We start from the raw sequence: 105,436 nt of genomic DNA on the forward strand, positions 1-105,436 counted from the left end.
TATTTGTCATCTTTGTCAATATTACTCTTCCTACCATTCTAGCCATCTCTTTGAATTTTTTACTGGTAAGTTCACTTTTCATTTTTGACATCTTTAAAGTCACTTTATAATCAAATGTTGTCCAATCTAATCTACTTGAAGCTCTTTCTTCTTGTTTAGTACCAATAATGACCAACTTTTGTAGCCACAGACAAGCAAACTGTGGACTAAAAAGTGGCAGTTGATCAACTACATGTAGCTGCCCAGCTATATAAGTTATTGTGGTTGCTAACTAGTTCATCTGCTACTCAAAACTAACTTATGAAAAAGAACTAGATTGTCCTTGCCAGATTTGATGTACACAAGAGGCATTTATTTAAATATAAATTACTTTTGTTTGAATAGCCACTTCAAGAGCATAGTTTTTTACAATTTTTACTATAATTATAGTTGTGTTTGTCAGCCCATCTGTCTGTCTCTCCAAATCAGGGTTGAAGGTAAGACACAAAATCTTAACTATAGAAAGAGCCATGTTTATCTGTCTGTTTGTCCATTTGTCCCAAGTGTCCAGACAAAGCTGTTGTGGTCCTACCTGAGTTGCTGGTTTTCTACCACTTACTCATAGTCGCAGCGGTTTCTCAACTTTCTCAATTATTAACGAGAAAAACGGCGCGTTTATGCGAGTTATTAATGTATCGATAATAAATGTAATCTTTATCTTGTTTATTGTTAAGTTTTATTCATATTGGGTTGCACAGGTATTAAGCTTTTAAGAAATTTCAAAATAGTTGATGAAACAGCACAAGGCAAAAGCTCCGTAGCAGTATCTAAAACATGCACAGATTATTAACAAAGTTAAAACTAGAACAACACCAACTGCAATAAGAATAATGGCATAAGCATCTCTAATACTACCATATTTATGCATTTCTGTGGTTACATTAAATGACCTATGGCCGCATGCTCAAAAAACCGACAGGTGGATATGTATTTTGAAACATTGTTCAACTCTTCTTGCACCACAAAGATATCAGTAGTATTTATTGCCAGACCATCCCTTAAACTAGTAACATTGTTTGAATAAATAACAACTGTAATATCAGAGTATAGGTGATGGGTTATGTTTGTTGTTATAGTTAGCTCAGGAATAGTGCATTCCAGTTGTTTGAAGATAAAACTGGACTTGTGGTAGTCGAATAATGACCACGGGGTTGCCCAATATTTGTTCTTGTCGGTTTCTACCACATCCACACCAAATAAATTGGGTTCTCTCCCACTTAGCTTAGGGAACAGCTCCAAATACAGAAACCATTGCAAGGTTCGCTCAAAATTTCTGCCGGTCTAGCAGGTGAAGATCACATCAGCTCCTTTGTCAGGGTCAATCGGTTCAATGGCTACAACTTCAATAGAAACTGGTTTTATGTGGATTAGTATTGGCGAAGTTGTCTTTCCTTTTCGCAACTAACCAGAGAGTACTTTAGCATGTTTATGACTAAAATGTTTACTTTACCAATGTCTTTGCCTTCCAGAAGCCTATTTGAGTTATTCATCTCAGCTTTGGCCTCTAAAATTAAAACATTGCCTGACTGATTAAATTGAAATCTGTTGATTAAATTTCAATCACTAGAACTTCATTGACAACATAATAAGTTGGTTTGTTCCATGAGTAACTAACATAGTTTTCTTTTTTTACAGTCTAGTTTACAGTTTAAAGCCCCTTTAGTTTATATGTTCTAATGAAACCTCTCACCGTGCTTCTAAATTGTGTCCAACTTGACAAAAGGTAAAAGATTTATTTTTCCAGTTTTTTGTTAAACTTAGTTTAAATATTAACTTTTAGCTTTAAGAAATGACCTGGTGAACTGTGGTCCAACTTATCTGCGACTTGTTACTCAAAATCTACTATTTCCCTAACCATTTAGATCTGATAGAGATTTTTATTTTTGTCAGAATATATTAAAAGCATGTCAATTATTTTTCCAAATGTAATAAAAGGGTTTACTCTAATTTATTTATAGCATGGTGTTCAGTTTCTGAAACAATAACCAATGTACACATTTATGTAAAAGTATTGAATCGTATTCAACTAAATTTATATGCACAGGTAACCTGACAGTCTAGTGTGCATGAGAGATCATCAGGTGTGCCAATATAGCACAGATAAAGCAGAGACATCAAAGCCTCTGTCTCCGGATCATATACCTATGGATGCAATCCAATACTGAGCTGTTGTATATGGCAAACATTACAGAGCTAAACACCTATCTAGAGTCGATGTGGGCAAATTATGTGCTCAAGGTAAAACGCACTTCACAACATCGTTTAAGCTGTCCTTACTAGCCAGTGCTCCAGGCATCACTGTACAAGATTCAGTGACACATTTTATACCGCTGCGACACTATTCTGATGAGCAAATCATTATTTTATTCTTTCCTTCATTGATAGCAATCACCTTTATCATTTTATCAATATTTTTATGAACTCACTGGCTTCGTGCACTGCTCGTAAATAAACCTCATATTCATTCATCATAACAATATGACCAATCATTCTGTAATGCCAGAAGTGGTTGATCAGTGCAGTTGTTAGAGTAATGGGCTAATAAGCTGAATGTCAAGAGCTCATGTTGTAAATGATGCAACCTATTAATCGGACTTCTAACTGAGGCCCCAGACAGAGGATCAAACACAGATCTTATAGTAATGATATACTGTACTTAAGGTTGAGAGACAAACAGACAGACTTCAGACAGAGGGACCAACACAGATCTTATAGTAATGATATACTGTACTTAAGGTTGAGAGACAAACAGACAGACTTCAGACAGAGGGACCAACACAGATCTTATAGTAATGATATACTGTACTTAAGGTTGAGAGACAAACAGACAGACTTCAGACAGAGGGACCAACACAGATCTTATAGCAATAATATACTGTACTAAAGGTTGAGGGACAAACAGACAGACTTCAGACATAAGGACAAACACAGATCTTATAGCAATGATATACAGTACTAAAGGTTGAGAGAAAAACAGACAGACTTCAGATAGAGGGACCAACACAGATCTCATGGCAATGGTATACCGTACTAAAGATTGAGGCAATTGTGAAGATTCCTGCTAGCGTTTATTCTGTAGTAGAAACAAACCAAGTATTTGGATGTAAACATGAGAACATGGATGAATCACTTTGGAGTTTGTTCTAAAACCACATCAAGCACAACTCAAAAGGGCAGCACTAGAACAGACAACAGCTTTGTCATGCTTTGCAGAAAATAATTTTGATGTTTCTCAGGCTAGGGTGTCTGTCACACAACATACTATGCATGAAAAAGTCTAGCTATCAGCAGTAGTTTAGCTATTGCTATCAGACATTATTTGAAGTTTTTTAGTTACTCAAGCAGTTTGGAAGTTTATTTTGGAAACTTTCTTTTTAAATAAAATGTTTCAGTTCTAACTTATTTTTACATAACAAAAAAATCTATACGAGCAATGTAGAGCTTACCAATTTGTTTCTTCAGTGTGTCTAAATATGTTCCTGACACACAAGAGCATAGCCAGAAAACAGAGTGGCCAACAGGATATGATCTTCATTCTGCATGAGAAAACAACTTCTGAGTAACTTACTTTCTTTCTTAAGTTGATTATGAGAAACCATATTGCATAGGAAGCATAATTGTTTTTCATTTTAAAAAGTTTCTTTTTATATTTGGCAAGCACTGCTGGTGTGACAAATATATTTCAGATGGAAGCTCAGATTTCAAGCCAGCGGGTCTACAGCGACACTACGAAGTAATTGTAAAACTTGGAGATGATGGTATGGGTTAAAGATGTAGTTGCGTCAAATTTAAGTTGATCTTAAAAGAAAGCATTTTTTTTCTCTATCAGTTGATATGTTGTTTGTTGTGTTACGTGATCGCATTGCCAAGATATTTGAAGATTAAAACCGAAAAAATCTGATTGCCGTAAAAACGCTCAGGCCACCAAAACGTGCCCAGACTTGCCCAAAATGATGTCACGCGTTTGGCAACCTGTCTCTATCTCTCGTATTCACATCGGGTATTTGCAATAAAAGTCTAGTCTTACGCGGCTCTATTGACATATATCTTATTTTGTATTTGCTCATGTTGGCTAGAATAAAATTTTAAATCCTGCTACAGATGCATTATTATGAATGTTTCAAAGGCCTCAAATAACGAAAATTTAAAATTTGTTCTACTCACTTTCTCCAAATGTTGTGTAAACATTTGGGTACCGACTACCAATTCTACCGGTCTACGGTAATTCTGTCAAGTCACTTTTGTAGAACGCGGTCTTTGTATCAGCACAGTTCTGCAGCTACCCATACAAACGATATACAGCCTCCCATAAGCCCCGCCCACATTATGTCGCCTATTGCCTACGTACTAGTTTCTTACTAGTAGTATTCTTACCGAATACTAGATAAGTGAACTAAGCAAGCCACCTCTTTGAAAAGAATATAGACAGGGATAGAGTTTTAAGGATGAGAAGTCTGCTGCAAACTGGATTTGAACTCACATTCTCCAGTTCTGCGGACACCCATATACCATATCCGATTCACTACAATATTCTGCAAATCATGTTTTGCATTATCTTCAACAATATTATTTTATTATATAATTTTTACAAGCAAAAATATTTTCATCTCGGCATAAAGCTTTTATTAAAAATATTCATCAAGTCGTGGCCACTCGCATAGTATTAGCTGATACAATAAGACAAATTCATCTACTGCAACAAACTCAAACAAAACATCATGGCTTATCCAGCACGCATTCAAGTCTCGCTTTCTCCTTTATGGCAGTTTCCACACTGACAAAGCTTCTTCGGCTGGTGGGACGACATAAACATTCTGTAATCAGTAAAACAAGTAAATGTATACAAAGTAGATGCAATAAATATGTCATTCATAGATATGTCATTCTAAAGCGTATCTATTGACAGCTTCCAAATTGGGAGTTAAATAGATTGCGAGTGTAATTTTAAAAACGAATAAACATTTAATAAAGGCACAAGTACGCCAAGCCAACGATTCGAAGCTTTGGTTCTGGAAATTAAAGATTTGCAATGATCAATCGATTTTACCCACTTCCTACGAGTGAAAATAATTTGTTATCACGACTCTAATTTACCAAAGAAAATTCGAAAAAAATATTACAGCAAGGTAAAACGGCAGATAAGCTATGAAACGATGATTGGAGATAGCAAAGAATTATCATTTTATTAATTAGTATATGTATTTATGAGTATAAAAAATATTACATTTACTCAAGTATAGAAGACTCTAAGTTAATTTACCTCCATTCTGTCTTCTTCTGCAGCAAAACGCTGCTGACGCCTGTCAGCTTTGGCCATAGGCTGTCTACTCTAATCTTTTACTAAAAGTTGCTCAGATAACTCTGAGTAGCGGTCGCTCGAACTTGAAGCCATTTTAAAACTATATATAACTTAGTAATTGTTGAAATGCGTTGAATCTGTAACGCGTAATGAGAGTGAATTCTCTAATTAGGAGAATCTTCGAGATCACAGACAACGCGTTTTACGAGTGATAACATTTATTACGGCCTATATAAAAATTTCGCACGCATGATTGGCTAACGAATCGACCTCATATTTATTGCTCGTGGTTTCGTTTCAGATACCTTGCTTGTGACGTCACGAAATAGGCACCCGCTAGAACGTGAGCTTTTTAAAAGAGGGCCTCATTCAAACGCATATATCTCTGGACAGGGTTGGTCTACAAAGACAAAAATGGCATCAAATTGTAGCTGATGTTTTAGCCTTTTATGGGTCCTAATTTCATTAAATTGACTTTTTTGACGCAACTACATATTTAATGCTATGCATGCAAAACATCGTTGCTGTAACAGATTTTTGCTAAAACCCATATGTTGTGATTATCTAAGTACATGTCAATAACATGCTGGAATGCTTACATTTTTAAAACAACCTTACAACTAAAATAACATGGGTATTCACCAGTTCTGTTTATTATATTTGTGGTTCGGCTAATATAGTGAAGGTTAGATAAGCTGTTGAGTCATTGGCATGAGCTACTATCAAATTAGCAGCTATCTAGCCCAGCCCCTAGCATTACACATAGCATTGAAAATTACCTTAGTACCACAAGCTATAAACATTAACTACATCATAATATAAATGACCTTTTTGGTTTTTATGATCCAATGATGAAGAATATAATTGCTGTCATCCTGTTATGTACTAGTTATATTATTCTATTAAATTTAAAAGGTGGAATGATTTAAGTAAATTTAGGAAGGTTGCATTATTTTAGTAAATTTAGAAAGGCAACAGTGGCTACTAAAAAATTTGAACTTGCCCTGACCTGACTATATTCCAGTCTTGGATAAACACAGATAGCCATCAATATCTGCAGCAAAGTTTTTGACTCCTCTCTTCTCAATGTTCTATAAGCCTTGTGTACAGTTTAACGCTCAACAATGACCATGTTATTTATAGTACTTGCTATTCAAGGAAACTTATAAACACTCTATCAAACTACCTAAATGTCCCAACATATGTTTGCAGGGTTTGGCTGCTGTTTCGTTATACTATACGCAGTTTAGGGACTCTGTTTATATTGATGAACAGAACAGCAGAACATATAAAGGATAGCAAAGGGGTACACCCTGTTCAAAGACCTGGCAATCATTCTTTTCTGTGGTAATAACCTTTTCAGAGCAAGCCTCCTTGTTTCCATTTTCTTAAAGCATATATACGCATCCCCCCAGTGTCTTAAGTTATTTAGTTGTTAGCCACTGAAAATATTTACTATAATAAGAGCCATGTCCGTCTGCCTGTCCATCTGTCTGTTCAAAACCAAAACCGAAACCACACTAGAAGCTTTAGGAAAGACGGTAGCATCACAGAGGAATCAAAAACGGATATTCAGATTCCAGCCAAAGATGCTACCATCCACACCACTCAACTGTCTTACCACATCTGAGAATAAGTGTGCGCATAGTTATTACATGTGATGATATCTCATGGTGCTTGGGACTGCCTGGGTATTAGTCTTTACGATAATAATAGCCGCGTCCTTCTGTTAGTCCAAAGCCGGAGTTGGAGTTTCAAAAAACAGATGCACGGGATTTAAACTTGTGTGTAGAAATATTTCAGTCCTAATGACTGTTTAACTTTGACATAAGTTTGACCTCCAGAGCTGATATAGTTGAATATAAGAGGAAAACAGAGTGATGCTTATATGAAAGTAGGAATTTGTGAGAACCTGAATGTTAAATAAATGTGTTGTTCACGGAGTCCAAGGCTGACAAAGTGTAGATAGATACAAATAGATGTCCTAAAAAATGTCTCTATCTTTGTCTGGCCATATAAGTATAGTTTTCGCCTTGGCAATATCACCCCGTGTGATATTTTATATCTGTATTCATCAGTATTCTTTATCGGGAAATACCAACCTCAGGAGACGCCGACACGCACAGAATAAAGATTACTAAAGGTTACAGATCAGAGGCATTAAGGAACTTGCTATAGTCAAAAATTCATCATTTCACTATGTTCCAGGTATCTTCTCTAACATTCCATCTTATATATTCTTTCACCTAAATTTAATCTGGTCAAGGGTGACTGAAATTGACCCATGGCAGCTCAATCATTAGGTATGCTTCCTAGTGACTGATTTCAGAAGCTCTCGCTCTACATTTTTCCACGGTACCTCACACCTGGTCACATGTTTACTCACTTGACCTTTAATATAAGCGCAGATACCTTTTTATCTTCTAGCACACTCCATCGAGGAGTTGTTGTACTACATTAATTTATTTCTGTTAGCACTTTATTAAAGTTTTTAAATAAAGGTAGCAAATATACCTACCAGCAAACCTAAATGTTGCATCTCAGTTGCAACTCGTAAAAAGGGTACTGTCAAACCTCGACATATGTACCAAGCTAATTACAATCTGAGGTTTTCCTTGCATGTTTATGTCACAACCATCCACCATGTCACAACTGTCACATGTATGTCACAACTGTCACATGTGAGCCACAACTGTCGCATGTATGTCACAACTATTCCATGTATGCCAAAATTGTCACATGTGAGCAACAACTGTCACATGTATTTCACAACTGTCATATGTATGTCACAACTGTCGTGTTTGAGTCACAACTGTCACATGTACATGTATGTCACAACTGTCACAGGTATGTCACGACTGTCGTGTGTGAGTCACAATTGTCACATGTATGTCACAACCATCACACGTATGTCACAACTGTCACATGTATGTCACAACTGTCACATGTATGGCACAACTGTCATGCATTGGTGCAAACATTGCAGGCTCCAAAATGCATCAGAGTATAACTCAATTTTAATAGTTGATTATATGGTGCTGGCAAAAAATCACATTTGATGTCAGCAGCCTTAATGCCAAAACGAAACGGCGGTGTTCAGAATGTGGCTCATGACCAAACATAAATTATTATGATCTTATAGCAGAACATGTGCTGTGGTGTAGCAATTCAATAGCTGTCTGAACAATTATACTGTGGTTTTGGTATTCTGCTGTTTTTGCCTTATAGGAATGTTTATAAATATTAGTCAGATAGTAAATTTGATTAGTCAAGTAAAGAAGTGAATGGCGAGAAATCTATGTCATCGCACAATGCGTGACTGTAGCTAAAGAAGGATTTAGTAGCGCATCACCATTTTTATCCGAGAAGTTCGAGTAGTTTCATCATGTTTGACAGATATGATGTCACCCAGTCAGGATAATTTCTTGATGTTAAAAACATAAGCAACTGCATACTTTGGCCAGTATGAATCGTTTGGCCCAATGAATCTTTTACCATCTAGAATTTTTAGAATCTTACCATCTAGTAAATCTTTTTAAGATGAAGGAGTACCTGTTGCTTTATTTGCAGCATGGTGGAAAACAAAACGAAATTTCCTCAGAGGATAAAAAGCAAGTTATGCCTTGCATGACCCAACTAAACAAACGATCATGGCTGTTCTAACATAATGGCCTCATCTAGCTCATACAATGTGACATCTACTGGTCATTAAAAATGTTTACAATAACTTTTTTAAATTTAGAATTGGTGATGAATGTAGTTCATTACAACTTTTGAATTTTAAAAAATTGGTACTTGTGGTACTAACTTACTAGAAATTTTGGTAAATTAATACCAGAATTTGTGTACTTCCGGTAATAAATGCATGGCTGTACATATAGTATCAGTAGTACAGCTTCGGTGATGTCATCAGTCTATAGTGCACATAGTTGACGAATAATCACCGAGGGGACAACTCTGGCATATGGCGATACAGTGTGAACCAGTCTTAGGTGAGCACTAGTATTCGCATGCAGGCTAGTAATCACAATTCTTTATAGCAGTATACATGCACATGAAGTTAACCTAAACAACCAAATAAAATAAAAAATTAACTTTATGTGGAATCATAAGGACTTTAGACTTTTATGGGTTCTTGAAACTCTAGCCAAGCCAGATTATTATTAGCACTACTGTGTACTAGTCCATAGAGTTATCCTTCACTACTCACATTCTAGTTAACAGGTAACAAAACTGATTCAAGTGATCTCTATGTCTCTTATATGACACTCGTGTTAAGTTTTACGTGATCTCTGTGTCTCTTGTATAATACTCGTGCTAAGTGTTACGTGATTTCTGTCTCTTGTATGACACGCGTTCAAGTGTTACTTGGTCTCGGACCTGGTACTTGTCTCTTGTATGACACTGGTGTTAAGTTTTACGTGATCTTCGTGTCGGACACTAGTTTTAAACCGTCAATATAGTTGAAAAAGATTGATTAACAGCAGCAGGAACAAATTTTTTGGCAGCATTTACAACAAATACAGATTATTATTGTAATTACAAGCAAAGAAACTACAACTGAAACAATAACAATAGCAATCAGATTTTCATACCAAGTTTGATTTTGTGTTTCCGCGGTTATACCAAATGACCTTTCATGATCCCGCTGCTTCGAAAACTGGCACTCTGATAAGTTTTTTGAAACATTATTCAACTCTTCTTGCACCACAGAGATATTAGTGGTATTTATTGCCAGACCATCACTAATACTAGTAACATCGTTTGGATAAATAACAACTGTAATATCCAAGTATCGGTGCTGCGTTATGTTTGTCCTTATAGTTAGCTCATGAGTAGTGCATTCCAGCTGTTTGAACATAGAACTGGACTTGTGGTAGTCGAACAATGACCACGGGGTTTCCCAGTATTCATTCCTTTTGGTTTCTACCACATCCACACCAAGTAAAATGGGCGCCCTGAAATTCGGCACGGATGCAAACTCAAAATGCACAAACCATTGCAAAATTCGCTCAAAATTTCTGCCTGTCTGGCAGGTGAAAATCATATCAACTCTTTTTTCACTCTCGATCGGTGCAACAATTACAATTTCTGTTGAAGCTGGGCCTATGTAGATCGGTAGTGGTGAAGTTGTCTTCCCTGCTGCTGTATGTATTTTGCAACCGACCAGAGAGTACTTGAGCGTATTTATGACTACAATTCTTCCATTACCATTGTTTTCCAGTGCTTTATGTAGATGTCCAATCTCACTTTTGGCTCGTTTTATCCCCTCTTCTAGAATTAAAAAGTTATAGAATTAAATGAAAACTGATTAATCTGATCATATTATTTAATCAGATTTAAATTTAAATCTGGTTAAATTAAAGTTTGGTGATGAAATTCCAGTCTCTGACATCATTGACAACATCACAGATCGTATCCAGTATTTAAGGAATTACTACAAGAGCACAGACATGCAGATAAGGTTGTTTTCCCCGAGTGATTTAACTAAAAAAATTGTCTATTTCACGTTGTGGTTTACAGGTTGACAACCCCTTTAGTTTATGACACCACCTACTTTGCCACTAGATTTTGTATACCTTTGAAAAAGCAGATGATTTATGTTTTCAGTTTTTTTATTAAACTTAGTTTTAAATAATAAACTCTAGTTTTAGAAAATGAACTGGTGATCTGCAGCATAATTTAGCTGTGACTTGTGATGCAAAACATATAATTTTTATAAGCACTTTTATCTGATAAACAATTTTATTTTTTATCAGAATATAATACAAGCATGGCAACTTTTTTTTCAAATATCACAAAACAGTTTATTTTCATGCTTTTATAGCAAGATGTTTGGTTTCATTGACAATGTGAAAAAGTGTGTCCAACATTTAGGCTTTACACAGACACTCACAAAGTTCGGTTCCTTTCGAGTGCACAACTGGTCTGCTAGTCAAACAAGATTGCCAATTTATATACCAAGGTTCACAGGTCAAAATACTTGCTTGCATACAAGCTTTGGTAGAATATTTTATTTTGTTGCCGGAGTTGGTAAAAAGATTTAAAGTTTACGCTGTCAATTTTTCGATTGAACTCTGTTTAAAGGAGCTGACGAGTGGCAGCTGCCTTAATTGCTATAACTATACTAAAGCGTATTAATTTTTCTACTAAAATCTACCATCTCTGTCAGCATTTGGATCTGATATAATATCTCTGGTTATATGTGCAGAATAAGTTAAACTGTTGTTTGCCTTTGATCACAAAAGAATGGACTTGTCCAAGTGTAACATAATGATTCCATTTAACCCATTTATAGATTGGAGTTCAGTTTCTTTAGTTTTCCCTATGTAAAAATACTCTAACTACATTGATGAAACTAACCGTCAAGGTCATTGTAAGGTTTCAATTTCTGATGGAAGCAAATCAGTTTCTTAAAAAAGGCTTTAGTCAAAACTGCTGCTATAAATATTGTGAAAGTATAAATGCCTTAATTTGAGGGTGTTTAACCCAAAGTCTTAAAAGTAACAAGACGGGGCAATATGAGAACAGGCAATACCTTTGTCATACAGTGTGGAAAATTGTTTTAGTGTTCCCCAGGCTAAGGTGTCTGTCACACAAAAAACTATGCATGATCAAGTCTAGCTACCAGCAAGTAATTCAGCTACTACTATCAGACATTATTTGAAGGTTTCTCATTACTCAATAATTCTGAGAATTCATTTTATTTTAAAAACTCTTTCTTTTAACTAACGTGTTTCAACCTTGGCTAAGTTTTCTAAAACAATAGATTTATACCAATAGAGCATACCAATCTTTTCTCTCAGGGATTCTATGTAGGTTCCTGACACGCAAGAGCAGAGCCAGAGTATAGAAAGTGACCAACAGGCTATGATCTTCATTCTCCTGCATGAGAAAACAACTTCTAAGTAACTTACTTTCTTTTTTACATTTGATATGCAGAAATCGTATTGTACGAGAAACAAACAGTTTTTTCTTTCATTTTAGCAAGTTAAGGTTTGTCTGAATACTTGAAAAATGTGAAAGAATGTTCAGTTGAAAATATGATTTCGAGCTAGGTCTGTAGAAACCCTGCGCAGTAATTGTCAAGCTTGAACCATTTGCTGTAGCTTGAGATTCACCATGCAAGGCAGTCTTGTTGTACTAGCTTGAAATTTTACAACACTACTATATACCTACGCTGTTAGATTGCCATCATAAAGCTTAAATCAAGCTAACTTTGCGCTATCTATTCTAATATAGCTAAATATTTTAATACAAGTAATGCTTTTGTTTAGCTATTTATTCCATAGCTAATGGTTATATAAACTAGGTCTGGAAGGCAACAGTGCAATACATATTATGAGAGTGAATAAACCACATCTCGTGTTATTACTCATACAGGTAACATTTATTACTGTTATACTTTCCTTGTTGTCTCTACATGTTAACGCAATACATACTATGAGAGTAAATAAACCACATCTTGTGTTATTACTCATACAGGTAACATTTATTACTGTTATACTTTCCTTCTTGTCTCTACATGTTAACGCAATACATACTATGAGAGTAAATAAACCACATCTTGTGTTATTACTCATACAGGTAACATTTATTACTGTTATACTTTCCTTTTTGTCTCTACATGTTAACGCAATACATACTATGAGAGTGAATAAACCACATCTTGTGTTATTACTCATACAGGTAACATTTATTACTGTTATACTTTCCTTTTTGTCTCTACATGTTAACGCAATACATACTATGAGAGTAAATAAACCACATCTTGTGTTATTACTCATACAGGTAACATTTATTACTGTTATACTTTCCTTGTCTCTACATGTTAATGCAATACATACTATGAGAGTGAATAAACCACATCTTGTGTTATTATTCATACAGGAACATAACATATGCATAATGCATACATGTATAATTTTTTATTGGTATTTGCAATCATCAGGAGAATAATGGTTTTCGTTACATGCCAAAACAAAAGTGAGATGATAGAACTTGGGAGTTGTTAATTAAGGTAGACAAGAATGCTTTAAAAGTTGTTAACTATTATTATAATATTACTAAAAAGAGTTTTTAGTTTAGAACTTTTACTTAGCAAAAGTAATTTAATGACTTTGAAATTGGCTTTTACAATTTTATTAAAAAGTTTGTCTTGAAGTATGAAATAATCAAAACTTTACAACTGGTTTAGTGTCCTTGAAAGAGGTCTTGGTGTTTATGCAGTGGGTCAGCTTATATTTACTATGACAGCTGCTACATCAACAAGGCATGGCAGTGGCTAGACTCATTAGTGGTCAAAGGTAATAATAAATAATAGGCATTTGTTGTGCTTCTATGGTGTGTTTCTTTCTGGTTGGTTTGACCTATTCTAATTGGTGTCACATTTGAACATTTTTGTTCATTGGCATGACGTATAGTTGTACAGAAAAAGCAGTTGGTTTTACAGAATAGCAGAAAATGAAAGCAGCCTTTTTATTTGTAGTTCTTGGTTATACCTCAATACACCCTACAACATACTTTTTAATTATTATTGCAAATTAATCCATTATAAATTTATTAATTCTAACATAATGGCATATGTTAAACTGTGGTGCCTTGTGGAAAACATGTTGTGAAATATGACTATTGATTACCACAATAAAGATTGCTCATATATATAAACTAGTAATAATATTATTCTTAATCAAATCTCTCTTATATTGTCTCAACTTTAAAGAAATGTTCAAATTATTCACAAATAAAATAAAAAATACTTTTGTAATTTTTTTAAAGATATGATGACCCAATCACAAATCAGTTTAGTTTTTTTTTACTGTTTTTACAAAAAAGGAGAAAGCTAGCTAGCATATTTCTCTTTTACTACGAAGTAGAAAAAATCTATATAGAGTAAGCAACTCCCAAAAGATGAGGCATTATTCTTACCTAACATTCTGGTGCTGCTAGGTAATATATCTAAACTTGTCTTCTTTGTATAGCCATGATTTTAAATGAACAGAGTAAGCCCACCATTGCCAAAACTATTTTAGAACTTCAATAGCCTGAGATTTGCACGGCTTTATTGCATGGGGCTAGTTGTTCAAGACTCGCCATTATTATAAAACTGGGATAGCTAATGAGCCAGCAATGTTTTATATTTACATGAGATAATTTTAGATTAGTATCTGGCTAAGCTAGCTTACACTCTAGCATTGTGTATAGCCTGTAGTACATAACTTAGCACCACAAGTTATGATTTATCTTTAAAAATATCCTTATTTCAATGTTCTTGTCTACTTTCTAACCCTATGATAAGGAACTAGTTTTAATTATATTATTTATAATGTTTATAAAAGTACTACTAGTTGCTAAATGTCTGAACTTGCCTTGACTCAGATGTCTCAGATAATCACAGATAGCCATCAATATTTGCAGCAGAGTCTCCAACTTTTCTCTTCTCACTGTTCTATAAGCATTGTGTACAGTTTGATGTTCAACAATGACCATGTTATTTACATAATATAGTACTTGCTATTCAAGGAAACCTATAAACATTCTATCAAACTACCTAAATGTACCAATATATGTTTGGAGGGTTTGGCTGCTGTTTCGTTATACCATACGCAGTTTAGGGACGCTGTTTATATTGATTAATAAAACAGCAGCACATATAAATGATAGCCAAGGGATAGACTATGTTCAAAGACCTGGCAATCATTATTCTCTGTGATTAAAGAAACCATTTTCAATAATACATGGCTCTTGTTTGCATTTTTCTGTTTAATCTATTTAAATTATAGCCCACAGTGTACTGAATTACTTAATTTTCGACCACTAGGAATGTGTATAAATATTTTAACGTCCTAATGACTTTTCTACATTGACACAAACTTGACCCCGAGCGCTGATCTAGTTGTGTATAGGTTGAGAACTCTTCACATAGAGATTGAGATTAGTTTGTCCATCTGCTGTTTACTGATGGTTATTTACATGTATAATAAAGATATACAGACTCATCAAGTTGAATTCTTTTTAGTATGTTTACCTACTTTTAGTGTAGCAGAAGTAGAGTTGATGTTCCTGTATCAACTGGTTCATCTATAGTTTGTTAAGAGCCCTGGTTACATATAATAGAGTTGGTGTCCCTGTATCAACTGGTTCATCTATAGGTTGCTAAAAGCACTGTTATACATGTAATAGCTAATTTGTGGTGTATAGGGCAACAATTGGTTATTGGTTTACCATGTGTGTTTTAAAGTGTAGCAATTGCCTTACCCTGTGTGTTGCATAGTGCAGTAATGGATTTCTCCTGTTTTAGCAGGAGCTCTGTTATATCATACCAAATTTGCAACGTAGCAATTTTCTTACATTATGTTAAATCTTACAGATTTGTTGTAGTTGTCCTATCATGTGTGGTGTATAATAGGGTTCTGCTGAATCTGTTCATAATAAAATTTTTATCTATTATGGTTTATTCCTTAAATATAGTCAAACTGTCACAATTGAAAAAAAAAACACGCTCTGGGATATACTTATACATGAAAACCATAATATGTTAATGCAAACATTCATATATTATAAGAGTGCACGGAAAATCATATTATTCTTTTTACATTTTTAAAACCAATGATAGCCTCTAATATATACTGTAGATGAATACATAGCGCACAAACAAAAAAGATGTACTAGATTTAGTAGATTATGTAAAAAACAAAATTCAAAAATTTAAATGCTATGTAAAAAGCCAAAACAATAATAAACACAATAATAAACAATAATAAAAACAATAATAAACACAATAATAAACACAATAATAAACACAATAATAAACAATAATAAAAACAATAATAAACACAATAATAAACACAATAATAAACACAATAATAAACAATAATAAAAACAATAATAAACACAATAATAAACACAATAATAAACACAATAATAAACAATAATAAAAACAATAATAAACACAATAATAAACACAATAATAAAAACAATAATAAACACAATAATAAACACAATAATAAACACAATAATAAACAATAATAAAAACAATAATAAACACAATAATAAACACAATAATAAACACAATAATAAACACAATAATAAACACAATAATAAACACAATAATAAACAATAATAAAAACAATAATAAACACAATATTAAACACAATAATAAACACAATAATAAACACAATAATAAACAATAATAAAAACAATAATAAACACAATAATAAACAATAATAAATGAAGAGTTAAATTATTATTCTACCTTTGAGACACATGAACAACAATATAGTCTGAGTGATTAATATGTTTTGAAAGGTGTGATGACACATACATGCAGTGTGACTTACTTTAACTTAGTTACAGTCTAAGTCAACTTAGTTCATATATTTCTATTACTTTTACATTTTTACATTGCGGTTTTAATTGTTACCAAACTCTTTAGCATGCTTTGAGAATTTGTGAACACTCTATGCTTGAAATCACATTGGAAATACAATAATATAGGATTTCAGAACATTTTTCTTGCTTCTTTTCATTTGTAGCCGCATAGTGGCAACTTTTGGCTTAACTTTGTTGCTCCATTTTATGTTACTTTCCAAGTTGGTATCCCTTTGTATCAAAACTGATAAAGATCAATTAAAACAATTTCAAAAATTATGCTTTAAGGTCATGCCAAACGAGTCTAAGTCCCCTAAATGCTGATGAGCTGGTTTTTAAGACATCTCCTATTTAAAATACTCAAATCATATCTACCATCTGCCTGGGCCATCTATTACATTCTTACATCCCTAAAACCACTACACCTCATACCAGACACCAACATCTTGCCAATCCACATTATAAAACAGCGTTGTGTAAAATAGTTTTCCTTTCAATACATATAGTTTACTTTATTTTTTTTTTTCTTTTTGTTTCATAGTCAATTTCCTTTAAACGGCATTGATAAGTGTAAATAAGATTACCGGTAATATACATGTATATCTATCCTAAAAGCTCCGTTTGAATATTCACTCATTGTTTATACCCCATGGTTCTAAATTGTTTAATAATGTGATATAGGCTAAGAAAAGGGATTATTATTTTGCACCTGTATAGCCTAGCAATAGCTGAGCAAATAATCTTGCTTCAAGTCAGAAGCTTTTAAGTTACAGTACGTTTCGTTTCAGTACCAAGTTTTGATATTCATCATTGCAATGCTATAATGAACATAAAAACTAATTTATTATAGCATTGCAATGATGACCTTTAAAATCTTAAGTAGTTCTTTAATTGACACTTCACAGAGAGTTGTGTATGCGTTCAAATTTTAAAACCTTCGGTTAAAGATTTTCATGTTGATGTATGTATTGAAGATTTCTCTTCCGGAAGAGTCTGTCCGAGAGTTGATCCAAGATGATATGATGGCTGATTATCAGCAAATAAACACTGTTAGGGATGATGGTATAGAACTTTGAGATTGCTAACAATCGCCAGACAATTCGATATTGCAAACTTGCTGCATCGAATCGTGATATTATTATGTAAAAAATACTTGAATTTTTGATAAGATTTATATGTATACTTTAACTTAAAAGAAAGTGTTTTGTGTTCGTGTTAAATAGAAACATTTATTATAAGAATGCCCAACAAAGAAGGCCTTGAAAAAAGCCTAGACTAGAAGGCCCATGTGTTTTTGTTCCAGTATCGCTATTTGAAAATCATACGGTGTGAGATAAATTGCCATTACACGATTATATAGTTCATACGATTGACGATAATTTTTCAAACGGTGACGAATTTCAAATTGTTGTCTACCTTCAAAGTTGTCACCAAACAATTAAATCATCATATTTCAAAGCTCTATGATGATTTAGGCTCTCCCCTCTGTAAATATTAATCACACTGCTATGTAAAGAAAGAGCTGTAGCTCAATAACCGAATCCCGAAAACTGTTGTCTGACATAATATTCTAATTATAACCACAGCGAGAGTTAGAGATGGTATGATCAAGAGGAGAAAGATGCAATCAAGAAATGGAGAGCAACTCGTCAGTCACAACTCCTGTATCGATCAGCAGAGATCACGGGAGAGATTGGAGTTGTCCACACATTCACTACCTTTATCACCCAGAAGGTGCAAAAAGGAGATAACGTTTATGCGTAGTTTTCTTACCCAGCTGGGTGGCATGCTCCTGCGTGAAAAAGGTAGTGAATGTGTGGACAACTCCAATCTCTTTCGTGATCTCTGCTGATTGATGCAGGAATTGCGACTGATGGGTCACTCTCCATGTTTTGAATTTTTGGTTGCTGGCGTATTCACAGCAACCAAAAAGCCCTATAAAATGAGCCCATTCTGCGACATACAATGTGCCAGTCTAAATACTTGAACATGCCATAGGCTATATCAAACATCTCTAAAAAGCAAAGATTTCCAGCGGCTCATCCTGTTTTGGTCATCTGTCTTTAGCAGATCCTTGAAACAATGCTGGGAGCATGGACAGCTGTTCAGGCAAGGGTGCAACATTTATTGGCTATTTTTAACTTATGGTCATAATATTAATAGTTTAGACTGAAATCATTTAGATTAAAATGACTTTTTCACTTTTGAGGAACTTCTGAAAATTCTATCTTCCCTATTTGCCATCGATATTTTACAAGTTTTTGCTCATACTATTAAAATATTCTAAAGGTGTGACCATTTCTTAACAATCGCGACGATCATCTTTTTCCATAACAAGGTACGAAAAAAATACTATTTAAGGGATGCTGAATGAAACAAAGCAGCTACCATTCTAGAATATTTTTGGGTTGGTAAATTACACAATAGCTCAAGATCCTCAGCTGGACTAGCTTGTTGCCCAAACATAGTAACTATCTCAACAACTTCGAAGTGTACTTAAGTACATGTAATAAATCTATTAATCGCAGCGATTTTATTGTTTATTGTAAGGGTCCCTATAACAAATACTATGTGTTCCTACAGTTCTACTTCCTACCCTAGATGTTCAAATTTAGATCTATTCAAGTACCAAGTATTGTGACATATGCACTCTACCACTAGTGAGCCTTTTCCGCAATTCCTGGCATAAGCTGCAGGATGTCACAGTAGGGAGAACGGTGCATCGGCTTATCCCTGATTCAGAAAGCATTGTGCGTACAATTTCCACGAGTTTATCCCAAAGATTTAAGAACATTATGCAAAAAATGACCTTGACCTGGAAACATACATTATACTGTAATGCCACGCATTAAAGATACCGTTGTCTTAGGAGCAGACAATTCCTTCATTACGTGATCACCAGCAATACCGTAAGAGCTGAGAACATACAGCCCCCCTACAGGCTGTTCACGTTTGGGTGAGAACCCACCAGGCTTAAAGGACTAGCTTTTAGAAATATGGTTTAGAAATTCACCAAAACATAAACTATACGCTTCATGTTGACATACATGTAAACAATTTATTATTGATACAAGCACGACATCAACAGCAGAAGCTCACTGGGCGAACAAAGCATTGCAAGCAGCTTATCGTTAATGATCTGACAAACATGACATGAAAAGGCTCAAAGTAATATTACCTACATTCTTTATTACCGTGTACTGGTTACTGGGAATTTAGAGCGTCCCTTTATTAAACAGAGCATCACATACGAAACGACTTGATTAGAGCAAGGGTGTTGCAACTCTGAACCTTATACCGTGTCTACATAGTACACGAAAAAAATGGAAAATGCATAAGAACAAAGGCTGTCCTCCATTCGTTCTTTGAATTCTTATAAAACATGTATGAATGTGAACTATATCGTATGCATAATAGTAAATATCAATTGCTTAGCTGCGCTCGAGAGCGCTGTACATATTTGATGTCTGCAAACGGGTTTGCTCCACGGAAGGCTGTTGTTGATTACTTGTCGCGCCTCCTCTCACTCTTTCAAATTTGGACACATCACTGTAACACAAACATGGTTGTGACAGCAGGACTATAATAGCAACAATTTATGGCGGGTAACAAAATGAGACAATACAATATGTTTTCCATTTGAGTTGGGAGGCCAAAGATATGGCATGTTTCGCAAGATAGCCAAATCCTGGTCATTTTATTTTCCTGTGCGCAACCCAAGGTGTCAACTTTTACAATACAAACACAAATAAACATGTATTTATTGGCTCAGCTTGGGCTTATATGTTAATTTTTCAGCAGCAGACAACTCTTTAATAAAAAGCAGCAGACAACTCCTTGCCCCACGTCGCGCTATTCATGTGAACGCTCATTCACACTAACACACACCAAATAGTTTGGTAGTTAAGTCAGGAATGTACAAAAATCATGAGTGAGCATTATTTTTCTTCTTTACATGATAACATGGACCAATTATAAACTTTAAATGATAACATAGCTACCAATCATAAATTTTACATAACATAGACCAATCATAAACTTTACATAACATAGACCAATCATAAACTTTACATGATAACATAGACCAATCATAAACTTTACACGATAACATAGACTAATCATAAACTTTACATGATTACATAGACCAATCATAAACTTTACACGATAACATAGACCAATCATAAACTTTTCAGCTGTTACGAAGCGTAATCTTACTAGTCGACAGGCGGAGGTGCTGCACCGAGAGTGGGAAAATCCTCCTGGCTATTCATATTTGGAGCAACCCTTTTCCTCTGGGTTTTCTTCACACTAACTGGGGCTAGTTGAGCAGCGGCAGCGCCTCTCCTTGATGGGGGAACATATTTACCATCACTGCTCACATTTGGCATCTTTTCTAGATCTGGGATTGGCGCTACAAACACAGACACTTAATACATAGAATGTAAGCATTAGCTGCAATATGACATACAAACACAGAGACACTTGGCTTTTATTACAGATATGAACAATAAGAAATAAAAAGCAGACAGCTGCTATGACGGTTGAAAGTACAATGTAATTTGATGCGAGAGAGGAAAGCAACCGGTGATAAGGAATGATATAGCAATACAATGTTTTCTGTTAAATGTTGACTGAAGAATGCTAAAATGCCTTAGTTTTGGTCTAACGACTGTAGTCTGAAAACTTCTGAATTAATACAAAATTATTTGAACAGCTATGGCTAGGCCGTACAGGACCTAAATATTAACCCCTGTTGTAAGACTGCATTATATCTTAACTCATTCACACCCACGCGCGAGTTAACTCACGTATTTATAATGTTGTTAGGCACCCAACGCGAGTTAACTCGCGCCTGAAATTTACCAACTCCTTGCATCGTTATTTTTAAATCATAAAAGAATATTTTTGATTATTAGAAAGAAATTTTTTTGGACAATTAGACAAACTTTAAAATATGTCTCTATGACGTCTTTGGCAAAAGTTATAACCAATTTAGTACACCTATCTCAATATCTACCAAAACCGAAAAGCATAATGCTGACAGGAAATTTTATCGTTCGCAATAATTTTTTTCAATTTCAGAAAAAGTAAATAAGCAGATTCAGAAGTGGTAAAACATTGAAAGACTGCATAAATAAAATTAAAACATTACTTTTAATGTTTCAAAGTTTTTATTAACTTTAAATTTTGACAATTTGAATCGTTATGCTCGAATAAAAATACACTCTTCAGGCTGCCAGCCATAGTCAGACTAGCGTTAGTTTCAGTTTCGATAGGATCATATTGATTCTTAGAGCTGTCTATGAAGTCTGAAAAGTCAAGAACAGAGTTGTTGAACATATTTCTATTATTTGAAACATTTTCATGACGTTTTATATAAGTTATATTGGCATATAGATTTGCTATGCTTTTGTTTGAAGGATGATACTCGTGAGGAAAATTTCAAAGTTAGAGTTTCATGATTTTCATGCTCATGACTAACTGCATATATGTATAAATGATATTCATAACTATGTATTGTAAGAAATAAGTAATTTCAGTCAAACTTTGTATATTTTGCAATTTTTATGGTGCAAATTTAACTTTGTTTCAGCAAATGACAATCTTTTCAAAATTGGAAATTTCCTGAAACTACCTTCTTTGAGACATGGATCTACATAAAAGGGATATGAGTTGTCTATATGAATGTAATATAATTTGAAAGAGGAGACTTGGCTGGTTCTTGTGAAATTTGAATGAGTAAAAAATTATCTCAAGTTTGTCTCCTGTAGTAGTAGTTTGAATTACAGCGACTTGCTGAAAAATTAGCGGTATCTGGGGCTAATCGCTTAGAAATTAGTCGGGTGCGAATAAGTTTAAACATTCTAGAACCACGAGCTATACATAATGAGTGAATACTCAAAAATGTCATTTTTTGGGACAGAAAATAATTCCAAAAGTTGTCACCATACAAATCAAATCCGTGTGACTATAAAAGAAAAGAGACGCAATAAAATGTTCATAAATAGTTGTAACTGTTTTTTACAGCTTTTAGCATTAAACTCTGCGTAAACTGAAAATGTGTAGCCATGCGTAAGTCTGATAAAAAGCTTTAATGAATGATAATTTCAATCTATTTATTGGAAAATGCATTTTCACTGCTCACATTTGGCCTCTTTCCCAGATCTGGGACTGGTGCTACAAACACAGATGCTACACAAATTTTTCTAACATTTTTACTACAATTTTGCACTTTCAGGACAGGAAATGACACTTTTCAAAACAAAAAACAAATTTAAATGGGCATGATTAATAAAGAAAACTATGCACATTGCCAAGAATCGGCAGGACTCCGCACTGACAGCTAACAGCAAGGGAATTGCTCGCAACAGGTGATCACTGCGTATCCTAAACAATAGCAAAAGCAGATGTTTTTCTTCATTATCTTGTTTATGGACACTATGAACATTATTAGTTCAAAGGAAATCACAGCTACGCACTCAAATCACCCAAACAGTTGCTAGTGATCACATTAGCTTTGCTAAACATAAAAAATTTAGGAATTCCAAAAACGCTCAGCTAGTCGGTTCAGGAATGAAGACTATTTCAGCTGTGTGTTTTCATGTGTTGATCAAAATAGGCAAACATTGAAGTCTATCACCGATATAAAACATCTTAATAGTAAGTTTGCCAAGGAAGCTTAGTTTAATGCATACATGCTAGCATTATTCATAGCGGATCCAGTTTATACACACTTTATACCCATGAGAGTGCAATTCCAATTAAGGAGCTATTCTAATATTCATCATGCACAAGGTGACACGGCACACTCTCCAATTACCCAACGTGGCTCACCCGGGGGAGGCGGTGGCTCTACTGGAGCCGGCTCTACCGGGTTGATTTTCCATACCCTGACGTCGGAGCCTTTTTCTATTACTTGTCCATCCTCGTCATATGTTGGCTCTTGCTTCGCTGATTCGGCAGCTTCCTCTGCTGCCTCCCTATTATAAACAGTAAGTGGTGACGCATCACACAAACACTAAGTAAGGTCAAACTTGTCTATTTGAAAATCAGCTCATGCTTAGCCTTGAGCGCCAAAATTTAACAAAATGGTCTTGTCTATTTTGGTGAAATTTGTTAGTGGATCGGTGCTGTTGCTTAGCCTGATGACTCTCTTCTTTTATCCAGAGAATGACACAAAAGGACCACACTTGCCACATGTGCAACTTCTTTTAAAATTGAACATGTCTCGTTAATATTTCAGTTATGAAAATAACCTACATCTAAACAAAAACAAGACATACAATAATTCAAAATTTTCATTCTTTGAAGCAGCAATGACAACTACAGGTAAATATCAACAAATTGTTTTAGACATTTGAAAAGTGAATACATTTTATCGATTTTTTTCTGCTGCAATTTATGGCCATAAAATCAAATAAGATATTGCTTATACATATTAACTGAAATGCGTGGTGTAAAAAATTCAAACACATGATGAGAACATTTGTTGAAATATTACTTCAGAAGAGGTGAAAATTACCACATAACTCACAACGAATGTTGTATATTTAAATTCATGCCTGACAAATGAAGTAAATCAAGCGCCATTTATATATTTTTCAACAATTCAACATGATTAAATATACTATACAGGCTATTAATATAGTCATTCAGGCAGTATTGTAGAGGAGGTGGTGAGTAGCAGCAGCAATGTCCACGATAACACATTCATTTGGTCCACTAGAAAATAGCTGTTAACCTTTAATAATCTAGCGAAAGTCTACTATATTTTTATCTATCATATTGAGGAGTTGTTATCCCTTTGAAGAAAGATTCACAGGCAGACATACTGATACAATCAAAAGACTGATTGTAATCAGATTCCATAAAATCTAGTTGATTTTAGCCAGCAAACCGCAGTGAGCCAGCAAACCGCAGTGAGCCAGCAAACCGCAGTGAGCCAGCAAACTGCCAAGCGCACTTACCTATTCCATTACTAAGTTTAGTCAGCATTTTAAAACTAAGTTAAACGTGAAATATATATGTAATATGACAAAATTATATGAATGGCAACAAGAGAAATTAGAACACAATAAAGTATTTTACTATGATAAAATGGTATTAAACTATATAAAAAGAAAAGACAAGTACTATGAATTAGGAATCATACAATTGACCAATTGAAAATAACCTGTAAAAAAGACGAGAAAGAGAGAATCAGCAGACAACCAAAATGGCGTATCGATGAAACTGGGCGATAAACAGCGGACCCCGCCATACGACATCAATTCATTCCAGTGTTGGCATGGTGAGGTGGAAATGTCGCATAGAGGGGTATAGAAACCCATAGTAATTATCTAAAGCAAACACTCCTGGTGGAAAACATCAAAATTTTATACATATACTGTAATATGTACTTGATGCACAAACTACAGTACTTTTTAATATATACTTTTATGTACATATCAAATATTAGTAACAAAATAGTATAGTAGCCTTGATAACTATTAGTTGTGGGAGATTTCGGGGAATAGCAAATCGGCATCTTTGTTATTCCGACCTATTCAGCACACTGACCACCAAATCAGAATTTCGAGAGACATTTCTGTTGATTTCGCATGGCGAAAATATGTGAAAACAAGGGAATGAAAAAACACCATGTTCCATATCGTAAGGCGGAAAAACTGTAGAACAGGAACCAGGGTGCACCCAGGGGTGCACTATACTGATGCCATCTTCCTCCTTCACAAGCACGACAAAGCAAATTCATCCCATCCTCTTTACATTGGAAACATGCTCACAATTGCTTACATTACCTATAAGACTAACTGACTAAGACAACACCACGTTGAATATTATTTAAGACATTTTCACGATGGGGTTCGTAATCTTGAAACAGCCCAACTCGAGAACCTCATAAACCGAGGACTCTCCATACATAGTTTAGTGAGATTATGCATTGAAACATTCTAGTAGGGACCAAACTCTGTAGCATGGAAACCCCTAAAACCTGCATATATATGAGAAAACTAATTGGAAGGTTTCTTACTTGGCAATGTTTTTAGAAGCAATCCTCAGACCAGAGTAGTCCACTTCATCATTCACCAAATTCCACTCATCTTCCTACAGACATATCAGAAATGACTGGGTAGGATTGCTGGTGAACTATAAGTGGATGATAAATTACTGCTAAGCCTTAAATAACAATCTAATAGCTTCTATGTGATAGAAAAGTATATGGTTGAGGATTTGAAGAGTTCAATCAAGTCAGGTTTGATGTTTGGCTGTTGATTTTTAAAAATGTCCTGTTTTTAGGGGTTTGCTTTTAGTCATAGTTCTCTACCTTCTGGCATATTTTAACCACTCTGGGTTATATTTTTTTTATACTTTAGTATAGATTTTACTAACTGTTCTTGTTTTAATCATGTGCAACAGCAGTAATGTTTATTAGGAATTGACATTTGCTAAAAGTACACAGATTATTGCACCTTGTCAACAAATTCTAAAAGTAAAAATTGGTAGTTTGTCTTGCTGAAAATCCTGAATTAAAAATATATTGAGACGACTGAGTACATATGTTCTCTGACCAACTCTGGTTACAAATATATTGAGACGATTCAGTACATATGTTCTCTGACCAACTCTGGTTACAAATAGATTGAGACGACTCAGTATATATGTTCTCTGACCAACTCTGGTATGTTGTGATTCTTGAATAAATCAAATAAGTCTAGTTTTTTGCTACTAATGTTTTCTCTACAACCTAAGACGTTGAGAATTAATTATGGATTATATATGTATATAACATATATACACTGCATATATGTATGCAGTGTATATATATATAACATATATACACTGCATATATGTATGCAGTGTATATATGTATATAACATATATACACTGCATATATGTATGCAGTGTATATATGTATATAACATATATACACTGCATATATGTATGCAGTGTATATATATATAACATATATACACTGCATATATGTATGCAGTGTATATATGTATATAACATATATACACTGCATATATTTATGCAGTGTATATATGTATATAACATATATATACACTGCATATATGTATGCAGTGTATATATGTATATAACATATATATATACACTGCATATATGTATGCAGTGTATATATGTATATAACATATATATACACTGCATATATGTATGCAGTGTATATATGTATATAACATATATACACTGCATGATACAGGCTTGGTCTAATCGTCTAGTCGTAATCTGATTATGTGACCCATTCTTTGCGAATAATTTCTGCAGAAATTTTTGATTATCACAGGTGACCAACAGGCTCGTCATGATTATCAGACAAAAATATGTACTCATTCGAGGTACGGTTATAAAATTAAACGAATTTTCATGGTAAGTTATAAAATATCAGTGCTGAAAGTGACAGCATTACAATGACAATAAAATAGACGCGTAAGAACAATAGACATGGTTTTATTGAATGCGTGAAGTATGTTTGTGAAAATATTTCGACGAATGAGGTTGCGTGAAAGTGTAAACAGAAGCCATCTTGTACAACTACGTCCCATTTGAGCCGTTCTGGAAAGAAATTCTGATCTACGGCGGTTTTGTGATAGCTGCGATTAACTGTTCGTTTTTGAGCTTTTAAGAGATTGTAATCACATTTCCACATATTTTGCACCTGCAACACAGCAGAGTAAGACATGGTGAATCTTTTGATATCAAATAACTGTAATGTGAATTTTGTTGCAAGTCAAACTTTAAGTTACTTTAAATTAGATCTGTTGTAAATTAGATCACTTTAATAAACTGTGTATTCTTATTACATTCTACATACTCTACCACTAGCCTTAACTCTTTCGCTACCGTAAGCCACTGTATCGGCTTTCGCAGTAATAAAATTACAGGAAGTAAGCCGATGTATCAGCTTATCAATGGGGTTTCACTTTTCTTTTCATTTTGAAGCGTACACATTAGCTACACCAATCAAATTTTGTTTCCAACGAAACAACCTTGTTGCCAATCACATGCAACCAAATAAAAACCTTTTGGCTCAGCAATTAAATTTTTCAAAATGGAAAAACTAGATCGTTATCGTAATGGCAATAAGAATTTCATCGTGTTTGTTCAACGCAAAGAAAGCGTCAGAAGTTTTGCGAGAATGGCATTTACTAAGCAATTTTATACTCATCTTCTAGAGAATTTTGTTCTGAATAAGATGCATTCTACAGTAAAACTATACCTGTTACATTGTAACAGGTATAGTTTAATACCATATTGGTATTCCTAGTGTCATTGTAATTATTGCTGCTAGTTGTTAGAATACATTTTACAATTATATATATAGTACTTTATTGGCAATAATTTCATTTCACAAATAGAAATTTTTTTCAAATTAGGCCATACAACAATAGTAAAACAAAAAAAAAGGGAAAAAAGCAACAGTTAGCCATTAAAATTGAATTAAAATTATCATGAATGCTATTCATAAGTTTAGTTGTTTGTATAGTACCACTATTGTTTTTTTGTCATGTTTTATTATTATTACTAAAGTTTTCTTATCTGTTGTATCGCTTTGCATTTGTGTTATTATTGAAGTTGATAAAAATAGCATATATATAGTATTTTGCATTCATTAAGAGATAACTGGTTAAAAGTATTGGAAAAACTTGTGTAGGCGTCTAAGAATAGGTTGAATAGTAATAGTGGTAGATATTGCTTAAACACTAGCAATATATCGATTTTTCAAAAATTTGTTCAAATTAATTTGGTCAGAATAACGATTTTAGCGCGGTAGTGAAAGACTTAAGCATTGCTGAACTCACATCTTCTTTCATGTAGAATAACAATGAAAGCGATTATTTGATTAATTAGTTTTTACATGTAAGCCTAGCCTAATTAAAATTTTTGCGTAGTGCTATTGTTTAAATGTAATTAATGAAAGTATTTATCTGTAGTTTCTAAGCAGTGGAACGAATTACATAGATTACAATGTATTCTTGTAAGAAGATAGCAATAAATGAAATAAATTTTATATAAAAATGAATCAGCTTTTTCTGACTGCATTAAAAGAAGGCGAGTATTGCTGGGTTCATACGAAAGTGAACGCAACTAAATTGGTTCCATGCCACTTAGAATTTATCATTGAAAAATAGATGCGCATAGATTGTTGCGAATAAAAAGCCATCTTCAGTGAAATCCACTGAAAAAACCCTCGTGATAAAAATTGCTCTACAATGTTTCCATTGACTTAAAGTTTATTAAATGTAGATGACATGCCTTAGTGCTAGAGCATAATCTTTAAGATTTAATAACCCCAGCCAAAGAATTATTACTTTAGGCCTATCTAGATAATCTGGCCTAAAGTCCTCCTGAGTGTTCAAGGTAGAAAAATAACTTTTATGTTTTTAGATAAATAGGAATTTACAACCGTCCTTTGTAGACTATTAAAAAGATGACAATTGATATTTTCAGGGCTAAGACAAAGGCGCGGTTTAACAGGATTATTAAAAAGTACACGCTCTGTAACGGGCCTACAGAAACTAATTTTGACAATTTTTTATCGTTTTTTAAAAACGTCCATTACCGTTTCTAACGTAAAAGAAGTGCTACGTTTTGGCTATTGCCAATGAAAGCAATGTAGATGTATGTATATTGGTCTAAAAAACGTTCAAGAAATACAACAACCATTGTTTTAGACATCTTAACAATCAACGATGATATAGTATTACACGTGCCTATTTATAAAATATGCATTTGGTTTATCACTTTGTGCACCATAATTATTGTCATGCTTCTATTTTAATATCCTAATACTAGTTAGCACAAATTTACGCTATTCACCTCTTTCCTTTGGCTAGGATCTGACCCATCTTTATCCTTCTTTTTTCTTTGCTTTTTTCTTTCTTTAGACGCATCGTCTATGCTGGATGCGTCAATTTTAGTGTCTGCAAGTTGATCACCAATCTGGTCTACATTTTCATTGGGCTCATTTGGTGGTGTCCCTGGTAGCAAGTCTGTGGGAATTATCCGGCTTCCTTTAGATTTTTTCTTCTTTTTGTCTTTTTTTGCAAAAAAATCATCTAGCGAGTCGGTATCGCCCATGATTGAACAATCAATTTAACACACGTGTACAATACGTAAATGTTTAGTTGGCCCGCATGAAGTACAACTTCGTATTGTAACAGTTCATCTTCTTTGCGTGTGCAATGTTAACCAAAGATTTGCACGTTATGAAAGAATCTTACGATTAGTCACCAGTTTGAAGCCAATTTCCTGTCAAATAACATGCTGATTAGTACACGAGCTCGGCAAATTCCGAAACCTCAATAAGTAGCATTTAACACTCACCATTTGAGTAGCACGCATGCGTACTTACCAAATCAACTACGTATATTCCTTACTCAATACATAGATACAAAGCCACATAAGCGGGTCCAACGAACAAAAGAACGCAATTCCGAACCAACAGAAGCCGAGTTTATAATGCGCCATACCTTCCTTACAGATATATCAATACGATATATCCTATAGATGATAATTTAAATATAATGCAATATTTTTTAAATATTTCAGTACTATGCAAAAATAAACTTGTCAGAAAGTTTTTTGTTATTTTGGTATTAACCAAATAAAAGATTACTAGCTTGCTAAAAAAGTTATAAATTTACTATTTTGAGTATTCATTGTTGAGATTGTGTGATGAAACAAGTTACTATACTAAACAAGAAAACTGAAATGACAGCATGACCTCTGTCTAATGTAGCCAAGGCCAGGGTTTTCTCTAAACTCTATGTTCATTCAGAAACGTGGTAGATAACACCTGGACCTAAGAGCAGACAACCAATTTTATTACTACATGTCAGTTCTGCTCCAAGTGAATTATTTTTGAGGGCTTGAGAACTCTTGAGAAGCCAAATCATGCCATTTTTCAATAGATTACATGTTGGTGTTGCCAAAAGCAGTGACCCCACTTGTAAGTAGTGCTAAGCATACTACGGACAGTGGAATGTCCCCTGAAGGAAGGACAAGCGTTCAAAATCAAATCAGTTTATTTCCTCAAGCAAATTGGAATTGGTAAAAGTACTAACCCAGACCTTGATCCAGGAGGATTGTGAGTACGAATATCCATCTGAACAGTCTCAGCAAACACTTGCCTGAGTTGTCCTATCCTGGTTTGTGCCATGCAGCCATAATGGCCAAGAACGGGGAGTGGTCTTGAGTTACTAAATGACATCAAGCATTTTTGATGTTTGTCATAATCGTTAAGCCAATATAATGTTTAGGCCTGAGTTGATTAGCAAAGAGTGTGACCTCAAGAAAACCTACGTATGCTGACAAATGTGACACCTTTGTAAAAATAGTTTGGCAACCCTTGATTGGGTAATAAGCTAACATGTAAGTACATGCCCTGCGTTGCACAGGTATTAAAAAACCAATGACAGGTAATGTAGTTGCCATTGGCTAGTTTGAGTAAGCTAGTATAAGAACTGCTAAACTTACTAATAAGAGCCTTGAGAGCAAGCTTTAGTGGTGTTGCACGTAGCACATAGTCGCTATGCGAATTTTAACCCAGATAATGACTATCTGTCAAATGAATGCGTTATATTCCTTGTAGCTTGATGGGTCAGCTTGTCGCCTTGTAAACGAGAGGTTTTGTGAACAAGTCTTCTGCGATAAGGATTTTTCATTGCTCATCCATTCAGGACATACCGTGTACAAAAAGTCAAAAAGACAAAAAGTCAAAAAGACAAACACTGAGAATTATGTATATAGATTGTAGTAGCCTTATAGAGCAGATGGCTTAAAAGACTATGGTTACATAGTTACTATGGTTACATAGTTACTATGGTTACATAGTTACTATGGTTGCTTGGTTACTATGGTTGCATGGTTACTATGGTTGCATGGTTACTATGGTTGCACAAACGTTTTATTTGAATGCTAAGAAGCACTACTGCCATCTGCCAGAAGATTTCAACCACTAGTTGGCTATTCTATATGAGGCAAAAGAGGTATGAGTAGCAGCTCTTTAGTTTTGAAGGCAGTTTTGTTGATGACCACATGTTACTTTTTGTTTGTAATGACAATTTAAAGAACATATTTTTGGTACCTTAAAAATTAATAATAGAAACGATATTGCTATGTTATCACAACAGATCACAAGCTATGGTAAGTCGACCTATGATATGTGAGTTTTAAATAACAATTAACTTTATATCATACATGGCTTGTTTAGAACTTTATAAATAATATGTATTAGTACGTCTTCCTCATTTTTGATGCGGCCGGAGGTTTCTCAGTCAGCACTCTTGCAAGCATTCCTCAAAAGAACTGTGAAACTTTGCCAAAACAGGCTGTACACTCTAGTAAATCTATGGTAATTTATATCTACATGATCAAGGCTCATAGGGTGGATAGGAGAGAACAAAAAACTGCAAGTTTTGTAAATTAGCCTTAGTTCTAAAGTAAAGGCTTTTATATGAAAGCTTATATCAAAAGACAGTCTGTATAACATCAAGGCTTTGTTTCTGAGGTTTACGGTTTTACCTAAGAAATGGAGGAGGTGGCATCAAATCAGTTTCAGCTTAAAGCAAACTATTTCATGTGATTGCGTAATCTTCTTTAGACTAACTAAAGGCAGATCTTTCTGGTTTGGTCTGCACAGTAGAGATAACCAAATGTACCTTTGCATAAAGATTCTCCATTGAGCTACTAGACAACGATGAACGCAAAACAAGTGCTCGCAATTCTGAAACAGCAGAGAGCTCAAACACATTTTTTAGGTTAAGAGTATGGGATGCTTTGAAGAAGCTAGGTGCTCGAAACCTTAAGTCGTCCGAGATGGAACGTAATAAAAGCTGACATTTTTCAAGGCAATATTGGCTGACTCACTAAACCTTGCATGATCAATTCTGTACTCAAAGCAGTACTAAGGTGATCATGATGATCATCATACATATTGTCGATCAACTACTGCAAAATCGCCCTAAGAAAGAACATAATTCAGAGTTATGTAATATTCAACTATTTCTGTAGATATCCCTGTTATTTTTTATTTGTTTCAGCTCTAGTTGTAACACGGGGAGCATCACAAGCCATCTCGAGGTATTTCTACCATTACTTCATTTTTTTATATATTCATTTTGAGATTTAAGTTAATGCAAATGTTTTAGTAAATCACAAAATCTCCACCATTGTACGGGTGCACATGATTAGCTTAACCCGTTATGATTGTTGTGCAACGAGTGGAGCTACCATGTTAGGGCAGGTTTGTGCAAAAGACTTGCTAATTAAAACACAGGAAATTGGCTTTACAAACAATTTAAAAGCCATATGTACTGTTTGTTTTGAGTTGTCAGAACAAAATGAACAACTAGGCACTCCTACGAACTGCGATATATACATGTATGACAGTAAAAATATTAAATGGCATTACCAGACTAGTTTCCTGCTGAACTCAGAGCAATCTGGTATAATTTTGCATCGACACAACCTAGCAATCATCCTTATCTATGTAGAAAATCACAACATCCATGTCAAGAAGCCTAGCGTCACATTTACATGTATTTTTTGAATCACATTAGTACAGCAATGGCCAAGAGAAATTGACAATAGAAATGACTTTCGTAGATACAACACAACAACTCAAAATCATACAAAGAGAAAAGCAGATACCGCATGCTATGTTTTCTCATATCTTGTAACTTAAGTTAGCAAAATTGCTAAAATAATACATATAACATATGAATAAAACACGCATGCGCGCATACACATGCAGTGATACCAAAAGAAGGGGAGATAATGTAAAAAAATGTAAAAGAGCATTCACTTGTGAATGGATAGACAACAAACAAACATTGATGATAAGAAATGCATAACACATGCTATCATTCATAAAAAATGAGTTTGAAAAGAGAAGAACAGCATAAATAAAAATTTATTTAAAAACAATTTATTAACAGGGAGGGAGTAATACAGGTACAGTAAATGCCCTACAATGCAAATAATCTGTCGATGTTTAGGCTATAGGGATTTTACGCTATTTGAAGTATAAAACATATGTACATCTAAGTAGCCTAATCTGTTCCAAGATCTTCCCAAATCACCCTTCGGTCCTTGAAAATAAAAAACTAAACAATTTAATGGCTGTACAGTAACTGTGGTGTTATTGGTTTGTATCAATAATTTTTCTCTTCTTCCTTTCATTTACATAATATGACACAAAAATTCTCCATCGATTTTTTAACCGAAAGTGGAATTTATGTAACAAGAGGTTGTCATTAGGCTATAAGGTTATAGGGTCATCTGATGCAGTATAATTTCAATTCCACTGTAAAATTCTAATCGCAATATCTGTTCCATATTTTTGATAGAATTTTACATAACAACAATCGTGATGCCATATCGCTTCCTTGATGCCAGAGAATAAGCAAATAACTTGAAGGTAAACATTTCAATAATCACTTGAGCTGCATTGCTAACGTAGAGCATGGCAATTTTGTACACGAGTTTAGGTTTAAATAGCAAAATAAAGTGTGGGTCTTGTTTGAATACTTTTAGCAAAAATCTTACAGTTTCGTGAAGTTCAATTTTAATACCTGTAAAGATAACTTATTAAAGGTTGACTACCAAAAAAATTCACATTACAGCTATTTGGTATCAAAAGATTCACCATGTCTTACTATGTTGTGTTGTAGGTGCCAAATATGTGGAAATGTGATTACAAGCACTTAAAAGCTCAAAAGTGAAAAGCCGCTGTAGATTGGAATCTGCTTATTTCTCTGACGTAGTCATTACAGTTGATTATTGTCTTGTCACGTGATGTTTTCACGTGAATTGAAAGGCCAAGAAAAAGCTCAATATAAAACTTATCGTCGCACTAGTTTACGACAAACACCTCAGGTTTTACCGAAGACCCCGTATCAAATATAGATGCTCGCTACTTTACAGTTTTGTTTCGGCTTGATCTAATCATCAAGTCGTAATTTGATCCTGTGACCCAATACTTCGCAAATAATTTCTGCCGAACTTTTCGATTATCACAGGTGATCAACAGGCTCGTCATGATAATCAAACAATGATATGTACTCCTTCCAGCTAAGGTTTAAAAATTAAACGAATTTTTACGGTAAGTTATAAGATATCAGTGCTAAAAGTGACAGCATTACAATGACAATGAAATAGACGATGAAATAGACGCGTAAGAACAATAGACATGGTTTTATTGAATGCGTGAAGAATATTTCTAAAAATATTTCGGCGAATGAAGTTGCATGAAAGTGTAAACAGAAATCATCTTGTAACAATTACGTCTTATTTGAGCCGTTTTGGAAAGAGAATCCAAACTACGGCGGTCTCATGATGGCTGCGATTAACTGTTCGTTTTTGAGCTTTTAAGAGCTTGTAATCACATTTCCACATATTCTGCACCTACAACACAACAGAGTAAGACATGGTGAATCTTTTGATACCAAATAACTGTAATGTGAATTTTGTTGCAAGTCAACCTTTAAAGAACCTGTTTCTAGTAATTGGTCTAATTACTAGTATATATATATAAATATAGTATAAATATAGCATAAGTATGGTATAAATAAATATATTCTAAAATTATATTTTAAACTATAATTTTAAAATATAAGCAATTATATTTTAAAATTTAGTTGAAAATCAAATTTTAAAAAATTGGTTTTCAACTAGAAACTTTAGCTTTCACACTCAAAATTCTGAATGCACGTCAGTAAAAGTTTTTTGGCAAGCTTAATTCCACCAGGACAAGCTAAAACTCTGTAGTGAAGGAGTTACATACTCTTTCTGATACAAAAAGTGGGCAACCCTTCGCAAACAGTGGATTGTGAGAATATTGTTAAATCTTATCACTAAATGCGTATAAAATGGTAATCAAATCTTTACAACTCAGCAGAAAACTGCTTTAGCACATGCACACATGTAGATCATGAGATACAAGTTCTGTTTCTAAAAAGGTGACCAAAAGCTTAATTTCCCATTTATATCCATGCTAGTTTGAATGGCCAGATAACCATAACATATTAAATGACTAGCTGTGATACCCGGCATTGGCCGAGTATCAAAAATCAGCTTATAAACAATGAAAGGTAATGAGAGTTGCCTGTCACTTGCTATTAGTCTGGCACACGGCCATTGGAAAATTTCAGTAAGCTTACTAATAAGAGCTCGGCTTCAAAAGATGGTACGCCAATAATTTGCGTCATGGTATTTGCTCCCATATAGCGACATATATGGCCTAGCGAGTCTATCAATTTCTGTTGTCGAATCGGTACGGCGTTGGACTGGCGAGCAGGAGGGTTGATCAAATCTTCTTCGGCGAGGATTCTTTATTCCAAGATTCTAATAGCTACAGCCGGACGCACCTACAGACGACATACGACCAAATTTGAGAAATATTTATATATAGATAAATAGATAAATAAATATATAGATAAATATATATATAGATAAATAGATATATGGATACATGTACATAGATATATAGATACATAGATATATATGGATACAGCCTTGAAGGGCTAGCGACTATTCACTTAGCTGTGAAGATGGATGATTACCGACAAATATTAACACAGTCATCATGGAATGTAGTAATATCATAATAACAACTAACAATTGAAAAACACTATTACGCTGACATCACTGCCGTATTAAGTTAACAAGCATCATTTTTAACTGTAGTATTCTATGGTATGAGATCTGTGCTAATCGACTCTATTTTTTATTTGCTGACAATATGTTCCAGGTTGTACGCACCACTGCTTGCGCTGAAACTATCAAAGTCTATTAAATATTAATATTAATTTGATTAGCAGTGCAATATCAAGCATTTCACAGTCATGCAGTATATTGTACTGTGAACTTTTACTACTGCGCAGTATGCAGTATAAATCCAATACAACTATTCTCTAATGCCCAGTGAGCAGCATCAATGCTGTGGCGGTGTTGGCTATTGCACAGTGTGCAGTGATAGATGCAGTGAGAGTGTTGCTAGTGCCCATTCACAGTGTCATATTCGCTAGGAACCCTTACATTACACTGTATTTACATGCACAGCACATTTTCGTAAAAACTCATCAACGAATCAAGTATCGAGTTAGCCTGTCTTGACAAACTGTTGTTTTTGCGGAGTTGTCAACCGGCGAGCGGGGCGAGCAAAACAACAGTTTGTCGCAAGAGGCACTGCGCCTAATGCATCAGCAGCACTGAAAGGGAGTTGTTCTCTTCCGTTTATGCGGCTTGGCTGCGATGTTATGTCGCTCACTCCATTGGTAATCATAACATATTTTGCGCAGAAACTTATGTAGAAAAAAATAAGATTACAGCGTTTAACCAGAGACCAGTCTCTGCGATAAACTTTAGTGGAACTTAAAAAATGTTCTTGTTAACAAATTTTATAAAGGTTTGCAAAAGGTAAAGTTTTAACAAACATTCGCCTGGCAATGGCCCAACGAAAGCGTAGAAACCTTCGGATGAACTTAGAATAAAATCGGCAAAATCGATCTTTGATAAAACGCTAAAAAAAATATGTCTTTTTTCTGAGTATTTTAACTGCAGTCAAGTTTAGCCTATTTTAATTTGAAAACGTCCTGGCAGTCACATCACCTAAAACAAACAAATCTCAAATAATAGAAAAAATGTTTATACTTTCCGATAAAAATTTTTAAAACTTTACATGAGATGCCCGGTTGAGGCCCTGTATGAAAGAAACCTGTTGGGGGATTACACAGCCCCCCTCCAAACTCCCAGATGCTCATAACTAGTCGCCTAACATTAGCCGCCCCAACTTGCAACCAGGGAATACAGGCCTGATGAGTGATGACGTGTTTACATCCTAGTTGGTTTTATGTAGTAATTATCTTTTGTATATTTGTACCAGCTGAATGCCCGGCATTACCCATGTAATAAAAAAGTCTTTAGGCAGAAAATTTATTCTTTTTCAACATATACAACTTTTACCATTCTAACTTTTAAACTTCATATCATGGAAAAACAGACAGACAGACAGCTGGACAGAAAGATATCCAAACAGACAACGAGGGACGGACAAACATTGAGATATATATATATATATATATATAAATTGTTTTCTCACCTCGGTTAACCCGTATGAGTGGTAATTTCTACTCTAACTCGGGTCTCCTACCAGAGACCTGGGAGTTTGAGCACTTGCCTCAAGGTCTTAGCTGTTCCCAATAGCGCACTTTTCTGCAATTCACCTGAGTTGATTACTGTTGGTATTTGGGCAAGCCACATTTTATGCGCCGGTGTTATTGCGCCCAGTGCCCCAATGACTACTGGAATTACAGTTGTTCTTACATCCCAGTATTTTTCAATTTCTTCTCCAAGAGGGAGATATTTCTCTACCTTTTCTTTTTCTTTGCTGGCTATATTGTAGTTATTGGGTACTGCTATATCTATTATAATAGCCCTCTTGTTCTCCTTGCCCACTACTACTATATCTGGTTGGTTTGCTAGGACATGCTTGTCAGTCCGGATGTAAAAGTCCCAGAGGATCTTAGCGCGGTCATTTTCATTGATCTTACCAAGAGCTTCCCACCAGTGTTGTGGTTTATTAAGGCCATACTCATCACATAGACTTCTATACACAACACTTGCGACATGATTATGCCGCTCAGTGTATGCGTTTCCTGCTAGCTGCTTGCATCCACTGATTATGTGTTGGATGGTCTCAGGTAGATCTTTGCACAGTCTGCATCTAGGATCGTCTCTAGTGTGACAGATTTTTGTTTGGAGTTGCCTTGTTAGGAGCACTTGCTCCTGGGCTGCCATGATTAGCGACTCTGTATTGGCCGTTAGGTTTCAGTTGTTCAGCCACATATATGTCTGGTGAAGATTGCCAACCTTAGATATTTGTCGGTGGTAAGCACCGTAAAAAGGTTTCATGTGCCAGTCAATTTCCTCATCATCAGGGCGAAGCTCCATTGTCAGAGCAGCCGATTGAAATTTAGCTAGCAACTTATGTGAAGTGGCCATGGAGGCTGCATAGGCTTTGATGCTTTGTTCTTCTTCTTTCACTGTCTGCTGTAAACTTTTGAGTCCCCTACCGCCATCTTTCCTATCGAGATACAATCTAGTAGTATCAGATTTTGGGTGGAGTGCTCCATGCATGGTCAACAGTTTACGAGTTGCTATATCTGTTTCCTTGATGACTTTCTCAGTCCACTTTATTATGCCTGCTGGATATCTTATTACTGGCAGTGCGTAGTTATTTATTGCCATGACTTGGTTCTTGGCATTGAGCTGGCTCCGTAGGACCTGCCGAAGACGTTTTTTTGTATTCGGTAATGGCTTTGCGACGTACCTCGGCTTTGTGGTTGATGTTGCTTTGCATAATCCCCAAGTACTTGTACCCTTCTTCTATATCTTTGATGGTACCATTTAGCATTATTAGGCCATCTGTGAGCATAGAATGGTCTTTCTTAAGAATTAGCCTTCCACATTTCTCAATACCGGTCATTCTGATGTCCTTGCTGTAGGACATCGGTATGACCTAAGTGAGGTGTATTAGCGAATCAATGTCCCTTTCTTTGTTAGCATACAGCTTGATGTCATTCATGTAGAAGAGGTGGTTTATCTTGGTGCCACTTTTAAACTGGTACCCATAGAGTCTTCTCCAGCATATTGCTTAGAGGGTTTAGGCATATGCAGAAGAGCAGTGGTGATAAGAAGTCACCTTGATAGATGCCTCGCTTAGTTTTTACACTCGCCAGCTTTTTGCCATTAGCCTCCAGTTCCGTCTTCCGTTTGGTCATTGACATATTGATGAATGCCACAAGAGCAGGGTGAGCATTGTACATACTGAGGCACTCAAGTATCCAATTTTGGGGAATTGAGTCATAGGCCTTTTTGTAGTCAATCCAAGCCATGGCAAGACTGTTATGCCTTTTTCTGCTGTCTTGACAGACCGTCCAATCCACCAGTAACTGATGTTTGGCTCCTCGGGTGTTGCGCCCAATTCCTTTCTGAACATTGGTCATATAGTGACTCATGTGCTCTTCCAGTTTGTCTGCAACTATTCCTGAGAGCAGTTTCCAGGTGGTGGGCAAGCACGTTATTGGTCGATAGTTTTTGGGAATCGGCTCCTGCTTTCGATCTTTTATCAGAAGTACACTTCGTTCTTTGGTTAGCCATTCTGGATGGTCAAATTGTTCTATTAGGCATTCCATCTGCTTAGCTATTCTAGTGTGAAGTAATGTCAATTTCTTCAACCAAAAGGCTTGAATCATGTCATGGCTAGGTGCTGCCCAGTTCTTCATACGCTGCACTCTGCACTTGATGTCCACTTCGCTGATGGTGAGTCCTTGCTGAGCCACAGTGTGTTGATGGCTCTCTTTAAGCCTCTTCAGCCAATTTGCAGTGGTGTTATGAGTAGTCTCTCTCTCCCAGATGTCTTTCCAGAACTTTGAGGTACTGGATCGGGGAGGATCTGACGTTGGCCTCTGCAGTTCACCTTTGAACTGGGAATACACTCTAGATGGATTATTTATGAACAGTTTGTTCATTCTCTTGTTGTCCCGCTCTTTGGTGTACCACTTCAGTCGTGCCGAGAGTGCTACTAGCTGCTGTTTGGCAGATTCTAGAGCTTCTATTGTGTTTTCCCTTTTTGGACGCTCCAAACTGTGGTTAGATCTTTCACTGAGCCGACTAACTTTCTTGCGCAAGTCCTTGATCTTATTTTGTAGCTTCAGCTGCTAGGATGGAATGGCTTGAAGCCTTATTGGCAGTGGCTTAATCCCCATCTCCTCCAAGATGACAGTTGCTGTACTGTAAATTAGGGCATTAGTCTCACTGATCGATGCAGTTGAGATTGACTCCAGTGCCAAGTTAATGTCTTCTAACAGCTTCTTAGGTATAGCCTTGCTAATTCTTCTGAGTGGTACCCTGCTTCCATAATCATTAGCAGCCGGCATCTTGTTGATGATATTTCCGCAAGCTCTTTCACCCTTGGGTCAAGGTCAAAGTGCATGTCTTCATCAACCCGTGAGTCAACACAAGATTGTGTATGTGTGACAGTGTGTGTTGATATGCACTCCTCGTTGGTCGAGGTTACTTAGGTGAACTGTTCACTAATTTCATCTACCTCAAGTTCCGATATGAGGTGCCGCTTGATTATGTTACTTCTTTGAGCTACAAGTAGCTTAGCGGTTAGTGGCAATTCAGGGCACATGTTTATCCGCAGTTGACGCATCCTTCCCATGTAGCCCCACTTTTGAGGTTCACTCATAAAGTAGCACTGCATGAGGTCCGTGTTACCAGTTCAAGTCCATTTCATCTGTTTTGAACCAGTAGCTCATTTTTTACTGCCTTGTCCTGGTTCAGCTACAGGCACCGCGGACCTTGTTTGACCGGGCGACGTCCGAGCCGGCATGGCTTTGATTATTGCACTCATCATAGAGGTTGTAGACATTATACAAGCAAGGGTCTTGTTTAAGGACTGCCAGAAAGGTGCAGTTGTTGGGGTTTGAACCTAGGACCTAATGATCACTGTCCCGACACCTTACCAACTGCACTATCCGTCCTGCTAATAATATATATACGTATATATATAGGCCTATACGTATATGTATATATATACATATATATATATGTATATATACATATGTATATACATATATATATGTATATATATATATACACATGTATATGTATATAGATAACTGTAGTGTATCTGTATTATGATTCAACATTCCTAAATACATCTTCACAAGTTTCAACAATCAATATACCAATTAGATGCTTAGAGTCTAATATTTATTATTCTCCTGGGAGTATAAATACCTTAAGACTCCATTTATGCTTCCCATTTGCAATCATGAAACCAAGACGCCAACTTGGCAATAGAATGTGATGTTTGTGAGAAATGAATGCATAGACTATGTTCTAAAATAAGAGATCTACAGAAGGGCCGTTTGCAATAACGATAATTTACTTTTCAAGTGTAGTTCTTATGAGATACCTACCGTGAAACCGCTAATTGAACGCCGTGTGTATCTGAAGGCCGTGTCTATTTTACCGCCACTACAGGGAAAGGGTTGAAAAGTAAAGTTCCATAGCATTCAAATAGAAGATTTACAGTATATTTGAGAGTAAAAGACAGTCATATAAGCCTGTTGCTATGTAGCTATTGTTAGTTTCTATTAATATCTTATCTCATACACTTCTAAGGATATAATCTGTGCGGCCAAAAACTATATGCTAGCTCATAAATGTAACCTGACACATTATTATTATACTGACTTTGCTGTCAACAAGACAGCAAAGTCAATATAATTATTTTTGCATTTTGCATTTTATGTCAGGACAACAAATTTAACTTTCATTTGAGATTACCATACTATATTTTTTTCTATGCATTGAATAGTCGACAAGGTACAATGAACCGGCTAGTAGACTTGGCACTGATAATAAAATATCGAGTTTTTTAAAAGTACAGATGTATCACTTAAAGCATAGATGTATCACTTAAAGTATAGATGTATCACCTAAAACATAGATGTATCACTGTATCACTAAGATGGTAAAAAGTCACTTGTTTCAATAAACTGCATTCCGATATTTTAGCCCCCCTTAATATGTGAATCGTAAGGCTACAAAAAGTATCTGGCATGACCATAGAGTAAATGGAATTGCACAATGTTTTCATGTGACAAGTTTATATGCATAACTAACTTTTAGCTTGGAACAATCTTAACCAAATTTTTATAGTTGACATAGTATAACTACACACATTTTTAACTCATCTGTATTATAAGTAGATGGAAGAATGTCCTGTGTATCAGGCAACTTATTTCAATGGGAATATTGTTTTTAGAAAACTGTAGTGCCCACACCATCTGCGACAAGGTAGGAGATCATTGATACAGCCATGCGAATAATCACATCAATCTTTTGCTTACACCAACAAACCCCTTGGTGCAGATGACAAAATTCACAAAAAATACCTGGTGGTGTTTCAATTATCCCTCAAAACTTGCCCCTCCACTTTTCTGCTCGTTAAGGCTGTTTCAATTGGACTTTACCCTCTTTGAAAATTTGTATACACAATGCATTGGTTTGTGGAAAAGTTAACAGCTGGTCTTGAGATGCTGCTATCAGTATTATTGGTGCGGACAATGAGCCAATAGCGATACTTTTTCGCTTATTGAAACATCCCCCTGGCAGGTGGCATTTCATCATTCATAGCAAATGGTCCAACCACTGAGAAAATATTTTGGTGCCGATGAAAGTATTCATAATTGGATTTCCATACTTTCTGTTTACAAGCCAGTCTATGTTCATTTTAGCTATTCTGCATGTCAAAGGCCTCATAACGACATCAATTTGGGCACGCCTGGTTGAGCAATGGGATTGTGTATCAGTTGCCATGAATGGTTTTGTCATTGGTGCATCATTATGGAACTGACAGATTTTGACCTTTCCACTACTGCTGTGGCTCAAGAATGCCAATGTAGGTGTGATCCTTATAAGTTAAATTTCTTTCTTTACATGCATGATACAAGATTTACGTTATGGCATATGTATAAGCTTGTTCTACATATCGTCATGATAAGGTTTTATATCTGCTTGTATCAACACGTATTGTTTCTGTTTATATTTTATAATGTACCATTTGTACGACGAAGGAGGTGCTTTTTGTCGTTTCGATAATGGCCAATTAGCACCAAGCTATCAGCTGGTATGTTTAATGGTTTTTGTGTGTTTTTAGTGTATACAAGTAGCCTACATGTTGAGAGATATTCGAATACTGGTTTATAGATTTGTTGATAATTTAATTTATTTTGAGCTTTCTATGAGTGAGGTATTATCTATAATATAGCAGGATATAACATAGATTTTCTTTCAGTTACGCTGGCCTGGCATGCATATTCTATTTCCAAGCAATTAATTTTGCGAATTATGCCTACATGTATGTGCAAACACAAAAGGAAACAAGGTTAAGTCGTAGATACAGGGCAGTAAGAAGATTTGGTTGTTGATAATGATATTGTAGGTCCCTGGTGCTCACTCAACCTGTTGTTCGACTTATTTACCACAATGTCTCATCGGTAACTTTTGAGGAGCACAATTCTGACTATTCTTTTTATTGTCAATCTGGCAGGTTAATCCATCTTGATCGTGTCCTGAACCAGATTTCGTTGATTTCTCACTGATGAGATGATCAGAAACCATCTCTTTCTACAACACAGTTGAATAGATATTCCAAATGACACAACAAAGCATAAATTTATGGTGTGAAGCGGATACAAAGATAAAGCTGAAACAACAAAAGTAGCAATTCATTACCTATATTAACCAAATCCAAACTATAAATTTGGTGTGGAAAAATAGATTAGTCTGATACATGTAGAAAAGTAGCAATGCTATTGACATCTATCATTAGTGAAGTACGACATCCCCTTATACATGATAATAACGCTATGTCACTCACTTTGCCTTAGTATTGCTGTTTTATCTGTTGATATCTCCACCACGTTTACATAACATTATTTTCAAACCAACAATCATACTTGGGGTGTTTTTGATGAAAGGCTTTTTGCAAAGGCTTCTTAGCAAGGCTCTGCAATAAAAAGATTAATTAAACAAAAAATTTAGAGGACCCCCAAACAGAAGCAAAGTTTATATACAGTACATACCCTATATATATATATATATATATATATATATATATATATATATATATATATATATATATATATATATATATATATATATATATATATATATATATATATATAGCATAATCTTTCAAGGGTTCAACGATTCATACACTATTAGTAACTAGACTAAAAAAGCTTTGTTCTGCAGGAATTAGCTGAGGTTTAGAGGAGAATTGCTGGTAGCAGACCTGCACTGGGGGAAGGTAAGATCGAGCTACATGTAGATAGGTCTGTGCCTATGTCAACTCCAAGCTCTGTGGTGCCATCCCCTGTGCAGCCGATTGTCGCCTAGGTGGAGACCTCCTACAGGATGCCTGCCGAGCCCGCCTCTTATTGGGGGAGAGCGAGGTAAAGACGGAAGAGACGGAGATGAGGTTGAGGAGTCATTACTGACCCAACCAAAAGACTCCGAGCTAGTCGGGGTTGGTGGAAGTAGTGATGGAAATGTTGTTGGAAGTAGTGTTGGTAGTGACAGTGGTCACGGTGAAAGTATTGGTAGCGGCGGAGTTCAGGGTGATGAAAAAGCGAGTACAGACTGGCGAAGGAGCTGGCAGTAACGAAGAGAGTATTTTTGGCAGTGACACATGGTCAGACAAACCAGAGGCTTATCCTATGAACATTACCCTCACAGACTCAGGTAATGAGCGATACAAGTAAGGCGAGTTACTACCTCTGGTTGTTGGTAGTAATAGTGTGGCCCAAAAAAAAAGAAAGGGCATGTTGTATTATGGATTTGTTAGGCTCAGGCTATATTGGTGTCTGAGCTCAAAGCAGTACAGGTGGTCTTAGCAATTACGGTGAGTGAATAAAGCGAGATAGAGCTAGCGAATAAAGCTAGTAGGTAAAGCTAGTAGATTAGGTAGTATAAGGCAGTATGGGGAGGATATAAAGAATTGTAACGATAGACCAAAGTTTTACTGCTTCTTCTTCACATCAATACATGTGAGTGTACTCATTTATACAACAGTTTCCGGAGTTTTCTGATGGGAGAGGATTTATCTTATACCGCATAAGAGCGTATCCTGCGACCGCAGGGCTTTTCTGATAGGAACTATATTTTACCGAGCGACTGGACTAGGCCGAGTTATCTCTGGGGCGACTAATCACAGATTCCTAATGTGGGCTCTGATTTGATCGATACATTCAAACATACATATATGTCAATTAAAACTAGACCTATATAATTGACTGTAAAGTAGCAAAACAAGGCAAAAAACTTTATTTGCTGAAATTAGCTCCTTACGAGTGGCTACCTTTCCCAATATGCTTTGCAACCGTGAAACAACTAGTATAGGCTTTTCTACAATATCCAACAGCCAGTCTGCCTTTGCTTTCTAACCACTGAATTATACTACCCCTAGAATGGCCAAGGTCATTTATCAGTGTAACAATTTGAATGCCATTTTGAACCATGCTACATGGTCACGCCCCCTTATACTAACCTAGCAACATTGTACAACATTTAATCTCAATGAGCTTGTGGGTGCTTTTATCCATCCCCAATCTTAATCAACCTATATATCAAAGTCAAGATAAAGATCTACATGTACATATTCATTCAACTTATATATCAAAGTCAAGCTAGCTAAAAATCTACAGATTTTAGGCTATTAAGTTTTTGTTGTACACTGTAGATGGCTATTGGCATGGTTTCAACAATAGGCAGACAACTCTATATGGGCTCTATATAATTTGCATTTCTTATCAACAGATGTTTCCACTGGATTTAAGGTTATCAATGACATTGCTCGCTTTACCAGCCCAGTGAACTTTAGCTTTAAAACGTATTGACTATTTAATAAGAGATCACAATAGTTGTATGCATCACCAAGAGCAGAAAACTGGCCACAACTGTTGTATACATCTGACTAATATCTCGCACCCTACATTGCTTTGTTCTAAGAGTGGTTGGAATGGCCTCGAGCTTAGATTAGCTTTAGCTATTGTGCCAGTAAGTCCCAACACTCAATATATCTTGATTTGTGTTATTCATTGAAATAGACCAAAAGCAAACTATAAATCTTAGCTACAGTATTCTTGACCACAAAATTTACTTGTGATTTAGAAAATAAATGATCTATGCATAGAAAATGAGCCAGATGCTCGGATGCTAATACAATGTCTAATAGCATTATATATAGAATAGTATATAATAAATTAAACAACTAAACGCCTTCGAACTGTACAAATTGTATGCATATATAAAGCAAACTATAAAACCTAATTACATTATACTTGACCATCAAATTTGCTTGTGATTCAGAAAATAAATGATCTATGCATAAAAAATTAATGAGCCAGATGCTCTGATGATCCTAATATAATGTCTAATAGCATTATAGTACATATAAATTATATAATAAATTGAACTACTACATGCCTGCAAACTGTACAATTTGTATGCATATATAAAGATAAGTCCTAAAAATAAATATTAACTTAAACTGGCTATAGACACTTTATGCTACAGCAACATAACAGTTCACTGTCCTCCAAATAATATGTTTTTGTGGCATTATGTCTGATGTTCACTTTATGTAAATCTAGGTTCCTTAAGTTGGCAAAGTGGTGCTGTCTTAAATCAAAGTATGTTTCAACCACTAAAGCTAGTAGTGAGAAGCTATGATTATCAATTCCTACAAAAGTGTCAGTACAATGTTGCTTTAATTCAAATATAGCATAGTGTGCAATCACTTCTTTTAAACAATTCTAAATCTTGAGATATTTCAAACATTGATTTGCCACCTTCAGATACTTTTCGGTGCAAAGAACAGTTGTTACAACACCATCAGAAGGAGAAATCAAGCCACCGTTGTTCTTAACTCTTAACAGAACATGAATATCATTATATTTGCTAATTTCCTTAGACTGAATTAGGGAGAGTCTACATGGCTCACAATGCATTTTTTAAGCAGTTTTCTGACAAGCCAACCAGATAGATATACAGCAAGAACAGGATGTGATGTAATGTTTAGCATTCCTTTGGGAAGCATAGTTTGTTTGTCAATAACATCTTCAACATAAATAATCATCACTACCAACAGTTGGTGGCACATAGGTAGTAGAAGCTTGTAACAATGCGGTGTCATCCATAGATCTGACATTACCAGTAGCTCCAGGTGTAACACCACATCTTGTAACCAAGCGCCTAAAGATATGCTGGAACTGCTCTACTGATGGGTTGTTGTTCCAGCCTGAAATAATAACAGTTATCCTTTGTTGCAATTGGAAATAAAATGGAAATAGTGCTAAAATATGAACTGAATAATAATGATTTTTAAAAGAAAATTGTTAGGCAGTTAAGGTATCAGCCAAAATGTCTTCATTACAATCAAACATATTAAGAAAATAGATTCACAGTCGAGCAATATCATGGTGTCTAGCAATATATGAATTGATTATATTTAGGCTTTGGCGCCCATTATCTTGAAGCTTGGTGGTATTATTTTTTGTATCATCCTTGATTGGGCCCACTTGATCTATTTTGCTTGAAAGCAGCGTGTGATCTGAAAAGCTATATCCAGATGTGAGATTACATACTGCAAAGCATAATATGTGCGTTTTCAGCTATACTTGGATGAGATGAATTAACAAGCACTGTTCTACATACCACACCTCTGCACAGCATTAAAGAGCAACTCTAGATGGTCTTGTGAGAACTTGTACATCAGCAGGTAATCTAAATGACCAGGCTTCAGTAGCTTCTCAACTAACCAAGCACTACATCAACAGCACACACCAATCCAGTAATGCAAACATGCCTACAAACAAACCACCAAAATATGTCAGTACATAAACATTGTTCATTTTTTACTGTACATGAGGGATGCCCAAATAGCGGCCTGCGGTGGCCCTCTATCAAATTTAACGTGGCCCACCTTACAAGGCCTCCAAAAAATTACTTTTTGCACATACTAGGAAAGCAACCCATTTTAGGCTGGTTTGTAAAGCTTTATGTAGAGTATTTCTCTATACAAATGGAGCACATAATGGCCCATAATCTAGATTCCATATTCACTAAAGACAACAAAACATAATTTGTTATTGACCCGTGGATTTAATTGTAAAGTAATATAATATATATATAGTTATAGAAATACAATAATGTTCTTAAACTCATATATATGGAACTTCACTTCATATCATCATACATCTTGTTGCCTACCAAAATTCTCAAATATTAAATATTGGCCCTCAATTAAAGACATTTGGGCACCCCTGCTGTACAGCAATATACATGTAAGTTAATGCAGGCTTATAACAATTATGCACTAATATCCCACCAAACTACATGATGCAGCTACTAGTCTAGAAAACTAAAAAGCAGAACAATATAAGCACAAAGATCATAAACTAAAAAAGGGAACAAACAATAAATGAAGAATATTTAAGCATAGAAACAAACTGAAATATTGTGAGAAAATAACATACCATATCAGGTAACCAAACAATAGATCATTACCAGAATATTACGTGCGCAATTCTGATCCAAACCAAAATTTGAATTAGTATTTCAGTATATTTCGACCATAACGAAGAGATAAGAAGCGAACAGTAAAACAAGGCAACAAGTTCAACAAAAAATGTAGTACCACTTAGTGTTGTATAAAGGTGTATCATCCATTGTTCTCAAACTCATATGATATGTCTTTGTGTCTAGTAAAAACAGAGTTAGACACTCCATACTAGACAACCGTATAGGCCGTTTATAGCCACGGCCAGCAACTGACTGACTATTGAGAATATCAAATAGTATATCAACTTTCTGCAGAAACACAACAAGAAACCACCTTTACTAACATTGGCTGAATTTTAATATCTACAACTTATGGTATATGTTAAGCTACATTCTTCCAACTGTGATCACACTGCCATGCATGACATCAAAATTTCCAATAACAAGTCTTTGCAGTATCAAATTGCAGTTACACATGGGAAAATAGACTCACACGCACTAAACTGAATGAACTCAACTGTGGCATCACAGTCACGAAACTGGCAAATCTAGCTCTTTCAGGGTAATTAAAAAATCAGCCACTGATGCAGATAACACCTGAGTAGCAAGAGAAATCTATAATGGTGCGTTTACACTGGCCGACACCGACTCCGATTAGGTGCTAATACCCCGACTCAGACAGGTACCTCAGACATTTCACGTATGGGTGCTGACACCGACTCCCCCTTTACATTGCAACGATCAAACGATTTTTGTCGGTACCAACAGCCAATCACAGCGCTTCGCCGTTCTGACCTTCACCCGACCAATTATATACTAGTACTACACTACTACTACTGCTCCTACTACTACCGCTAGAAGCAACTACTGAATGCCGAGCAATGAATGAATGATGAGGCAATGAAAGTCCGAGCAAAGAACTGTACGTACAGTTCTTTCGTCCGAGTAATTATAATAAATAAAATGAATAATGAAGAAGATTGAATGGTGAATGTATATTTTGTAAGGTAATACCGCACAGGAATTACGATCTGTATTTACGACATCACGGGCGGAGGAGATCAAGGACAAAGGAAGGAAGGGGATGTTTCCGGTGGAGGGAGATCGGCTGGAGAAAAGGGAGGACCGGAGGCTACGACGAGAGCGGGACTATTCTGGGCGCGGTTCACGGAGGAGGAGCAACTGACGTACGCATAATCAAGTAAGATCATATAGCTTCATATGGTGTCAGAATATATCGAACCTACAAGCGTAATCGTGTAAAACGTTGCTGTTTGTGTGACGGTATTTTACAACGGCGAGCTCGACAAGGCACAGATTCTCTGGAAGCTGTTGCATTGAGGCAAAGGATCGGATATTTGCTGAGATATCGCAGGAGAAGGCTTACTTTGTGTGGAGCAAAATTTTGCTACCCTGACTCTTAAAGACAATATAGTGAATTATACTGTCACTCTCATATATTTTGGTGTTATCTAACTTGTTTCCTGTTAATCACGATCCATAGTATCTTCTTGATTGTGGTGAGCTGCCAATAAAACAGTATAGATTATGTCTGCTAGTGGAGAAACCAAGCCTGAAAAGTTTGTAAAGCCCTTGGATTTTTCCTCAGGCAACCTGGCTACCGCCTGGAAAGTTTTTAAAGAGCAGTTTAATATATATGTGATTGTGAAGAAACTACGAGAACTCACTGTAGACGAACAGATCGGCCACATGCTTATGGCCATGGGTAGTGACTCGGTACCAGTTTACAATCAGTTCACCTTCGTGCCATCTGACGAAAACAAAAAGAAAACACTGGCCAACTGCATCAAATTTTTTGATGCGTATTTTGAGCCTGTTAAAAATGTTATTTTTGAGCGCTCAGTGTTTAATAAGATGACTCAGCAACCTGGCCAATCTCTTCACCAGTTTATAGTTAAACTCCAAGTTCAGAGTGAGAATTGTGACTACGGCGATATGCGAGATGACTTGGTAAGGGATAGAATAGTGGTGGGGGTGCGTGACATCGAGCTTCGCAAGTACCTGATTGATGTGCCTGATCTCACACTCAGGTTATGCATTCAAAAGGCGAAGCAATATGTATCAAATCAGGAGCATGTAGCTGCAATGGCGTCTACGTCTGGGGCTCTGGGTCCCGGTAAAGAAGAGTATGCTGGGAATGTAGACTCGGTACAGCGATATAAACCTAAATCGTCTAAACAAATGACTGACACTGAGAAAAACAGGAGCAGTAACGCAAAGGACCAGCCATGCTCAAAATGTGGAAAGTGGAAGCATTTTGGTGGTCGTTGCCCGGCAGAAAGGTCAAGCTGCAACAAATGCAAGAGAAAAGGTCACTGGGCAAAAATGTGCAAAGGAGCCCAGCAACTATCTGCACTGGAGGAAAATGACGATGGAGTAGATAGCTTGTTTTTAGGAAATTACCAATGACTAAGCCGCATAAACTACATTGATACCATTGACACCATCTCGGAAACAGAAAATGCCTGGTACGTAGAGTTACAGATGAACTCAAAAAATGTGAAATTTAAAGTAGACTCGGGTGCTGCAGTTTCGGCTATTCCAGTTAGTGTCTGCGATGCTCTTGGGTTGAAACTGACACCTACTACTCGAGAATTGTTCGGCGCGGGAAACACTAAGCTTACAGTACCTGGAGCGGCTATCGTTGAACTATCTCATGAAGGAAGACGCCACAAAGAGAGTGTTTACATTGTTGAAGGGCTTGCTAGTCCTCTGTTAGGCAAACCGGCGATCAAACAGCTGGGCATTCTCAAAGTGTCTGAAATCGCAGAAGGTTCGTCAGCAGGTTGGAAAGAGATGTTTCCGTCATTGTTCTCAGGCTTAGGTACCATGAAATCCAGAGTTCATATTCAGCTGAAAGATGAAAGAACTCCTTTTGCTCAGTCTACTCCTAGAAGAATAACTGCAGCTCGGCGCCGGCCATTACAAGAAGAGCTCCACCGAATGGAGAGGATCGGAGTTATCCAGAGGATAGAGGAGCCCACAGACTGGTGCGCTCCTTGTATAGTTGTGCCCAAGAAAGATGGGAAGATCAGAGTATGCATAGATTTTACCCGCCTGAATAAAGCAGTAAAAAGGGCTTACCACCCGCTTCCAGCCACTGATAAGACAATAGCCAGTCTGGGTAAGTCACGAGTGTTCTCGAAATTAGATGCAAACAGCGGGTATTGGCAGCTTCGGTTGGATGAAAGTTCGCAGAAACTGACTACTTTTATCACACCGTTTGGTAGGTTTTTCTGCAAGCGTTTGCCTTTTGGCATTTCATCGGCTCCCGAAATATTCCAGAGGGAGATGCAGAAGGCTCTGGAGGGCATTGAAGGTGTGTTATGTCAAATGGATGACATCTTAATCCATACGGAAACTGAAGATGAACACGTCAGTAAAGTGAAAGAAGTGTTATCACGTCTGGCTTCTGCAGGCATTACTCTAAATGAAGAAAAGTGTGAGTTCTCTCGAACTCGTATCACCTTTTTGGGTCATGTAATAGACGAGTCAGGTATTCATGCAGATCCAGGAAAAGTATCAGCCATACAAGATTTCCCTATTCCTAAAAACAGGAAAGGCTTAAAGAGATTCCTTGGTATGGTCAATTATCTTGGTAAGTTTATGTCTACCCTAGCAGATGACACCATAAAGATGAGATCTCTCCTCAAGCTGAAGGATAACGATTGGTATTGGACAGCTGAAATGACCGAAGAGTTTGAGGTGCTGAAGCAAAAGATCTCCTCTTACCCGGTGCTAGTCCCATTTGATATGGAAGCCGAGACTTGGCTTTCCACCGACGCTTCCTCCTATGGTTTAGGAGCGGCGATTTTCCAGAAAACTGTTGATGGCTTCAAGCCTATAGCATTGGCGTCGCGGGCCCTTACGGATACAGAAAAGCGGTATGCCCAAATAGAAAAGGAGGCTCTGGCCATGTGTTGGGCAGCAGAAAAGTTCTACTACTATCTAGCTGGCCACGACTTCAAAATCGAAACAGACCACAAACCTCTGGTATCGATTATGGCGGAGAAAGAACTGTTCAAACTCCCCAATCGTGTTCAGAGATTTCGTTTGCGCATGATGCGGTTTTCGTATGATGTCACATACATCCCTGGAGAGAAGTTGATAGTTGCTGATGCTTTGAGCAGAGCTCCAGCAGGAACAGAAAAAGTGTCAGAACCGGAGCCGTTACTCATTCAGGAAATGATGGAAGAGCTTCCGATATCTCGAACCAGAAGAGAGCTACTCGAAGTTGCCCTTTCAACAGACCCCACAGCCAATCAATTAATGAGGTATATTCAAGAGGGTTGGCCAAACTACCGTGATCTGCCTCAATATCTGAAAAAGTACAATTCGTTCAAAGAGGAGTTGACTGTTGTGGGAGGATTGCTTTTTTATTACAACAGATTGTATATTCCCTTGAGTGAACGAGAGGGGGTCCTGCAGGACATTCACAGGGGGCATCTGGGGGAGAACCACTGCTTCAGAAAAGCCCAGAGTACGATTTGGTGGCCAGGGATGTCTCAGGACATCAGAGAAATGGTTAAGCGCTGCAACACATGCATTCGCTTTAGGAAAGTACCCACTGAGCCATTGATCCCTACTCCTCTCCCAGAGAGACCCTGGTGGCAGCTTGCAATGGACTTCTGCGCCGTTGATGAAAAAGGTGATGAGTATTTGGTTATTAGTGACTACTATTATTATAGCCGGTTCATGATTGCTGAAAAGTTTCCCCGAGCCACTGCTGCAGAGATGTGCAGAACTGTCAACAAGGTCATATGTACATTAGGGGTACCTCACATTATTGTAACAGACAACGGTCCACAGTTCATTTCTGAAAACTTCGCTCAGCTAATGAAGAAATGGGACATTATTCATCGAACCAGTTCCCCTAGAAACCCCCAAGCAAATGGTCATGCAGAGAGAGCGGTGCAAACATTCAAGAAGCTTGTGGCAAAAAACGTTGAGATTGAATCTGCAGTTATGTGCTATAATGACAGTCCTTTGCAGAATGGCTATACCCCTGCCCAGCTGCTCATGGGAAGAGGGTTGAATTCAATGGGATATCTCGTCAACAGTCCAGTAGATGTAAAGAAGTTTCGCGCTTATGAAGCTGACTACAGAGGTAGGCAGGCTCATACTTTCAATCAATGGCACAGGGCGGTTGAACGGGACCAAGTGCCTGTCGGAACTCGGGTGGTTCTCAACGACCCCTCAGCCAAACCATTGAGAGCTGTTGTGATGGCGTCCTCTGGCAGAGAAGTTGCGCTGAAGACTGACAATGGAGCCATGCTGCGCAGGAACAGAAAACTAGTGCAAGTTGATAAACCTATTGAGTCGTTCCCATCTGATGAGAAATGTATATCAAGAGAAGATAGCGCTCATCCTACACTGAACACTAGAAGTGAAGCGAGCACCAGTCAGGTAACCATGTTACCTAGGAGAGAGAACTCGACAGATACCGGACCTCGGCAGGCGCCTGTGCCAAATGCACCTGCTTCCGAACCTCTGCAGTTACAGACTCCTCAAGTGAATAGGACCATTGAGCGGTCACCTCCCTCGAAAAGCGGTTGTTCTCCGCAGGCACCGACTGCGGCTCCCACTAGGAAGCGCAAAGAGAATAAGAGATCAACCAATCTCAGTCTTCAGCCTCAGCCAGCACTCATCCCCTCTAATACTCATCGTCAGGGTGTACAGACCCATCAGACACGGGCTGGGAGAGTTGTAAAACCTCCAGATAAACTCAACCTGTAATGGGTTATTCTTTGTTTTGTAAATATTGTCTGTCTTTATACTCACTGACTTTCATGTGGCTAACATTGTTATTCTACTAATTTCGAGTTTTGTTCCCCCCATGATGCGGCGACGTCTTTAAAGATTTGCATAAATCTTGAGGGGAAAGTGTAAGGTAATACCGCACAGGAATTACGATCTGTATTTACGACATCACGGGCGGAGGAGATCAAGGACAAAGGAAGGAAGGGGATGTTTCCGGTGGAGGGAGATCGGCTGGAGAAAAGGGAGGACCGGAGGCTACGACGAGAGCGGGACTATTCTGGGCGCGGTTCACGGAGGAGGAGCAACTGACGTACGCATAATCAAGTAAGATCATATAGCTTCATATATTTGTGGTAGTAGTAGTGTGGTGGACGCCGGGCCAACACTTTACACTTCTTGTAATTATATGTTTGTATATATTTTATATGTCTGTAAATATTTTATTATATGGGTTGTCCTTTTTATTCCCTTTTTATTGTTGGCCTTGTTACTCGTTATGCTATCAATTGTCGTCGTTTATGTTGTCATATCAACGCACTAGCGGGCCTAATTATTGGCCATTTAAACATTGTTAGCCGGTGTTCTCACTCGGTCCCGTTAGCCGGAACGGGCAATTTTATTGCATACATGTATAAGGGAGCAACGCTCACTTAGTAGACAGAGCAAATGGCCGTACGCTCATCGGCTAGTGAATTTCCTTCGCTAATAAAACATTGGATGAAATCACACGCAATTTATTTCTGTATGACATAATCTAGATCGTGCCAAGTAAGGGCAGGCAAATTCCTTTACAGTAGTACTAGTAGTAGAAATAGTAGTAGTACTAGTCGTACAACTGGCTATTCACTTTTAATTAATTTAAATTACAGAACTAACTTGATTTTTTGGTACACTCGCGTTCACATCGTTGCTAGCCATGCTGGTTCACTATCAAAAAGAGAACGAGGGAAAGGTTAATGACAGTCTCCTAGCCTCTCATTAAACCTAGCCCTTTCGTTTCATAAGCTTAGCACTGTCGTTAAAGCCTAGGCTCATTTAATCAGAGGCTCCTAGCTTCTGATTGGCTGATGAGCGTCTGATTTGTCAGTGCAACCGGGCACTGCTGGGTTTCTCCGACACCGACTTTCAGATCGGTGCCGACACCGATCTTTCTGTTCACACCTACCGACACCGACTCATCAAATTTGTCTGTGCACGACAAAATCGGCCAGTGTAAACGCACCATAAAAGTTATAAGCATACAGATAAGCACACTAACTAAGCTAAATTGGCTAAACCAATATTGGTGAATTAGCCTGCCTTGGCATGCCTACAATGATGTATGAGAACAGTGACTGTTGTTATCTGAATTTAGCAGCACCAGTACTGACCTACTTTGCCTCCAACACCAGCCAAGATGACTCAACCAGCAGCACAAATTAATTCTAGTAAAAACAGTCAACGATAGTAATGCGTAAAATACTAAAATCAGGCCAAGGTTTACTAAATGCTGGCTGTGAGTAGTAACAGAAGCAAGCTACTAACCAGCTATTAGCAAGCTACTATGTACTAACCAGCTACTAGCAAGCTTATAACCAGCTACTACTAACCAGTTGCTAGCAAGCTACTACTAACCAGTTGCTAGCAAGCTACTACTAACCAGCTACTAGCGCTTATAACCAGCTACTAGCAAAATACTAATCAGCTACTACTAGCAAGCTACTACTAACCAGCTATTAGCAAGCTACTACTAACCAGTTGCTAGCAAGCTACTACTAACCAGCTACGAGCGAGCTTCTAACCAGCTACGAGCAAGCTTCTAACAAGTTTCTAACCAGCAGCTAGCAAGCTACTAACCAGCTACTACTAACAACTGCTAGCAAGCTACTACTAACCAGCTGCGAGCAAGCTTCTAACCAGCTACTAGGAATCTTTTAACCAGCTACTAGCAAACTTCTAGGCAGCTACTAGCAAAATTCTAAGCAGCTACTGCCTACTAGCAAGCTTTTTCTAAACAGCTACTGCTGTACTAGTGCTACTAATGCAGGAATAAAACGCTAAACCCACTTGTGGAAGGATATATTTTTAACCCTCCGCGTTTCAGGGTTGTCGTAGTGATAGCAATGAATAGCAAAGCACTGATTTACAGCAGATAAATGAATTTCTTTCTTGGGATAACTATGATTTGGCGTTTCTCTAATTACAGTGGAAAGCCCATGTAGCACTTTTCAAGATGGCGCTCAAATTGTCACACGAACGTTTATTGGTTTAGATAGGCTAATGCCAATCCAGGGGTAGTATAAGTCTAGTATAAGATAGTATAAATCTGGATCTGGATGATGTTTAGTCCCTAGAGCCTCATGAGAAGCAAGAGAGGGACCCTCCGATCGCTAGGTCTTTTTTTGTTAGTCCGCTACAATCTCCCCAGTGCGGATCTCCCGAGGTGTCCTGAGGATGAATCCCTGCATAAACTGACCCGAGTCACAGGAGAGGGCGTTAAGATTGTTAGAACGTGTGGTCATGTTGTGAGTAGATGCGTTCATTTCGGTTAGTGTGTTATGGATGGAAACGTATCTTTGTTTGATACGATATTAATGTACAAAGACAATCTCTGTTGCTGTCTTCTGTGTTTTAAAGACTTTAAACCACACATGAGTTTTTCTTCTGAGACGGACACCTCTCTACCTTTAATATTTTTAATGAACCTCACAGCTTTATTTTGTATGCGTTCCAGCATGTCGGAATGCGTGGCTGTATGAGGGTCCCAGACCTCGGCTGCGTATTCAAGAACAGGTCGACACAGCTGCTTATAAGCAATCAATTTCACTGCGACTGGGGCATCACTAATAGTATTTTTTAACAATCCAAGGATGCGTGATGCTTTCATACAAATATATTCAATATGTGTATTCCACTTGTTGTCTTTTGAAAGGTACACACCAAGGTATTTTACAGTGTCACATGTGATTAAAGGGATGTTCCCGAGATGGTAATTTATGGGGTATTTGTTTGTAAGAGAGGTTTGTTTGTAAGAGAGGAAATGTTTCTACCTATTTTCTAACCAATCGTTTGCATTCTTACATTTGCGTTTGATACGGTAGATGAAATTCATAGCACGGGTGCGCTCTATCTAACATCGCAGAGGTGAGGCTAGTGAAGATTTGTTCTTCAATTGGGTTATCACCGTCCAATCAGTAAAGGAATTCCTACTCGTTGTCCAATGAACGTATACAGACGATAAGGATGAGGAACTAGCGAAGTGTTTTTGTAGCGCGCATCGGACAATTCTCGACTCATGTATCGCATGGACTTATTTAGTGCTCGTACGTTTCACTAGTTAGACAATTTTACTCGAGCTGAAAGTGAGTAGATCAGTATATCGTTTGGGTGAAAAGAATTTCAGAAATTTCGAATTTCTGAACATTTTATGGTAAGTAGTGCTTATGGTATGTTTACTAAGGTGTTGGAAATTACTAGGGTTGCAGCCAACGGCTTCCATAAAAAACGATACAATACAAGCTCTAACGGGTTAAGTAATGAACAGAAGTTGTATGCAGTATTTTGCGAATCAGTTTGTTTTCAATTATAATTAGAAAAAAACAGTTAACAGTACTGTATAGGAAATGTTTGAACAACATTAGCGTGCGAAGTTGCTCTCAAGATACGTAATAGGCTATTTTAGTCATCATAACTGACTTAACTATCGTTAATAAGTTGTAAAGTTTCAGGACAAATGGGACAATTTTTAGTATTTTAGAGGCCTATCACCTTACTGTTTGGTGTGTTTGTTAATATTGTGCTTCACATTAGCTTTGCTACAACTTTTTCGACAGTGTATTGTACATATGATCGCCATTTGCATCTTCTTAACCTGTGGCTGCTCAACTTCTACCAACAATTATTAAAGAATAGCTAAGAATATTTGATTTACTACTTCAAGATTCCGAAAAAGTTTGCTACTCACCTGCTTTTCATGTGCTACAATTATTAACGAAATTATCCAATCATTTGTTTGTTGACTTTACGAACTGTAACGAACTGGAAGTTAGTAATTGTTTGTGTGTACTTTATTATCATTGTAGTAATTTGCTGTGACTCATTGCATCATATTGTACTGTTTTTTAATAGTTGATTGATTATGGCAACGACTGCAAATGTCAAAAGGTATTCAAAAGATGCTACTTACGTCAACATACAAACAAAAGACATTGATTCACTTGCTGAAAATTTGGGAAAGGTTTCATTAGAGCCTAAAATTTCATCAGCCGAAGCTGGACAGGTAACATTACATCGACAAGATCGGGTTAAAGACAAAGATGAGGTTAAAGAGGAAGAAAGTGCTGAGCCTATATACGCCAATTGCAGAGGACCTGAAAATGGGATACCTAGTTCTTCTTATGTGACAGACTGGCCGGTGAGTTATGTATTTAGCACAGGATGGTTTGGTCTTTAATTCTTTGAACCCTTGACAGCTTCGTCAATGTGTATCAGTATCCTTGGGAAAGTTACCAAAAAGTAGGACATTTGAGTATTGACATTTTTACATGTACTATATCTAGATCTGATCATAATATGTAATCATATATTGGAATCTGCTCATAATCAAATGATATTTGGTGAAACATTGGAAAACAAGTTAACAACACACCGGAAATGTCACTAAATAAAGGAATTATTTTTTGGACATTTTTTCAAAACAGTCACAATTAAATGATTTTCACAAATTCTGGAAATGTTTGCGGTATCAACATATCCATTGAGCACACATTCAACACTTTCCTGACAGTTTCCTGACTCATAATCATCAGCAAAATTATAGTTAGTATTGCATAATTCTTCATCTCCATCTATCGCAGAAAATACATGATTGGTATTTAATTTTTTGTGATATCAAAAATTAGATTTTGATATACTACTAAAATTGTTATAATAATGAAGAATGTCAATAAAGATATTAAAAACAGTAAAAATATAAGGAAAATGTCTACCCTAACGCTATGTGTAAGAATTAATTTAATTAGTTTACCGTTAAGCGCTGTTACTCGGAAAGATCATTCATACACAGAGCCATGTGACTACTGGTATACCGGCTGTGAGAGTTTCTGACACACGCTACACAATGCCGGAATACCAGTCGTCAGGTTTCAGATTGTTAATAAAGGATACTAAATTCTTTGCGTTAAAAGTGCCTTTCATAAAATCCTAGTTCCTTTTCGTTTTCTAACAGCTTATGTCTGTTCATTTTTGTGATAGGCCGCACAGCACACAGCATATCATTCGGGGTCCAAAAGAGGCCCTGGCTATCAAAGCATGCCCGATTCTGAAAAGTACTTAAGACCACAGTACCAGTCATTTATGACGACACACTTGTTTCGACGAGCCGAAGAGAACGAGGATCCTTATTACGTGAACCAACAGGCTCAAAGCAATCCTTGTGATAACATACCAAGACCTAACCAACAAATCTGCAACTTAACATCTGCGACAAACAGGAAGCCTGTTCCTGACCCAAGATCTTATGGATTTCACCCGCTCCAAACGCCTAACCAAAGCACTTTCAGCGACCTAATGCTCAATGATTACATTCTCAATGGGCCAAATGGCCCTATGCAAACCCATCAGCCAGCCACCACTGTGTCACACATGTCAGGGGACAGACAGTTTCCTACCACACATGCAGACTCCACCCGGCTGGAGTACTATGTTTCGAACTCTTCTTCCTACCCCCCTTCAAATGAGAGCCTCGGTTCTCCTGGTCAGCACAGCTGTAGCACCCAGCATTCTCCTTCACCGCGATCAACATCTCAGTCGAGTTCGCCTCCACACGTTTATGGTAATATACATTCATCTCAACTTCCCGTAACCTCATCCTTTGTACAACACCCTTCACCGAGCTGCAGCCAGACAGCATGGTCACCTTTAACAGATGTGAGTACGTCTGATGACGTTTCTTTCTACCCGCTACAATCAGAAGCCGGCAACAAATACGAGAATGTCAACTTGCCTCAACCACAAGGTCGTAAGTGTTAAACCTCAGTTGAGCTGTGTAGCTGCCCGATTCCATAGCTTAGGGGTTTTATATCTAGAACATTTATGTGGTGATTTAAAATGATCAGATTCATTGCTCTTTTCATGGTGAGCCGCTGTTCAGTCAGAGAAGATTGTAGATAACCGTGTTTCATTATTATACTATTATTCAAGTAGGTTGCTACGTTTAAACCCGAAGAACATCCCCGGCTGTTATACTATGTTTATATATTATATTATATTATATATATAATATATATATAATATATTATATATATTTATATTATACTATGGAGTATGTTTTATGTGACTGATAATCTAGTTACTTAAGTCTATCTAGTTGTCAGTTGAAAATTAACTTGCGCAAAATTTTTTTAGATTTTATCACAAAGTAACAGCGTTTTTCTATTATTTACGATTGTTTTTAGTGTTTGAGGTGATCTGGCTGCCAGTAGGTTTCAAGATTGAGATCAACAAAACTTGGTCGGGATTAAATAAATATTTAAAGTATTTTTAATCAATACTGGGTCATACAGCATCCACACTTTTCTTTTTATACTAGAATAAAAGAATCAGACTTTTATTAATTAAAAGAAATTAAAGTTCTATATAAATTTAAGTTGTTCTTTATACCTGAGCAAAGCTAGTTATGTCTGCTTGACAGAATTTAACTGGTATTCCGTCTTGAATATCGCTCTTGAAGACCTAAATCATATAATATCGTTTGTAAATCATGCGACCAATTTATGCGAAAGAGTTTACTTGCATGCACATGTAGTGACTCACAAAGTTGCAGTATTTTGATGTACTTCCTAGCTGCATGTTGAAAATTACTTTTGATGTCGACAAAGTTATTAATCCCTTTTTTTCTTTGTCAAAATTTTCGTAATAAGTGATCGTATGCCGAGGTTTGACTGTATAAAGGAGAGGAACTGCATGAAATGTAGTGATGTCATGCGCTGCAGTAACCTGCTTGGCTTGTCACTAAAATAGCATGAGTTTATTAACTCTATTACTTCTATCACTGCTGCTACTACTACTATTACTACCACTAGTACTACTACCACTAGTGGTAGTAGTACTAGTGGTAGTAGTAATAGTACTTCTACTACTACTATCACTATTACTACTAATACTATTACTACTACTATTACTGCTGCTAATAATGCTACGTAGGACTATCACTATTATTACTGCTATTTCACCTCTCTAGCAACAAATAACTTGCACACCAAAAAATGTATTTCATACATGATATATTCCTATCAAGAAGGCATGCCAGTTGTTCAAGGTTTCAGTTGTGTTGTTAGGCGTGGTCACGTTTTAGGCCTTTAGTACTCTAGAGATATATTTGATAACCGCAAGTACATATCTCTCGCTATAATGGAAGTGAAATAGTTCTGTACTGAAAGGTTTAGTGTCTAGTGGCGGGTGCTTATATTCGTAAAGATATACGTCAGATGACTGCGGATGTTAAACCAGTTGAAGGAATATTTTAGGTATTCGAGTCGATGTTTGGTAGATCTACTGTATTCCAGTTTATACTGAAGTCACCATAGGAATATAGAATAGTCCTTACTTTCCTCTAACCTTGTGTCAAGATGTTTCAGTTCAATATTGATGTGAACTTTATGAGCACCGGTCAGTGCATTTAAAGCAGATTAGACCATGAAACATAAAATAATAAAGTAAATTATGTGTATTGAAAGAAAAAGCTCTTTTTGAATAACACTGCTCTATGATGTAAATTGGTAAGATGATGGTGGTATCAGGTGTAGTGGTTTTCTGGGGAAGTAGGTATGTAATGGATGGTCAGACAGATTGGAGATACGATTTGAGTATTTTAGACAGTAAATATCTAATAACACAGTTAGCTCATCAGTATTAAGTGTATTTAGACATTAGGGCATTTAGACGCTGATCATAGTTGTTCATATCAAGTGACATAACCCTAAAGCATAATTTTTAAAAGCGTTCTAATTTTTCCTTATCAGTTTTTGATACAATGGGATACCAGCTTGGTGCAGGCTAAGACAAAATGAATCCCTCTGGTTAGAACCTTCCATCAAAAAGCTCTGGTTTTAAGTTAATAAATAAATGGTTTGGTATTTCCTCTCGATGCTGTAGGCAAATAATTCCACCATTCGATCTTGTAACTTTCTGTTCTTTTTTGTTAAAGATAAACATTCACCAAATTTTATTAGGTTTCATCAGCAAGCATCGACATTTTTCTATGGCTTACTATTGTTGTTGATGTTTGAGGCGCTCTTACTGCCAGGATGTGTTAAGATTGAAATTGACAAAACTTGATCGCGCTTAAGACACTCAGATTCACGCGAAAGTGCGATTATGACATCACTAGTTGCAAAGAGGCTGATCAAATAGAGACCCGTAATTATGCACCTTGGACGTAATAGCGATACCAATAACTAGAGAGACCGGCAGCCGTGCAACTAGTCACATCATTTCGGCATGAGTTTTCTTCCGAGCATTTTACCTGCGATCAAGTTTTGTTGATTTTTATCTTGAAACATCCTGGCAGTCAGATCACTTCAAGCATCAAAAGAAATCGCAAATGATAGAAAAATACTGATACGTTCAGATGAAATTTTGTGTGAGTTCATATTTAAGTTGCGGTCTGCCAGTATATATTGTCTGTACATGTAGGTCTATCACGTATGCAGTAGCTCGTTCTATACTACTCACTGATTTCTCATCGTCTATATGAATCTCAAAGTTTCTTGTTGTCGTTTGTCTAGTTATAGCTATTAAAATCTTAGAATAAAAAGCTCACTGTAAGCCAGATTTGAACTCACAGAGATTGCAACCACAAGTTTCAAACCACGCATTGAACCACTGAGCTACACAATCCGTAGCATTTTAAAGCTCTCATCATATACCATATAACGTATGCACATGCTAAATGTGCTATTTTGGTTATTAACTAATATTACCTTTTGCATTTGTTATTTTTTTAAATTGTTTAAAAACAAATTTTTTTTGCTACCATTACTTATTTTTTTAACTTGAAATTTTTAAATATGCCAGTTACACTTTTATTTCTGGTTTTTTGTAAGGTTCGATGGCTAAATCGGTAAAGGCTAATACTTTTTACGCAGACAATAGTATCATCGCGAGTAGGAATAGCCTTTACATTCTCTCTCCGTTCGGTCAGACAATGCACCAGACAAAGACAGTCTGATATCTCATTTTTACATTTGTACCAGTATCGAGAGGTACCAGTATCGTCGTATTCAAAGTTTTGATGGATAGCTTCTGCTGGAACAGTAACCTTTTTATACACAAACTTCTATGCATTGGTATTATTAATTCAACATATTCAGGATTTTTAGTTTGTTTTCTCAGTTCGTATTAATTGTATCATTACTGAATCATCTTTTATTGTAATCGCAGCAAAAAAGACTTGATATAGCTATTACTTGCTAATTATTTCACATTTACATTTAAACACTTTTATAGTTGCTTTATTTTGTTAATTAATTTATTTGACCTGCACAAAAAATTTTCCTCATGATATGAAGTTTGAAAGTTACAGTTGTTTGACAAAGTTTGAAAACTTTTACAGTTTTATTTTGTCTCGTAATTTTTTTAAACTGCACAAAGCACTTTTCTCGTGATCTTAAGTTTGAAAGTTAGAATGGCAACCGCTGTTATATGTTAAATAAAAAAATTTTTGTACAGACTTTTATTACCTGCCAGCGCTGGGCATTCACCTAGTATATGCGCAATAAAAGCATTGTCTGTCTGTCTGTCCGTTTGTCTGTCTGAATCTAGGTTTAGAGGTCATAAAATATTGCTTTGTACAGGATACTTATATTTTGTGCCTTGTGGGAACACCTGACGATCTCTTAATCGTAATCCCACTCTCGTCGCGCCCCCTCCGCGATTAGGGGAACTCCCGAAATAGAAACTAATGAACTCTTTATCTAATAAACACTATGTTTCCATGATGCGCAGTGCTTCGGAGTTGCGCTATCTCCGAATCATGGAAACGGCATCTTCGCACTGAAATCACTGCGCACTGATCAGTGCGAAGCCAGTGCAAATTTGCAGCAAGGAAACAGTGACTGCGCAGTGGCTGCGCATAGCTCTCATGCCGTGGAGACGGATTCTTCGAGGGCCATAAACTAGTACAAAGGTTATCCTGCTAATCTTTTTTTTCTATTCTTCCGATCTTCTTTCACCTAAATTTAATTATGGTCTGCATTCACGAGGATGATGAGGTGATTACTTTCCTGGACTTTGTCATCGATGCCAACACTTTTCGAAAAATAGGTGGCAAGTCCTAAATTAACGTTTAAATAATGTATTACTTAAAAATACTTATTAAAAATATATTACTTTGTAAAAAGTGTGTTGAGGTTTGTAAAACCTTGTGAATGTGTATTGTAAATAAAAGTATAATGACGACAGAATCATAAAAAGACAGTTTATGACGTTCGGTATCCGTGATCGATTCTATTTCTCCATCAGGCGATTCGATTTATACAATTTCTCTTCTCTGGCTAATTTGCTGAAAACCAGTGCGCAGCATGGAAACGTACAATCCCCTCGACTTCGGAGGGGGCTGCTTCGCAGTACTGCGCACCATGGAAACAGTGAATGTCACATAACGTATACTTAATTTTAAACAAGTAGTATATAGATTGTTGGCTGCATACATATAATGGAATAGGGAGTTATAATGGAATTCTTACCATATATGGATGGTTCCTCACTAAGTTTGTCGATTATTACTCATATTTGTGTTGTACAGATGGTCATTGCGCTTGTGTGATTGTATATGAACATGGTTGAGAAGAAATAAAAGCGAATATAATGGTATCAACATTCCAGCTAGTCATAAATGTTCAGGTTACTGAAATGATGATCGGTCCCATGATCCACATCATAACGTCATCTGAATGTGCCAGTGATAATGAAAGGCGTATTTCGACTGGTGTATTTGATGCTCCCGTGTAGGCCTACTCGTAGCTAGTGTCGAGGCGTTGTATGGCGCATATATCAACTTCTAAATATGTTTTGCCTGTAGATAGATAGCTATGAACTTGAGACCATGAGACTCTTAGACCATGAGACAGAAATAAAGGGTAGTGAAGTAAAATTATGCATATTGGAAAAAAAAACTCGTTTTTCACAACGAGGTTCCAAAATCATATATAAGTTTTGAGTGACGTTTTCACTGGCAGGTATTCCATCGCATGTTTTACCACCATTCTAAATTAAATTTGTCTCTTTCGGAAGTTTTATTTTAGTTGACTAAATATTAATGAATTTACTGTTTAAATTACTCGGTTAACTAGAAGGTAACTATTATCACTTTCTAACATATTTATAAATGCGATAAAATTCCAATTTAACATTATGGAAATCCAATAGCGCATCAACAATCTGGTTAAAAATGTATTTCATCTTGGCAAGTAATATATGAAAATGGATTTGATAAAAAAGTGCTTGTCTTTAATAATCCTGTACCTTACAAATATAGCTCATTATAAGCTACTGATCAATCGTATAGACTCAACTATGTTATGGCTACAGTCTATATAGTCAAATATACCTTATAACCTATATAGCCCTTGTTAAAGATCAACTTACACATAATTTTAGTAGATTTTATCCGAAAGTATCACTATTTTTGCATCATATATGATTGTTTTTGGTGTTTGAAGTGATCTGACTGCCAGGATGTTTCAAGATTAAAATGGATAAAATTCGATCGCAATTAGAATGCTCAGAAGAAAATCATGTGTGAAATGACATCACTAGTTGTTATCGTTGTTATATAGTTTATATCGGCTATTGTGTTCAAATTGAAGTGTTACGCGTCTCTATTATGTAGGTCTCTTCGCAACTATAGATATCATAATCATACTTACACTTGATCTGAATGTTTTAATCACAATCAAGTTTTGTTGATTTTAATGTTGAAACATCCTGGCAGTCAGATCACATCAAAAACAATCGCAAATGATGGAGAAATGCCGATATCGTCTGGTAACATTTACTAAGAATTTTGTAAAAGTTCATCTTTAACATTGGCTGTTCCTGATCAATTCTATTAACTGAGAGAATACACATTAGTAGCATGCTTTACATCACTAGTGTCAACCATTGCATCACTAGTGTAACCTGTCAGATCACTAGTGTAACTCATCACATGACTGGTGTAACCCAGCGCACTACTAGTGTAAACTGTCACATCACATGTCAACTTGCATTTCGATTTATGCAATCGGTTAGTTAGATTAGCATACATCCACCCCTAGTTGGTATGACAATAAATAGACTAAACAGTGGATCTGGCTGCTCTCCCGCTCGCTCGCTTGGTGGCCACTAACCGAACAAACAAGCTTGTTGCCATCATCAGCAATATGGCACTGTGCCAGCTTTACTTTCCTTGCGTATTTTGATATGACGTCCAAAGAGGAAGTTCGCAGAATGTGATTACTACTCTCTCTCTCTCTCTCTCGTAAGCGCCATCCGTTATGAAATGAGCTCACGTCACACGCCTCTGGTTTGTGTAACGAATATGAGTGACAAGCTGTTGGCAGTAAAACTTACCAATAACTTACCAATAACTTACCAGTAACTTCTTTTAAGGATATCGTGTTCTTGCGGAAGCAAACGCTCTACAACATGACTAGACGAAGTAGCTGACTTAGTATTCACCTTTCTGTCAGTTGTTAATTCACTCTAGTCTTTTCACATCTCTTAGAATCCATTGTAGGGGGTCATTGTTTTTTCCAAGTGCGCAAGGAAAGAAAATTATATGCAAAACAGTTATGTTAACTTCGACTTTCCTGTTGTTGTAAAACCACATTCAGTTTTTAGGCTAATTGACTAACGACTGTAGCTGGTTGCTGAGGTTTTATCACTATGGATTTGCTATGAATGGTTTTACCAGTTAGTAAACATTAGTTTTACGAGCAAAACTTTCCTCATATTTTGCTACTAGGAAGCCCGATGATGATGTCCAGGATTTCTTTTATGTTTCAGCAAGATAGCCTGCACGGGGATTTTTAAAAGGCTAGTTCTCAGGAACCAGATGAAGTTTTGAAATCAAATATCTCTATCATTGGTGAAAAGCGCGAAGCGTATACGTGTGAAGTTAGGATAAAATCGACCATAAATGTAGACACGCACGGACTAACAGACAGACGCAATGACGAAGTTGGATTTATTAAGAGGATTTATGATAGACTCACATAAGTGACTAACTAGCTATGAAAATGCTCCTCTTTATTACCATGTTTCCATTGCCTGTTTTCATGATGCCGATATGGAGTTGTGTGTACTTTGAGTAACTGTGCGAAACGTATTTCAATGAACATTTGGATGCTGCGGATTAACGCTGGCGCTTTGTTAATAAATATAAGAAGTTCTGCGCCATAGGTCATGGCGGTACAGTCGAAACTGCTCAAATCGAAATAAGAACGAACTAACACGTGAAAAATGATTAAAATGGAATAGATTGCACATCATTTTCTTTCGTATCATTCCTAAGTGCTGTTTCCATCTTTTGTAAATGTGAAACATTCGGTAAAAATTATTGAGTAATGAAACTGACTTGACTTGCTTAGTTTAGCCGTTTCCATCTCACAGAGGATGCAAACTCGTTGATCAGCTGCGTCATGGAAACATGGTGTGTTACAATCTTAACCTCTCCGATAACAGTTGAGAGCTCGAAGATAACTGATACCACCGCTTAAAAGATTCTCATAAGATCAGATACTCGGAAAGTAAAGCTTCCTTCTCGTGTGACATCTGTCGATACCGTCTGTCGATACCGTCTGTCAATACCGTCTGTCAATACCGTCTGTCAATACCATCTGTCAGTACCGTTAGAAAGACAAGTTTATAGTCAGTGAGTCATAACAGGAATATTTGATGTGCCTGCTATCTGAGGAGCCTGCTATATTAGGCCCTTGAAATTGATATCTTGTAATACTAGATGCTAGAACTTAGTGCCACATGAAATAGTTAAGTACCCTCCCAAGTTGACCAAAGCCACGATATTTCCTTCCCATTGTACATGTGAAACAAACTTTCCTTATTTGCTTTAAAGGGCCAATCATGTCAAATTTTAAAAGATTTTATCAGAAAGTATAGATATTTTTCTATCATTTGAGGTTTTATTTGATTTTGGAGGTGATCGGACTGCATGGCTGTATCATGGTTAAAATCGACAAAACCAGTTCACAACTAAAAATACTCAAAAGAAAAAACTTCCTCAAAATCGACGTCAATAGTCGTACTTCCTGTTTGCATCTCTCGTTGTGACGTCGGCTATTGCGTTCAACTTGCAGTGTTACACGTCTCTTGATAGATATTTTATCGTGTGTTTGCTCATGATTGTTGGACTAAAACATTAAATATAGCCTCAGATACATTACTATAGGTGTTTCAAATGATGTAAAGATAGCTCGGTTAGATTTTGTGCCATTGTTTTCCTCTAAATGTGGTGTAAACATATGAGTCTCATAAATATACAGTCTCATCAACGATGCTGATGAGACTGTATATTTATCACTTGCAAACAATATGCACGACTCTTGATGTCATTTATGGAAAGCTTGGTCACGCCTTTTTTTCTCGGAGCATTTAACTGCAGTCACGTTGTGTTGACTTTTATCTTGAAACATCCTGGCGGTCAGCTTACCTCCAATAACAAATAAAACTTCAGAATGGTAGAAAAATATCTATGCTTTCTGATATGAACTTATAAAAAACCTTGAAAGTATTTCCAAGTTTGAATGGTTCACCATCACTCCTAGCCACCTTTTGTTGATATCCTCTCACACTTATGCCCAAGTCTATATGACATCAGGTATTTTCTGCACACCTTTTTTGTAGTATGTATTCTGGTCTGATAATTTGTTGAAATTTGTCCAAAAGGTAATGATTTTGCCACAACGCGCTCCAGCTGTAACAGTGAATGACTTGAAAACAGCGTATAAGGAAATAATTTACTTGAAATATAAAGTTATTGAAGAGTGGCATAATTGTAAGTAAGATTTCCAGTCTAACGCTTGCTCCGTGTAAGAATTTGCGTTTACAAATAAGTTATTAATAAATTTAATTTATTTGTAAGTTATGCATAAGCGGTGCGCGTAATAGTGCCAACCAGTTTGAGATGATATTTTACACGCGACCACACGATGAATTAACATTTTAATGCCGAGGGCCGTAATGCAAAGGCTATTTTAATATCGGGATAGTTAGTTGACCTTGAATTTAGAATACTTACATGTATGTACTGCTCTCTCTCTGTGACACACATCTTTACTTCCTTGTTGACTCATTGCTTGTTTGAATTGCCTTTTATGGTGATGCATTTGTACCTTGAGGCCAATTGTGTTTGAAGGAAGTCACTGTCTGAAGATCATTGTTGTACCGACCTCACCAGGTGTCCTGACAAACAACTATTCAAGTGTGCTATTCCATACTTCTTTGTTTGGTGGAACCTGCTTGAGTTATTGCTGGAGTTATTATTGTTCATGAGAAATGTTGGCCATGAACAATTAACTAATTTGCTTGTGCCCAAAATAGCTGCAATGACGAAACCTAAGTGATCTGTTGTTCCTACAGACTTTGACATGGCCTTTTACTTGACCTCTTCAGTTATTGCTTCAACATCCATCAACTCACCGAATGAGACCTCACCGATTTGATTACAAATACCGTACTTTTCAGACTATAAACCGCACACTTATATAAGCCGCATCTGCTTTATTTTCCAAAAAACGATAATAAAACAATACAAGGGCCGCACCATTGTATAGGCTGCAAAACTCAGGATGGTGCTTTTTAATGCGGCAGCAACTTTTCTGTTTAAAATGGAACAGTGCCTAACGGCACTGTTTCGTATTAACCGATGCTTTTTAACCTAATGCCTAACGGAACAGTACTGTTAGGCATTGTTTTGTATTTTCTTTCACCGCTAGAGGCGCACTAACCGGAGATTCTGGTTAATGCGCCCTAGCGGTGAAAGAAAAAGCCACAGATTGGCCGCACCCTTATATAAGCCGCATGGCTCAAATCATCAGAAAAAAGTAGCGGCTAATAGTCTGAAAAGTACGGTGCTGATCTGGTGAAGTATCATGAACTAACCGCCAATTGCAGTAATCCTCCGTTTTTGTGGTGAATCGGGCCCGGTGTCCCCCTGCGAAGAAAAAATCTACAAAATAGAAACTAATTTTAGAATATCAGCCATAATTGTAAGCCTAGAACACTTTATTCTGTTGCTTTAAGCCTGGTTCCCATATACGTCGCAAAGTACCGGCGACAGCACCGCAGGCTCTGAGTAGTGAAATGGGAACCAATGCGCCGGGTACCGCCGGTAGTTGCCGGCGGCAACACAGTAGTTGAGCGCTGTTTGAATTTCGCAAAAGGCCGCGGGCAAAACCTTCCCTAAATGCACTGTACAGGTGAAGGTCACCATTATAGAAACGACATGGCGAGGGAACATATTATTTGATTACGCGATTATGTTTAGCGGTGTAGCTTTATATATGAACAGATGCCGGCGAGCCTAGCGTGGTTTATAGTCCGAACCTCGACTGGTTTGAAGCTCGACGAGTTTGTATATCGACAATGGTTGGTTCAATCTTGACAGCAGTTTTGCTATTTTACCATTTACTATTTTCATAGTAAATGAGCGAATTATAAGTAAAAGATTTATTTGCGCAAAAATATCTTGTGATCCATTTGATGCAGGACTCTCCAGCTTATGTAGGCCTAGCAATATTTTGCCCAACCTAAATATAGAACGAATGCTAAAAGAAGGAACAATAATAAATATAGTTGACTGTTATTCTAGGAGTATGTATTTAGTTGAAATCTAAACTTCAGTGAGTAGCTTTCATTTTTATTTTTTGAAGTGAGTATAGAACTGCTAAAGACATTTATTATTTGTTGAAGATTAGTGCGTGAGAGCACCAGAATAAAATATTAAAATATTGTGAAACTGCACCAGCCTTTGTCGATATTCAGACCAACCTTTGTCTAGATTGGACCAACCTCTGTCGATATTGGGACTTGTCTAGGTTCGGACTTGTCGATGTTGGGACTGTTTCCCGCCTATCATAGCAAGCGTTTTACTGCGCAAGTTACCGCTGGAGTTTCGCAATCGATATGGGTACCAGGCTGTAACTAGCACTCTTTCGCTGCCTTTTCAGCTAGCGCTTCAATGAGCGCTTTTCAATGAGCGCTGACAATATAGTTAGTGTTGACAAGGCTCAGGTCTAATCATATGATCCTATTCCATACAAACATCTTGTAGATCAGGAGTTGAATTAGTTGGAACATTGCCAAGTCTATTCAATACGCCGCAACTTCCTTCTGCGCTTTTATACAGCGAGACTGTGCTGGTCATTTAGCTCATTGCAGTTGCGCTGAGAAGTTGCGCTTCATTATATTCGTCTACACTTCCACACGCATGCTAAACTTTGGTTGAGCTTTACATATATAAGTCTCTTGAGTATTTGCGGTTCGATGCGGTTTACTAGTTACCAATCAGTTTTGTATGCAGTGATTGGCAAATTCTCAGCCAATCAATTGAGCCGAATCTCAATTACAGACTGGCTATTGTTAAAAAGGATTACATTATATAATATTGTAAGGAATTGGTAATAAATATTGCTTATCTGACCATTCCTGATCAGTCAACCGGCTCTTGCATATCCTCCTTCCCGTGCATTGTTTATGAACCATCCTGGTACCTTCACGTATTCTAACTTATGACTGAGACATGTCTCGCCTTTGTTTCACCAACTGAAAGACAGTAGACATGGAAATGAGAACTTCTACTCACTGAGTTAGTATTAGGTCAGTGGGCAACATGCATGATGTTAGTGGTATTGGTTATGTGGAGTATTGACCTGGTCCAGTACTGATGACGCAGCTATATCATCGGAATAGCCGGTAACATTTGTCCTTGCCTGCAATGCTGTCAACTTCGTATTTATTTTCTTTGCTATCACTCTTATCTTAATCTTTTATTTGTTTAGCACTTTGCGGTGTTTATATAAGTTGTGTAATCAAATTAATTCCTACGTAAATCATTCTATCTTATTCATGGGCTGTGCTAAGCTTGGTAGTTACTATATTTATATTTTCTCAATCTGTGTAGCCTATGTTGTTCGCACTACAGTTAAACCTTTAATAACAGTACAGTCAAACCTCTACTTACAGTACAGTTAAGCCTTCGAGAACAGTACAGTCAAACCTCTAATATTAAATGAAAAAGTAGTGTTCTAAGAATATTTGTTCCAACATGATAGTTTTAAAATAAAAAGCAGATCTCTACTTCGTATATACATGTAGATAGAAGTTTGACTGTAGTATGTAGAGGTTTGACTGTAGTATGTAGAGGTTTGATTGTAGTATGTAGAGGTTTGACTGTAGTATGTAGAGGTTTGACTGTAGTATGTAGAAGTTTGACTGTAGTATGTAGAGGTTTGACTGTAGTATGTATAGGACTGACGGTAGTATGTGGAGGTTTGTTTGTAGTATGTAGAGGTTTGACTGTAGTATGTAGAGGTCTGACTGTAGTATGTAGAGGTTTGACTGTAGTATGTAGAAGTTTGACTGTAGTATGTAGAGGTTTGACTGTAGTATGTATAGGTCTGACTGTAGTATGTAGAGGTTTGACTGTAGTATGTAGAGGTTTGACTGTAGTATGTATAGGTCTAACTGCACTAACAAAACTAATAATGGTACTTGTACTATTTATGGTTAAGATTAGCCGAGGTTTTTATGATCATGACCAGATTTGCTAGCATAAGAAGTCTTAACGATTTCCAGGGCAAATATTTGTGTTTTGCAACCTCTGCGACTTTTGATTGTTTGGAGCAGACCACTCTGGAGCTCTCAATGAAATTTATAAGTTATTTGGCTCTAATTTGAGTGCATTTGAATCTTAAAGTCATCAGTGTCAGCAGAACTCAATGTATTTATCTCTCGGAAGTAGAGTTTCACCTACGCACCAAAAAATGTTCAAAACTGTCTCTTTTTTAGCATTACCAAAAACCCTGGACCCAGATTTCTTTGAAAAATTTGTTGATGTCAGTGGGATCAACAATTCTTCCAGTAAGTTGCTTACGATCTAATTATTCGCTTGCTGGATGCCGGACGTTACATATCCAGTTTTATTAAACGTAATCAAGTCATGCTTCTTGTAATGTGATCGTGTGGTGGTGGAGTTCGTCACCACTCGATGTTCGTCTGTACTCAAACGATTGTTGGTAGCTGGTATCATTACACTATCCCACTGTCATTGATAAAATGCTTCTTCTTTAACATCTATTCCTTCTATGCATGGCTTGTTTCATTACACTAATCAAAGCTTGCCACCTGGCGCTTTTTAAGGAACCTACTAATATCTGTCATTAATAATATTGATGGCAGATAGTAGATATTTCATTTATAATTTTATTTGGATTTTCCCAATTGCTATACAGCATGCTAGTTATAGTAGTGTGCAAAATAAACTAGACTTTCCTTTGTTCTTCAAACTTATTTACAGTTTGTTGTTTCCATTTTCTTACTAGTAATCAAACATAATTTATATACCACTAGATTCGAAAACTTGTCAAGATTCAGAATATTCCATCTAATAATGTGTAGGATGCACCCAAATAGAATTATATGCAATTTTTAAACCAATGTAATATAAATGATTGGATTACATATCGACAGGTTTCATAGAATGGTTTCCTGTTTTTAAAATGTATACATAAAAGTTCTTTTTCTGAAATCTAGTCTTGTAGGCATTGCTAAACAATAAATAAGCTAATAAAAATGTATGTGGAGTGATCATATCTGCACAGATTGTTGACTTCCACCATTAACAATATGATTTGTTCAAAATTTAGACTGAACAAGGTTTGTTCAGTCTAAATTCTGAACAACTGATCCAGACTGTTTGTTCAGATATAATCATTTATAAACACAGTTTTTCTGCTGTCTGGTTTACATATTAGATATCAGGACAAAATGTGGATTGATTTAATATATAATTTATGGCTGTTGACTAAATTCGCAATAAGTAACAATGTTGTAAATGAGAATTTTGGTTTTCCTACAAAGTTGGGGGGGTTATGTTTTTTGTACACCTGTGTGCTTGCTGTTAATCTAGTTAATGCATTACTAGTTAATATACTGAATTACACTGGAAACATGATTGACTTATAATAAAAACATATTATAATAACAACTTATAAAAACTAAAGTTATATGACGCCATTCTGGATAAAAATTCTTTCTGTGAATAAAGTTAGTAATAATCTATATTAAAAGCTTCATAAAAGAAACTGTTTTCTATAAATATCAAGTGCAAAGACTTTGCTCATCACTGATGCCTCATGTATGCTTCGCAATGGGTTTACTAGTAGGTTGACGCTAACACTGGTGTTTTGCCATGTCCATTGTTGTGCTTCAGTGTGTTTCGGCGTGTATATGGCTATTTGAAGTCTGTTCAGCTGCTCTCATAACACATTAAAGAGAGCCAATGCTTTACCACCATTGTTAAGTGTTCACTCAGTGTGTCCCTGAACTGAATAAATTGTTTACTTGCTTTTGTTTAGACTGAATAAGCAAAGCAAGATAGTTTTGACAAAAATAAAATCAAACAAATTAGAAGTTGTATTCTCTCGTTCAAACAGATGTGATAACTTAGAATAATCATCTTGTGATGACCACGACCATTATTATCGCATGCGCTTCTAGTCTCAGCCAATTTTTTAATATTGCTGACTACTACAGACGCTGGTAACTACATACATATGCTGTTAACTACTACATGTGCTGTTAACCACTGTAAACGCTGTTAACTACTGCAAACGCTGTTAACTACTGCAAACGCTGTTAATCACTACGTACGCATATTACATGCAAGTTACCTACTATAAATTGATACTACTATACTATAAATAAAGGAGGTTTACGTTATAGGGGTGTCTACTGTATTTAGAACAAAAAATGTGTTTTTTATTGCATTTCATACAATAGTAACATTAGAAAACATTTGTTTGAAGCAAGATAATTAAGCTGTTAATTTCTCTTGTCTAAGCTTAGTTTCCGCAAGGGAGTTCCGTAAGCTGTTGAGGCACGAACAGACGAATTGACCTGTTTTAACATTGATACTCATTCATACGGTCACTGCATGAGATCTTCAAGTTTAGTTTCAAACTTTATATTTTTTTTCAGTACATTTACCATTTTTTACATCTTAGCATGTTTTTTTAATTTTCATTTCAATCTGTTTACCATTTCGGGCAAAAGTTTATGATTTTCTTATTAAAATACACAGATTATGTAAGATATAAAAGTAAAAAATATGCCGTTTAACCCATTGTGCATCTTTAAGTTATAGAATTTTTTTGCAGCGAATTATTGTTATTATTACCTTAAATGATAGATTAAGTTATTGAAGAGGAATGAAAGTGTTTTTAAAAAGGATAAATCAAACGATTATAGATTAATATGAAAATGGAAATTTTTCTGATTTTGCTATTGTGATTGGTCGATTAAAGTAGGGAAACTTATGAGCTTGTTTATGGAATGTTCTAACCTAATGATTATTAGAATATTGATAAATTACAGTAAAATATAATTGTCCTATGTGAAGAGTTGTCTGCTCTTTTTCTGTTAAAATAAAATGAAAAAGACAAATCTTAATTTTATATTTTTGCTATCAGTAGACAATTGTTTGTAATATATTCACAACCCTTTAAACCGATACATCGATTTGCTGACAAATCAATTAGGAGGGACGCAAGGCCCAAAGGTTTCCCTAATCAAACAGTCATGTAATATATAGGATGCTAAATTTTACTAGCGGTACCATCTACTAGTGGTCTGATACTATTTATGATATACATTTTCAAGCTTGGTGGGCCATCCAATTCCCAGGAGGAATGTGTAATCCCTTTGGCTGTTACAGCCACTGTAGAAAACAAACACCCGAATACTTAGGAATTGTATCATATTTTAGATGTGCCTGAATATATTAACTTCCCGAAGCGGGACACCCAATGCCATTTTCAGCAACCTCCACAACCCTACTTTCCTCCCCACAAAGAGGAGCAACCAGCAATGTGTCCTTATCCAAGGGCGCCGTCATACCCTCCACATACTTGCACGGCACCTGCAGTGCCCATCAACACCACCACCAACAACAACAATAAGGTACATTAACTGCCAAACAGTAAAGAAGCAAAAACTGTTGCTCAGGCTATTGTTTTATAAGGCATGTTTCGTGCATCACACCGGCGTTTCGCTTTCAAACAGTCACACTGAATCACGACCGAGTGAAAGTGACATGACTGTTTCCATGATGATATTGCAGCACCATATGGGAGTGTGTCACTCCATACAGTGATAGTATAGTGATAGTATAAACTGATAAGTGTGTGGGGCAGGCCTTTAAGGCTGGTTCACACTATATCGGCGTATCCCGGAGTTGCCCTTTCGGCGTTAGTCGTTGATTATGTGAACCGTAAATCGATGGCATCGACGAAGCATCGCGGACACGTCGAAAAAGTTTGCAGCTGTCAAACATTCTCGATACTTCGCCAAGCATCGACGATCGCCTTTCAAATGTGAACCATTTCGGCGATGGTAATTCCCGGTTGTGGATAACATGATTTATTCATATCCGTTTATGATAGTCGCTGCGGGACTAGTTTTTGATTTCCGCATGCGAAAACTAAGAGGTTTCTTCGCGAAAATTTAAAAAGATAAATGTCACGGAGTATTTCCTGATGCAAATGTGGATCGGTTTGTGATAGTGTTATTATCGACGATCACCGAAGTATACTGGCATCAATGCCGAGATACAGCGACATAGCGTGAACCAGCCTTTAGTTGAGTCCGTATTCACCTACTGATGGAAGAAGTTAAGGGATGTCCATCTTTGTGAATAGAAAACTTTGGCCTCGAGCTACAACAAACTGCATTCTATATGTTACAAATTCAGATGTATGCGTTAGAACATAACATCGGCCTTTTGTAACTTTCTTTCGCTGATAGCTCATTATGTAAACAACTACTTGATGTAAGATTAGAATACTTAATATTTTGATAGCGTTTGCAGTCTGGGAATATTCTCATAAAATTTGGTTAGATAGCACGCTCATGCAAATGCATCATATTAAAAATTGTCGACATGCTCTTCACGTTCGCTAGCCATCTGGCTGATGCAGGACTGAATACATAGAGTGAGAATCTGTGTTAGGTAGAAAAATGGTGTGATTTTTGGTTAGAGAAGTTGTTACGCAAGAGTTGTGACAAATTCATATGGTAATAATTTCTTAATGCGTCCTAGTGCCAAAACCAGTGGGTCTGCAGTTTTTTTGCTGAAATATTAAATATTACTACTCATTTTAAGTAATTGTAAGCATGGTAAGCGTTACAATCAGTGTGCTTCGAATGAGTTCGGAGTTGCTTCCTCTCCAAATCATAGAAATGGTAAAAGCCGAATGAATTTTGTTTTGCTAAATTTGTGCGAAGGAATTTGCTGTGAGAGCATTTTGACATCATTGAAATGCTAGCTGATAGATTCGAATCAATAATACTCAGCTAAACCCTCGCCAGTGAAAGTAAAAGAACTGCAGCTCACAATCATGCGGGTCTCCGCTATAAAAACATTTTACCGCTATTCAGTGCTGTTTCTACTTGACTTTTCCCCTTTATATTAACGTTTACATGCCAAGGATGGATCATCCGTACAAGGATGACGAAATGAACACTTTTTAGTGCAACTAGTTGTCTACACATGAATTGTAAAGTGACCGTAATTTGAAAGCGCATCTACTCTAATAAGTTTTGTGTTGAGGGATACATTGCGGATTTGGATAGAAAGGATGAACTTGCAAAGGTCTATTGCGTAACCCTGAATCGTTGAAACGTGGAAATTCGCCGCTAGCGGGCAACTCCAAATCTATTTGAAGCATGGAAACATATGGATGGAAATTCACATTAAGTAACCATGTTGTAAATGAGAATTTTAGATTTAAAAAAACTAAAATTCATTGCAGAATTTTAGAAAATTCTGCACACCTGTAATGGAGAATTTTGAGGAAACCAAAATTCTCATTTACAGAGATGTGCAAAAAACCAAATCTGTTTTTTTGCACATCTCTGTACTTGCTGTTAATTCAGGAAATGCATTACTAGTTTTAAGGTTGAAAATGGAGACCAGGATAATTTTAAATTAGCGCTGCTGGCATGATAATCATAGTTTAATAAGGGTATCGTGTTCACGATGTAAGTTTTTTGCAAAATTAGTGTTTCAAGACTTTTTTTTGTAAAAATAAGTATTTTTACCGTAGTTATTTAAATCAGTGAGCCATTGAAATTGGTATTTAATGATCTTCAACCATCAAAATATAAACTATTAAAATTCTGCCTACATAGTCATTCAAACACATAGTTTTCCAGCTGTTTTGTTGACATATTGGAAATCAGGACCAAACGAGGATTAATTTAATATATTATTTATGGCTATTGATTAAATTCTCAATGAGTAGCAATTTTTTAAATGACAATTTTAGTTTTCTAACAAAGGAGTCCACTTAATCTCAAATACCACCGTAGATTACATCAAGGTGTATATTGTTTTAAAACCTTTTGGTAGTAAAGACAGCAGATTGATGTAGTGACATCGAGGCTCCAATTCGGTATAATTATAAACCTTTATGTGAATTGCGTATCCAGAAACCTTTTGCTATGTGAAACATGAACGATATCCCACAGGGGATGAATTACACAGGGTTGTTTGAAATACTTATTCAAAAATTTATCTGTATTTGCGCTCCCCATTACCAACCCTCTTCATGTAGAATCTTTGACTTGTGCAGGTCGTATCTAACAGGCTTGTATAAGCCGTTGCTCTGGAGTAAAAAGCTGCTTGTATGACCCACTTGTTTTGATGGCTATTTTAACATCTGTTTGCTAATATAGTTGCCCATTCAGCGACTGACCAATCCTCCAGCGTCAACAGCAACTCCATCTTACTCCATCTTCGTAGTCGTCCCACAGCCCCCTCCCAAACCAGGTATGTCTCGACTTTATGCACATTTGCCTTTTGTATTTAAAATAAACTTTCACAAAACGTTAGTAGATTTTATTAGAAAGCCACAAATATTGGTACTTTTCTATCATTTGTACATGTTTTTGATGTTTGAGATGGTCTGACTGCCAGGCTGTTTATAGATTGAAATTAACAATACTTAATTGCGTCTAAAACACTCAGATAAAACGGTACTTTTCTATCATCTGCGAGTTCAAATTTGGCATTTGGTGAGCTTATTACGTACGTCTAAATAATAAAGACGCCGAAATGCTGTTTGCCGAAAACATTTTTACAACACCTAAAAGAAACATGAATACTGATTTCTCTCAGTTCAGCATTTCTCATGTGTAAAACAGCAATATGTGGCGCGGTCACAGAAACCATGGTTAAGTCGCAAATCACAAAGTTGAGTTATCCGACTTTGAAGTTGCCTCAACTGAATTTATAATGTTGGTAACGATTTTTGTAACACATGCATCTGGACCAATCAAAGAGTGATCTCGCTGAATCTGAAGTCGGTTTAGCCAATAGAAGTCTTTAACCCTCGGAAAAACCCCTTTAAAACCATTGCTATGCTAAACAGGAAGTACTGAAAAATGGCGTTCGATAAATATAATCGTTTCTTTTTTGCCGATTTTAAAGATAACTCTGACACTTTGGACACTTATAATGAGTACTTTGGTAATCCAACTGATGTCAAAAACAGTGAAAGTAGAGGGAATTACGATGATATTTTCCTAACGATTCTTACAAGATTATTACAATATTTAATTATAAGAATAATTATTCGATTTTATAAGATTATTATCAGATTTAATTATAAGAATAATTATTCGAATTTCCAAGATCGAAGTATATAGTGACCGATGGTGTACAATATGTTACTGTTGTTATTTTTCTAAAAATTTTGTTGATGATTTGGCTGTGCCCGATATCGCGGTACTGCAAAGCCGTTTTTAATATCTGCAAATTAAATAATACATTTTCTTATAAATATACAGCTATTTCTATGTCAAACAGCTAAAATCTGTTTAGATTTTTAAATTCAGCATAATTTTTTGGATATAAATACAGAAATCTAGATAAATATCACAACTTCTTGATATTGGTTGCTATGACGTTTTGAAATGTAAACAAAATTGTGCATTGGTTTTCGTTTCCCAAACTTTAACACCAGTTTTCTCAGAACTATGTTTTCGCACTAATGGTAAACGTGCATTCAGTCTATTGATCATAAAGTCTGCTGTAATTAAGCTAAAATTGAATTTTTTTTGCCAAATAACTGAGAATTTTCTCTTTCTGCTAATGTAGATATCTCCAAATTTTACAATTCCCATGTGTTCCCTTTAAAATCAATAAGAAAGTTGGAGTTGCAATCTCTTTAAACAAAAAATCAGTGGTCAGACAACTTCTTAATCTTTTAATAAAAATCTACTTCATTACAAAATCAACATCATTCGAGCTTTTTTGCCGAACTAGGTTGAAAAGGTTTTTATGAGATCAGCTAAAGTTATAGTGAAAATGAAGCCAGCAACTGATAAGTAATAAAATTTTCAAGACAAAAAGTTGCATATTCAGTAAAATAGTTGAACATACATACTAAAACTTAGCTTCAAGTCTGTGTTTAGTAAGCTGAACTTATTTAAAGTGAATTCAAACTCTTCTGTCTGTCTTGATGGTAAGAACTATCTATGATACGTACTGCACATAGCACATTGCAACGTTACATTTTAATGTAAATCATGACCACTAAATAATACTAAATACACTAAATAAACTAAAGTTACTGTAGGTAACTAAAGTTACTAAGGTTAGCATAGTATTTTATTACTAATTTTTAATATGTACAGTACTTGTATAAAATTTTGATTGATTTTACCAGGGGATGTTTGTATTACATAATTAATATGGTTTCTAGCTCTCCATACGATTTTTTTCACTGTACGATACTAACCCTGGAATGGATTAAAATCGTATCCTGAGGGAGCATTGTATTTCTCTTTTGAGCGTTTTAACTGTGCTCAGGCTTTGTGAATTTTGACCTTGAAACATTCTGGCAATCAGATCATCTTAAACATGAAATACAATTGCAAATGGTAGAAAAATATTGATACTATTTGATAAATTTTACTAAAACCTTGTATAAGCTCATATTTGAATGATATTTACTCTGGAACTCTGGGACTGTTTTAAAGTGGTAAATCACTCATAGTACTGGTTAGTAGAGAATTCGCGAAGGACTCTTCATTGTAACAAAACTCCTAATTGGTTAACCAAACTATACCGTATAACCCCAATATGGTCAAACTGAACTCATTCTTAGTGAAACCGGAAAATTATTCAAGGTTACTATAAGCATAAAAATGCGAATCAAACTGTAGCCAGTCAAATTTAGTCAATTTAAAACTGAATTGTGAAATTTTGCGTCTCAGTACTATCCTGTTAAATTGAATCGAGTCTCACACGATCTATAATGCAAAAGAATTGAAAATTGAATTATTAATTTTTTAAAGAGAATTGAATTGGATCATTTTTTAAAGCCTTGAAACATCTCAAGTGAAAGTTAGCTGAAGTGTACTGACTTACTTTTTAGGTGAGAATATATTTATCATTCTCATGACTTGCCTAAAATGAATTAGTTGCGGATGCATAGCCAATTTTTTCAGTTTTTGAACTTCAAGAGGTCTGGAACTTGGAGTTACCCTCCTTTGCAAATGTGTTTGTCATAGCTGTAAATAGTTGCATACTTTTTTCAGATAATTGTATCCGGATATCAGACAGCTATGAATTGGCGTTGTGTATGGCACTATATCAGCTATTATTGTGTTTAGTAGCACAAGGGTATAAGAATATCTTGCCGAGGCCTAGTAGTGAGGCTCCAACTCATGATCAGAAGAGTGCTAGTAAGGGACGAGCAAAGAAAGGGTCTCGAAAGAAGTCCTCAGATGTCGCAGGTATGTTGGCTTTTTGTGAAACCCTGAAAAGTAGGCCTAGTTTGACTATAATTGGACAACTTGCTGACATATTGAATACGTGATGGTAGTCTTGGTTGGGCACTAAGTCAAGTGGCATGCCCCCAATCTCCACGCATTAGTATGTACATGGTACTTAGAAGTATTCATCAGATGCCAGATTTCGATTAAGGGGTCATTTATTAAAAGTGAAAAAGTTTAAAAATCGTTCAAGTTATATGAAAGAACTAATTAACATATACTAGACATATACTAGACATATACTAGACATATACTAGACATATACATGGGTGTTAAGTATCTGAATTGGTATCGGCCGATCTTTTCTTAATAAATTTGAAACTTTAGATACTTTTCTCAGGTCAACTATTTCGCAGAAAACGGTATTTTAGCCTGCTACACTAATAACGATCATCATCTGCAAGATACTTACTCCTTACCTAATGAATTCCGGACCTGCCACACAATTTATTTCATGTCTATAGCCTGATCAACATCAACACAGCTGAGAAACATTTTTGCTTTAGTCAGGACATAATCACAAAGTGCGGTATTTCCGCAATTACAGCGATAGGATTTCTTGCAGCTAATCACGAACAAAATAACAAATATGAGAAACAAGAATGCAGTATAATGTTTCTATCTACTAGCATTACGAAAGTAATTTAAGCAGTCGATGTATAAAGTTATCTATTACTCTCTTGATCCTGATGATATAATGTATTGTTTGTATCGTACAAAATGCGGCAACTCCAGTGGCTTATCGGTATTTAGCCTGTCCTCCATCATCTGTGGCAAGTGAGTCTCTCTTCGGTATGACTGGCTACATCGATAGTGATAGAAGACAGAGGCTTCTTACTGAGAAAATTAAATCACTTACGGTAATTAAAAGAAACATTGATTTACTCTAAACTTGTACAGACGCAGCAGTTCCATCAGCAATAGAAGAGAGACTTCGTTATCACAGGGAGAGCTGTACCACTAACAGTAATTACCTTTATTAATTACAAGAAACATGGACTGTTTTGTTACTACACGCACGGTATGTCAGTACGTGAATATAGTTTTTTTTCCATAAATACAAACAAATAATTACATTAATATTTATATTTTCTTTGCATTGTATTTATATTTGCATAATAAATTGAACGATTATCTATGCGGCACAAAAGATCTGAATCGGATTATTTTTCAATAAGAGTCGGTATATCGAATCGGTATCTGAATCGGCTGGTGGATTTAGAGTCGGGGCATCTCTATTTAGTTTTTTAAACTTTCTATATAACTGGACAGACACTCACTTCTATATATATATTTTTTTCAAAGTATGTCCATGTGTATGTCGTATGTCTGTCTGCATTCCGGCTATAGCTATTATTAGAATAGCTGCAGCTGGACAACAATGCTGATGCCATGCCAAGGAATACCGGCATTAGAAGCCTAGCAGCTTACTGCAATTTTCTATTGGCAATGTGCCAGGCTAATAGCTTGAAAGTTACAGTTGTTTGACAAAGTTTTAAAACCTTTACAGTTGTTTTCATTTTTCTCTTAATTTATTTCAACTACACAAAACACTTCTCTCATGATATGTAGTTTGAAAGTTAAAATTGTAAATGTTAAATACAAATCAATTTTCAGTCCAGACTTTTTTATTACCTGGGCAACACCGGGTAGCACAGCTAGTGTATATATAGGTTCTACTCCATTGTATAGTTTCGTTAAGTTATGTTCAGATGAAACATTCTGTGAATGTCATTCTGTTCAGCAGAGTCTTTTGTGGAATCACTAAGTTTCAGTTCAATTGAAGCACCAGCTGCCTTCTAACTGACTAGAATGTATATAGGGTGTATAGCTAAGGCATGAAAAACAATATAAAAGGAATTGCGCATTATTGTGTGCACAGTGAAGTACCTGTTCCTAAATGCTTCAACTAACCGTGATCTAGTTTCAAAATAAAGATTTTTTGATCGCAGTATGCGAGCATCCACGCATAATTCACGCAGGCACTCATAATGTATAGCAAAACTAGCGTGAGATTTGTCTTTGAATGACAAACACCCCCAGGCATTGCTGGAGTGTTTTAGTTGTTACAAGTCTATGAGCTCATTGAAAATGTATAACTATTAGAACCGATCAAAGGAGATGCAGAGAAGGTAACTCTAGCTGCCTCGATAATGATTTAGCTTTGCTGAATAGGATAACTGGAAAAGATTTTTGTGCACTTGTATGTAAGGTTTGCGTGCCTTTAATTCATTGAACTGAAGTATCATGCAATTTTATTTTTACAACTGCAGTTGTTGTTCGAGCTATAACCAATTACGCGCCTTTTATTTAGCCCGTTGCAAGAAAACTGGTGCTTCAAATGACATGAAATTTGGTGATTCTATATATAAGACTGCTTAACAACTTGGTGTTAATACAGTCAAACATGGATAACTCGGCCACGGATAGCTCGAAAACATGGTTAATTCGAACAGTTTCTTTGGTCCGTTCCCACGTAATGATAAATTGCTATAGATAACTCGAACTCAACACTGTTAATTCGAACTGTTTTTTTGCCCAACGGCTACCGAAACGGTTGTTATCGCTTTAGAAAATCACTTTATTCAAAGCCATAGAGGTAAACCTCATATTTTCGTAATTCATAAGCGTTGTTATTACCACCATCGGCAAAATAATTTTGTCAACGACTTTTCTAAAGGTTTGGTCAAATTTGATTTACACTGCTATACGATTAATAGCACGGGCTTGCCGGGTCACGCGCGCAAGGATTTTCGCCACGCACATACAAAACAAAAACAGCATGTTGTTTTGTATGTGCGTGGCGAAAATCCTTGAGTGCGTGACCCGGCTAGCCCGTGACGAATAGTTTTCCGACGTTGACTCCGTGTTGAATCAACGTCGGAATGTTGAATGTTTAAAACGTCTTAAAATTGTTTTTACTAAACGTATACGTTGTCTTAGCTAAAAAAACTATTTATCATTTGACCTAAACACAGAATACGTGTGTACATTCAATAAGTATCCATTCAAAAAGCGTGAGTGATATAGAATGTACCGTTAAACCTCGTAAAACTTTTAATTGAACTGCCTCGGAGTGTTGCTCTTAACGAATCTCAGGTAAAGTAAGGGATTTTTCTTTGGTAACTTTTTCTTGAAGTTGCATAAACTTCAAGAAAAGTCGGCAAAATTGATCGTGGGTAAAACGCTCAAAAGAAAAAGATGTCTTTTCTTTTGAGCATTTCAACAACGATCAAGTTTTGCCAATGTCAATCTAAAAAAACGTCCTGGCAATAACATCACCTCAAACAACAAACCAATCTCAAGTGATAGAAAAATCTCTATACTTTTTCATGAAAACGTTTTAAACTTTACATTAGAAGCATTTAATTTGAAACAAGCCATTTGTGCTTTTGATTTATATTATAGTTTGCATATGTACATGTATCTACTAATAAATAAGTAAATACATGGACTTGTGACAGTGCTCTGATAACTTGAACGCTCTGATAATTCGAACACTTTTGCTCGGTCCCTTGAAGTTCGAGTTATCCATGTTTGACTGTATATTGTTTTACCTGAACACGACCCTCCCACGACCTTGAACTGCTGTTTGATTTTGATAAATTTTTTATCGTCGATAAAAATGCATAAACTTTCATGACAGTTTTTGTTTTTCTGCTACTAGGCATAACAGCTGTTATAAAAGATTAGTTCTGTTTAAACATTTTCTATATGATTTAATCTTTGACTCACATGTATAATGACGCCCTCCCCGCTGCTGGCCATAGTTACATACTAGCTGATAATATGCTCCTTAGCTGCTGAGCTACTGCCCAAGTTTATGGATCATTCAAAATCTTTCGATCTCAGTTTCAAATTGATCTTCAACGTGAAAAGCTTGATATTTCATAAACATAGGGTCAAACCATTATATCAAGCAGTATTCAAACCGACATTTTTTAATGTTTTATTTTTGTAATACAGCATGCACAGATATAATAACACTATGATAATATAATTTCAGATTTATTTATAATTACATGTAACATATAATATACAAGTTTGTGATAATGTTATCTCTCTTGTCTTGCAGTCAGCCGTTGTGACAATGACTTATGGTTTAGTCTTCATCATTCACTTCCATGCAGCTCTGTTTACCACCTTCTCTTGTCATCTCTTTGTCTAGTTCTCTCAATTTCAATGTTACCCTTAGCTACATGTTCATATCTCGGTGTGGGTCTGCCCTGGTTCCCTTTTCCTTCATAGAGTCCTTTTTAGAGTTCTTCATAGAGTACTTTATAGAGTCCTTCATAGAGTCCTTCATAGAGTCCTCCATAGAGTTCTTCATAGAGTCCTTTATAGAGTCCTTTATAGAGTCCTTCATAGAGTCCTTCATAGAGTCCTTCATAGAGTCCTTCATAGAGTCCTTCATAGAGTTCTTCATAGAGTTCTTCACAGAGCTGTAAATGTAATAGTTGTCTGGGTAATCGCTGAAAACCTATCCTGTGCACATGTCCCAGCCATCTTAGGCATTTTCTCTCAATATGTGTGCCTTGGATGAGAGACCAGGTCGTCATAGGAAATCGGTGTACTTTGTGTTATTACACACTCTTTATAAAAGAATATTAATTTGAAAACAAAGAGAATTTATGAGGAATAGCAATTCCGTCTTTGAATGTTTCCATCGACTTTGAAAATTGAATAATTGAAAAGCAAACTTCAAATATATTCCCATATTTACTATAATAAGAGCAGCGTCTGTCTGTCCTTGTGTCTGTATGTCTGAGTCACTGGTTGAAGGTCGAGATGAAAATTGCTGTAAGCTGGACTCAGCTTTCAGCTTTGTCGACAGACATTTTAACACCTTCGCCAATGAACTACTTTAGGGAGCTGTAGAATAGCTGTGCAGGTAGGTATTCTCCATGTTTTATTGGCACGCTGCCGCATGTCACCCAGACTGTCGAGATGCTAGTACATAGATGTATATCATCTCCAATAGCGCCATATGAAATGCATAGATGTATCTCATCTCCAATAGCGACATCTGAAATACATAGATGTATCTCATCTCCAATAGCGCTATATGAAATACATAGATGTATCTCATCTCCAATAGCGACATCTGAAATACATAGATGTATCTCATCTCCAATAGCGCCATATGAAATACATAGATGTATCTCATCTCCAATAGCGACATATGAAATACATAGATGTATCTCATCTCCAATAGCGACATATGAAATACATAGATGTATCCCATCTCCAACAGCGCCATATGAAATACATAGATGTATCTCATCTCCAATAGCGCGTTGTTGATCATCATAATAGCCTACTTAATACTAGCTACCACCACAGAAATAAATGATTTTTACATATCTGTGTGTTTTGAAAAGTATGCCATAAATATAGATTCTTCGCCTCATTGTTTTTCATCTAACTGAAACCCTGAGCCAAACACAAGTCTGTATTGTTTATCCTCTAAAACTTTACAAGTTTTGCAAAATCCAAAATTCTTGGATTTAAAGAAGGCTTTGATTTCTTGGCTTTATTTTAGACTACGGTATTTATTAGCTAAATTTAGGCTTGGACAAGGAGCTGAGGCTTATATTTATAGATGAATTTATGCAACATTTTGGTAGATTTTATCAGAAAGTTTCAGTATTTTTAACTCATTTGCGATTGTTCTGGGTGTTTGAGGTGATCTGATTGCCAGGATGTTTCAAGATTAAAATCGACAGAACTCGATCCCGATTAAAATACGCGACACAAAATTTGTGCGAAATGATGTCGCTAGTTGTTATCATAGTGATAGTCGATATCAGCTATTGTGTTCAAGTTGCAGCGTTACTCGTCTTTATTCTGCCAGTCTCTTTGCAACTATAGATGTCATAATTGCACTTTAGCTTGATTCAAGTGTTTTAACCACGATCAAGTTTTGTCGATTTAATCTTGAAACATCCTGACAGTCAGATGACCTCAAACATCAAAAAAATCACAAATGATGGAAAAATACCGATACTTTTTGATAACATCAACCATAATTTCACGTATGTTCATTATTAAAACAGGAACACTCCACAGGCCACAAAAATGTTGAAAGGTTTCATTTTGGCTATAAATGGTTTATATGGATATTCTGACATGTGTGGTCACTAAAAAGGGTCACTATCTTTTTTCCACTCGTTTATAAGGTGCGTAACCTTTACTATAATAAGAGCCGTATCGGTACGTTTGACGCCACGCTTAGAACGAAGGAAAAAAATTCCACCACACAGGAATCCAACCCTGATATTTTGATTCCCAGTCAAGCGCTCTCCCATCTGCACCACTCGGACACCTTCCAGCAGTTAGAATAACTATGCACATAGTTACTACAAATGATGATCTCTCACGACGCACGGAACTTCCAGAGTACTAAGACTACGTAATATTCATTACGCCATTCTCCTCGTAACAGCTGGTACTGCCCACAACTGCTGTGACTGCAGATGTCAGTGTAGCTTGGGCCCCAAAAATCTCATCATACAGCAGTTACAGGCAACAAGCACCTTTGCAGCCTTGTTTCAAGATTTCTTATAGCCAAGTACATTAATCAACCTGTTAATCAAGGCATGACAGTAGGTTGGTTACTTAGCTAGTAAGCAATAGTGCCCATAAATAGATGCAGTTAAACCGTAGGCTAACTAGTTATTCTGAGATTTACTAGAATATTCTTTATAGATTTTGTTAGGAGTTTTTAGATTTAAAAATATAAATTTATTGCACAAACTAAATTAATAATATATTAATCAGTAGATAAAAGTTTCTATTGTTGCTTTAAGAGACTTGTAAATGGAAATGCTCTGTAACAGACTGAGGGATCGAATTATATGCCTCAACGTTCACTAACTTACGATTGACTTAGAAAAAATATATGTAATCTATATTAATCAATCACACCTTGTCATTGTGGGAGTTTGCCTGTTAGTCTATTAAAATGCTATGCATTTCCATGTTTTTTTCCTGATTTCGTCCAAATTTCCCACAAATATGCTCCATGCCTTCAGTAAGGTCACTAAAATAATTGGTTTTCAAAACTCTTCTCCTTCCTAAGGACCAGACTGTTAAACAACCACCTGATTGGAAACACAAGAGTAAGCATTGTCATGCACTGAGAACAATTGCCATCAATGGACATGTTCATTTATGGTTGCCCTGTGATAATTCCTTATATTTTTTTATCAGGAAGTTGTGTAAAAAAAATTTTTTTTTTCCACATAATTTTTAATGATAGGGGAAGGCGGGGTACAGTGTGCCAAGGGGCAAAGTGATCCACCATATATTTTTTAAATTGTAATTTCCATTTGGAGTTATCATTTTTACAAGAGGTCATGTGATCACTGGAGGTCCTTTTGAATAAAGAAAGAGCATTGGAAAGCTGAAGGTAAGAAATTTATAAACAAAAAACTGATTTTTGATGTTTTTTGTAAATTTCTAGCTTTGAGTTTGTGGTCTTCATTTTGTGTTAATGCTTTGTTTTACATAAATAAAAAAGTAGAGAAATATTATCCCATATGATTATAGTAAGCATGTAAAACATGAAAACTCTTGCGCATCTACAATTTCTTGCATGCTTATTTTTCTCAAGAAAAGTCAATTGGGGCAAAGTGAGCCAATGGCTCACTTTGCCCCGCACATACACAAACTCTCAAAAATGTTACACAAAACTAAAGCAAGTACTGCTTACATTTTAGAATGGTACGAAACTACAAAGGTAAAACTGGGCAGGCAGACATAAGTCAAGTAGAATATGCTGCAAAGATTATTGAAGAAGGAAATGGAAAGTCAATTAAAGAAGCTGCCAGAATTCATGGTGTGAACTGTATGACTCTTAAGAAGCATATTGAAAAAGGACGTGTTGGAGGTGCACAGCGTAGAAGTGAAACTAGTTTACACCAAGAAGCAAGAAGAAGAGTTGGCTGGACATGTAAAAAATCTAGACAAAAGATTTTATGGTTTATCTACTGAACAAGTACGTAAACTAGCTTACGAATACAGCATGGCTAATGACCTGAGCATTCCACCAAGCTGGTCAAGAAACAAGAAAGCAGGTGAGCCGGTGTTTAAAGTGTAGCAACATGTGTCTACTTGGTTTAGATCTACGCTAAAAACATCCAAAGTAACTGTGACTAAAAACAAGACAACAAAAATAAGAAAAAACAGCAAACAGATTCTTCATCAGAAGAAGAGAGTTAGCCTAAGAATTATTGTGTTCTGATGAAGAGAGTCCAGATGAAGATGAAAAGGAAGATGTGCCAACTTCTACCAGAGACAATATTAACATCAATGATCATGTTTTAGTTTGGTACGAAACTAGCAAAGGTTGACTTGCAACAAAATTCACATTACAGTTATTTGGTATCAAAAGATTCACCATGTCTTACTCTGCTGTGTTGCAGGTGCAAAATATGTGAAAATGTGATTACAAGCTCTTAAAAGCTCAAAAACGAACAGTTAATCGTGGCCATCACGAAACCACCGTAGATTGAAATCAGTTTATTTTTCTGACGTAGTCATTACATTTGGTTGTTGTTTTGTCACGTGATGTTCTCACAGGAATTGAAAGGCCAATAAAAGGCTCAATATAAAACTTCTCGTAGCACTAGTTTAGGACAAGCACTTCGGGTTTTACCGAAGACCCTGTATCAAATATAGGTGCTCGCTACTTTACAGCTTTGTTTCGACTTGAACTAATCGTCTAGTCGTAATCTGATCATGTGACCCATACTTTGCGAATAATTTCTGCGACATTTTTCAATTATCACAGGTGACCAACAAGCTCATCATGTTTATCAGATGATGATATGTACTCCTTAACAAAGGTTAACAAATTAAACGAATTTTCACGGTAGATTATAAGTTATCAGTGCTGAAAGTGACAGCATTACAATGGCGATGAAATAGAAACGTAAGAACAATAGACATGGTTTTATTGAATGCGTGAACTATATTTGTGAAAATATTTCTACGAATGAGGTTGCGTGAAAGTGTAAACAGAAGCCATCTTGTACAACTACGTCCCATTTGAGCCGTTTTGGAAAGAGATTCTAATCTACGGCAGTCTCGTGATGTCTGCGATTAACTGTTCGTTTTGAGCTTTTAAGAACTTGTAATCACATTTCCACATATTTTGCACCTACAACACAGCAGAGTAAGACATAGTGAATCTTTTGATACCAAATAACTGTAATGTGAACTTTGTTGCAAGTCAACCTTTAATGTTTAGTATGAAGGAAGAGTCATGAAATGTAATCAAAACTCTGTTACCATCAATTTCATGAGAAAAGCTGGAGACTGCTTTGTTTATCCAGAGGAGGAAGACGTTCATGATGTTGACTTCGAATCTATAGTTATATTTTTGGGACAGCCAGTAAACACTGGTGGGACTCTGAGGGTTAGAAATCGAACTACATTCAGAGTGGATTTATCTGCTTATACTGTAAGATAAACTATTCTCAATAATACTGCTGATAGAGACATTGTGGGCGACACACTTTTTACTACATTATTTCACGATAATGCTCATACGACTTGTTTCCACATTTTACGTTATAAACTATGTATATTTAATTTACCATGTTCTATGTCTTAGTCATGAGTCAAATTTAATTAGCCCATTGTCACACTTTATGTTTTAACACAGTTAAAGATATCAAATATATATTATGTGCAAGCAAATCACATATTTATTGCTATGGCTCACTTTGCCCCATTGGGTGGATCACTTTGCCCCAGTAGTGGGGCAAAGTGAGCCAGGTGTAACATGTTGCAAAAACAATAAGTTCTCGCGATGGATCCAAAGTAGAGCATTGGAATTAAAATACAATAATAACAACATGTTGAACTCTCTATAGACCAAGTTTCTGCTCAATTCAAGCAGTCACTTTTATTTTATTTGAGAAACAAAAAAATTGGCTCACTGTGCCCCGTCTTCCCCTACAGTATTCGAAGCTTTTGTAAAGGGAATGTTGGTCATTCAAAGTTTGGTTATTCAAAGAAGCCCTTTTGGTGTTACATATCACAAAATTTGACTGATTCACAGCTAGGTAAAAATCTAGAAGCACAGAAATTTAATTGCTAGAGAAGTTCAAGTGTAAAATCATTCACTGTTTCCATGATGCGCAGCACTTCGGAGTTGCGCTCTCTCCGAATCATGGAAACGGCGTCTTCGCACTGAAATCACTGCGCACTGATCAGTGCGAAGCCAGTGCAAATTCGCAGCAAGGAAACAGCGATTGCGCAGTGGCTGCGCATAGCTCTCATGCCGTGGAGACAGATTCTTCGAGGGCCATAAACTAGTACAAAGGTTATCCCGCTAATCTTGTTTTTTTCTATTCTTCCGATCTTCTTTCATCTAAATTTAATTATAGTTTGCATTCACGAGAATGATGAGGTGATTACTTTCCTAGACTTTGTTATCGATGCCAACACTTTTTCGAAAAATAGGTGGCAAGTCCTAAATTAACGTTTAAATAATATATTACTTAAAAATACTTATTAAAAATATATTACTTTGTAAAAATTGTGTTAAGGTTTGTAAAACCTTGTGAATGTGTATTGTAAATCTAAGTATAATGACGACAGAAGCATAAAAAGACCGTTTCGGACGTTCGGTATCCATGATCGATTCTATTTCTCCATCAGGCGATTCGATTTATACAATTTCTCTTCTCTGGTTAATTTGCTGAAAACCACTGCGCAGCATGGAAACGTACAATCCCTCGGCTTCGGAGGGGGCTGCTTCGCAGTACTGCGCACCATGGAAACGTAGTGATTGATTATCCTGTTTGGCAAACGTCTGTGTATCTCGCAAGGTAAAGTGTAGCAATCTTTATTCAAAGTCTAAATGAAAATCTGCATCTACACTGCGGTGATTGGTCAAGATTTGATGGTAGTCTAAAAATTAAAACAAGAAAGAGAATAAAGAAGGCATTTTATAATAGTAATAATATAGTATAATATATAATATAGTAATAATATAGTATGTAGGCCTACGCTTTTTTACCAAAGACAGAAATCGGCAACTTCAAAGCTATCTCTTTATTCAGCGCTGTTAATAAATGGAAATATAGTTTAACAATTTGAAGAAGGGTTGACGATGTTATATCATAATATACAAAGCTTTTTATATATCAATGATTCAAGCATTTCGGAATATTCATTTTTCTATAAACAGATCTTCAAATGGTATTCAACCTTTATCTACATCTTTGTTGTAACGATGCAATTCTGATTATTAATATTCTCGACATAGCCTGAAAATAATTTTGTAGTAATAGTATGCATGTTATTTCAAAATTTGGCGCAAATACTTCGGCGTCGAGGCAAATGTTCAGCAGCTAGGGTTTTGCAGCCAGCCAAGTTCAATGTTCTGTCAAAAAAATGTGTTATACAAAAATATTTATCTATATGATGCTTATTGTGTGAACTAATAAAAAATACCGATATACATGTAAATAAGAGGCCCCTTGTAAAACTATCCAAAAACATTTAAAAATATTTTGTAGTGTTGTTTAGGCATATTGTACACCAAATAAGCAGTAGAATGTGGAGCAATGCCACGAGCAATGGGGAAATTTAATTTTCCTTTGTGACTAATTCAAGGTTGTGGAATCCTTGGTTTGTTGACAGTAAACATAAATGCAGTAGTAATTTCTTGCTAGCTTTCTAAATATCCATCCAATCAGAAGTGCCGGGAGTAGAATTTTTTCCCTGGGACTGCTAATTTTTCCCTCTTCGCTAGCGTTGGGTATTCCCCTAATATCTACTGCGTATTCCCAAATATGTAAAATAGTATTTTAATTTTTGTGTTTTAATGAAATCGTTGTTTATCCATGAAAGCAGATGGAAAAAGAACGTTTAGACTAATATTTTGTGGTAAATACTATTTGTGAATCATAAAAACTTGAGGTAGTTCGTACATGTCTCGCAATTATTGAGCCATTTTAGAAATACTTACAGTAGACATATCTTGCGATAAGCTGGTTGAATCGCTTGGCTGCGTCAAAGCTATCATATATCTACTTATTGCGAGACGCCTGTAAACGCCCCGGATAGATACTCTATTCATTCAGTTCCTGGTACAAATTCTGAGCTACTAAGCTATTATTTGTCGCGCCTAATTGTCCGGAACGCTTTGAGAAAACGTCTTTCCATCAATCATATGTTTAGTAGTCAGTAGTCAATTGTATAGCAATGGAAGCGCCTGGCATTAGAGTACCTCCGCTGCACGCGACATTACCGTACTATTCGCCAATACAGTACCAACCTCAATTCGTCATGCAACGCAGACACCACACAAGGCAACACACAATGTGGGGCCCATATTCTAATCCAGGTATAAAAACTTATAAGGACAGTTTTAACAACATTTTTATTTGCTAAATTTTTATACTTCATTTTATATTTTGGACTGGAGAATTAGTTTAACTAATTATGATATTATTCTTTGTATTGATGTTTGTCTATTCGATGGTTACTTTTTGATCTTCAGTTTTGCATGGGTTCTGATGAACATCTTCGAGTTGTCATGCTATATTTAAGGAAATTAAGTACGTCTACTACATGAACATGTATATATTGCTGCTGATGCAAGTACTTTAAACTTCGTTATTCATTGATTTCACACATTTTGTAAAAATTTATTTACAAAAAGACCTTTACCGCCATGAAATTGATAAAATCTAATATGAAAAATGTGAGGACATCTTAGACACCTTGCACTGGTAAGCTCTTTCCTTTAGTTTATTAACAGACCTGCCAACCCAAGAGTGGGGCAATGCGTGAGATTTGGTTTTGGGGCAATTGATGTATCAATGATAGTATATATAAAATTGTGGAAATTGGGGCAAAAATCTCACGAATTTCTCACGCATTTTCATGTTTTCTTTGGGGTAATTGCGTGAGTCTCACGCCCAATGCGTGAGAGTTGGCAGGTATGTTTATTAAGTAAAAAGTTTCACATAATGGTACAAATATGTTATTTATATTATACAATTGCTAACAAAGGTAGTTAACAGATTGGCTATATCCTTGAAAATCACACTGCTAAATGATGAATTTTATCGCTGTAAAAATCATTTGATACCAAAATGAATAAAATGAGAATTTCTAATTTAATTTTATCCATGTTTAAAGACACGATATAATTAATGACAAGCTCAGGGTATAATTAATGACAAGCACCGAGCGTCAAGAAGCCTAACCTAAACATCAACATTAATTTTTGTCTTGACCGTGTTTGCAAATGGCCTTTCTACAAATTTTACATGAAGGCAAGCTGTGGTATAGCATAGGCTTTAGTAGCTTTGTAATGTTAAAAAATGCAATAAGATTTGTTCATCTTGGATTTTGGTGAAATACTTTCGCTATTATTAAAGTTTAGTTTTGAAATTCCTTCCATATTGATTATGCACTAGTCCAGTTGATTGATACAACTATAGAACCAAACTCGTAATAGAGCATGTTTTTCTTTATGCTTTACCGAGTATGGAATCAGCTTATTAATGGCTTATCCAATTCATTCTAATTAGGCTTTTACTGTAATTGGACTTATTTTAATTAGGCTTTCGCTGTAATTAGACTTTGCCTTTAATTAAGCTTTTATTATAATTAGGCTTTGACTGTATATAGCCTTTCACTGTAATTAAACTTATACTGTAATTCTCCATGAAGATGATATTATAAGGATGCTGATCTGGCTGTGTATAAATAACATTTCTTAAACCTCAGCCTATTATGACTCTTGTACATTGTACATGGGCTTCTCATGTATTAAACATGCTCATAAGACTTTCCAACGTCAATTCGGCTAAAGCCGGATTGCATCAGCGTGTAAATATTTTTGCAAATAACAACAGTGTTTACTTTCATAAACACCAGTTATCGAAAAGACATTTCATGGCGACACTCATCATTCATGATTGTTGTGAATCTTGTACATATTTATTAAGATATTTATTATTGTGATCTCTATGTAAGTCTTTTGGGTAAGACCTAGGAGGTTATAATATCAACAGGAGTAATGAATTGAATCAGAAAAAGCAATTGCACTGTATAGTAAATGGCCATTATTTGATTTCACTCACTGATCCGAACTTTTAAAATGGCAAAATTTTTTTACATGATGCCGAGAATGATGAAAATAATGATGATGAATTTATTCAGGTGAAGTAATCTCTAACAGATAACTATCTGAATGATGGTTCTTTGTTGCGCAATAAAGCAATGTATTTGATTCACTGATCTCTAAATGTGGAGTTTATTAGGTGATAAATAACATCCTGTATGTAGCTCTAAAAACCTGGTCCATTGCAAATGGATACAGTTCAATTTACATCCTACAAGATACATGATGTTTATGCGAATTTAGCGAAACGCGTAAACCAACGCTGAAATCTTTTAGAGAGCTAAATGCTGCAATAGCGTTTCCTCATTTCCTTGTATGTTACGTTTGTTCAGACGTCACGAAAGAGTTAATGGCTGTGGATAGAACGGTAATGGATAGGCTATGGGAGACTTTCTGCAGGTGTGAATGTAACAATGAAATGTCCAAGTTTAAAATAGTTTGGAGATTGACAAAGACACATTACGCACTTAGCTAATGTGTATCTGAGCAAGTCTCTAGTATATTTTCAGTAAGTCTGAAATGACAGAAACAATCATTACATGGCAACCTTGTGAATAGGTATGAGTTAGCATGTTTTTTAATGTAATGAAGGAGCGTTGTTCACAATTTTTAGTGACAATCATAACCAAGTGCTTTTCGTAATGATAGCAAATAAAAAACTGTTTATTAACCTAAAGACCAATGGAGTTTACTGCTTTCCTCTGCCACCTTGAGACAATGTGCGAAACATGCCTGTTGCGGCATGTTTTGTAAGTCCCAAACAATATTATACAAGAAAGATATCAATGCTATGCTTTCTTTACCAGACAACACACGGAATACGCACGATGAGACTGAAGAAGCTAGAAGGATGGTCTCTAAGGAAACGGATGAGTCTCTGCTAAAGAAGGAGAATGGAGAAACGTAAGTATTCATTAATTGTAAGATTTCAGTATGTGACAGTTGAGGATAACTACATATAATTAGCTACATCAATGATGACAGCTATAATAGCTGTTATAGCTATCACAGCTATACAGTTTCCAGCTCACAAGGGGTTTTAGCAATAATTACCAAAACCACTTGTGAGATGGAAGCTATACAGTAAAACTACGGCGGAGTAATATCTTAACTGGTATTAGTAGTACTGGTGGTAATAGTAGTAGTAATAGTAGTAGTAGTGATTGTAGTAGAAGTGGTTATATTAGCGGTTGAGGAAAAGAAATTTAGTCAAAAAAATGTTTTGTGACAGTTTTCAAACTTATTCACGCGTTTTATTTGTAGTTTCTTGACTCGAGCAATCTCCACGAAGAAGCAAAGAGTTATAGTTGCCCTTATTGGAGCGATACAGCAGAGGCCTGCCCTTGTCCCGCTCCTCACCATGACCAACAGCAAGGAACAGGTTAGCAAATATTGCATACAGTGTAAATCATTGGAAACTTTCCATCTAGGATACTCTTACATGTTCGTTCATGGATTGCAGAATAGGCATGAGAATTGTCACGAAAGACACGTGTTCGCAATGACCTTCACCCTTTAATGTATTCATCTATACGTTATTTACCATTAGAAGTGCCCAGGGAGCTTCTTGACTGTTTGCTGTGCTAGACTAGACTAATATATTTCACTGAAAGATTATGTCACAAACAAGTCAGCAATGAATCAGACAACACACAATCAGAAAAACAATATTATGGATTGCCACATTGAAAGCATAACAAAATAACTATTCTGCGCTAGCTTGTAAAAACTGTTGATTCACATAATGTGTTGCATCAGCTGACATACAGGTGTGATTGATGATCATGAATAATCAAAGAATACAAACATTAGTACATTACGCACTCCATGTTCTTTTACTATAGTATGGTTATATAGAATTCTTTAGCTACCAAATATGAATTTGTTGCTCATGTGCAAGATCGGACATATTGTTTTGACTGTTCTCCAGCTAGATATCGCGGTATTAACATTTAGCTTGAATTCCAAGGAGTTTTAAAGGAAGCGCAGCTGTCTAAAGGCCTCATCAGGCTTCGCGTGAATGATCCATGAAAATGCTATTAGGGGGTACATTTAGTTGGGATAAAAAATTAGTGATTACGAGTGAAATTAGAAGTGCATTAACTTATAACTTAACGCATTAACTCATGCTTTGTAGACACCTTTGTTTCTGTCTGTTACAACTGGCTCAGCGTGGCTTACAGACCTGCTTGTCAAGATGCATTGTGACTGTGATACCCTCTGTCGATATGAGGTGAGTCAGACATTTTACTATGTTCGCTGTATTTAGGGTCTGATGCACATTTATACAAGTAAGGAATTTGCAAAAATGCTAGATTTTGATCAGAATAATAGTTGTCGGGATGAGTTATTTCAATGTAGGTTTTAATCATGATCAGCTAACTTATATAATAGCTTAGTATGAATGCTTCATCATTGAGGAGAACCGATAACAAGAAAGGGCTATATTTGTATAGATCCTGGGCTAGATCACTTGAGATTGGATTATTATTTGAGGTGATGTTATTGCCAGGACATTTTTTAGATTGACAAAACTTGATCGTTGTTGAAATGCTCAAAAGAAAAGACATCTTTTTCTTTTGAGCGTTTTACCCACGATCAATTTTGCCAATTTTTCTTGAAGTTTATGCAAAGATTACCTCACTTTACCTTGCTTCCGAAGGGCGATCGCTAAGCGGATGTTTGGTATAAATCAAATTTCACCAAACCTTTAGAAAAGTCGTCGACAAAAATATTTTGCTGATGGTGGTAATAACGGCGCTTATGAATTACGAAAAGTTGAGGTTTACCTCTATGGCTTGAATTAAAGTGATTTTCTAAAGCGATAACAACCGTTTCGGTAGCCGTTGGGCAAAAAACTGTTCGAGTTAGCAGAGTTGAGGTCGAGTTATCTAAAGCAATTTATCATTATGTGGGAACGGACCAAAAAACCGTTCGAGTTAACCATGTGTTCGAGCTATCCGAGGGCGAGTTATCCATGTTTGACTTTATTTGACTTATCTTTTAATAGAATCGTAATATGACACTTTGTAGATCTGTTAGTAACAGTATACATGCATTGGTGTGCATCAGCCATGTTCTTTGTTAGTGCATAAAATATAGTAGCTATGAATATAAGAAATTCTGTCTTATGATTTTATGGCATACATGTCTCTATGTAAACTTAGGATTTCTCCTAGTTCCCAAATATTGCCCAGTTTCGCTGGACCAATGAATCATAAATTTCTATAGAATAAAATGTTCTTTTTGTCACTGTTATTAATTGCTCCAGATTTCTCGACTTTACAAGGTTTTAGTTACAATGTTTCCATAGTGCAAGCGATGCATAGTTGGAGTTGTTGTTGGTAAAACTTTTAATGGACATTTGCATCCTGTGGTTAAGGATTATTATTATCTGTTGTTAAGAAAGATAAGGAATTCTACGTCAGAGATCATAGCTGTTCACTCCCGTCTCGCTTATCAGCATGTTTTTGAAATAGGAACGATTAAAGCTTGGAAAATATTTTGAAGCGCGTCATTTTCATACACATAATTCTCAAGGCCGTTTTCATCTTTTGCAAACATAAGACATTTGATAAAAATTTTCTACTAACAAAATTCGTTTGACTCGCTACTTTTGCATTTGTGGATGATGCAAGCTTGCTGATTAACTGTGTTCTGGAAACAGTCAGTGTCAAGCTTGCAAATCGTACAAAGGTAACAGCTGAAAGCAATGTTATGCTGCAGATCTGTGAAGGGCAAGTGGAGTATCTGTCAGCGCTACACTATGCTAGCAAGTTTGGAGACCGTCACCTCAAGGAGCTTAAAGCTATCCTCGGCTCTAAAAGTGTTGATGTGAATGCATTAAGTCGATCAGGTAGGCTCATCTGAAAGCAGTGCGCTACTTTGTTCAACAATGTCGGTTGTCCGTGAAAAGCGTCCAATGCTTTGTCTAACGATATCCACTGTCCACTCCTTTATGAAATACTGTCTACTGCTTTGTTCATCCATTGTTCGCTTCTTAAAGTAATGTTCTGCTTTGTAGTAAGGCCTACTTTGTCCAAGCGTTGACCAATTGTTTAGCCTACTTTTCATTCCAGTGCTTCAGCAAATGGTATCTTGTCCATTGTCAAGCAGTGTTCACTCACAAGTTCAAAGTGCCTTTGTTCAGCCCTGGAGCTTTGTAGGGCTGTATGTTTATCTGCTGTAGGTGTATTGGTGACCAGAGTGACAAGTTATTAATTGAATGACTTCTAGCATTGCTTTGGCCGTAAAGGAAGGGTTTTACATGCCCTTAAGCTGTTGAGATAAATCAGATTGTCGCCATCACAATGAGAATCGTAAATAAGAACTGTCTAGACACTCGTATTACAAAATTTGGTGAATTCACAATTAATTGTCAGTAAAGCTGAGCTTATTTGGGCATCTCTCGCAGGTGATTTTGGCAAGCCATAAGCTATCACAGCTGGATGTTTTTTAATGTTCCTGTCCTATTAGCAGAAATCCCTCTTCGAGAAATACCGTAATAGGCTTGTACTAAATTGTCAGCATTTATGAAGCTAGATTGCCAATGATTAAACTCCTGTATAGCAATAGTATTCTGACAACATTATTGATGCTATGCCATTGGCTGTGTATTTAAATGGCTTCAGTGACCTACTCCAGTTGAAATAGGTTGAGTGGAGTACGCAAAGTTCGATAACTCATACATTAACATGGATAACTGAAGGCTAGTTCACACTATATCGGCGTATGACGGCGGCGTTCTTTCGGCAGTCATCGTTGATTATGTGAACTGCATGCCGATGACATCGATGAAGCAACGGAGGAAAAGTCGGGAAAGTTTGCAGCTGTCCAAACTTTTCCAATATTTCGCCGAGCGTCGCCAACCTTCTGTACAGTGTGAACCGTTTGGGCGATACTAATTCGTAGTCAACTATGCTGATTTATTTATTTCTGTTTATGATAGTCGTGGCGAGACTAGTATTTGACTCGAGCGCGCGAAAGCAAAGAGATTTCTTTGTGAAAAATTAGACCATTACGCCGCGGAGTATTTGCTGATGCAAACGCAGATGGGTTTGGGATAGTATGAAGATCGTTATCATCGGCGATCACTGGAAGTATTGTGGCATCAACACCGAGATTCACCAATATAGTGTGAACCAGCCTTCAGTAGTAAAAGGCTATATATAGTACTAGATAACACTGGTATTAATAGGCTGTCATGCTTCTGGCAATATCTCTATTCTTCCAAGCATTGCAGCCATAGCGTTATGTCATACAGCTATGCTGTTATGTCACACAACTATGCTGTTATGTCATACAGCTATGCTGTTATGTCACACAACTATGCTGTTATGTCATTCAGCTATAATGCCATGTCAACTCCCAACTTGAATAATTTTGCGCACATCGAAGCCGGTTAGTTGCAGGGATATAAGCATTAGACCTGAACTTACGTCGCCATGGTGATCTGCACACATAGAGAAACTCTTTGGATGTGTGGCATGATATTTTATTGGTGAAGAGTCGAATTTTTAATTGCTATTATTTTGTCCTCCGAATGCTTAGGTAAATTCTGATGTGTGTTTAAACGATAAGTTAGCAAAGTTTAATTGCTCACTCGCGAATATCGAATAAGACCTGCAGAATTGATATGAAAATGGTCTTTGAAAACTATTACAAACCTCATTTGATTTAATGCTGAATGCTAAATTTGCTTTCGTTATTCTGCTAATTGTTTAATCTACAATTCAAACTGAAGGCCCTTTGTTAAGGAAGGTTGCTGTCATATCGAGACAAATCATGTTTTCTAATGATAAATAGTTTTTTCCATCAAACTATTAATATTTTGAGGAATATTGAGAATATTGATATTATTTGAGGCCACCACTAGTTAGACGACTGGCTTTACATAACTAGACGATTCCTATAGCGACTGGTAAATCAATACCCGTATCATAGCGTAATGACATTTATGAAAGTATGCAAACCTTGTATCTTTAAACAGGAATGACTGCCTTGCATCTGGCGCTCTGGAGGCATGGAGAGACTGATGGAAAAACTAAAAAATTGATAGACAGCAGAAAAGTTATCAAAGAGCTGCTGGATGCAGGAGCCAGCTGTACCATATCTGTGAGTATTCTTGCGATTCTTACGTTGTTGGTGGTGAAAATTAGGGTATCGATCGAATCTATCTCGACAGGACATCACTGGCTATGTGTTTACATTTACAAGTTACACAAACTTCAAAGTTTGTGGACTTCGAACGAGATTTATTCTGCTATTACACATTGAAAAACATGGATTAGCCAGAGAGATGTGTGTCCGTCTTGGCTAAGGTCTTCTATATCTACTCAACTCACATAAATTAGTAAGAAGGAATTGAGCACACCACAATTGTCACTGTACCAGCATGACATTTCGACCACAGCATGACCACTGTTACAGTACCAGCGGTCATTTTAACAGGATTGATTTAATATCAGCTGTTGCCGTTTGTAAAGGGCACTTGTTATAGGAGTAAGTCTGCCCCCTGCCAGTGTTGTGTCAGCAACATTGAATCACTATCACTATTGTTACTCAACAGGGTACATCTTAGTTGTTGGCTATCAGATCAGAACATTACTGTAATGTAGGAGTTGTCACCCTTTTTTACTCATTAAATTCTTCATTTTCAGCTGTCGTAAAATGGCTACATTCAGAATTTTCACAGTTGAAACATTCTGTGCAATTCACAAAATTTTGTTGGCTATATTTAGGATAACAAGACCGGGAAGTCTTGCCTCCATTTTGCCGTAGAGAGCGGTTCCCTCGACATAACTAGGATGGTGCTTGAATCCAAGTGTCACGTCGAATCTCTGATCGACCAGAAGAACTATGATCGCAGAACTCCGCTGCACTTTGCTGTCTCGCTTCGCAGGATATCGGAGGAAAACAAAGTTGACCTTGTCAAATATCTTATATCGAAGGGTGCCAACAAGAGCTCTAAAGATAAAAATAAACTTACGCCCAAGGATTTAGTCAGTCCGAAGGAAACCAAGGTGAGCAGAAGCTATGCACCGTTTTTTTTTTATTGAATCTTCTTTTACCGCGTTGTATTTTGGTTTGGTCATTGTTGGAAGGGGGAATGTCTTGTCGATTATAACGCTGAGACCAATTTTCACTCGATGCATTCACAATAGACCCAAATGACTAACCGTTTAACTGTGGTCATTCTATCTCGATTTCTAGCCTTTAAATCAATCAGATCTAAAAGAATCTTTTAGCTGGCAGGTCAATGAATGGCCAATGTGTTTGGCTGCATTTAGTTTTTAATATTCGTCAAAAATGATTGCGTTGTGTTCAAAAATTCAGTTCTCGGTAATAGCTGCGTGTACAAAACACAAAATATGGCTAGTTCATTTTTGATGAAGTGGTTTTAGTGATTTAATACAGGCATCAACTGAAATCATATTCGCTTCACGGGCATATTCAATTCAAACATTCAATTGATCGGTAAATGTTAGTTCTGTTAGCCGATTCAGATTACTGCTATAGTGCTACAGCGCTACAGCAGCAGCTATTTAGTAGTAATTAGTTTTGTTAATGTTAAATTTTGAAATTTTCAATAGGTTTATGCGTAGCCGCTACTTGATGTTTTTACCCTCTGGTGCGAATCTAGCCATGAAAACACTTCTAGTGAAGGAAGTATTTACAGTAATTCAGTTGACTAGTTACGACCTCAATCCTATGTGATATATGGAATTGGAGAGTTGACAGTTTGTGACGATCAACGAGATGAAAGGTTCCCGTTCAAAAGCAGTACATTGCGCTGTTCAGAAATTAATGTTCACACAAGAAAACAGAACTTTATCAAGTTTTTGAGTCTTGCGTTACAAGGCATGAGAACAGAGGCTGGTGCAGTGTTTTAGCTTGGTATTTTTATAATGAATTAAAATATGGTGATAAACTTCACATTTTTTGAGTAGATTAGATGTGCGATTCATTTGACTTGAATCTTTTTTAGATTCTTGATCTGTTCAGCGAGTCGATGTCACCTTCGCATTTCCTTGATGATGATGACTCTTTGCAGAGCTTGCTTTGTTCAAGCCCGTAATCTATATATTTTGACCTCTTCTAATGCTTCATTTCATATATATTTTAATATGACTACTTTATATTTGAGTTCACACATTCCTCAAATATTTCTACAAACTTTTTAATCTGGTGACATTATCATGCAACCTCTTTATATCGGGTATTATATTATATTTTATACCATTAATGAAATATATTTACATAGAATGACACATAGTAGTTCACTCTTTTGCAACACATAGAAAGTAATGTTTGCGAGTCATGGCGCTGTCTTTAACTGCATTCAGAGTTTGTCTTGTTGAGTATATGGAGAAGATTGTCAATCGCATAAATGACAGGCCCTCTGCATAACAGGATGCGGCACAATGAAATAGATAGCCAATTATAATGTTTACACTATGGTGATATAAAATTATATTGCTGGGCTTACCTTATCCTGGATATGCTACATAGCCTTGACTTGTTGATAGATC

The 105,436-nt window shown here is 36.3% G+C and overlaps 3 protein-coding genes across 6 annotated transcripts; 2 read left to right on the forward strand and 1 right to left on the reverse strand.

Annotated features, from left to right (window-relative positions):
* Window positions 1-19,746: 19,746 nt before the first annotated feature.
* LOC137393810 (protein CDV3 homolog) lies at window positions 19,747-29,958 on the reverse strand. The gene is made up of 5 exons (XM_068080513.1): window positions 29,546-29,958; window positions 25,740-25,813; window positions 23,543-23,688; window positions 20,924-21,119; window positions 19,747-20,257 (listed from the first exon to the last, which is right to left on the reverse strand). The coding sequence occupies exons 1-5, from the start codon at window positions 29,804-29,806 to the stop codon at window positions 20,140-20,142; spliced, it is 795 nt and encodes a 264-aa protein (XP_067936614.1). The 5' UTR covers window positions 29,807-29,958; the 3' UTR covers window positions 19,747-20,139.
* A 20,461-nt stretch (window positions 29,959-50,419) lies between these two features.
* Window positions 50,420-51,301, forward strand: LOC137394239 (uncharacterized). Its single transcript, XM_068080961.1, has one exon. It carries the CDS (start codon window positions 50,420-50,422, stop codon window positions 51,299-51,301), a length of 882 nt encoding a protein of 293 aa, XP_067937062.1.
* Window positions 51,302-57,923: 6,622 nt separating this feature from the next.
* Window positions 57,924-105,175, forward strand: LOC137393016 (ANK repeat-containing protein nipk-1-like). 4 transcript variants are annotated; one of them, XM_068079395.1, is made up of 14 exons: window positions 57,924-58,061; window positions 58,760-59,045; window positions 59,885-60,650; window positions 73,700-73,771; window positions 76,677-76,870; window positions 79,646-79,739; window positions 82,589-82,711; window positions 97,712-97,808; window positions 98,169-98,286; window positions 99,043-99,138; window positions 100,632-100,761; window positions 102,895-103,019; window positions 103,646-103,927; window positions 104,893-105,175. In XM_068079395.1, exons 2-14 carry the CDS (start codon window positions 58,770-58,772, stop codon window positions 104,980-104,982), a joined length of 2,463 nt encoding a protein of 820 aa, XP_067935496.1. In that variant the 5' UTR covers window positions 57,924-58,061; window positions 58,760-58,769; the 3' UTR covers window positions 104,983-105,175. The 4 variants fall into 4 exon arrangements, with proteins under 4 accessions (XP_067935496.1, XP_067935498.1, XP_067935497.1 ...); XM_068079397.1 differs by having other exon boundaries at window positions 82,592-82,711; XM_068079396.1 differs by having other exon boundaries at window positions 59,885-60,647.
* Window positions 105,176-105,436: the final 261 nt, after the last annotated feature.

Source organism: Watersipora subatra, chromosome 4, assembly GCF_963576615.1.
Source record: "Watersipora subatra chromosome 4, tzWatSuba1.1, whole genome shotgun sequence".
NCBI classification, from domain to species: domain Eukaryota; kingdom Metazoa; phylum Bryozoa; class Gymnolaemata; order Cheilostomatida; family Watersiporidae; genus Watersipora; species Watersipora subatra.

Excerpts from the sequence above, each read along its gene's own strand:
- LOC137393810 (XM_068080513.1), bottom strand. The coding sequence starts at position 29,806 with ATGGGCGATACCGACTCGCTAGATGATTTTTTTGCAAAAAAAGACAAA. Across the intron at positions 23,689-25,739 it reads GCTTCTAAAAACATTGCCAA|GGAGGCAGCAGAGGAAGCTG; the intron begins GTAAGAAACCTT and ends TGTTTATAATAG. Across the intron at positions 20,258-20,923 it reads GCACCTCCGCCTGTCGACTA|TGATGTGTCCAAATTTGAAA; the intron begins GTAAGATTACGC and ends TTTGTGTTACAG.
- LOC137394239 (XM_068080961.1), top strand. The coding sequence starts at position 50,420 with ATGTCTGCTAGTGGAGAAACCAAGCCTGAAAAGTTTGTAAAGCCCTTG.
- LOC137393016 (XM_068079395.1), top strand. The coding sequence starts at position 58,770 with ATGGCAACGACTGCAAATGTCAAAAGGTATTCAAAAGATGCTACTTAC. Across the intron at positions 82,712-97,711 it reads GAAGTCCTCAGATGTCGCAG|ACAACACACGGAATACGCAC; the intron begins GTATGTTGGCTT and ends TTTCTTTACCAG. Across the intron at positions 98,287-99,042 it reads TGACCAACAGCAAGGAACAG|ACACCTTTGTTTCTGTCTGT; the intron begins GTTAGCAAATAT and ends CATGCTTTGTAG.